We start from the raw sequence: 144,179 nt of genomic DNA, 5'->3' as shown, positions 1-144,179 counted from the left end.
TGATTATAACTGGCTGGAGGAAGCTGGGGAAATCTGACCAGTCATTGTCTGAATTTAATTACTTCCACTCTGACAGTTAAAGGAGGATTTTTTAATTGCAGATTTTTTTTTCTATTGACATTATGACCCATGATAATAAAGCTACTCTTAGCAGATAGAAAAAGATGTCAGAAAGAAAGCAAAAAATGAATCTAAAGGAATAATAGCAAGTTAAGAAGACTTCTGAGTTAATGTGTTACATAGGTCTAACTGTCTGAATAATGGGAGAGCATTGGTTATTTTCCACAGTACACAGTTGCAACAATGACATGAAAACAAAGAAAGGTCAGTCAGTTGAATTCTTCTTCACATTAGTGACTTCTCATTTGTGTGAGAGTTCCCATCCAAATGAACAGGAAACATCCTGATTTACCTATTGTCAGTATCTAATAATAGTGCTTGAGATTTGACCTGAGCTTCACTTTTCCTTCTTTCCACAAGCATTCAACTCTTACTTGGATTTTGCTCAGAGCATGATCCTTTGAAACTAGTGATGCTGAATGCCTTCTCCTGTTCCCCTTTTAAACCATGGCTACTTGGGTACACAAGTATTTGCCCAAGCTATTAGACAAATACAACTAGGACATTTTCAGTTTAAGTGTACATAATACATTTGGCTTATATGAGCCATTTCAAACAAACCAGAAGAATTAATGGAGTTGCAATTGTCAATAAAGCCATTAGCTTCAGGGGAAGTACTCACTGAAGCGGGATGTGTTTTGGATTCCACTGAGGTTTTCAAAGGGAAGATATGAGCAGCTTGGCTTTCACTGAAAGAACCCTCCTGATACTCACCAGCTCCCAAAGCTGCACATATTAAACTTGTAGTTTGAAGTACTTCAAAGCTTCAGGGCTACTTTGAGAAAAGCACATACTGGGTGTCAATAAGTTATGCTATAGTTATTAATGTGTTTTAAGTTTTGAACATATACCAGAGATATGAAATCATACAAAATCTTTTTAAAAATTACAGACTGTGCTCCCGCACCTATGCAGAGCAGTCCTTGCCTTTGGTCCACATGTAATTGATTTCTTTAACTTCTTTAACATACGTAAGTGCTAGTCAGCCTAAGAAAAGTTTGCAGATTTGAATCTGATGGGTTTGCAGAAGAACAAAATCTTCACTTGCTTTACTTGCAAATGAAAGAGGATTTATATCCACATGCTCATCCTATTTCCTTCGTTAGCTTTGGTTTGCTTATTTATATATTAACTTACAGGTGATCCCTACGTGGGTTTGTAATAGAATCAGAGAATCATAGAATTGTTTAGGTTGGAAAAGACCCTTAAGATCATGGAGTCCAACCGTTAACCTAGCACTGCCAAGTCCATCACTATACCATGTCCTCAAGCACCACATCTATCAGTTCTTTAAATACCTCTAGGGATGGAGAGTCGACCACTTCCCTGGGCAGCTTGTTCCAATGCTTGACCACCCTTTCGGTGAAGAAGTTTTTCCTAATATCTAACCTAAACCTCCCCTGGCGCAGCTTGAGGCCATTTCCTCTCGTCCTATCACTTGTTACTAGAGAGAAGAGACCGACACCCACCTCACTACAACCTCCTTTCAGGGAGTTGTAGAGAGCAATAAGGTCTCCCCTCAGCCTCCTCTTCTCCAGACTAAACAACCCCAGCTCCCTCAGCCGCTCCTCATAAGACTTGTGCTCTAGACCCTTCACCAACTTCGTTGCCCTTCTTTGGACACACTCCAGCACCTCGATGTCCTTCTTGTAGTGAGGGGCCCAAAACTGAACACAGTACTCGAGGTGTGGCCTCACCAGTGCCGAATACAGGGGCACTATCACCTCCCTGGTCCTGCTGGCCACACTATTCTTGATACAAGCCAGGATGCCATTGGCCCTCTTGGCCACCTGAGCACACTGCTGGCTCATGTTCAGTCGGCTGTCAACCAACACCCCCAGGTCCTTTTCCACTGGGCAGCTCTCCAGCCACTCCTCCCCAAGCCTGTAGCGTTGCATGGGGTTGTTGTGTTCAAAGTGCAGGACCCGGCACTTTGCCTTGTTGAACCTCATACAATTGGCCCTGGCCCATCGATCCAGCCTGTCCAGGTCCCTCTGCAGGGCCTTACTACCCTCCAGCAGATCGAGACTTTCACCCAACTTGGTGTCATCTGCAAAGTTACTGAGGGTGCACTCGATCCCCTCATCCAGATCATCAATGAAGATGTTGAACAGGACCGGCCCCAATACTGAGCCCTGGGGAACACCACTCATGACCGGCCACCAACTGGATTTAACTCCATTCACCACCACTCCCTGGGCTCGGCCGTCCAGCCAGTTTTTAACCCAGCGTAGAGTGCACCCATCCAAGCCGTGAGCAGCCAGCTTCTCCAGGAGAATGCTGTATGTCATTGATGAAGATATTAGAATCATAGAAAGTTAATATTAATAGTAATATTAATATTAATATTAAACAGTACTGGTCCCAATACAGACCCCTGAGGGACACTACTCATCACTGAGCACTGATGTTAACACTGTTAGTCCCCAGGTAACTTCATGAAGGTTGATGTGCAATGCACCCTGACTCCTGAGATTACAAATCTTGCTCTGAAGAGGGCGACAGGAAGGATTTGTTTGCCCCTCAAAATTGTCTCACTGAGTTCACAGTAAAGTGAAGGAAAAGCACATCACATTTACCAAAGTTCAACTTCAGAATTGTTCAGTGATTGAAGAGATTTTTTAAAAGAACATTTCCATTCTAGCAAGACAAAGCAGTCTTCAGTTCCTCATTAAAAATCGGACAGCAAGTTGCTAAAGACACTCTGAGGCTCTTTTGCACGTGAGCTAGCACAGCGGAGCTCGCGACTGCATTTTCCTCAGACTGTGGACTAATATCTGAGGAAATGAAAAAAAAAAAGGCATACAGAGCTTACCTGGTGAGAAGGTGTTGTGATATTTCAGTATTCATGTATCATTAAAAGTATGCACATATCAAAATTAGTCTCTCACCACTAATTGTTCATGGACCATGGACCATGTTATTAAGCAAATTAATGACAAAGTTGTCACATAGAGTGTGGGTTTTTTTAACATGGGTTTTCTTAGTTTGGGTGCTTATACTATCAAAAATGCTACTGACTTTGCCTTAGAGCTAAAAGGTACTACGAAAGTAGACATTGCTATTTGCCTCAGCAGTTCTTGCTGTAAATTACCAAACTCAGTCTTTCTTTGACAATGAATTGGCTCCCTAAAAATCTGTGTGGTGGCTGTGCCTGTTACCAAAGTTAAACACTTTCATTTCATAACGCTTACAGAGAAAACAAAATAAAACAAAAATAAACATGTAGAGAGACTGAAGTTATGGGAAAGAAAAGTCAGCTGACCTCCATGCAGACATTAAGTCAAAATCTAGACAGACAGAGAAAACAGACAAAAAGAAAGTTGTGATAATTATCCAGCCTGTTTCTTGGATATCCTGAGCACACTGGGAGTTCACAGTGTGTTTAGCCCATTCATAGAAAGAGCAGTTCCTCCAGATCTGGCACTGAGCAGAGCTCAAGAGAGGTGACATCCATTACCTTTCTCCATAGTAAGGGGATTTCTTCTTTTCTGGGGAAAATGTTCTCCAGCTCTCCTCCCTTGCCCTGGAGGAAGCAGGTTCAGCGCAGCAGTGGCAGGTTTCCACACTTGCTGTGCTCTGTTGCTTTCCCAGTTCATGAACCTTCACTTTTCAGAGTGATACACAAATTTGCAACTTCTCATGTACCCCCTGCAATATCTAATAAGAGCTGACTCCTGCCCAAGACACCTCTGACAAGGACGTATTCAAAGTTCAGTGGTGCTTTGGTGTAAACACCAGGAGAGGATAAAACAGAGCTGCCCCACTCAGGATCAGATCAAGAAACAAATTGTAGGTTTGATTGCTGTTTGATTCCTGATTTTTTTTTTTTTTTCATGAAAGTCAGGACGTAGGATGTGGCTCACCTCAGACGTCCATATGGAACAGGATCAATGCTGACAAGCACTGGCCATGCTCTGTAGAAGTCAGACCGAGAGCACTGCTGCTATTATTTGAGATTTATCAGATAGTATTTTGAGAATGGCAGTAAAGCTGTATAGTCTCATTAAACTTCTTCCTGTGATACAACAGCAGACAACAATGCTTCTTCCTTCATAGAGGGAGAAAAGGAAACTGGAACATTAGGTAGTGCCTGGGAGAAGTATGTTTGCATCATAATAGTTTCATAAGTAGTATAATTTTATTTTGTACGGTAAACTTCACCATGTCACAACACAAGACCTTTATGATGCAATGACAAATTCTCAAGCCTATAAATACTCAAATAATATTTGTTGTAACAGAGCTCCTCCTAGGTAGGAGCAGAGAGCAATTGTACGTTCAGGGCAGATGGATTATGATCTCCAGTATTGTGAAGGGAAAAGGGAGGTTTGTAAAGATGAAAAAATAAAAATAAAAAAAAATCCAAACAACTTATTATTATTGCTGCTATGGAAACTGAACAAAGAACAATAACTACTTGCCAATTTCTTCTGGCTCCTACAGTGAATAAACCTAAAATGCTGAGATTTAAAGGACAAGAATTGCTGTCAATAACTAAATATTTTGCTATTCTGGCATTTACCAGCACATTACCTTGGAGTTGTTTAGTTTCTAAACCTTTGTGATTTTTTTTTCTGAAGGGCAATGCATTGTAAGTACATGAAGCATGCTGTTAGGAAAAGGCAATTATTTTTACATGGGGAAATCAATTAAATAGTTGATGTGGTCCTGAAATTAGGGATGTATTCACTGCATTTTATTTATATCTATAAAGGACAATGCTTTTATAAAAAGAAGAAACATGTTAAATTTGCAGGCGTGCCTAGCCCTGCACAGCACCTGGGAACTTATAAGGAATGAAACATCATTGTTTAGATGTTTATTGCCACGCAGTTATAATATGCTCATTGCAGTTGTATCTGTGTCAGAGGCTACTGCTGAGACTTGCTTCTCACCCACACGTATTTCATCTCTGAAAGGGAGAAGCAGTCATTGTATTTCTGCCCAGTAATAACTTGTCATGCAATATTTTTTTAATAACCTGCACTTTGGACTTCATCTGGAAATGAAGGTGCAGCTATTTTAGGACATAGAGTATGACTTTCAGTATGGTTTCACCATGTTTTCCCACTCAGAAAACAGTAACTGAATCCTAAAGTTACTGGAATGAAATGGCAGCATTCATCACTCAGTTTGCAACAATTTGTTAGTTGTTAAAATTTAGAATAGCGTAGGCAAAATTAACCACAGGGAAGCTTGCATCTGTGGGGAAAAAAATATCTAGAGTCTTCTGGCAACAAAAAGGTGAGAGAAGTCACTTCTGTTCTCCTTTGCCTGGAATTACAGTGGGCGTTCTGGTTGAAAAACATCTCTTCCGTAAGAGATGGACATCTTCCTTTATCCAAGTGCCTCAAAACACTCTCTACTGTCAGCCAGCATCATCTTCATCTTACCCAGTCTGTGTTTAAGGCATATGGTATTCTTCCAACTAATTCTTTCTGCCAGATGTTAACTTGACTATCCTCCTATGTGCAAGAAAATGAGATATAGTTTAAATACCCCTCAGCAGTAATTTATCTTACAACATCTTGGTGACATGAATATTCTTGCTGCGGGAGTGGAGAAAGAAAAGTGATGGGGTAGAATGGGTGCTGAACGTCTTTTAAACCTGAAGGACCCCTTAATTATGAACCATAAGAAATATTAAATAGTTGTCCAATATCATTTTTAAGGATCTCTTCAAGCAGAATAGATTAAAAAAAAAAATCAAAGTCTGAATTCTGAACAACTTGAATAAAAAATAATCATGGAAATCACAGATGGTAGCGGAGGCAACTCACCATCAGCAACGCTCCCTAGAAAGAGTTAGTGATTTTCCTACAGTATCATTTCTAAATTGTCTTGCAAGTGCACCTCAGCCATAACGAGTGTGATAATCTGGAGGAGGAGATGCTATCATTCGAAACAGTAGCAGCTATAAATACCAAACCCCTCAAAATTAACACCTAAATTCCCAAGCATTTCCAATCCAATTAGGCTCTTTCCTGCTGAAGAGTTTCATGAATTCATTTCAGCCAGTCATTTACAGGACCCTCTGCAGCTTCTAATACAACCTTTAATGCAAAGCTTTCCTGAATATAATATAAATACAATACAGTATCACTAGTTGTTACCTTGTGCTTTTATTACATACTTATTTTTAAGATAGCAACTCTAAGGTATTTTCCTGTCAAGAGTGCATAATTCTGGAAATCCCTTGCTATTATAGCATATACCATCAGAAAGCTGTGCTTTGAATTAGAAGGAGTTTCCAAATGTGGTTTTCTTCATCATTTTCCCAGTATAGCAGTGAATGCAAATGACACATCTGGCTGGGTTTTTTCACCTTGCAAGCCAGTTATGACACAAATCTGCCTCTCATTTGTCATTCTATGTCCATAGACAATAGTAAGCCAGTCAGTCAAATGTGGAAATTTAAATTATCTCTAAAATCATATAATTGTAGCATTACAGAACTGCAGGAGTAGGCGGATACAACCATGAATTTCAAATTAAAGAACAGGTTAATTACCTTATTATTTTACTATACCTGCAAAGCCCATACAGTACCTCTCTGCCATATATAAAGTTATATTTTAAACAAATTCTCTCGTGTATCTTGTCTTTTCTTTGTTTTCTATTTCTTAGTAAATCCAGTTCATTCTATTTTTACATGATAGCAATAGAATACACTAATATCATATCTGTAATTAATGACTGATATATGTAACATATGGGGTCAGGCCAAACAAACAGTATGATTTACTGATGCAAGTAATAGTGGATGTGCACTAAATAAAGACTCTTTCTTGGCTTTACTTGAATAAGTAGGGCTAGTCTTAAAATACCCAATCTTTTATTTGTGAGGTAAGTAGGGAGAGTGAAGGGGGGAATCTCTGCATTCAGCAGAGATATTTGCAACCCAAATCAGCTTAGTTTTGCCGTGCCGTGAGTGCAGGGGAATTGATAATCTCTGGAGTCCTAAACATAGCTCCACTAAATTTGCCTATGATTCTATCAAGACTAATCATAATTTTGTCTACTACAGAACATGTTCGTCACATGCAAGCAGCTCACTCACACTTAGAAAATTGCAGGTGGATTTTTGGCTTTATGAAGATGAAGGGTAAAATGCTTGTTATTTTTAGAGAAGGCAAGATTACACCCTGCATTTTTAGATGTTTGCAGAATAAAGACTTCAGGAATGTTGGTCTGCAGGAAGTGATTTCCCTTAGGCCAAATTTCCTTTAAAAGCATATCATAGCTTGAAGTGTAGTCACAGCTTACACTGGCAAAGTTGTGGTTTTGAGGTTATCATTAGTACCAGACTTCCTGATTGAAATGACCTATTAAATTTAGTCTCCTTAGTATAAGATCTAATAAGAAAGTAAAAGAAAAGTAAGATTAAGTGATATATTATCCCAGAAGAAAAAAAAAAAAGTATTATTTTAAATATCTGTATTAATTTTTACTTTTATAAATATCTTATAACATTATTGCCTTATCATCTTAAACATATTTAAATTCTTTTTCTAGCCATTAACTAACTTGGTCTGTGCTTAACAGTGTTTCAATTGTTCATATCTTCAAGTTTTATGTTTAATGAATGTTGTTTCTAGAGACTGGGTATATATTTGTCAGCTAGTAGTCAGGAGCAGGATTTAGTTTGGTGTTAAAATACTACAATTTGGTGTTTGTATGTCAGTGTGTACAGATGCAGGATGGTCTTCTGTGGCAGCTGGAGGCTATATCAGATCTCCTGGCACATCTAAAGTCAAAATCTAAGAGTAGGTTAAGACATTGCGTGATTATTCCTCATTCCAGTGCACCATGAACAAAGCTGTTCTTTAAAACGGGTTTGAGATTATGCTAACATACTGCACGAGTTGATGTTAGAAGTTTTGAATTAGTGTGTTTGAAATGCGATGCATTTCCTACCCCAGAAAAGAAGGATTCATAAACAGTAATAACCTAGAATTGGCATTCCTTCCTCCAAAACCAAAAATAATGTGAAATGAAGCAATGGTGACACTTTCAGTTAGAAGTGTTCAATAACTAGTTTAAATGCCACCCCCATTTGCTGGAAGACCCATCCTTCCCTCTGTAACAGATATAGTGGAATCATGGAGGAAAATATTGATGAAGAGTTCTTAAAAGGGTTAAAAAAAATTTAGCCACAACATTTTCCAATGAAAAATGGGAGCTTTTGCATGAACATTTCTATTTTGGTTATATCTTCTAGAGAGAATAGGCAATACAAATAATTCTAATTTTGTTCTGACATGAAACATATTTGACCTTGTTGCTTCTTGACTTCTCCATTCTGACATTTCAAACTTTTTTCAAATGAAATGTTTGATAAATGTGAATCAGTTTCTTTCCATTTTTCTTGTCCTAACAAAATTAGATTCTTTAAATTTTTCTTCCCTTTAAGGGCAAAAGCTTCAAAATTCTGGTGCTTGCTACAGAAAGAGGATTCCACTTAAACAAACGTTCTTTAAATCTGCGGATCTGTCATTCAACAGTACCAAAACCTATGTGAAATTGTCTTTGCAAAAGAGTGTGCTGTTCTGTGTACTCTGTGACATCTGGTTCCCTGGCACTCCCAATTCTTCTCTGTGTTTATGCTCACACTAGTAAACTGAACAAGGAATGGGCCGGAGCTCTGCCATGTAATCATCCATACTCTTAAATTGTTATGGTCTATGGCATGGTTTTGGCTCCAGCTTACTAATGCTCCCTCAGGCATTGCCTGGGCATGCTTCAGGGTTAGCACCTGCCAGGAGCATGCACAACAGAAAGTTGGGATTTGAACCCTCTGTTTTATGGGAATAAGGAAGATCAGCTGTAAGGACATGGACTGCATCATGATCAAGAATGTGCCTGATCTATTTTATTTGCGCAGATATAGCAAACGAGAAGAGAAGGAAGACCCTCTCTTGGAAATGTCTTTGTAGAAAAATAATGTTCACTAGATAAAAACTGTACTTCTGTCACAAGACTCACAAATATTTCATTAACAGCTGTCTAATTTTTTATAAGATGAAACTGAATAGCACTACAGCAGCTTCTGTTCTCATGCCACATTCCCTCGCTGGGGCCTGAAAGAACTGAAGAATATTCAAGCTACTTGTTAGTGGGATCAGAAGAAGACATATATTCTTCTGGGTGTACGTGAAGTCAAAAACCCAAAATGGTACGAGGGGTATGTGTGCTATTAGAGCCTTGTTTTGCCACGTCAAGCAGGTAAGAAAAAAATGGGAATCAAGAGAACAAAAAGATATTGTTATATTTTAAGTAATTATCTCTTGTGGGTTTTTTTGCTTTTAGTTCTTCCTAGGTACTAATCCTTCAGCTATATTCCTTGTTTTTTCTTTCTCCTACCTGTTGATTTGGCCTTTATCTTTTGGAGGGAAGTTAAGCAATAGTTGGTCTCTTACTGGCAAGCATGAAAGCTTGGCATTTTATCATCAGTATTCACTGCACTATCCAGATAAGAATTCGTTCTGAATATAACCCTGTGTGAGGAGATTTACTGCAAATTACTGCTCTCTGCACAAGGCTACAAATGCCATTAAGATACTTGGGGGCTCAAAGATAATGCTCAGCACTCTGCAGCCAACATGTAAGGGTCAGCTAGATAAGTGAAAGGCAGATTGTTTTACATCACACTGATAATTTCCATTTCATTTGGCATTTTGTCCCTGCTGAATTACATACTTAATCTAAATCATCTGAGAAACTTTTTCATTAAGTTTTTTGCATCCAAATAAAAAATAATTAAAATAATTTCTATGCAAAAGAGTGGAAAACTTTTAGTTTGTATTGAACAGACCATGCTAATGTAAATAACAACAGTGAAAAGATCTCTCTAAATTGTCTTTCCTTCCTCTCAAAGTGCAAGCAGTCACAACATCAGCACATTTTACTTGCAGATTCCTCACACAGATCTTAGCGCTGTTCAATAGTATTTGGCTCCAAAAAGGATCAAAGTAGTGCATCACCATCCATTTCCTTTCACTAGGTTACTCAAGGTTGCCGTTGTATAAGATGAAAGCTCTGATGTTGTACAAGATGAAAGCCCTGACTCTCCTTTGCCCCAGTAAGTTCAGCCTACATATGTCATATATAAAATCAAATGGCAGTGTGGAGGGTAAATAGATTTGCATACTAAAGCACTTCAATCACTAATATACGCAGTTTTATTAATTACATGACTTCCCTGTGCTGTGGTAGAGATGCAGTGAGGGAGAGGAGCCAGCTGGGTTAACATAGAGGCTCCTACACGACCTCCTTGTTCCATGTGAGAGATGATGCAATCCTGCAGGGAGGCTTGGTGGTGAGCGTAGTGGTTCCTGCTGTGCTATGCATAATCCTGGTGCAGGGTCGTGAAGCTTCCCTGGGCTCTTTTCTGCTCCATGGGTTCCCCAGAGGATGGAGATCTGGTCCCAGATCCTGGTGCATGGTTCTGGGACTTCCCTCCCTGGAGTCATTTCAGTCACTTTTGGTTGTCCCAGTACTCTTCAGTGTCCTTAGCTGTAGGACTAGTGAAAGAACACTTCGCTAATGATCAGATCATTTGGGTTTTGATTTGTTGTTGGTTTATGATTTGCTTCACTATTGTTGGCGCTCACAATCTGCTTGTTCTGGACACTTTGGGTGGGAGTCCTTGATGATCTGCAAGTTGTTTTCCTAACTTGGCCATCTATTTCCTTGACCACACCAAAACCATCCTCTTGTCTGAGACAGGGGGTTGATCATGTTTTCATCTACTTCTGCTACAGCAAGAAGTTGATTAAAGGTCACATCAGAACAACCCTATTACAAGCTGCACCCATTGGGAACGGTAGTGACTCCTAGATCTCAAGGAAAGAACGCCTGAAAACATACAGATATCCACAAATGCAGAAAAACCTGGCAGCTCCATTTCTATATTCTCATATCTTAACCTTAACGACAATTCTTACACACCTAACTTGTGAAGAATGAGGATGTCACTGACTGGGATTCAACATAGAAATATATTTTACCCTGCTCTAGAAGGAGATTCAGAAATTCAGCCCAGACTATATTAAATTGTATGTTTTCACTCTGTGCTTGACTTTCAAATTCTAATGCCTTAAGAAGAGAGAGTTGTAACCAAGGAAACATGAAGCAGTATTTCTCTTATTATTCAGTAAATTTGACACAAATTACAGAAAGCATCTATCCATTAGCACTCTAAAGCTAGAACATTGTCCTGCTTTTCCCATAATTTCTCTCTGTCTTTGATAAATGACTTATAGCTTCAATGTCAGATATCATGGATATACAGACCATGGTAGAAGAAATTAGAAAAAAAAAAAGCAATTCTTTTCCTTGGCATATATGAAAAGAGATTTATGATTTCTGTTTCCTCTGTAGATGAAATGTTTTTTGCAGAGCTATAGTATATTACCCAGCAGTTCCCTCAGCAAAGGGTCGTAAGGGGGTTCAAAGATTTCAGAATGTTATGATTATCTCTGTTTTTAATTATTAACAGTTTTGACAGCTTTCAGACATAGCTAATTCTAAGAAAGTGCTGATAAGAATAGAAATGATGTTCTGATTAATGCACGTAATCAGGACTGAGAAGACCAAAGTTAATCCTATAAGTTGGCAGCAGAATTCTCTGTTCTGTTTAAAGCATTGTTCAAGATTTCTTAAAGTTATTTAGGCCTCAGGTGGGCTGAGTATTGAAGAAAGTATGAACATGGCTTTATAGTGAAGGAGAGAAGGTGATTAGAACTAGTTAATTAGTCCCAAATAAACTCTTTGGCTTCCACTGCAGAAGTAAAAAAAAACATCCTGCATGACTTATCAGTGTAACACTGAATTTTCCAGTGTTTGGGGTTATGTTTTGGGTTTTTTTCTTTCTCTGTCCACAGCCATGTAAAGTGTACCAACTAAAATATTCTTCACAAACTGGAAGGGTTATCCTTGTTGCTGTCGATGATGCATATACAGTCTGGGTTGCAGACAAGAGTCATCCAAATGCCACTTGCAATGAAGCCTTTCTGTGAAATCTGTTAATAATTTGAGAGTAAAATCAAGGTGTCGAATTGTGAAGGTGCAAGCAGCAATCAAGTTATTCAGTGCCTTTTACTATGAGTATATGATTTATTATATCTGTCAAAGTACCAAAGCAATTGGTGATTAGTGGAAAAAGGAGGAAGACAGACTTGGTGCACATAGAAATTCAGATTAGATCAAAGCCTTCTGGTATAGCTATACCAGATGGGTAATATGATATGATTTATGAACTGTTAATTAAATCTACCTTCTCTGTGTCAGATTAAATATATGAGTATAAATATCTTTATCTACACTGATAGCAGATAGCCAAGCCATAGCTTATATGATGACTGTGCATGGCATACTCATGAAAAACTAGACTCAAACAACTAAACACTTTGTAAATATGTCAATAAAAGACAATCACAAGCAGAATAAATTCCCACTTGTCAACTATTCCTACATAAAATTGAGCATAAGATCGATAAATAGTCCTTGCATTTTCTATAATCATGTAATGAAAATACTTTTATAAAAAAATTCGAAGTATTTTATGAAGGTAGAACCATCTATGGTAATTGCTAGAGTAATATGAATTCCTTGATTCTAATAGGCTGCTAAAGTTACCAAAGGTAATTTTGTTATTTGCTAATAATTTAAAAAGTATAACATATCTAATTTTTATTACTGTATTATGATCGATCTTAAGGTTATGATGTATAAAATATGGGAACTAGTTTTGCCCAGCAAATAAAAGCCATATCTGTGACATTCAATTCTATATATTGTAATCTAAGCAATCAATTTTGTAAAATGAGTTGGGCAAGGATGCATTTCTCATCACTTGATCTATAGAAGAAAACAACTTTCACCATGTGTTGTGATCTTTGTGCTTTGAGCTTTAGCAGCTCCAGATAGAAATTCAGTATTGTTACAACAAATACTATATTTTCTTCTACATAGTCTTATCATCTGGTCCACAACTTCTAGTGTGCATAACATCATTAGACTCCATTACAAGAAGCAGGAAAATGGAGCAGTAGAATATTTTAATAGTTAATATGCAGAAGAATATTACAAAAAGTTAGATTTTTGTGCCTCTGTAAATGCACACTAAATCTTGATTTTCTTATTTGCTTGAGTAATTCAATTTTACTCTTTATGACAGTTCAGATAGCTAAGGTGACTTCTTTTTGCTATAGTATTCTGTAATTGCATAGCACCTCTCCTCTAGAAGGGTAGCTACATGTCATAGTTAAGTATTGTTTATATTTCTGTCTTCTTTTCTTTCCTTTACCGTTCAGTCACACCATCTTGGTCTCTATTTCTTGTTTTCTACTATGTTACATCCTCTTCAGCACTATGGAAGGCCTAATGCTGATGACATTGCAATTGTACTATTTGTCAACAGAGAATAATAGTGAAAATGGGAAGGATTCTTAATAAGTGTCTTATTATCCCTTGAGAAAAGGGAACAGGTGAAATTTAGGAAGCATTCTACATTTCCGATATTACTAACATTATATTTCTGTGAAGGAAACTCAAAATACTATACTTCACAATATTCACTGGTTGCAGTGCTATCACAATTTCTTTTGTAATAAAGGACAAGTTATCACCCCAAAGTAATCAGATGATTAATTCTGGAAAAAGAATACAGGAAGGAATGGAAAGTTCTTGTCTATGTTACAAAACTTTTACCACATCTGCACAACGTTGCCATCCATCACATCAGTTTCACTTGATTCTTTGTGCTTTTGGTTGGATTTTTTTTGCCTGACTTGAATCTCTTGCTCTCTATACAAAACAGAGAGACAACAGAGTTAATTCAGTTGTCTGAACATAAGCATTCGTGTCTATTTGAGATAGCCTGGAGAAGCCTCAAGCTGCTGCTACAGAAGGATGCAATTCTCCGCCAATTCGTTTGTTGTATTTGTCAACCCCATGCAGATGTTTGGACAAAGTAGGACATCCCAAATGGTGCTAGACATCCTGTGTTTAGGCATCTGAATTAAGACCACACATATACACATTTTCAGAATAGAAATCATCCCATTCGTTTGAGCCGTGTAACTCACAACGATGAAACACATGGAAAGGAGGTACCTTTTCTCTGCATTTAGTAGAGGGATTCTTGGGTCTTCATTCAGTTCACTTCTGTGGCTATGCTTGCCACTAAATATGTGTTCATCATAACAGACAAAAATGGAAAAATTCATTCAGACAGTATGTCTTGGTTTCAGCTGGGATAGTTAATTTTCTGTGCAGTGCTTAGTTGCCAACTGGCGTTATACTACAACACAGTAATATTTCATAATATGGACTTGAAAACTGAACCCAAACCAGAAGCCTCCCCATTGCCCACACTCCCTGAAAGTGTTAGTAGTGGTTAAGGCTATCTTCCCATTGTAAAACCTGGATCTTCAACTAGGAGAAAGCCACTGGAGAAAATTTAGGAACCATGAGGTCTCATCACTTTTGTGGGATAGTCTTTAAAAGAGGACAGGAATACTTTTTGTACTGTTATTACTATTACCAGATATGCTAACACAGAAGATAATGCACTTTGGAGAAGAAACCTCTATTGGATAATTTTGCAAATATGTTAATAAAATATACAAAAAGTTATTTTGCATGAAAGACTGTGGCACTGAAGTCCCAGCAAATAAGTATTACCAAAATCTTTCATCACTTCCTGAAATTACCTAAACTCCTTCAATGTGTTCCTTTCTTGTGGAACACAACAAAAAATTGCCAAAGTCCTGAAACCTGTTTCATGATGAGGCCATTATTGGAATTTCAAGAAGTTACGGTGTTGGACTTCTCGTGTGACTGCCCTAACCTCCAGCCTCCAGAGCCGGTCTGACGCCCCATCTCAGAATGTAACTGTCTTCCCCAGCAGCTCCAGAGTAAGGCAAGGCTCCAGTACAGTCACTGCAGGTAAATGCTATAATAATTCATCTTTTAGGTAATATAAAAGGAACCCAAATACCTTTTTTGCTGGTTTTGGAAGGAACATTCCGTCTATGAATATTAAATCCTACGAATCCTGGTTTACACTACTAAAGAAAGTTTGTTTCAGTACAAAACACATTTTTAAAAAAGCACATGCACTTGTCGAAGTACTGCATCTTTTCAAGACATTTCCCCCCTTACCCTTCTTTGCACAGACATTTGCTATGATCTTTGTATGGAAAATCAAACAGAAAGCAATAGGTCTTGAATAGGACGTGAATTCTGTAGGAATATCTGTTATTTCTTTCTTATATCTGGATTCTCAAACGTTGCTATTGGAGAATAATTTTAAAATCCCTTATCTTAAATATTGTAATCTGTTGTTACATATTTATAATAAGGAGTATTCATGAAAAAAATGCAAAATATTTTTGAAAATTCATCATATCAGAGAGGATCATTATGCTGAATCCAAAGCAATTACTCAAACAGCTAATAATCCATTGTTTATTAGTACAACATGTTTTTTTCAAGCATCTGGATGTGGGTGTTAAATCTCTAACAGCTGTTTGTGATTCCCTGCTGTATTCCTCTATTTTTATTATTGTAATCCATGTATCTCTTGAATATTAGAAGCATTTTAATACATAGAGTTACCAAGCAACTGCTCGAGAGCTTTATTATATGCACGTTTCTTGCATGCTTCATGAGACTGCTCTGTGAACAGAATTATCAAAGCAAGAGAACAGAAGAGTAAACTGGAGAAGGAGATCAGCTAAAGGAGACAGCAATTTTAGAGGACTAATTCTATGAAATTCACTCTCATAAACCTCAAAGGGTGTAGAGGCTGTTAGCTTTCTACAGCTCCAGGCTTCCCACTTTGCCATGTGACTCTGGCTGCAACCTTCTTACCACAAATAAGTTTTTCAAGGACTAAAGTCCTTCTGTCTTGGCCCTGAAACTATGCCTGTGTGGACCATGTTCTTGAACATACAACCTTAAGTACAAATCTAATGACCCCAGCATAAAAAGCAGCTTAAAATGACAGAATTTGTATGTGACGGTAGTACTCATAAAATGAGGTGTGAGTATCCCTTATTTTATTTACAGTCTAGTTTTTGTGTCCTTTAGGTGCATCTCCACATATTTTTAGGCCTTTTCTCCAATAACAAATAGAGCTCGAAGCTTACATCTTTTATAAAAGCTGGATATTTTCTGTAATCACATGATTTCTTAAAGCTGCAGTGTTTGGAGGGAAGCAACTACATATATTTGATATACACTAGTCAGTATACTTTGGCTATGGTTAGACTGGTTATGGTTAGATTCTAAGGAACTGGCATGCCATGGTGTTTTTAGAAAACTGAAGTTTATCTACCTGCTAACACTGGAACTTTAACAAAAATACAATTTAATAAGAGATATGAGGAGAAGATGGCAAATAATATTCCCTTCTGGAAGATAAACTATTTCTGAGAATGATGATACCAAACAGGACTACAGCATAAAAAAAGTGAATATATGAGACAGGAAACCTTGTTCATTGAAAGGATTTTGGTTTAAACACTAAGTACTTGTTAAGGCAACATGATTTTTTCAGTCTAGAAAGTACAAACTGTGTTTCTTTGCTTCTGTGCTTTTAACTCCATGTGTGGTATAGAATTGTAGCATGAATTCTCTGTAATATTTTTTTCTAGAAATAACACCCACAAGAGGATCTGCAGGAGTTAGCACACCTCCTGCAAACCTTGTCTTCAGGCAAAATTAATAAATCTTTCTGGATAAGAGCTGACATGGAATAGAGCCATGTGTCTTGTCACTGTAACCTCTAGAACTCCAGCTTCCAGGAACACTGCTTACTGCCATGATAACAGGTCTGTTACCCACAGGCTGTTGTCTTGGGCTTTGCTCAGTGGGTATGCTGCTAGCCTGGGAAGCAATATAACTGCATTTACATGCTACTATGCTTGTACTCATAATTAATAGTCCAAGCAGAGCAAGCTCCAGTGTCTAATCTGCAAGCTCTAATCTGCAAGGATAAACTGTCTCTGGATAAATGAGAATTTGTCAATTATAAATGCTACAGTATGCTTTCACATAGTTAATCATATGGGAGGTAAACGTGCTGAAAAGCTGTAACATCCATATTTCCCATTAAAAGGATGATCACCTTAAAGTTAGCCAAAGTAAAAAGGTCTACAGGATATCGTACAGTTTGAAAAAAATAACTGTATGGTATTAGCAGGCAGTAGTTTTCTGATAGTTTTTCCAAACTATAGTTCAGGGTCAAATTGTTTTCAGATTATCTGGACTGTGAATTCACATAAAAAATTGTGGCAATCCTTTCCTGAGCAACTCAGATCTGAGACCTACCCTAGTGGTTGTCATAAATTGCCACCAGGGAGAAGGAGGACTGAAGAAAAGACTGGATGGCTTTCTCCAGCCCATCTAAAACCACTGTGGGAATCAGAGCAACAGCTGACCATGAGACTACAGCATGTTTCACATGACATAAAGAACATAATAGACCCTGTAGACTCACACTGGGAGCTTTTAATTTCTAAGCGGTTTATCACAACATGCAAAGCCTAGTTTTATGTTGCAAGGACACGAAGATTTGCTTACAGGGGTGGTTTATTTGGTCCATTAGTAACTGGCCACACAATTTCAGACATTAGCATCCTGCCTTTCTACTGCCAAGCAGCTGTAAAGTTCTACCTGCACCTGTGGGTCATAAAGCATTAACCCTTCAGGCATCATCTGAAAGACTCATCTTTGCTAATAAAAAGGTCCACTGATTTTTGAAGATAGGCCAGCAAAAGGCAGTACTGGAAGGGCACAAAGCATTATAATCATCATGCTGATGCAGACATCTTCTCTGGAATTACACTCACTGGCCTTCCTCCAGCACCCTGAGGAATTATGCAGGATAATAAAGATGGTCTGGACTTCATTTCTTAAGGCTGCTCCATTTTAGCTGGAGAAGGAACATGGCAGTGTAGATAGAATATGCTTCTACCAAACTGGTTTTTGTGCAATATCTAGAAAAAGAAACCAGCTTTGTGTTTCCTTTTGCATAATACGTTAACACCCTGTCACCTATAAATACTCAGACTCAACTTCCTGTCAAATTCCATTTGTATTTCTATTTAATGTTTTCTTTCCCTCCTTTCAGCACACGTTTGATACTCCTTGCTTTTTTACTGGCTTCTTGAGAGCTTGTCTACACATGAAATTAATTCAGCAACTCCTTCTGAATATTCCTGTTTTTAAATAAATGTATCTTATTCACATTTAGGTTGATTTGATTTCTGGACTAATCTGAATAAGTGACAAAATACTCTAATGATGATTTTGAAACATATTGGTATTCAGGAATATCTGCTACAGATTAGATTCATTCTCTACCTTAATCCAAAGTGGCTTTTTAGCTCTACTCTTAAAATAAAGTCTATTGCTATTACGACTCATCCTGGTGAAAGGAGACTATGCTTGATGCTGAAATTATAATTAAATGAATAATAACATAATGTAATGTAATGTAACGTAACGTAACGTAACGTAACGTAACGTAACGTAACGTAACGTAACATAACGTAACGTAACGTAATATAATGTAATGTAATGTAATGTAATATAATATAATATAATATAATATAATATAATATAATATAATATGATTAATATAATACAATACAATACATAAGTGCTAACATTGTCCTACCATAGCGATCTTTTTAAATTCTACTTTAATCATATTTGATATAATCCCCAGAAGCTGTGAATTGTCCTGGGAACAGAAGGTTGCTCATCTGATAGATTTCCTACTTTTTGCATGGATGGAATGAACATTGCAATACAGAAGTGTCCAAGGAACTTCTACAGTGAACACTATTAATTTGATTAGTATGATCTACTTAATTAATTTTGTTTCATCTATTCGTTCTACCTCTGGTCACTTTGAGCCACTAACATAGGGGTCCACACATCATTCTATTGACTATGGATGGAGTCTGGAGGGTTTGATTCAGGAGAAATTGTCTCTCTCAATCTCTGCCCTTTTTTATCATGCAGGCTGCTGCATCCGTACACCTGCTCAGCTCTGGTGGATTGCCCTTATTATCAGGATATTGAATCCACAGCTGTCTTTTCCTCCTCCACGGTGTCTTTAGATATCTGCACTGCAGAACTAGGCATGTCCTAGGAGGGACGCTGAGCGCTGAGACCCTTTTCCTACACCGCAGCACTGTTCATTTCCCAGCCTTTTTCTGGAAATCTCCAACAACATGTCTCCAAGACAAATCCTAGGACAATCTTGGGGGCAGTTTACCCCAAGTTTTGTTCCCTCTGCCCTACCCATTTCCCCATCCACAAGCACCCCTTACTCTCGCTCATGCTGGGGTAGCGGGCAGGCTGCCCCATACCTGCTGTTCCTAGTTGTGCTGCAGGCACTCTGAACCAGGAGAAAAACTCTATAAAAACCTTGTCTCTGGGCCACAGGGCCACCAAATGCAGACACATGGCCTACTGCGATGCTATATGGTCATCTGCAGTTTGCCGTAGAGGGAGCTGGGTCAGGACCATGGGGTTTTGTTAAATAAATGAGTTTAATTTACTCTTTATTCTTACTCCTTCATCATCACGCCCCTAAAAAAGGAAGTCATTATTATTATCCACTCCTCCCAGTGAAACATTTCTTAGAACTGGCCTTTAAGAGACAGCAAATTACCTCAGTGCAATATTATATAAATTGTTGATGTCATTCCTGAAAATCTTAACATATCTTTTTGTTTGAAAAGTACGTATGTATATGTATATTACAGCTGAGAAAACCTACTGCTTAGCAAATAAAAGCATACTGTCAATGACAAACTTGTCAAAATCCCAATTTGATACAGGCTTTTACGATGGTACATTTTTCTACCAGGTTTTATATGCCACCAGTGTAATTGCTGAGAGTAGACAGATTTTGGGGGTTTACACAGGTTAATTTACCTTATGACATTGTATGATTGCTTTGGAACACAGCAATATATCTACTATACCCAGTGTTTAGGTCCTAGGCACTAACAACATTATTTAAAGCAAGGCCCTGTCACAAGGATTCTGCACTCACTCTTAGCCCTATATAAGGCAGGAGGAGCAAGATCTCTAGCTTCAGAAGATTTTTATTTAGCAAAAGAAAGAAAAAGAAATCACTTTTTTATTCTACACTTTTTATTCTGTTTCTGCTATTTACACATCAATCTTTGAGTTAGGATACAGACCAGAATAAAGATTTCTTACATATTAAATGTAGTGAGATCTGAGATTAACCTGATTTCTGAAGGGAGATGATTCAGTAGCTGTTGTTTTATTATCAGTAACTTCAGGCATCTGCCTCTGATCTCTCCCTAGGCCTGGGATTATTACAGTTATTTTCTGCATTGATGGAGGAGGAAAAGAAAAAGAGGAGCAAACGTCAACACAGTGATGTCTTTAAAAGGTCAAAATGAAACATGAAGTTAGATCTTCCATGGGAGAAGAGAGCAGTGCACTAAAAAGGGAATGACCATCCCTGAGGACGTGTCCTGGTATTTCTGCACCAGGGCAACAGCAAGTAGTTCTTACTGTGCTTGCCAGCAAGGACACAGTTTCCAACATGGTGTCTTTAGAGGCAATGAAACGCCAGTCTGTGTCCTCTACATGGACTCCGCAGCACTGCCTGGCTGCCAGTGGCTCTTGCACTGTCCCTTAGGCATGGAGATATGACAGGTCCAGTCTCCTAAAAATCTGCTAGGCAGTTTCCAAGTTAGAGCCCATTGACAACAGAACTCAAGGCTCTTTTTTCTTGTACAAAGACAAAATAAATATCTGAGATGTATCTGGCTTTGCTTTATAATATCTAATTTGACTGGAAAGCAAGTCACTTGTAAATACGGACAATATTTGACTTATTTTTAATATTTTTTTCTAATCAATATCCCAAGGCATATTCTGAGGATTTTTGTTAATACTGACTTCAAGCATTTAAAAGATGTGACTCTTATGCCAAATATTATTTCATGTAATATAGTGAATAGACTGTACTAGGACTAGATCTCTAAAGGATATGCAGAGTTTCTCTTTAAAAATCCGGTGCTATTCCACAGCAATTAACTGTCATTTCTACTCACATTATGATGGAGTCTGGTTTATAGGAATCTCAAAGCAGTCTGAATCCCACAGGATGCCATTAAGGAGCTTGCAGAAGATCTGTCAACAGCTAATCAACACCACCTCACCTATCTACCACCTAAAACTCATTATGATCACTTGTGAACGACATTGTAATATTAGCTGCAGGGTGATAAACCACAAAAAAATGACACCAAAATAGATGTTAGTCACAGGAAAATGTAAACAAAAAAAAGTGCTTTCCCTGATTCTTCTTTTTTGTAATTTCTTTTTGTTAGCACTGAGCACCATCTGCTGGATAGTGCCAGCTTGCACTAATACTCATCCCCGGGGTGAAGAACAGGTTATTCACACACACACAAGCTCAGTGAGGCAGGTCTTGGCCCCACATACAAAAACAACATGTGTTTTACATAAATATCCTCCCAATCCTCATAAAATGTAGGCAACTGTCGTATGTTTTATCATTTATTTCTGAACACGAGAGACACTCAATATGTCAAGAGTTGCATACTGTGGTTGAAGTGCTAAAATAAATTAGTGGTCAGTTGTACAGCTGCATGCTTGTGTATCAGGCACTAATCTGCTATTACCACAGGGCAAGCACTGTCCAGAAAATGCCTGTGGAAGGACAAGCTCTAATCCTACTTATCAGCATCATCTTTACTTAGCACTAGAAGACACAGATGTAAAAATAGGTTTTTAACCTTCCACATTTGTTTTAGGCTTATTACCCTGCCTTGTAATGTAGAAGCCATACTCCAGCATGTTTGCTCTTTAGGAAATCCCAGCAGAATTTCTCCAAAAGGTCTGGTTTCACCAACTCCGATACTTCCCCATTAGAGACCATTAGACTTTTATGATGAAAACGCAATCTCATCTCATCTTGTAATTCCCAAGACCCCTACTTTAGATGTCTTACTAACTATGTGCATGTAAATTGCTACATTAAAGAAGTGTTACTACTGGTCTTTATTTGCTGCTTCTTGATTTTTCTTACATTAATTCTGTAAAGATTAGTTTTATGGCAGGCATTTCATGCAAATCATTGGGGAAAAAATATTTTTATTATCTGTGCTGAGTCACTAACGTACAATTATAATCCGTGTGGACCTGAGTACAGTTATAAAGAGGACTGTACCAAATGTTTTTGATGAGCACAAAAGTAGCCTTGATTGATCTATACCTTGAAGAGGAAATAAGATGAAGGAGGAAGGCTGTCTTCCAGAAATGCCTTTTTTTTGACACAAAACACCTGATTTCTCCCTGTAAATTGAGGCAGCATGGAGGTGTTGTTGAGGGCAAAGGCAAGACTAAGTTGTACAGAGGGAGAAAGCAAAATAGAGCCTGTCTAGAACCACATTTAAGAATAGTTCTATCCATGTGCCCCAAAATTCAAGCTGTTTACACCATGAAAGACACATGTCAAACAGAAATCACCTCAGGAAAATTTCCATTTTTTACTTTTCCTTTGGTGGCATGGGATATGTAGACCAAATGGAATATTGTCCTGGTTTCAGCTGGGATAGAGTTAATTTTCTTCTTAGTAGCTGGTATAGTGCTGTGTTTTGGATTTAGTACAAGAATAATGTTGATAACACACTGATGTTTTAGTTGTTGCTAAGTAGTGGTTACACCAGTCAAGGACTTTTCAGCTTCCCATGCTCTGCATGGCGTACAAGAAGCTGGGAGGGGGCACAGCCAGGGGGCCTGACCCACATTGGCCACAGGGCTATTCCACACCATATGACGTCATGCTCAGTATATAACTGGGGCGAGTTGGCCGGGGGGGAAGGGATTGCTCCTCAGGAACAGGCTGGGCATCAGTCAGGGGGTGGTGAGCAATTGTGTCGTATATCACTTGCTTGGTACATTATTATTGTATTTTATTATTATTATTATTATTACTACCACTACTACTATCATTCTATTTTATTTTACTTCAATTATTAAACTGTTCTTATCTCAACCCAGGAGTTGTCGGACTTTCACCCTTCCAATTCTCTCCCCCACCCCACTGGGGGGGAGTGAGTGAGCGGCTGTGTGGTTCATAGTTGCTGGCTGGGGTTAAACCACGACAAATATACAGTCTACAAAGCTTACAGTAAATAAATTCCTTCTACTTTGGATTTTATTGTGAATATATCAAGAACATAGGACTCTAGATAATAGTATATATCTGCAAAAGGTAGAGCAAGAGCCATCATTATGAATGCCAAAATATTTTCGTCCTAAAACATCCTCTTAAATTCCTTAGAGGCTTTGCTTTCTGGAATGAAAAATTGTTGTGTTTTTTGTTTTTTGTTTTTTTTTCTCTTAGTTCCAGTGTGACTATTCTAGGATTCCAAATGATAATATTAAGGGGTTTATAAGCACAGCATCACATTGCTGGGGGACAGAATAAAAAAGTGGGAAATTATTTTATGTCATTAATATTCAAAAAATGAAATCAGTAGCACTAGAGTTATTAGTGTATTCCAGATGGCACAGTGCAATTGCCACTGTGCTCCAATAGAAGTGGAAACAAAAATACTAAGGTTTATGGGAAGATGAAGGAACCAATGCTCTTACTGCCTGAGAAGACTGTTGTAATTTCTGTTAACATTAAAACGCATTTACTGAGATAGAATGAGAGTGTCATGGAATAATTTAGGTTGAAATGGATCTTTGGAAGTCATGTGATCCAACTCCCCACTCAAAGTAGTGCCAATCTCAAAGTTGAATCCAACTTTGAAATCACAAGGCTGCTCTGGGTTTTGCCACATCAAATTTTGTGTCTCATTAAGGATGGAGATTCCACAGCCTCTCTGGGCAACCCATTCCAGTGTTTCATCAGTCTTATTGTAGCAATTGGTTTTGTCTTACTACTTAATTGGAATTTTAACTGCTGTTTGTGCCCATTGCCCCTACCATTGGAGGCTGTGCATGTCCAAGAGGAATCTGGCTCCATTTTCTCTATAAACAGCTACTAAATAGCTGAAAAAAAGCAATTGCATCCTCCTTTGCCTGCTCTTCTTCAGGCTAGATGAACCCATCCCACTACAACTGTCTTCATATAATCATAGAATCATAGAATGTCCTGAGCTGGAAGGGACCCACAAGGATCATTGAGTCCAACTCCTCTCCCTGCACAGGACAACCCCAAAATTCACACCGTATGTCTGAGGGCGTTGTCCAAATGCTTCTTGAATATTGTCAGGCTTGGCGCCGTGGTTACCTCCCAGGGGAGCTTGTTGCAGTGCTCCACCACCCTCTGGGGGAAGAACATTTTTCTAATATGCAACCTAAACCTCCCCTGGCATATCTTCCTGCCGTTCCCTCAGGTCCCATCATTGGGTGTCAGGGAGAAGATATCAGTGCCTGCCCCTCCTCTTCCTCTTGTGAGGAAGCTGTAGACCACAATGAGCTCTCCCCTCAGTCTCCTCTTCTCCAGGCTGAACAGACCAAGTGACTTCAGCCGCTCCTTGTACGGCTTCCCCTCTAAACCCTTCACCATCTTCATGGCTCTCCTCTGCACACTCTCTAGTAACTTCATATCCTTTTTGTACTGTGGCACCCAAAACTGCACACCGTACTCAAGATGAGGCCGTACAAGTGCAGAGTAGAGCGGGACAATCACCTCCCTCGACCCACTAGCAATACAGTGCTTGATGCACCCCAGGACACGGTTGGCCCTCTTGGCTGCCAGGGCACACTGTTGGCTCATGTTCAACTTGCCGTCACCCAGAACCCCCAGATCCCTCTCCACAGGGCTGCTCTCCAGCTTCTCGTTCCCCAGTCTGTATGTACATCCAGGGCTGCCATGTCCCAGGCACGAAATCCAGCACTTGCACTTGTTAAGCTTCATATGGTTGGTGATTGCCCAGCTCTCTAATTTGTCCCAATCTCTCTGCAGGGCCTCTCTGCCCTCAAGAGTGTCAACAGCTCCTCCCAATTTTGTGACATCAGCAAACTTAGGTAACAAACCTTCAAGCGCTGCATCCAAGTCATTTATGAAGATATTAAAGAGCCCTGGCCCCAAGATGGATCCCTGCAGAACCCCGCTAGTGACTGGTTGCCAGCCCGATCTAACCTCATTTAGTATAACCCTTTGAGTCCGACCCATCAGCCAATTGCTCACCCATCGGATTATGTGTTTATCCAGCTGTATGCTGGACATTTTGTCCAGGAGGATACAGTGAGAGACAGTATCGAAAGCTTGGCGGTCCCAGAGCCCATCATTGGTGTTGAAGACCAAGGCGAAGAAAGCATTAAACGTCTCTGCTTTGTCTGTGTCCCTGTTTGTGAGGTGATCATGCTCATCAAGTAACAGGCCAATGTTATTTCTGGCCTGCCTTTTGCTATTAACATATTCTAAAAAGCCCTTTTTATTGTCCTTCACAGTACTGGCCAGATTCAGCTCTAATTGACCTTTGGCTGCACATATTTCCTCCCTACAGTGGCGAACAGCATCTCTGTAGTCCTCCCGTGTCACCTGACCTTGCTTCCACTAGCCATACATTTTCTTTTTTTGCCTTAGTTCTAGAAGAAAAACCCTACTCAGCCAAGCCAGCCTTCTACCTCACCCGCTTGACTTCTGACATTTTGGAATTGCCTGCTCCTGTGCTCTTAGGAGGTGATACTTAAAAAATGATCAGCACTGATGGACCCCAGCACCTTCAAAAGCTTTTTCCAAGGGGACCTTACTAAGTAGTTGCCTGAGCAGCCTGAAGTCAGCTCTCCTCATATCCAGAGTTGAGGTCTTGCTGGCAGTTTTCCTCCTGTTAGCATAGATTTTAAACTTGACCGCTTCGTGGTTGCTGTGGCCAAGGCAGCCACCAATCGCCGCTTCATCCACGAGACCCTCTCTGTTAGTAAGCAGCAAATCAAGGAAGGCACTTTCATGTCATGTACTCCAGTCCCTGATCATCTTAATGGCCCTCTGCCGTACTCATTTCAATTAATTGCTGTCGTACTGGGGAGCATAAAATTGGACTTAGTACTTTAGATGCACTTACAAGTGCTATGCGGAATAGATAGCAATAGTCACGTCCTCCTTCCTGTTGGCTGTAGTCTTACTAATACAGTCCAGTACATTCTTAGGCTTCACTGCAACACATAAAAATCAGTTGCATATAAACCTAACACTGGTGGTACTTTGTTGCTGTAATATAATTGTAATGTTGTTGTGTTGGGTTGTAAGTGAATTTCCAGAGAAAAACTGTAGTTAACTGCAATTATTATTTAATTAATAATCTTATCATGTAAGCCATGTTATTTATTCTTAAGATAATATCTTAATGAAATTCTATAAGCTGGAGAATCCCTCCTATGAGCTGTACAGCAAAATATCATGTGGGCAGATGCGGACCAAATGTAACTGCGGTAGAAGCACACACCACTTTGCACTTCGGTAGTTAGTTTTATCCAACACTAATGAAGCTTTGTGGAACTCCTACAGAGCAGGTAATTATTACATCCATTACGCAGAGGGGAGGAACTGAAGCATAAATAAGCAACAGAACTAATTTTAAAGTCTGCAGTGATGGCCTAAATGACCTCTTACTGCGTGTGAGTTTTAGAAATGATTTAATTAGAGGGTAACTAGGTCAAGGCCAAGTGCTTTTGAAAATCTCGTGCTACCTTTTCTAACTCAAGGTCAAGCGGAGAACAGAAGTCAAGAGAAGGCCCTCCTTCTAATCCTTTAATTTATTTTGAGTGCATATCATACTCATAAACAGTGAATCAGATTCCTCCTTCCCAGGTGCTAACCTTCTCATCAGGAGCAACACAGAGTAAAAAAGGGGAAAAATGGTTAGTTCCACAGTTCTGGGGGAGAAAAATAGCTAGCTAGATAAATGGATGCAATAGTAGATAGATTCTTGAAACCATTTCAGTAATTCAGATGTTCAGTGCTTTGTCCACAGTATGTCAGTGTCCAGGACACTCTTCACCCATTTCAAAAAGAATATTTTCCATGAACCCCATTTTTATCAGGGCAACCTGTTAAACTACCCTTTTAACAATATTTTTTCATAGCATGATTAGACAGTTTGCTTACTTCCAAATCCTGAAATGTCTTTCAGAAGAGGTAGGGATTTTGTCTTTTTATTTAAGAGTATGAAAACTTGTCAAAAGTGAAATAAAAGATCTCAAAAATGTTCCTGGGTGAGCAGGGAAATTTTGTTTAACTGTTTGTTTGGACAACATTTCAAGAATAATCTTGAAGACCTTAAAATTAGGGTTGCTAATTATGTCACAACAAAAATTAATACTCTTGAAAATGTTGACTTTAAAGTAATGTAATTGAAAAACTCGGAAATATCTATACAACTGATGAGTGCCACAAGATGGCACTGTTTTATGCCACCTGATTTATTTTATGTGGTGTCCTAAAACAACAGGTTAACAGAGATTATAAAAAGATTACAGGATGCATATACAGGCTTATAAAAAAAGATAGTAATAAATGAACAACAAATATAAAAATTTAGCTAAACAGTAGATTCAGTAGAAATAGGGTAGAACTCATTCAGCAATGGCACATCTGCCCCTGTGTTATCAGGAGGCAGAGAGGGGCTGGAAGTAAATTCAGCTGGTGTGGTTCAGATTAAGCAAGAATGCATCACTATGATTACCTAGAATTTAAACTTTCATCGTAAGTCTTCAGGTTCAGGAAATAATATTTAACTGTCCCCACAGTGTTTCTCAATCTTTTTTCTTTTCTTTGAAAGACAAAATTTATCTACATTGATTTTTATGGTCAGAAACAAGCTATGTTACAAGAGAAAGGAGTTCTGGAGCATGGCAACTTGTGCAGAATGTGTGCATTATTAACATTATTCGCAGTCCTAAAAATAATTTTACCCAAGCTTCCCAGAACAACTGCATGACACAAAGTAGCGAGTTTTGATCCTGGGGAACAGGAATTTGTTTCATGTTGGGAGAAAGGAGGATCAAAAGAGCTTCTCAGGCACACCCAATACACTCAGTTTGGTATTACTGGTTGAAACTTAAGACAGTTGATGCTTATTCAGACCTTGTGGCTCTTCTATTAGTGGGTTGCTCCATAAAGCTCAGGTAGCTTTCTTCTCAACATTCCTGCATGAATGTCAAGATCAATTTTACCTGGGAGGGTATGTCCTACACCTTCTCTGCATTCTTCAGGGAACAGGTTCCCAAAGGCATTCATTCCCACTGACTTCAGTGGGAAAATGTAGGCCATTAAATGTCTGTCTGATTGGCAGACTTAAGTTCAACATACAAGTCCTGCTGGGGAGCATGTCACACAATTAATATACAGCCTGTCTTTATATCGATACAGGTGAGGGGAAACTTTCTTACTTGTGGGAAAATGTCTAACTACAATATTTTTTTGGCATATCTTTGAAAGACAGGCCCAGGACATTTGTCTCTGAGTTTTGCGTTGCAACTCATCACAAGTAGATTTGTGTCTTTATGTAAAGCCAAAGATAATAGGAAAGTCCCTGATGAATTTCAAGGAATCTCTGAAATTCATCCCTTTTTGGATTGTTCAAATATTGCCATTATTTTTTCTATGCCTGTACTTGGAACATGCAAGAAAAGAAAATGTTTAGATACAAAATAACATTGCATGTACAGCAATATTACCTCAACAAAGAAACATCAAACTTAATAAGCATTGCAAGAAGCCTTTCTAAAAAGTATTCATTTGTTCATTTTCCATCCTCTTCTTAAGAGAATCATAGAATCATAGAATCATTTAGGTTGGAAAGGACCCTTAAGTTCATCGAGTCCGACCGTTAACCTAACACTACTAAGTCCGTCACTAAACCATGTCCCTAAACGCCACATCTACAGGTCTTTTGAATACCTCCAGGGATGGGGACTCAACCACTCCTCTGGGTAGCCAGTTCCAGTGCTTGATAACGTTTTTGGTGAAGAAACTTCTTCTGTTGTCCAGTCTAAACCTCCCCTGGCGCAACTTGAGGCCATTTCCTCTCGTCCTATCACTTGTTACTTAGGAAAAGAGATCGACACCCACACCACTACCCACCATGGTGAAGTGCACTGGGATAGTCAATCTTAAAAAACTGTGACTCCATTGATCAAAGGTCCATTCATCCCTACTATAGGAAAAAAAACTTTGCAGCTATTATTTTATCAGCCTTCATGGAAGAGAAAAGCAGAAAAAAAGGGGAGTAGGATGAGGGATTTGGGGTATTTTAATCTATTCAATTCAGGAAATTAATAATAAAGGTGAATCTTGGCAAAGGGTTTCTCAGCTCAGATCTTTATGAGTTTGCTGGGAAGGGAGGAGAGACAGGATGGGGGAAAAAGCAGACATAGTGTTTGGAAGATTGGCTCAGGACCCTGAAATATGTGTTTGTAGTGAGTTCCTATTTTGCAGATAGTCCAGTCTTGTCATGTCTCTAAGCAACAAGATCTATATTATGCACTTGCATTAACACAGAGTAAATTGCCTCAAATGTGAATAAATTTTAAGCCAGATCCGAATCTTTATTTAGTGATTGCTTTATTATCACAGTAAGTGGGGGAATAAATATTGCCATGGATTTAAGACCCTCATAAAGCATATTATTTTCCAGTATTCATATGAGAATAATATCTAGGAATTATTTATATTCAGAGTTCTGACTAATGCTCAAAATTACTGTGTGGGCAAGGTCTTCACCTCTACTATTCACCTCTTGATATTTTCCAGAGGTCAGTGATGGCAGTATGTAGAAATCTCTGGATTACGGGGTATTCACTTGTGTTATACTGTTATGTAAAACATGCACCTTTTCCAATGCTTGTGTTCTGTATGACATTAAAGGTTATAAATAAAATAGTAAAAAATGCATGTCTCTTGAGCATAAACTATATCTAGAAATAACTTGGGCTGAACTATTAAAAAAAAAAATCTTTTGTCATTCTATTAGAAGCAGACTTCTAAATTTCCACATGCAAACATGAAGTATGTTACCTGTATTCCAGGTATTATAAAACATGGCACAAATTAGATTTAAATCTTTCCAATAATACATGACATTCATCATAAAATGTACAGACAACATGAGATGGTATCTTAAAATGGGAAATTAATGTTTTGGATATTAGAAACAAAGGATGTATTTATGGGACTCGAAAATGGACCTTTTTTGCATTTTTGTACTCTGCTTTAAGGTCACTAAAATGTTTCAAAATGACTGAATAAGTCTACCATAAGTGATCAAATGTTATGGCAGAGAAACAACAGACAATATAACACAAACAATGGAGGATAGTAATGGGCCAAATGCCACATTAAAAAGGTGTGAATTTGGCCATCATGATAAAGTTGATGCTATTGAAGAAAGAATATTGGTTATGGGAGATTCATTTATTCATTAAACATTCCAAAGTAGATGTATAGCAACACCAGGCTTAGGGAAGAGTGGCTGGAGAGCTCCCTGGTGGAAAAGGACCTGGGGTGTTGGCTGACAGCTGCCTGAACATGAGCCATCAGTGTGCTCAGGTGGCCAAGAGGGCCAATGGCATCCTGGCCTGTATCAAGAATAGTGTGGTCAGCAGGACCAGGGAGGTGATAGTGCCCCTGTACTCGGCACTGGTGAGGCCACACCTCGAGTACTGTGTTCAGTTTTGGGCCCCTCACTACAACAAGGACATTGAGGTGCTGGAGCATGTCCAAAGAAGGGCAATGAAGTTGGTGAAGGGTCTAGAGCACAAATCTTATGAGGAGCGGCTGAGGGAGCTGCGGTTGTTTAGTCTGGAGAAGAGGAGGCTGAGGGGAGACCTTATTGCTCTCTACAACTCCCTGAAAGGAGGTTGTAGTGAGGTGGGTGTCAGTCTCTTCTCTCTAGTAACAAGTGATAGGACGAGAGGAAATGGCCTCAAGCTGCGCCAGGGGAGGTTTAGATTGGATATTAGGAAAAACTTCTTCACCGAAAGAGTAGTCAAGCACTGGAACAGGCTGCTGACGGAAGTGGTTGAGTCGCCATTCCTGGATGTATTTAAAAGATGTATAGACGTGGTGCTTGAGGACATGGTTTAGTGGTGGACTTGTCAGTGTTAGGTTAACAGTTGGACTTGATGATCCTAAGGGTCTTTTTCAACCTTAACGATCCTATTTTTCTATTCTATCTATTTAACATGCTGACCTGCTAACATTTGAAGCTAACGTGCAATTGATACAAATTGATATATGATCTTACATACAGAACAATGCAAATTAATTATGTTGGACAGGAACCTGGAGAAGGTTCAGTGCATTTATCTCACTTGATAAAGTCTCTTCCATTGACAGTCTTTTCTGAACTGAATAGTCTTGTTAAATAATTCTAAAAATAAACTTTACTTTAGACGATTGCTTAGACTTTATAAAATATTATTTCTTCTTTACAGTACTGAGTGGCACAATATAGGAATGGGATTCAAATCCAAATTTGGACATCCTCAGCTCAATTCAGTCGTTGCAAAAATTGCCATCTGCTGCTATTTAAGAAATGACATAGGACTTGTGGAAGACTTGTGTTTTTGTAGTGGTTTTTGGGGGCAAGATATGATGCTCTGGGGCATCTCATACATCATTACTCACCTATATGCAGGGGCCAAATCAAGCTTTAGGTTTTGTTGACTACAACAAGATCTTTAGACACCGAGTACACATACAGACTCGTACAGGTAGAAACCTAAATGTAGGTGACTCCTTCTGGAGCTGAATCCCACCCTAGATATCTTTTTACAAGGACAGTAGAGAGCTGCTGTGGTTACTCACACGTTGGCATCTAGGATTGTTTGATATGTCTTAGTGTTTGACCTTGTCCCTACCTGCCACTCCAAAATGGCTTAGATAACCTATGCTGTATTTGGCAAACCTCTTCAGTTCTTTCAAATACCCAAGACATCTCAAAAAGCAGTGGATGCTTATGTGCGAGCAAGTGAACGGAGGATATTTTGTGTTTATGAATCCCTTTACAACACAAAAATGGCTCAGCAAGCACCCAACACCTATAATTTTCCCTGGCACTAAGTAGCTTTAAGATCCAATCCTATTGTTTTTCCCCCCCTTCCTTTGTGGAATGTCTTACATAGTCTGGTCTCTGCTTTCAGATAGTTTAAATGGTATTCATCTGAACTATTTTAGACATCTTCATCTGATCAGGTCTCCATAGACTAATTTTATAGTCTCCATAGACTAATTTTATAGTCTACAACACATTTCTAGACTGCAATTAAAGTATGTGGCTAAAATAGGTCAGATGAATCACATGCACATTTCTCTTCATTGTCTATAAAGTATGGCTAGCTCAGATGTAGACATCTAAAGTTAGGTCAGATGAATCATATAGTATGGTATCCCTCAAGGATGGAGTTGGAGGGAGGAGTTACATTCCTTCTGAAATGACTTGTTACCACGTTGTCTGGGGTTGTTAGAAGTCAGAAAGATTAATTGTACTTACATATTTGTATAAAGTATGATTGTCATTTCACATGTTCTTATTAAGTCTCATCATATGAAGAGTTTCACACTGAGAAAATAGGGATATGATTATCAATACTTGACTGCGCATTTTTTTGATCACCCAAGAATTTTAAACTGGTTTGGATTAAAAACAGGAAGACAATCATACTTTCACAGAATTAGTCTTGAACATATGACACAAAATTTATGTTGGCTTTATGTCTTTCTGCCATCTTTATGCTGAACATGGGAGAACGGCAAGCATTTGATGCAGCATAAAGTGGATCAGATAGACAATGACTTACTATGCATAAAACCTACCACTGTAAGGTCCATGCCTCACATAAATTACTCATTAAAAGAGACTTGAATTTACACAGCTAGTTTATACTAGAATAATTATTATTATCATATGTTCATTATATTTTGATCTGGTGCTAAGAGTCCTAAACCTAAATTTACTATATCCTGTAAACAAAGACTGAGAGTTGAATAAAGCCTTGCTGGGATGAATATTTTACTAAATGCTTGGTTCAGCACAGAAGAATCCCCTTCGTTTTTGCCCCAATTAATTAAATCTTCAGTTGTGCCAGTCCAATTCCTTGTGAAATTGGATTGTAAGAAGATCAGTCAAACCATGGGAGTTAAAAATAACTGGCATAATCTGAAAGTCCAGCAATCAGGAGGAGAAGAGGGAGTAGAAAGCAGGAAGGAGGAGGATGAGTAGGCTTCACTGTCAAACTGGCTTCAGTGTCAAGAAAATGCCACATTTACTACTAGGCAGCTAATAACTGCATATGACCATGACAAAAGCACATTATGTTTCTAAAATGCAAGGGGCTGAACAACCATGTAATGACAGGAAAGTTGAAACACCTTCCTGATGGAATTGAAGACCAAGAAATCTGTAAAGAAGGAAAAGAGATGGAGGACTGAATCTGAATATCCTTCAAAGGCAGTTCTGAAGAACTGTACCAGTTCAGATGAGTACCGGCTCTTGTGCAGCCTGAAGATTTAATATTGAAGGAGGTACATACATATCCTTAGCCAGAGGACTGTGAAGCATCTATAAGTTAGTCAGATGAGGGATGAGAGAAACCTTTAGAATCTAATATTACATAAATACATGTGTTCCTATATTTACATTAAAACTGTGTTTTATAAGCTTTTATGTCAGTATTGTTTATATTTGCTCATATGCCTTCATAATGAGGAGACTGCTCTCTTTGGCAGCTGCCAGTTGGGTGACCTGGTTCTGTTCCCCATCCCATAAGCCTGGACCTTGGAAGCGTCGGACATCATAGTAATGGATCAAAGTTTAACACCTTGCTCTTTCACGTGAATTGAAAACAGAGAGACCCAGAAAATGAAGTTTCATAGAAAGGAAAGAAAGTGAGACAGAGAAAATAACCTGTGTTTCGCAGTAGTCAGGGAAGTGTGAAACTTTATTAGAAGTGATTTTATGTGGCTTAGGACTTTTTTTTGGCTTTACTTTTAAAGAACATTAGTGCTTATTGTAATATGGCTTTTTCGTTGCACCTCCATGCATTCTCTATCATGTCTAACTCCTGTATCTCTGGGAAAGTTATTAATATGGCAATTTTTTAACGGTCTTGAATTTTGCACACTAGATTTTCCATGAAAAACCAAGGGAACAAAGAAAAAAAACCACTAAGCAAGTATACAAATGAAAGATGGTCTCTATAAAAAAAATCATCTTGAAATAAGCCAGCAGACATCCCAGGGGTGTTCTTTTACAAATATTGTTGCAGTTGGAATGAATACCTCCTGCAGCCTAAGCCTGCGACCATAACTGGTCTGACTTTGTTACAAGGCATCCCAACAGGGAAAAAAAAAAAAAAAGAAAAAAAATAGAAAAAAAATGTTGCAACATTTTAAAGACGTGCAATGACTCTTGAGGGCTATACTCATTGACTGTGACACAAAAATCTAATGTTCCTAGCGTCACTTCCTCCAATCAGCACTTCAGTATGTGCAGTAATTTTTTTTTTTTTTTATAGAAGATCCTATTTCACTAGAACTTCTGTAAGGGCTTTTTAGAACTGGTTGCATCGCAGCTGCCAAGACCCATATTTGCCACTTCCTTTGAATGGCTAAGCCTTCTCTTAAGTGACCTCTCTGGTCGCAGTTGGGACACCAGCCCTACACTTTGTTACTTTTCTTTTAGCATGCTTATAAACAAAAGCTAACTGAAAGTGTATACCTATAAAGAAGAAAAGCCGTACAAGGCTTGATCAAGAACCGACCTGTATGTTTACAAATGTCTACAAACATTTGACTTGTGATAGATCCCATGTTACATCTGTATGTCTGTAGTGCCATATATGGATCTCTGAGGCAAAAAGCAATGAAATGTCCCAGCAGACATTGCTGGACTGCCAGAAATGCCAGCCTCTGATGAAGATTGGGAACAGACCTGTACTAAAAAGGGTCCCTGGATTTTTAAATAACTGTTAAGAAAAATAATTACTATTTTCTGACAAAACCAGTGAGAAGACAGAATTTAGGAGCTTTGCTTTTCTTAGAAAACTTTTTGCTCTAGCCTAGTATATACTAGTTTCTATTAAAATTAAAATTTCTTACAGGCGTAGAGTTGCAAAATAATTCAAATATCACGGTAGGGGGGTCTGGCCCTTGCAGGGCTGTGGCTGACTCTGGTCCCCCACCCCAGGCTCTGGCACTGGGAGGCTGTGCTGGAGGAATGAGGGCACCCTCTGTTCTCCACAGCCCTGTCCAGCCCCTGCTCCTGCTGCTCCCTGAGCATCATTTGAAGCGCAGAAATTCCCAGCCCTTCCCAAGGTGTCTTCTGCAGAAAATGAACGGGACAAGCTCAACAGTCCACATCCTTTGCATGGCAGCTCCAAGGGCAGCTTCGATCACAAGGAGTGGCCAGGCTGGCAGGTAGAGCTCTGCTCTTGTGCCTTGCCCTTAGTGTGCATCAGGAATGTGTTGACAGTTTGTGCCCCTCACATGACTGAAGCAGAGTAACTATTTCTGCTTCCTAGAATGGGCTTAATTTGTGAAATAAGGGTGTAGATCATAGAATCATAGAATGCTTTGGGGTGGAAGGGACCTTTGAAGGTCGTCTAGTCCATCCCACCTGCAATTGGCAGGGACATCTACAACTAGATCAGGTTGCTCAGAGCCCCATCCAGCCTGTCCTTAAATGTTTCCAAGGATGGGGCATCTACCACCTCTTTGGGCAACCCGTTCCAGTGTTTCATCACCCTCATTGTGAAAAATTTCTTCCTTATATCTAGTCTGAATCTACCCTCTCTTAGTTTAAAACCATTACCCCTTGGCTTATCGCAACAGGCCCTTGCTCTAAAATGGCAGAAATTTTAAGCAAAGGCTCAAATCAAAGCTGTAGGAAACACTACTGATGAAACGTTATCTGTGAAATAAAGTGGGGATTTTGAGAACTCCTTTCCAGATTAAGCCATCGTATTTCAGCCTCAGCCCCGATTACCACAACTTGCATTCATCACTACAAGCATCATCTATATGTTTTGAGATGACAGCTGCTATAGAAAGGTAGATTTCTATAATCATGTTACATTTTTGTCAAATAGATTGTAAGATTTCTTCTTTCTTTTTCTTTCATAATACGTATTATTGCTATAGCTATACCAATATTTCCAGCCCATTACTGCTGTTCTTAGCAACTTATCCAGGCCACCACAACCATTATGCCTTACTGAAGAGCACAGAGTGCAGCACAGTCCTAACGCGTCCAGCTGTGAATGGGAAAACAGGGATGAAGAGTCACATTTTTCCTTACTGCATGCAGGTCATCTCTCTGTAATTAAAGCTATCAGAGATTTTCTTCATTAGATTCTCCCTTGTCTCCCTAAAGTTCCACTCCCAAACTTCATTAAAACTCAATCTGTGCAATGTTTTTCTGTGCAAGGTGTAGAAAGTCTCCCTTGAGAACAATTGTTTGTGAAGTGATGGAGTTTTGCTGCTCTGTAAAATAGTCCTAATATTTCTGTATATATACAAACACAGGTTACATTTTACACATGCGAGTACTTCACAAGCAGTTCCTTTAATTTTGTTTGAGCTATATCAGCTTATGCTAACATAAACTGGCCCTCAACAGCTATAGGACTGTGTAGGTACAGTATTATAAACCTTGTAAGACTTCAAAGATGAATTCTCATTACTAAAGTTTTTTAGGTTCTATTATATGCAAAAGAAAAAGTTTCAGCCTGAAGGAAAGGAAATCAGAATGCTCAGGTTTATTTAAGAAAATCTAATACCACTGTTCATTTTCAGCTCTTACTTTACAACGTCATTCTTCATGTTTTCTATATAAATCTCCTCTTGGTATGTTTGTGGCTTTTCACAAACATTGCAGTCTAAAAGTTCAGTGCCAGCTAACTTTGTCTTCTATCACTTTTTTCAATGACAAGAATGTGCGCACATGTGTTTCCTGCTCGAGGTGAGGTTCATATTTACAGGATATGGAAAGTTAGCATGACAAAAGTAATGACTCTGTAGAAGGAAATTCACTTTCGTTAACACGCATCCTATTTACTCTACTGTCACCTCGCATGATATGCCGCATGCCATTTCAGACACCAAAATGCTTTCGGTGAAAACTTCCTGCACAGAAAATGGAAACTTTGACAAAAAAACAACAATAACAAAAAAGAAATGGCTGAGTTTACCCTGGAAAAAATATATCAGTTAGATCCTTTCCTGATACACCCATTCAGCTTCCATTGAGTCCACTGGTCACATATGAAAGTCATCCCAGAAGATGATTTTGAATTATTTGGTTTAAAAAAAAATTGCTGAAAGAAAACTTTTATTTTTTTTACCCTCTGCATCGCACTCACTGAGAGGCCTGGCTGTCTTCAAAACTGTTTTCCAAAATATTTTCATTATGGGTGAAGCTTAATTCTTCTGGCAGTGGCTGAGGAAGGATTCCCAGTCAGCAGAAAAACATCCAGGGAAATTGGACAATGATCCTCAGCAGCTAATCCTAACCTATAGGTTTACTGTGGGATGAAGAAGGAAAGGAGTAAGTTTGTATTCATAAATCCTCAAAAAATGAAGCCATAGACCCAGTCACCAAGTTAGAAACACCACATTCAAGCCAGTGTCTGGATTTGCAACGACAGGAGAACTGCAAGGCTGGCTGATACTCTGTCTACAGGAGGGCACCACAAGAACGAGTCATTTAAAGGAAATCATTTTCCATGCACTTAACACTACTACAAGCCCTCTGCACTTAAAAACTGGGCTCCACATGATTGCAACTCAAAGCACTGAAATTAGTATAAAACTAGGAGAAATTCCCATGAATTAGTGCAAAGATTTTTTTTAATCTTTTTTTAGGGTTACTATAACAATAATGGGGAAAAAACTTTATTTGAATGTTGTCAGAAATTACATGCTTTGCATTTTTGTTTTAAAAATGGAATATTTTGGATGCTGATTTCACTCAAGATTATAATCACCTGCAACAGTTCTTTTGCAAAGGCTATAACACTAAAATTTAAGAGGATGGAATTTACCCATATGAGAAATTATATTCTGTGAAGCAAAATTTGACCATAAGTCAGCTCATATGAATGACTGAATTGAGAGTCATGGAATAATATTCTTCTCTGCTCTGTGATGCATGAATTTAATTTTGCGCAGTGATATGGATCACTGAAAATGATCATTTCCAGGGTTATGGAAGAGCTTGCTGCTGATTGGAAATCATAGAGTGCAACTGAATTTAGGTACAAAAAGGCTGAAAATCAGTTTAAAGATCTGAAGTTTTAGCTTTTGAGAAAAAATGTGCGAATGGTTCACTAGTTACTAAAATATACCAAGTGTTACAACAGCAAGAGCACGTAGACGTTACTTGTGTAATAAAAATATGGGTGGTAACAAATTATATTACTGTGAAGAACAGATGAGGAGAGACTGAAACCTGATGCTGCCTTTGAACTTTAAAATTTTGACTTAATAAGCTCTGTACTGGTGCTGCTTAGCAAAGAGCTGTCACGAAGGGCAGATTTGTTTCACAGCAGAGTTGCTTTATTAAAAATCCTCAGCATTTCCATAAAGTACTGATTCAGAAACAGAAGGAGGAGTTACACTGAACTTGACTGCTGACCTGACAGTGAGAATGGAGTTATTGTACCCAGAACTGAATATGCATATCTACGCTTCTTCTCGCTGAGCTTCACATGGCAGTTACCCTTGGAGAGGGAGGAACCCTTTAGAGATTTGAAAGTTGCTGACGGCCAGACATTGAAACCCTGAAGCTGAACCCTAAAGTCAGTAGGTATCATAGCCGTTAAGACGTTAAAATACAACTTTTAACCTTCTCCCTTTTTTCTTGATTTGCTGTAGGGTAATCAATGGACTGCAAGCCATGTGCAGCAGCATGGCCCATGTAGTCATCTTTGTGCTATTCAGCAAACTGCAAGCTAGATGTGCTCAATTAATAGTGAAGATTGTCAGGGAAGCAGAGCTGGAAATGCTTATTTGGTACTACATGAATTGAACCTGCTTGTTTGAATAAACCACTAATTACCTCATTGACTCTTTTGCATTAAGCCTCCTCTTTATACTGTGCTTTACTTGGTGGGAAGGAGTCAGTACCGTTCAGTACAAAACATGATACAAACTAATGGTTGGGAAGGAAAAGCTCTAATGGCACATTATGTGTTGTTCATTGCATGGCTTTCCCTATTACTGCTGAACTTTCAGGATAAAGAAAATATCACCTGTAATCATCAGTTGCAAAAATAAAACACACAGAAAGGAAATTCATTCCTTCCTCTGGAACCTCAGCAAAAGGCAGAGCTCCTTTCTGCTCTGCATGCAGTACTAGGAAGACCAGCATCCACCTAAAAGTCTCACATTTTTTTCAGATTTTAACTGAATTTCAAACTCTGTGATGAAGATAGATAGATCTGATTATGATTTGATCCAGTAATGATGGCAAGAAAAGGTATCTTATTTGTTTTCTCCCCTGCCATCTTTGAGACATAGAAGCTGTCTTATCCAGGAAATTTTTTAATGTTTTTTCAACTTTCATCCATGGTTTTCTTCTGTCTTCGTCCCGACAGAAGCTGTGGCACAGTTAGACATTTTCTTGTTAAGGGTGCACTGAGATACAGCTCTCAGTTCAGTGCTACAGTTCCTTTTAAAAATGACACCTGCAGCAGTAAGCCGTGTCTCGTAAGCAAAGAAAAGTAGAAAATGCACTGAAAGACTTAAAGCAGAGAATATGCTCCATTGCTGTTATGAAACCTATAAAGAGCCGACAAAAAGCTTTTTATGAGTTTCATTTTTCTTATGCAAAATTAATTGTTCTACAATTCAATGCTCAGTTGTTCCTTCTAACAACTGAATGAACATAATTTTTGTCATAGGAGAAACAGCTTTCTGTTGCCACCTATTAATAAGCTAGAAGACTGTTTGCATATCATGTTGTCAGAGAAATACTTTGTTATGCACTGCAGTGACAAAGCTGAAATAACTGCCCAAGGTAGACCTGCAGGATGTCTAACTAGGGCTGTTACAAGAAGCCATGCCAATGCAACGAGACACTCTTTCTGCCTCCTAGAAACTTCTTGTCACTACTGGTAAGTGAGGAGCTCTGCTCCCTAGAATAAAAGCTCAAGGCAACATCATGATGTGAGATGGCTTTGGGGTGAATGAATCCCAAAAGACATAACAGGGAGAGGGACAGGGGATTAGGAGAGGTGGCGATATTGGGTAAACAGAAGAAAGTGAGATGGAATAACATTTATTTCCTATTCATAGCAGTTGATGGGAAAAACGAGGCAAAGACTTACTGTCTATTGTATATCGCTATTAGGGGGGAACTAACAGCAGCTCATGAGAAGGTCATCAAGAAGACAGGGCCAGGCTCTTCAGACTCATATATGGCAGGAGGAGGAGATACAATGCACGTAAGTTGAAAAAAGGGAGGTTCAGACTAGATGTAAGGACAAGCCTTTTCACCACAAGGACAGTCAGCAGTAGAAGAGCTTGCCCAGAGAGGTTTTGTAGTTTCCATTCTTGGGAGCTTTCAAGACCCAGCTGGATAAACACCAGAATAACTTGGTCTGATCTCACAACTGACCATGCTTTGAGCAAGAGGTTGGACTAGAAACTCACTGAGGTCCCTTCCAACATGAATTATTTTATGATCCTGTGATCCTATGATTGTTCAATTTATTGTGAAAACAAGTCTTTTTCCACCTATACAAATGAACTTTCCATTTATCCTTATAATTGACTCGGCATTAATTACTGTTCATTAGAAACATCTGCTTGACTGCTGATTGTTGACTTTTAAAAATTACTGCTGTATTTATCTTTCAGATTAGTAATATTTTATTTCATTTACATATAGACTCAATGCTTGCAAGAAGAGATGTAATGGTTATTTAGAGAACAGAGGAGAATCTGTTTAGCTTTCCTAGTTTAGATGCCAGGAAAGGACTACCTAGTTTACTAAAAATAAGGACATTTACCTTTTCTTAAGTAGTTTTAACATCATCTAGCAGGATGATGGTATATGGGCTATGATTTTCTGTCTTATTACAGTTGGAAAAAAGAATAACGCTTTTTTGGGAAGTGAGGAAAGCATTATCTCAATGTTCCTAACACTTCTATTGCTGTGCTGTTTGTATTACAAACCAGACAAATCATAGTCTAAGCTTGGAATGCCTAGATTGTAGAGGACTTAAAATGTTTTCATGGTGGCACCAGCTCAAATGGAGTCTTTAACAGTGCTGTTAACTTAAATTTTCTTTGAACTTTTGACTAAAAGAGAGAAGCACTCCTTTTTAAAGAGGTACCATTCTTGATTTTTCGGCTTTTAGGTGAAAAAAAATAATGGAATGTGGGGCTTTTTTGTCAGATGACTAAAACATGTAAGACAATTTTAAATCATGGAATGGTTTGGGTTGGAAGTGACCTTAAAGATCATCTAGTTCCAACCCCCCTGCCATGGGCAGGGACACCTTCCACTAGACCAGGTTGCTCAAAGCCCCATCCTACCTGGCCTTGAACACTGCCAGGGACAGGGCATCCACAGCTTCTCTGGGCAATCTATGCAGTGCCTCACCACCCTCACAGTGAAGAATTTCTTCCTTATATCTAAGCTAAATCTACCGTCTTTCAGTTTAAAGCCATTACCCCTTGTCCTATCACTACACACCCTTGTAAAAAGTCCCTCTCCAGCTTTCCTGTAGGCCCCCTTCAGGTACTGGAAGGCTGCTATAAGGTCTCTCCAGAGCCTTCTCTTCTCCAGGCTGAACAACCGCAACTCAGCCTTTGCTCATAGGAGAGGTGCTCCAGCCCTCTGATCATCTTCATGACCCTCCTCTGGACTTGCTCCAACAGATCCATGTCCTTCTTATGCTGGGGACCCCAGAGGTGGATGCAGGACTCCAGGTAGGGTCTCATGAGAGTGGAGTAGAGAGGTAGGAGAATAAAACTTATTTATCCTCCTTGTTCTTAAATAAAAATGGAAAAGAAAACAGAGAGGAGTCAGTCTTCTACTGCCTTGCATGTAGGATAGGTCCTCTACAATTTGTGAAATATGGGTGAAGAGAAAAAAGAACCCTGCAGGAAAAATCATTAGATTTACAGCTAGTGATTTATATCTACCTTGAGATTTATTTTGACAGAGGAAACAACAGATAAATCCAAGTGACTTTAATAAAAAACTTATAGCATGTGCTTTAAGTTTTTTGCTATATCAGAAAAGCCAAATAATTATAGAAGAGAGAACCCGGTTTTGAATTCCTTAAGTCTGCTGAGCGCTAGGCAGACACGCGCTCCAGGAACAACCTGCCCATCTCTCTCCATGTTGTGCTGGAATTTGTCACATTTACTCATGTCTTCTTGCAGAGTTGACAGGGTGAGCATATCATAATCTGGTTCAGTCAAAATGAGGTGACCCGGGAAAGACCTGCTACTTAAACTGTTTAATCTAACCTGTCTCATTTTGACTATATTAGCAAATCATGCTAGCAAATCTTAGGGCACAATAAACACAGGCAAGAAGTTGACAAACAGCTGGGAGTGGTAATGTCCTTTACCAACACAGTGGAACTGAGAAGGCAACATCCACAACATCCATAACATTCATAACATAATGCTTCTACAAAGGAGAGCCTGGACCCTGCAAATCCTTTCCAAATACTCCATGCAAGACAGGGTATTAGATCTTATTTGATATATTCTTTAAATAATTGTGCCGCATACATAAAACATGTATTAAATACAGCATTTAAAGTTGCAAAGTTAAGATTTCAAGAATTAGGAAATATCAGAATCAACATTTTAATATAACTTTCATGTAGTCCAGTTGGGCACCTGCCCTGCTTCCTGGCTGAGTCAGAGCCTTTGTGTGTTGGTTTATAAAGATCAGGCATTCATGTATATGGAGTTTGCAAAAATATCATAATGTATATGTATTGGGATCCACACTGAGACTGTATAGGCAATTTAAATCCTGGCTTTTCTTGTTACAAAAGCTAATAATCTAATTTAGCAATCCAACTGTCGTGGTTTAACCCCAGCCAGCAACTAAGCACCACCCAGCCGCTCACTCACTCCCCCACCGGTGGGATGGGGAAGAGAACTGGAAGGGCAAAAGGGGAAAACTCGTGGGTTGAGATAAGAACAGTTTAATAACTAAAGTAAAATAAAAATAGAACAGTAGTAATAGTAATAATAACAATAATAATAAAACCAAATAATAATAATACAATAGTAATACAAAGCAAGTGATACACTGTACACAATTGCTCACCACCTGCCGATCAATGCCCAGCACGTCCCCCAAGCAGCGATCATTGCCTTCCCCCCCCCGGCCAACTCCCCGCGCTCATATACTGAGCATGATGTCATGTGGTATGGAATAGCCCCTTGGACAGTTTGGGTCAGCTGTCCTGGCTGTGCCTCCTCCCAACTTCTTGTGCACCTGGCAGAGCATGGGAAGCTGAAAAGTCCTTGACCAGTGTGAGCGCCACTTAGCAACTACTTAGCACTACTTAGCACTGCTTAGCAAGAACCAGAGCATCAGTGTGCTATCGACATTGTTCTCATCCTAAACCCAAAACACAGCCCCATACCAGCTCACAAGAAGAAAATTAACTCTATCCCAGCTGAAACCAGGACACCAACCGTTACTTTAACACAATTGTGTAATTTCCTGTAACAATCGCTCATCACTTCATACATCATCAAATTGGAGTCCTGACCTTTTAACTCTCTAAAAAAGATTTCAGTCAAACTCAAGTTCACTGACTGCCATGTAGTAATGGGGCAAAATCAGATGACTGAAATTTCCATTCTCGTCAGCTATGTCCTCCTCTCCTTTGATGGAACCTGTTGTACTCAAGGAAAGCTCTACTGGTTATCTCATGAAGCACATAGCGAATATTGTGTTGGTCAGTACCATGTATAAAGGTAAATTGAAAAAGGGTCCTAGGCCACCTGAAAACTTCAGTGGCTCAGGAGTTGCTTCAGAAGCTGTTCAACCACTCTTGCTACATGTATACTTAATTCTGATACAAGGACTGGAAAAGTGACTGAGGATCATTTCAGTTGTCCGATTTGAATTTATTCTGGGTATAACTGAGTCCTACTGGTCAACAGTGGAAGATTATTGTCTTACAATAGCTATCATGTTCACTGAGGACTAGCTGGTAGGGTTCTGGTTCCCTCTACCAGCTATGCTGCTACAAAAAATTTCATGTATTGTTGTTGCTTTAGAAGGAACTATGTAGGCCTGGCTGTTAGAGTATTCAGGTTCAGTGATTTTGATCCAGGCTGAAAGCTCTTGAAGAACACAAGTAAAAAAAAAAAGGAATTAATTATTTTTATAAACATTCTGCAGTTATGAGGGTATTATATGCAGTACGTTTCTATAAACAGCTTTGTCCCAGCTGAACTCCTTACATCTTCTCAAAACAAACAAAAAAGGTTTTGATAATAATAGAATACACTGAAAATACACAGGTTTCTGTAAACCTTCTTCTACAGCAAATGCAAACAAATCATTCACACATACCCACTAAAACCAGAAGATAGCTTTCTGAAAAATGTCTTTTCAATGATATTTGCACACAATACGATAGAAACTCCCTATATATCACTTAAACTTAGTGTTTGCTGTAGATACTGTGTTAGCTTATCAAGTTATCAAGTCAGCATGCATAGACATGGTCAGCGTTTGGAGCCTCTGCTCTTCCTCTTCCCTCCATAAGTTCTGTGTGAGTTTGGGCAAAAACACAGCATTTTCAAGTCAGAAAATAACAAAGCAGAATCAGGACCGTGGTGTGGGATAATCATTACTTCACAGGACACAGCTTGGGTTGCTATTGCTTTCCATTTTGGAGTGAAAGTATGTGAATCGTGTCAGATAAACATTTTAGCTGGGTAGATACATTGAAGGAAACATTTAATAGATTATTTTTAAAAAATATATGACTCACATAGATTCCTAGTCATCTATCTATAGCTCTGAACGATGGAAGTTATCCATCTTGAATTCTCATTATTCTTGCAGTATTGGTTACCTCATTTGCATAAAATGAATAGAATAAATTGTTACGAATCCAAAAATATACGGTTGCCAGGATACATCTTGCTAGATGCAAATGAAAATGGGTTTGTGCCGACCAGCTTAAAATAGTTTGGTACTTAGACATTTTCCTATTAACATTAATAGTGACAAATGAAACATTATATATCCAGTGAGGTATTGAATTTATTACTATTTGTTTTTCAACAGGAATATTATTTCAAGCAAATCTGAACTAATTTTTGTACAATGTAATTCCACTAAAATACCCTGCAGTTTCATTGTAGAAGCAGCATACAGAATGAATAAATATTCCATGTTTGCTTCTTGATAAACTTTTGAATTCAAAAGGTAAGTTTCCTGTTAATTGTTTTTATGATTTTCAGTGCTACAGCATTACCAACAAGCACCTATCAGTGTATAGGAACACTATTATTATGCTTTATCCATGTATATGTGGATAAGGTAGTTACAATTGAGAAATGTACCCAAAAAAAGGTCCTAGGGGTCTAACCACATTCCTACACAATTACATAGCCAAGTCCCATTATTTAATGTATATTATTCTGATTTGCTAAAAAATTACAAAAATATAATTATTTTTATTTTAAGCAATATATTTTATAAATCTCGACTATTTTTAAGCAGTATGCATGCATATTGATATCTTTAAAAGCCTATACCAGAAGCTTAATCATATCACTTTCCTGAGTAAAGTTGTTTAATTTGTGTAAGACTGGCAATGAAAATGAGTCTGCATTGAATGCCTAATGAAGATAATTAATGTATAAAATAAATACATTTTTATCGTGTGCCATTCAAAGTGTGTACATGTATTTTAAAGGGGATTATATTTCCTACATATTAACTTCCAAACAGGTAGATAAACACAGGTCAGATTTCCAGATGTATTCAGTCAAGACTTCTGTATTTTTGGTGAGTTGTGTAGCTGCTCTAATCTGCCATGACTGGTCCCTTGCCAGCAAAGGGCTGGCTGCCCATGCTTCTTCCAATGTCATGCATCAGTTGAGACAAGAAATAAACTGGGGGGTTACAGCAATAAAAGCTCAATGTATGCTGAGAAAGAAAGCTCTTCAATTTGAAGATATCTACAACAATTGAGATGCAGAAGTTTTCTCTGCCCCCTTACTAATGGTTGTTTCTCTGAGAGGAGCGAAAAATACCAACAAAACCACAGCAGCATAATTCTCTCATAGGAAACAATTTCAGACACAATTCAGAGTTGTAAAATGATAGATTAACTCCCTCCTCTCCTCTTTTGGTTTATTATGTCTCAAAAGTTACTGGCTTTACTCCTAATTTTCAGTGGTATAACTGAGAAGAAAATTATGTCCCTAAATTCCAAAATAGCACTGAGGTTTGTCTTCACCAGTGATGAGCAGCTACAATTCCAAACAATATCAGTGGTACCGTGAATTATGCAAGTGATGACAGGATCGTACTGAATATTCATATAATTTACTTCCTAGAATACATTATCCTTTTTTTCTGTGTTAAACACAAAAATAAAGTACTTCCAGACTGAGGAGATGATTAAGGGGCTGATTCAATAGCCACTGAAATTGAAGACACTTTCCTTTGAATTTGGTAATCTCTGAGCTGGGCTCTAAACCTTTATTTTCTGAGAATGCTCTTTGTACTAACCTTCATTTCAGTCTGCACAGAGCTAAAATGAGCATTAAGAAAGATGTCCTTTTATTCCACAAATCAACTCCTACATGTAATACTTGAGAAAACTGCTGGATAAATACATTAGTTCTGCTTAGCAAGTTAAACATCAAAGGCTGAAAACTTATATTCCCATCTGTTCTGAGGCTGTTGGTTGCATCCAGATGATTGTTAGCGCAATTCTGCATGAAGCCATGAGTTTCAAGACTTGCAAGGCACCATACTCTCTACAGAAGACAACACTGTTCCATGTAGATAAAAATTCAAATATTTGCCAAGATTGTAGATGTTTTCTTTAGAAAAAAAATTCTCTATGTCACCATTCAAATTACAGCAGACGTTAAGGCCAGCATCTAAAAAATTTGGGAGATTGCTGCTACGCCCCAGTTGAGCCATGGCAACTGGTTGTGTATACCTTGTCATAACTGTGAAATAAAATGTGTTAAATTCCCCTGTGATTGGAGATTGCAAATCAATTTGGATGGAATTCAGTGCAAGATTCAGATTCCTAAATTTTAGATATCTGTATGCAGGTGTCTTCAGCTAGCTGTGTAAATTTCCACTATACTGAAGACAGATTCACTTGTGTAGCAATGGGCACTCTGAGCTATCTGAGCTACTGTACGGGACCTACAGGAGACCTGATGCTTCTGGAAAAGCAGTAGAAAACAAGGCAAGATACCCAAGGGCATCTTAAAAAGCCCTGAATGTTTCTGCTCACCCCACCTGTCGATCAATGGAGCCTGGGTAGCATTGAGCTGTGATAACACAGCCTCTTAGCAGCTCGTCCATTGCATTGCCCACCAGACAATTGATTGCAGGCATCTGCCTACTTCTTGTGATGTGTGAGACACTCATATGAAAGTACCAGACCTGCACCCTATTACTGACTGTAATGGGAGATTAGACACCTAATTAATGTCTAAGAACATGCAGGTGTCTGTATACTCAAATTTAGAGGCACAATTCACCTGCGTATATGCAAGCACATCCTTTCACCTGAGAAAGTTTAGGGTGTTAGAAGTACTGGGATGGAGCTGGTAGAGATGAGAGAACTTTATGGGAATCCTGCACCTCTTCAAAGCAAAAACTGAGTGCTATGTGAGATCCCTCATGGAGTCCAAGTGATTAGAGATTACTCTATTGAGGAATCTGAACCCTACACCATGTGCCTCAAACTGAATGTGTCACACCAGCACTGGGGTAACAGTTTCCCACAGAGAGTTGCTGTAGCTTGGCTAATATGCAAGTAGCTGGTTAAACAATTATTTCCTGGTCTCTAACGTCATTGTCCGAAGCCGAGAATCTGAAATCTATCACTCGCCTGCCATTCCCCCTACAGGCTGTTCAACTTCAGTCTTATGGCAGTATGTGACGCTAAAGCTATGTAGATGTTCTACAGTTCATCGATATATAACGGTCCCTTTGTTTTGGCAGGATTTAAAAGTTGGACTTTTCTAACTCCTAAATACTACCCATATCCAGAATAAAAATATTCTTCTGGATAAATCCCTGATGCATTCTGTGCAGACGATCTGAGAGCATACATAACATGCACTAATAAAGTCAAAATATTTCCAAATGATGGGTGACAGCTGCCTCTTCTTTTGTAAAAGCATTCAGTTAAAGACATGTCCATTATACAGCAGTCAGAAGGCATGCCCCAGAAAAATAAGTAAAAGGGGACATTTAGCTGCTGGCTGGGAATCTGAGGTTCATTTCTCCCTCCTGGTTCAAGTTTTCCATGTGACTGTTCTTCCCGCTTGAAAGTGGAGCAATGCTATTTACTTCTTTTAAAAGGTACTTTGAGACTTCTAGATAAAAAAATGCAAGCCAGCAGCTTAGTGTTCCACTAAGCTGGGTGCTGTAAGGGTAGCTATATTAAACATGTGCTACAGTAACAGACACCAAGCCTTTTAATAGACTAAGTATGTCACTTGAATTATTTTCTAACTAGAAAATTTGGAATTTTCAGACCAGTGAAGAAAAATTCAAGGACATCTGGATACATCCTGGGTAAAGGCAAGAAGTTGAAGTGTGTAAGCGATGCTGCTGTGGGATGCTTGCTCAGTGGGAGTGACAGGGCAGAGGGTCAAGTCAGCAGCAGACCCTACATGCTCGCAGCTCTACCAAACTTCTCGGCTTCACAGCGCTTCAAAACTTGCCTTATTCATGAGAATCACACCTCTCCGTGCGCACAGGCCCTTTCTTCAAGGCGTCTGCCCCAGGCAGAACGCAGCTGTGAACTCTCAGGTTCGCTGGGACAGTGCTGTAATGGCTTTGTGGTCAGCATCAGGGCTTCTCACATGTAAAGCATTCAGCAAGCAAAACCCTGGTACGAACAAATAACAAGATATTTCTATGCTGTACTTCCAATATTGTTACTTGTACGCTTTTTTCTTTTTTTTTTTTTCTTTCTTTCTTCCTGTAAATGACTCATAGACTGGCTTTTGGGGAAGGGGGAAACCAAGTGCCGCGCAGCCACTCTTGCAACTTTAACCTTATTTAACCCTCAAGGCAGCAAGAGGAAGTACAAAGTATTTTCACGAGCTGTGAATGGGCTCAGATCTGGTTTTGACGTCTTGAGGAAGTACTGCCTTCTGCAAAGCCAGAAATGCAGAAAACATGTATTTGTAGTCCCACTGAACTCATTTACACACACACACTCCCGACCGCCCCCCCCCCCCCAAAAAAAAAAAAAAAAGAGCCCATCAGCTGGGAGGAGAGGGGATGGGATCCCTGCAAAACGGGGCGGGTTTGGGTCAGGGCCCGTGTCCCCGAGCGGGGTGCAGCACGGGTGACAGCGGCACGGGTCCCGGCCCTTATTTCTAAGCTGACACCCCAGGCCCCCCCACCCGCCGGACCGGGGAGCCTGAGGGTCCCCGCGTACGGTCTGTGCGGAGCTGGGGAACCCCCGTTCCCCTCCCTCAGCGCCGCGCTTCCCCTTCCCCATCTGCCGCCCTCCCCAGGACCCCTCCACCCGCTCCGGCCCCAAGAGCGGCGGAGGGCGCCCGGCCCCCCCTCGGCCCGCGGCGGCGGGAGGCGGGTCCGAGGGAGCCGCGCCCGCCCGGGGCCGGCTGCCGGCGGGAGCCGCACGCAGCCACCGCGGGGCGGGCCTGCGAGCGTCGCGCTGTGCCGGGGCGGGCTGGGCCGCGCAGCGCAGCGCCGCCGGCTGTCTCTGAGGCGCGGGGGATGGACGCGGGTCCCTGCAGCGGCGAGCGGCGACGGGCGGCTCAGGTAAGCGGGGGCGGAGGCACGGCGCGGCCGGGTGCCGCTCGTTCCCTCAGCGCCCCCCGCATCAACCCCGCCGGCGGCGGGGCGGGGACGGGGCTTTGCAGCCCTTCTCCTCCCCGAGGGCTCCCCTCGCCCCCGCGCCGTCTCCGCTGAGCCCTCGCTGCCGCCTTTGTGGCCGCTCCTCGGTCCGGGGTCACCCCTCCCCGGCCGGCCCGGGCCGCAGGCGGCGCGGCCGCCCCTGCCCCTCGCACCGCCGCCGCGGGGGCGGCCTGGCGGCGGGGCGGGGGGGACAGGCGGTGGCGGGGGGGACGCCGGGGGACGCGGCCAACTGTTGCCTGGGAGAGCGTCGGCCCCAGACCGTTGCCAGCTCCTGTAGCAGCGCGGCGGTGAGGGCTCGCTTCGCCTCGGCTACCGGCTGCCTTTGGGAAAGGCATCGGTTGCGGTGCGAGCCCCCGCGGAGATTCCCCCGTTGGCCTTGCCCCAGGCGGGGGAGACGCTTCCCCACCCTGGGCCCGGGCACAGGCCCTGCAGGGTGGAAATTTCTGGCTTTTGGTGAATGCCGGAGCCGCCGCAGGGGAGGGCAGCGCCGGTGCGGGGACCTGTCTCTGCCTGCACCCGGGCCCAGGGAAGCCTGGCTTAACTCTTAACGCTGGCCGAGGATCTAATTCAGACAACACGTCGTAGTGCCTTACTGGAGTAAGTACGCCTCTGCTGTAGTGGGGGGAGAGAAGGGGATTAAGCTCACAACTTCGATTATACCGACAACTTTCTGTTCCAGCTGCTGGTGGTTGTTGGATGCAGGGTGCTATAAACACGGTGTTTCCAGAGGGATGTACCTAGGCATGAGATGAAAAACACGATCTGTAATACTGCATTCATCTCGTTTGAATCTCGGTCCATGCTGAGATGTGTTCCAGTGAACAGATACGAGACTTGCATCTATTCTTCCTATTATTGTTTTTCCCTAATTTAATTTCAAGACCGTTTAGGTTTAATTTTATTTATCTGGGTTTTGTTATGCTAAGGTCTCGGTAATATATGACGCCACTGTGTAAAATCGAATGCTCCATAATTCGCTGGCAACACAGCAACTTCACATGCTTTCAGTGGTGTTGCTAATAACTCGCCGAGGGTGGTGATGTGGGTTGGCTTCCAGCCTGTTCCTGGTAGTCTTTGACTGCCATACAGCCGATCTTTGCACTCTGTTTTTTACCAGCTCCTAAAGGCAGTTTGTATGTGTATGGCGAGAGGATAAGTTAAGGGGGACAGGGATGTGTTTCCTTTCCTTCTGCTGTACTCACCATCTGCAAGGTCAGAAAAAAATGAAAATGACTTTGGCTGTGAACTCTAAGGTGGGGAGATCTGGAATGAAATGCTGTCGTGACATGAGGTTGCCTTGTGGGCAAAGAATTTCACATGCTCAGCAGTACTCTACAAAAATACCCCAACTCATATTACACAGGGAAGAACCAAGATACTTCCTTTTTCTCTGTTATGCTAACTTTTATATTTTTACAACATGTAAGGAGGACTTGTACATCAGCAATGTACTTCTTTATTTTTTTAAGGAATAAACTTTGTAATTTCTTATGTTTGATTCTCCTTTCTACTCTCCTGTAATACCCCTACCCCCCCACCTCACCAGGCCCGAATTAAAAACTAATGATAAAGCCCTACTACTCATGAATTTAGCTTTCCTAGGGGAGACTTTGAGAAAACGTTTTAATGAAATGAAATTACAGATTATGGGAATAGCATGAAGGGTTTGACTTAACTTCATAAAAAGCATAAAGTAGCAACTGAGAATAAAATTCTTCAACTTGAATTTGAACCACTGTCGTATAGTCTATCTGGTCCTTAAGGTTTCACTTAAATGTGAAATATGGCAAGTATAAGTGAGACTCTCTGGGTTACTTATATGGTTACTTAATGACTGCCCAATATTTTTTTTATATTCTGCTCTGTACTTTTTCACGACCCTCCTGTGCTGTTTTTGCAGTGATGCTTCGTTTTTTTCTGTGAACTTCTTTATTAAAAACAGAAAATAAACAAACCACAAGTGATTAAAAAGACAATGTATGCTAATAATTAGAATAAAAAATACTTGGTTAATTCACAAAGGAAAAATGGTGATCATCTTGGATACTACTGCATAGTTACTGTCAGCAGATGTCATTTTGCCATAATGGTGAGTCTGTTAGTGAATTTTACAATGCTGGGAAGATAATTCATTGTTAGTGGGCTTAGCTTGTCTTCATGACATCATTTTTTGACACTGTTTTGTCAGGCTGAAATACCTTGTCCACAGCAGTCTTACAAAGACATTGAGGATTTCCATGTGCAGTATGTTGCAGACTTCCATGTTATGTGTTATACAAAATCAGAGCTTAAAATGTGTGTCAAAAATAGTAGATGTTTTTTAGATAAATAACAATTCCCATACCTTAACAGAAATAATATTTTATAGGTGTACAGGTACTATAAATAAGTAAGACCTCTTTAATTGGTCACATTTATATGTATTTCCAAATACTCTTTTAATTGGAGTTTTTAGAGAAACTGTAGAAGAGTTTTGTAGACCCACTGGCATTCTTTAGCACTAGGTGCATAATGCATGCAGTAGCACATGAACTTCATCATTCAGTTCACATTTTATGCAAAACAGGAAAATATTGTTCTATATCCAAAACCTGTATGCAATCCAGACATCGTTAGGTCTCCTGTTAAATCCCTGGAGACAAACTGAGCATATCAATGTGACCTATAACATCAGTGGACAGGGGAATATGCATATTAATAATATATGTTGATTTGAAGCAGCCAAAACCTCTTAGTGTTTCCTCCGTACCGAATTCAGTATGTATTTGGATCTGTTTCAGTATTATCAATCATTCTTCTAGCAGTGCTTTCTGCTCATGTTATCTGGGAATGCAAAACAGTAACATTAAATCAGAGAAAACAGTTTGAGAGGCATGAATTAAAATATTTAATATATGGGGCAGCTTGAGAGTTGCAAAAAATGCAGTCATAAATTTGAATTTTATTGTTTAAATTAAAATTGTAATAGAAGCTGCTATGCACTCATGTGTGAATGATGATGAGAGCAACGTGAATGATGTGAGATGTACAGGTCCTAATTCTTGTGAAGTACTGAATTTACCATTCTTCTACTTTCACAGAATTCTACTTCACACTTCCAATTAAAATGAAAAACGTGTCTTATTTTGTGTTTTTATATACTGCTTGATACAAGTTCTAGATTTAAACTGGTAGCAGTGGTTACTTCTACAGGAAAAATAGCGGTAATAAATATAGGATGAATACCTTTTAGGACAGATATGACCCAGTGCAGTACTGACACACAGGTGCTTGAAAGATTTTTATTTATTCTTGTGGATTTTAAATGTTCAGAAATAATCTCATGGTTGGTATCTTCATGTTTACATTAAGTTAAATATCTGTCAGTCTTACTTTAATTCAGGAATGGCTACTTTTGCATGCTAATGGCTGAAATATTCTTGTCTAATTTATGAACTTGTCAATAGACTACATTAACCAGCGCTCTATGGGACTTCTTTGTGCATTTTATCCTTTTTTTTCCTGTCTGTGATGATACTTGTGTAGGGCTGTTCATATTGGCAATGTACAGGTTGACTTTTAACATCATGGTTTGAGTGAATGGTGGTGCCAAAGGTGAAGCTTATGCATAAGTCTGAGGCTTATTTTTGAGTAAATCTGTGTAAGGAATTTGTTAAGTTTGTAAAATGTGAAAAGTTCGTTTTGAAGGTTCCAGTAGCAGTGCAACTTGTGGTGTTATGTGTGCCTGTAGCAAGTGCTGGGCTGGTTTGGCTGAAGTTTTAATAAATGTAATTCATGAATGTATGTCCCTCAGACCTGTTGAAGAGCATCGATACGGCATGGGAGTTGTCATGTCTGGAATATGTCATGGAGCATACTGGGATGTTGAGTTTGGTCCCCTGTTTGTCTGTGGTGAGCTCTGGATGACTGAGTCATATCTGGGCATTGGAGTTTGCACAATTTAATAACACTGTGGAGATGGTTTGGTGTTTTTAAGGATGTGTAGATTTATACTGACATTTTAGATAACAGCCATTCTGTATTCTCCTATAGCTCTCTGATGCACATAGGTTTAACTTAAAATATAAGTAGTTGTTAGAAGCTTTTTTTATATATAATTTATGGGATTTTGGTGGGGAAATTCTTCTCCCTGTTGTATTACAGCCAGAATTCATAAATTATTTGAGTGACCTATTTTACAATTAGATGCCTCAAAGCTAGGGTTGATGTTCTTATAACTCAGGTCTGAAAGCACACTCTTGTTTGTATTTTTTACTGTGAAGAAAATCAGATGCACAGAGCTTCATTTCTACATCCATCCAGAGCTGTTACCACTGTGACTGTTCTGGAGAGTGGCATCTCTCTCCTGCCTAACTGCCTTTGGCAGCTGGAGATGGGAATGTTCCCTCAGGATTTGAAAAGCTTGTTTTGCAAAGAAGTAAGTATGTGTAAGCTATTTACTCAAACTCAAGGAAGAAGCATTTGCAATGATGTTTATCTCTCCCTCTTCTCCTTATATTCGATGGTGCATTAGTTGCATCCCTTAACTCCTGAAGTGTGAAGCTTGATTCTCTGTGCCCTTTTCAGCTTGAAGTAACTTGAGCTCACATCTCCCTCTTCCCAGAAGAGTGCAACAAGCAGCATGTGGTAAGCTGTCCTTCATTTCACCTGCAAGTGTGTTACTTTGAAAGAAGTAATTAATTAGGCCAGAGGGAGAGTGACTCCTGCCCTGTGATCAAGGCATTCAGCTGAGGTGAGGGAAATCTGGTTTGTATGGGTGTTTCATTCTTTCATCCAGTAAATATTTTTCCATTTCATAGCTTCAGCAGGAGTAGTCTAGGACAGACTACAATCTGTGGGTTAGGGCACTACCCTGGCATGCAGAGGTGTGGTTGTGAGCCAGCCTCTTCGGCTGGAAAGAGCCTACTGCCCACTTTTACTTCCTCTGTGGTTGCTTTCCTGATGCTCTTAAATTGCTCGATGGTGCTTGTGGGCATGCTCCGGCCTTCTCATCCGAAACTTCAAAATTTCATGACGCCTCTCCTCATCAGCTTGTGAAAGGGATGACTTTGTATCTTGCTCCTGGGGAGGCCTGAAGGTTTTACAACACTGTTTAATAACATAGGTACCTCTTGAGCTTTCAGGATAGGTGATGTTTAAGGTACAGCCTTGACAACTTTGTTTCCTATTAGGTTAGTTGGCTTCCTGCTTACTCTCCCAGTTATCTGATTTCCATTTTATACCCAAATTTACTGTAGCCATGCTCAAAATTCTCCTGTGAGTCCATTTTGTGCTTCTAGTCTCATGTGGACTAGTAAATCTAAGAAAAGTGTAGATTTTGGGGGGATGAAGGCCAGAATTTGGCAAGACTGAGGTTGCCTTCAGGAGACGGTCTTTATTTTGGGGTTAGGACACGATTTGAGCCTGGTTTGATTCAGCTGTCCAGCATAGGCATCTCGTCCTTGCTGAGATGTTTTATGACATCAACTGCATCTATGCTTGGCTAGCAGATGTAAGATGGCCAGAAGACCCATGACCTGCTTGGAGTAGCACCAACTGGGAAGGTGGGATATTTTAAGACAGCTCGGTACTGTTTGCCTCTGCAACTGAACTGAGCCCAGTAGTGTCCTAAGAGTATTGTTGTCTAGGCTGAATGTGGTTAGACTGAGAAGCGGGAGGAAGGGGTTGTTTTCTTGTTTTTCAAAGACATTTCAAAGAAAACCTGCTTTCTGTTTTATATTCTTTATTGCGAGTGTATTTGGTACCTAGCCCAATCGTTATAATTTCCATTTTGCAACCTCCCCAGATTAAGTCTGGGAGGTTAGCTTGAGTTAATGGCTTTCTGGGAAAGGGAGGGAGAAAGTTCATCTTCTGGTTTCTCTCATGCATATTAATAGCAGTGTGGAGTTCTGGGGCAAAAATTCATTACTGGCTGTTGTTAGCTGGTACAGAAATGCTGAGTGATGGTGCCACTTACGGAGCTGAATTGGTTTTGGAGAATAAGGAAGATTCTCTCTGGTAACTGATCCATATGATTCTATCTCCAGTAAATTGATTTCAGAATTGTGTTTAAATAGCCTCCGTGAGAGATGTGCAGTGGTATTTATCTGGTACAGATGATTTGCTGGTCCTAATTTTTTGGAGGGAGTTCATCTAATGCTGTGGAAATTGGGGGAGGGAGGCAATGGTGAGGGGAAAATTTTATAATAATATTCCTTAGAGTTGTTCAAACCTGTTTAGAAGACTAGATTGTTAAATTTATGTTTAATTTCCAGGAACAGTCTAATTTTGTCTCAGTTAGACTTTTTCCCACCCACATATACACGGTCTGACTCCTTGTACTGTATTGCTTTGTGATTGCACAGTGTTTTGCTTCAAGGATCATCTGTAGACTGTTGGTGACTCCTTCAGATAAAGATTTCATGACGGATAGAGACATCTTTGGAAGCTTCTGGAAATGTCTGTAATCATTTCCCTAATAATTGATGGCAGCAGAGGAAATGGGAGCTGATATTCTGTAACCATTTTTCCTATGTTTTTATTATTAAAGCATAAATACGTTGTAGGACTGGAACACTTCCCTCACCCTCACAAGGCTGTGCTGCAGCGGAGCTCTGTAATACCAATTACTGCAGGGATGGTTTGCTATTCCAAATGAGATCATGATGGGGATGCTGGAAAATGAGTCTCTCTCAAAATGTGTTTCATGCTCTGAATACTTGAGAGATTTTGTTAAGAGTGCGATACTTAGGTTTACGGGGTTTATGTTTTTAGTTAGAGGAGGTGTTAAAAAAATCACTTACTATTTTGTATCAACATCTCTTGTATTCAAGAGGAAAATAGAAAATATTTCCTGATCTTGAAGTATTCTGGGAATATGTTGCCTGTAGAACTGATGCGTGTTTCCGCAACTAGATAATCTTACTACTTTTATTTTTTTCCCAAAAGAAGGGTAGAGAGCACACATATTAGAAGCCTTAGAAGTATAGATAATCTGCTTGTCCATTTTTATACTGTGAGAGAAAAAATGATTGGGGTCTGACTACTTACGCCTTTGTTTTACTGAGGTTTTGATTCATTATGGCACAGACAGTATCATGTTGTCCTTTACTGAACTAAAAGTAAATCCGCCAAAAAAAATCCCCTTTTGTTCTGCTGCTGAGGAACACTGTGGGCTGCCAAATCCTGGCAGTCTGAGTCACCACAATCGTAATAAAGTGTTTGTACTTTTGTGGTTGCTGTTATTCAGTGTCTTCTAATTTATTCATAAGGCAAAGGGACACCTACAGGTTAAAATACTACTTTTTAAAGAAATATTCCATGTTTATACTGGAATAACATTTGTCAAAAGAGAATTAAATAAACACTGGTAACGCTTCAAAACTTCCAGGAGCAAATGGTAATCTTTAACAATAAGAAATAGATATATACATATATTTAACAAGTTCCATTTTCTGTGTAAGACCAATGTTGGACTTCAAAAAAATTATGGGATAATTTTAAACTCCTTACTGAACTCTGATGTTTTGGCCATCTGATCTGACCTGATAATGATCTGATAATCAGGGAGACAGTTTCCTTCCTTAAAAAAAAAAAAAAAAAATGTTTTAAGGACAGAGACTCTGACCCTGGAAACGCTTATCTGTATTTTAACTTTGATGTGTGGGCTGTGACCCAGGAAACATAACTCATGTAATTGAATTCAGTTGTTTTCAGGATCACTCCTAAACAAAGCAGTCAAATACTAAGTTGTAATATTCAAATAAAACTCAGAATGATTGCACATAAGCAACTGAGGGAAAGCAAGGTGGTTCTGAATCAACGATGGGTACCTGTAAGGCTGACAAATACGTTCCCTGACTCCACAGAAGAGGTGTGCGGGTGTCCTGCGGGTGGCTGTGTGCACACTGTGGCGGTCTGGCTGATGCGCCGTCGTCACCCACGTCACCCGTGCTTGGGTGGGAGGTGGGAGTTCTTAAAAATTATTGGTCCCATCACCTGTGCGTGGAGAGGAGATGGGTTTCCTTATAATTTCTCAATTCTTCAGCTATTTATGGGTAGGGGTCCTCATGATTTAGGCTTTGAACTCTAATATCGGTTATTAAGGCAGAAACAATGATTTCCTTCTTTCTATTGATAAAAGAACAACAAGGCTTTTATTCCTTTTTTGCCTGATACATAGGAAATTCTGTATGTTATTTACCTTTCCCTGCTGTTGAGCTAATGAAATTTCCACAGTTCTCTCAAAAAAGCCAAATTTGGTAAGTCAGATCATTAGTAACTTTCCCTGACTCCATCCTGTAAAGCTGCTGAACAAAAGGAAGGTGGACTGAGCTGGGTGTGGATGGTGGGCATCAGGGAGATGTGGGACGCGTATGGAAATACATGTAGCAGAAAGTACTATAATTTTAATTGCTGCTCTGAGTCATACTATCACTACAGCTGTTTTCCAAAGAAGAGGTTCTCATGCTATCAACAGGACATTCACACAAAGAAAGGAGATGGTAGATAAGCAAATGCAAATGTATTGCATGCCCTCTATCCTTTAGTTTTTAATACATTCACTAGTGACGAGTTCAGCGTGAAACACTTGGTGACATGCAATTATATATGCATTAAGTAAACGGCAGTTGTTTCACGGTATCCCTCTCTCGGGGTGCATATTCTTAATGCACTGAGGTAGGGATGAGTGAGTAGTACAGCTCTGAGCTTCTCAATTCATGTGGCAATGCGGTCCCGCTCAGGGTGCTGACTTCCTTTCTCCTTTTTTTTTGCCCTTAAAAGGAGAAGAGTGCTGCCATATGACTCCCTTTAGAGAGAGTCACAAGACGAGGACTGGGCGGGCGGTTATTCAGGTAGTTTTGTCTTGTACACGATACGAGACATTCTGCTTTCTGTGTTTAACGTGATGTTACTAGCAGAGTATGTGGTAGTATTTCCTTCAACTGACACTGAAGTAAAACATTTCATTCTTCTAATAACTACTACTTTTTTTGTTGTTGTTGTTTGGTGTTTTTTTTTTTTTTGTATGGATAAGAGATTCTGAAGGGAAGTTGGATATAAATGAGTTTGGAAAGAAGATAAAAATCCCAGTTCTCGGGGATTAGGCTGTCCTCCAAACCTGCAGACACTTTCCTGCTGGTGGTTAAAGAATGACTGTGTGTGGTATTCTCCCATCTAGTGCCAGTGACTGTAGGTAGGCATGCCTAAGTTTACTGCTTGATTTTGCACTGTTAAAAAGTTTCATCTCCAGTTTTTCAGAGAACAGACTATTGAGGTGATTCTCTGAAGACTTGCCCAGAAATCAAATCTGGACATCTCGGTGCCTTTCCATGACTGGAGAAGTCCTTGAGCCCACTTGCTCTGCAGTCTTACAGTGACTTTCAGTGCACAGTGAAGCAAGAGTTGCCTGACTTCCTTTCACATATTCTGACAAAAAGCATAGCTCTGCCACTGATGAGGGTCACATTTTCCCCATAGAGCAAAGGCAATTAACAGCTCTAAGTAAGTTCCACCCAGCTTCTGCCATGGGTTACTAGGTCGTGTTCGATGGGCTCCTGATTCGACGTTGGAATGTGCTGGATGGTCTCAAACTGTCAGCTTCAACCATGCTGCCTGCTGATGTCCTCCATGTGCGTTTAAAACTGTCTCTGAGTCAATAATTCATAGTATTGATCATCAGGGCTTTAGTCAGCCCTGTATGTTCCATTTACTTACTGATGCTGTGCAAGGATTTGACATGGGGGCATGTAAATCAGCTGTCTCTCTTCTTGTTCAGTCCAACACAAGATGTTTTAGAAATCACAGCAGAATGGATCTACCTGTGGAAACAAGACTTTTTTCTTTGACAACTGTGAATAGTGAAGATCTTTGATGTAAACATTTACTTTCTTATGAAATGAAGCATTTTGTCGAGGAGTCCAAAGGGAGCTGGAGAAAATGAAGATCTTAATAATGAGCAGTCATTTCCTAGCATCATCCTTTTCTAGTGTCACCATAGGTATCCTGGGAACAGAGCAAAAGGACCATACTAATTCTGGATCTGAAGTCACAATTTCTTTTTTTTTCAAGCTGTTTTTTTTGTCTTCCACATCAGAATAGGATGTAGGCCAAGATCTGTGAGAAACAGATGTCTGTCTCATGCCAGCAGTGTTGTCATCTCTGGGATTTAATAAATTTGTTACTTTGCTTACGTGGGAGTTTTTGTTGTGCTGCAGGTTTTGGTTGTTTTTCTTGGCAGATCTTATAGTGAGTTTTCTAGTTAATTGGAGCGACGATCTTTAGGAGAGTGTTGATGTCATGTCACTGTTGGGGTAGATGTGTCATCTTTTCATTTTTTTGGAAGATAGAAATTGTACCTATAGTTTAAGGGACTGCGATTAAAGTATTCCCAGGTAACTGGGGGTATGGGAGTTCATCACCTGGGACTATTAGGTCAGAGCAGATGGTTATTAGGTGGACTCACTGGACCAGATTGGCAGCTAGTACTCAAACAGCTATAAATGATTGGTCAAGTTTTTACAGAATAATATGCAGTTTTGTCAATACCACTGCAGTTTTGTCAATACCACTGCCTTTTTAAGACTGCTTCAAGGTGAGCAGAGTTGGGAATGGAGAAGTGCATAGTAAGATGATCTGTAGGTAGGCGGTTGTGAAAGGGATGTGTGTTTTTGTACTGTCAGTGTAATTTTTCGTTCCCTGTGACACTGCATAACAAAAGTTTTAAACACAGTAATTCGTGCTAATTATAATAGTTACATCCAATTTGCACCAGGGCAGTTGTGTTTTCCTTTGGAAATTTTTTATATGCCTCTGTTGTGTTTACAAAGACTTGTTGCTTGTGTTTCTTTTTGTGCAAATTAAGGGTTAATGTTTTTGATTCAGGTTTGCGTGATTATTAAGTAAGTAAGTTGGGATTTCTGATTTAGAAGAAAGAAATGAATTTGTGAAGACGTAGACGAGTTTGTGAATTATTGAAAAAACACAGCAAATATGTTCCTGAAAAACTGATCTTGTAAAGTGTTTGAATTTCTTCTTTGCCCACCACCCTGATGTGGGCAAAGTTGGGAGAAGCAGAGTCTCAGCTGCTGTGCACTGGGATGCTGTCAGTACAGCTATGCCCATTTTATACCAGCTGACAGTCTGGACTAATATTCTATTGGCAGCAATCAGGCTTGCTGAAATGAAGGAGTCAGATGCTCGTCTTCAGTCTGTCTGAACACATTAAAAAAGTCTAAAAGGTAGAGAGTGCAAATTTTCATGTGCTGCATATAATACATGTAGAAACACAAATGCTCAACTGTTACATGTTTGTTTGGTTCTGTTCTCCTGATTTGAAAGCAACAACCACCTAGGTGAAGATGTGATGTTAAAGCCAGAAGCTATAATGCCTGGAAAAGGTGACCTGTTAATTCTGAAATGCCTTGGCCACTTATGGAATTAATTTCTAAAAATGATGTTCTCCAGAAGCAACTGGGTACTATAATCATGATGCATATTCATAGTAGGAACTAAATAAGGAATGGGTATGGCATGTGACTGTACTGTTACATTTTTAGTGCTGTTCGTGACACAGTTTTGTCCTATGCCAACTAACAGTCTCCCAGAAAATGCCTAAGCATAGTTCTGGGGTTAGGAGAGATGGTGGACCATTTCCAAAAGACTGTTTGGATCTGGCCAGGCTGTGTTGAAGGGATAGCATTTTAGTTGTACAGCCACGAGCTGTACCATGCTCTCTGGTTCCAAGCCCAGAGCGTGGCTATGTGCCCTGGTCTGTTTTATTTTCTGACATATATGTGGCAACAGATCCTGCTTTCCAGGAAGCTGGGATTCAGCAGCTTCTATGGGAAGGCAATGGCAGGGTTGTCTTTGTCTTCTTAGAAGGGTAGGAGAAAAAATTCTGTCAAACCTGAAAGTGAGAAGCCATGTCTGGAAAGCTGGAAAAATAATCCAGAGCAACTTAAAATCATAGAATAATTGAGTTTCATATTGTTTTTATAAGAAAATCCCCAGGGAATACACAGGTATAATTAGCCCTTTTGAAAGTATTAGTTTTTAAAAAATATATATTCATGAAGAATTATGGCCTGGCATTTTAAATCAAAATGAATAAATGAAATGTAAGCAGATGGCATCTACAGTGTCCTCAACCAGAGGATGTATATCCTGGCAGTAGTGTAAAATTTATCCTTGACCTAAGCTTTGCATTCTGTTAACTAAAGGAGCAGTAGCAACCTGCTAGCGCAAACCTGAGTTGGCATGATCTTTAGGTTTTCCGTGGGGAATCCCTGTCTCAAGCAGATGTTTCAGCCTTTTTCTAATTGTCTGATTGCCTCCTGTCAAGGAGGTGCAAGTCTAACTTTATATTTAGCAAAAACTGTAGGGCGTGGGTTGTTTTTGTGGTTGATTGGGGTTTTTTGTTTGTTTGTTTTTGTTTTTGTTTTTTATCAAGCAGTGTTAAAGCTATTGGTATCCTGAAGACTTAACAGAGTCTGGTCCAACACACAACTTATGGGTTGACTCTAGTCTGTGGAGCACTTCTATGTCTCACAACCTCTCTTCTATAGGAGATAACGAATAGCTGTTGGGATGGCGTAGGCTGCCTGGTGAACTGGCCACATACCCCTCCACTTGGAAGTGGTCCAGTGATCAGAAACTGAGCTCCTGGTCCCCATGGGGACAGTGACGGGCCAAGTGCCATTCCCACGCTGGGAATTCTGGTGCAGTTTGTGGTTTGAGGGTTGCATCGGGAGAGAATCAAAACTTGGGTCAGGATGCTCTAAGGATGAACTGCCCTGGATTACCTGTATTCCCATCGATGTCTCTCACATCTTTCTGCATAGTATTTAAATAGTACCAGCTTGGTAGTAAAAGCTTTAATGAGCCTGTGCTTTTTCAGTGCATACATTGATAAGTGTGTTCTGCTGCTGCTGCTCCTTTTTTTCTGTATCTTAAATCAGAATGCAGACTTGTAACTTCATTTTGGAACATGTTCTTTCTACTTTTTGAGTAAAGGTCTTCTAAAATGTGAAATAATATTGTGGTTGCATAGTTAGGATTCAGAGTCTGGCCTCTGACGCACACTTCATCTTATTTAACACTTCTGTTTCGCCTTTGAACTACAACATTATGTAGTCCATTCTGTAATGCAACTTCACTTAACTCTTTATTTGCAAGTAGAATTAATTTCACATCTTTGCTATTTATGCTTTGTTGAATACTGATCGCACAGCCTTAATGATTTCTTACACAGCAGGAAACTTTCAAAGTAGCAGCTGTGTTTTGCCTTAAGTCAAATTGGTTGTGGACTACAACTGCTCAAATCCCTGAGTGGATAATAAGCTTTACTCCCAGCAGGTCCCCCAGACTGCTATGCTGAGGGTACCGAACTGACTTCTGTATTTCATTGTATAAATGCATTTTAACTATGGATAAATTGACTTACTGAGAGTTACCAAAACAGTAAAAGAGAATTTTCTCTTCTGCATTAATATGTGATGGTTTGCCTCCTTGTTGACATCCTTGCCTTAAAGAAGCATTAAGGATTTTGCTAAGGTTTCCAGAGTGTCTTATTTGTTTCTTTCCAGTTTTATCACGCTGGTGTTTAAGAAACAATCACTTTCCTGTCTTGCCAACTCACGGATTCTACTGAGGAGAAGAGTGGTTGCTTATAAACATGTTTCTTCACCCTATGTTTAGGTCAGAGTGTTGTAGGGAGTATCTTGGTATTTAGTTATTTTATAAACATTTTAAAGTGTTGTCCCTCTTGATTCCCCCTGCCTTTCATATGGAAGACTCCGATAGCAATCTTGGACTATTTTTCTCCACTTTTAAAGGAATATTCTGTTTTAAAGACCAAAACTGGAAATTTGAAGCTCTTCCAGTCGGAGTAGTTTATCCTTTTTCTCTCCCATGGCACTTGCTTTCTCAGTCCAAGTGTCTTACCTTAGTGAACTTGCCTTGCAGCCCGTTCCACACAATTATTGCTTGCAGAACAAGAAGTGCTCCCTGGCATCAGTTTGTAGTCCTTTTTTAATGCCCATTTCATACCCCTTTGTCATATTAGCTCTACAAATTGGACTGACATAATTTTTACATCCCATTCGAGATTATTTTAGTTTGATTCTGCTATAGACTGAAAGAAATTTGGATATCTGGGATAAATTTTTAAAAAGGTTAGAAAGGAAACTTCCAGAATGTAATGTGTGTGGTGTTAAAATTCTAATTCAGTGCTAGCTACTACTTAAGTTGTGCTTGGGATAGCTATTCTGTATAAGTTGCACAGTTTTTGTAATTTCATGATTCAGCCGAAGAGGAGATACTCCTTTATAGTTGCTGTTTTTTTGTTTCCAAAATTTAGTTTTTCTTTATAAAAATGCCTTTGGATTTCTGAAGTAACTGTGTTATCATCTACTTCCCAGCCACAGTCTGGAAGCTTTTTGTTGAGTATATTTTGCACCTGTTGCGTGAGAGCTTATTGTTGCCAGCACTGTTAATTTTCTCCAAATAAGCCAAGTTATGTAACAGAACAACCTGGTCTAAGATAAAAATATGGAAATTATAAATATAATTCAAGAAAATTCTCATTTACCTTTCTTTTGGTCTATGTTAGATCTCAAGATTTTTAATTAACCTCACTAGGCTTATGTGCTCTGATGAACATACATTTTTTAAAAACAATCCAATTGTTTTGTTTTGCAATATACAAATTCTAGAGTTTCTATCAAATATATTTTATGTTCTGTTCTTGCATCTACTTCACAACTTTTATGCTATTTCATTTCTTATAGCAATCTTTTATTTTTTTTATTCCATAGAGTTTTAGCTTGGAGGTTTTTTTCTGTCCCACTTGCAATCAGTGTAAAGGTTTCTGGCAATTTTTTTACCATAATTAAACTTGTGAGTCTTGTTCTATAATTAATTAGTTTTCCTGAAAACCATTTCTGTTCAAATACTTATGTCGAATTTGGTGAGATACATCCTGTGCATTTGAAAGGAATGTAGTAGTTGTTCGCTCTCAGATTATGAACTTTGTAGTTCCATTTAGTACTTCCAGAAAGAAGTGGAAATTTAGTGCCTTTTTCCCCTTACTAAGATCTGTTTACTTCTGTTTTCTTTCTTATGATAATGGGTCGTGAATTCAATTAAACTGTGTTGACTGTGGCTTCAGTGACTAAAAACTTCTTATCTTTTCACATTGATGAACTCCTTCTGGAGTGGATCAAATAAATCATGGCTCATATTATTACAGTTCTGCAGGTACCTGCTTTGGTATGAGATTTTTAATTGATTAATTAATTTATTTAAGGTGTTTAGCTAACAAATACTTTCCTCCTGTTTTTCAAACTGACTTAAAGTCTTTTTTCATGTCATGACATTCCTCCAGAGCCGGTTGATGTTATGTCAGCATAGTCTGTACTAGTCTTTCCCTTTCAAAGTTGAATTCTACGTTTTTATTTCTGTTGATCATCTACATTTCACAGTCCTCTTTCTTTACCTGCACTGTTTCCGTTTCTGTTCTTTTCGGTCTCTTCTTCCCACCTGTAATCCTTTCTCATCATTTTCATCCATTCTCTTCTACCACTGTTCACTTTCTCTCATTCCTGGTAGTAAATCTGCTTTCATTTCTGTTTAAGGTGAATCTTGCTGTGTTGTTGCTTAACCACTCTTTCCAGTTGACCTTAATTACATGAAGCTTGTAAAATACCTAAACGCTTCATAGCTTGGGAGTTAACGTGGCCCAATAAATGGGATACCCCTTCGAAACTTTCTCACAGATGCTTGTTTAATTAGTGCTGAGGTTCAGACTTGTCATTTTAGTTGTTGTTGGGTCAAGAGGGAGGGGGTCATGTCTTCATATATCTTCAACCAGTAAATGCTGTAGAAAGCGATGGTATCTAGAGCTGGTTTTTGCAACTCAGTAGGGCTGGAGAGTCAGAAGTTGCCTCTTACTTAGTCATCACCACTCCATAGGAAATGGTTGTTTTCCGGGTTCTGTGAGGTGCTTCCAGTCCTTTCCCTGTCCCAAGGCGTTCCTGCTTTGGACACTCTCTGATGCCTCCTTCCCGGCTTCTTTCCCACATAAGCTGCATCACTCTCCGGAGTTAACGAAGTGTCCTAAACATGATAACAGTAGTTCACTATGCCGATGCGCTCTACTGTGGGATTAATTGACCTTTTGCTCTGGGTGTAACGCACAGTAGAAGGTACCTTGCAGCAGCACTCATTGCTTTAAAAAAAGAAAGGGAAATTACTATGTTTTGAAGGCATTTAAGTAACTTTTCTGATTTTTACTTAGTCATTAAAACAGTTTCATTAATAACAATTCTTTTAAACGAATTTTAAAATCCACAGATTGCAGCCTCTATGTAATTATCGGGAAGGCTCTGGATCATCTTGAAAAAGGTAAGAGTCAACTTCGGTACTTTCTGTCGTGCACAGAACAGCTGTCTAGCAGATTTGAACGTCATAAATGATAAATGAATACTCAGCCTCCCTTGAATGGCAGCCTGTTATGTAGTTTTACTGTTGCACCTAACTGGTGCTTTCAAAATGCTATCTAGGCATAATATTCTCGCCTTGAGGTTTTTATTTGTTTGCTTTTCTTATTATAGAACAACAACTGAGAATTCTTCTTCCCATGTACTTTTTTCATTTACTCCACTGTTTGTTTTGAATCATTTCACTGTTATTGTTCTGGTCTGTGTAAACCCTTGGGACAGAATTGGCCTAGGCAGAGAACAGGATTTGTTCTCATCCCTTTTGAAGTCCTAATTCTGCAATTTTTTTATTTTTTTTTAAGGCCTTCTACTGCCTTTTTTTTTTCCCAAATCTTGACCAGGGTCCCATCAAACTCTCTGAAATATAAGTTCTAAACACCCTCTGTTGCTACAGAACTGGAGAGAATTTGCAGCCAGCACCAAAATAAAGCAATGCTGAAAATAGACTTTTTTTCCCCCCTAGAGAAAGGGAGTTCCCTGACTTGACCAGCTACTAATTGGTACAAAGGTTTGTTTACACAGAGGAGCTATTCCTAATTAGTTCCCTATGTGGGTGCTCTACTTGAGAAATTAGTATTACATTCCGATTTAATTTAATCTGCTTTTATAATGAATTGTTATAATTTGCAGTAAGGAACGTATTTTTAGCAGAAAAAAAATCTGCACTGCACCACCCCCGAGTTTCAAAAGATAATTCCTCTTTAGGCAGTGATCAAGCACTCTTATTATTTTGAAATTAAATGAATAAAAATCCATCGTTAGGTTAGAACCAAGTTTTAGTCATATCTTTATAAATATAGCTGCAGAAATACAACCACGCATTTTTCAAAGCCAGAACTTAATTCGGCTGATTTATGGACCTGATGACTTGACCTCTGTTTTTCTGTAGTCATGAGGACAGTGAACCAGAATATTTGGGAAGAAAAATGTTTGTGGAGTTATATTAGCATTGTTGAGGTTATGGTTGGAACGGAAGTTCACTTCCAAGCTTTTCTTTTTCTTAAGTTGGCTTCACCTTTGTTCTGGGAGCAAACTTGCGTTGCTCTAAGTTCTTTTATTTAGAGAGTTGAAAAAGTGACGTAAGAGCCAGACCTTAAGAATAGCTGTCCCTAAAAATCCTTATGAGGGACCTGGTCCCCTTGCTTTTCTCTCAGCCTCCCCCTCAACACTTGCAGAATGAAATGATCACTATTAGGCATTTAAATTACATTCTTTATTTCAGTAGTTTCAAAAGATTGGGAAATTCATTTCTGAACTTAGAACTGCTTTAACCAGACCCCTTTAAACGTAAATGTTGTTTTAAATAAATGGAGCCATTATAATAAATTACTCAATATTTTGGAAGTGGGTTTGCATTTTCATTATTTCATCATTGTTTCTTTTAATTCTTAATATAATGAATACCAGTACCAGTGCAAATTATTTTTCTGTGGCTGTACCAGTCTCGGCAACAGCTCATTATAAAATCTAAATTAAATTGAATCTGTTCTGCAGAATTATATGGGATTAAAAAATCAGTTTAAGTACCTGATCATTTCAACTCGGCAGCATTTTTGAATGGTATTACTTTAAAAGTTTTTTGAAAGTTCCAAATTTCACTTTTAAAAGAATAATTTCAGTTTTCCACAGATATAATCTGGTATATTTCCTTTTTAAGCTAGAAAGTTTCATCTGAAAATTGAGAAAGGGAAAAGCCCAGTGATCCCAAGTGTAATCTTGAATGTTTTTCGTGACAGACGGACATTGAATGTTTAGCATCACCTCTTTGGATTTTTGAATGTGAATTGGAACCACTGTTATTTCTAGGTAAGACATAACCAAGTGTTTGTGTTAAGTACCCTCTTTCTTTTATACATGAATTGTGAGAAGGCTATAGAGTGCAATATGCTGGACTTTACTTTGTACAGAGTGTTTATGTCTTTGTTGAATGAGTACAATGTTATTTGAGATTTTAAATAACAACAGTTCAGTTGTCCTAAATTTTTATATTCCTTGAGAGAAACAGCATCAGCAGCTCTATATGGTCTATCTATGTATGGGCTTTAATTTTATGATCAAGTATGTAGTTGTTTGATTACCTTGTTGCCATTCAAAGTGGTATTTTAGTTCTGTCTGCCCCTTCTCTTGCATCAATGCCTGTACTCATCTGGGATGTGCTGGTTTGGGGAGTTTGCTGCTGAAAATCTACGGGACTGCAAAGACTTCTCGGAGGATTAATTTTCTGTTTAGACCTCTGCATCAGCTCACTGTGGACTCAAACAACTACTGGTGTCAACACAAGGAAATCAGTGCCAGTACTTGCAGCAACAAATTCTTGTATTGGCTTTAAACATGTCACTTCTCTCTGCTCCAAGGAAAGGTTTGATACATGAGGAAGACTACGAAGGGGTTGTGAACAGCTGCAGACTTCAATATCTGAGGAGGAAGCAGAGGGTGATAGAGAAGAGCTAGAAGATTTCGATCTGTAGATGTAATTACAAGAGCATTTGTCACTGAAGATTACCTTCTTCCTCATAGTGAAATACTGGAGGTTGTCCCAATTTGGCTACTCGTGTTTACCACATAGATTATAGGGAACAGAAGGGAGATCTCAGTATCGCACTTCACATGCAGCCAAGTTGTGGTTAGCATCGCACCGGAGCTCCGAGGCTACAAGTCGCAGACGACCGTTCTGGTGGTTCTGACCTAAACATGCTGCTATTTTCCAGCCCTTTCTGGACTGCTGGGAAACGTGAAGCAAACATGACATTTGAGCTGGGCAGTTGCAGCATGTAACGCTTAAAATCTGAAAGGGAATAATATCTTACTTTATTGTGGGAAGTAAGGCTATGCGAGATGGTAGCTTTCATCCAGTGGTTTCTCAGAGAGATGGAAGCCGTCAAATATGGATAGGGCTCTTTAAGCTAACCCTATGTTAGTAACAGTGAATGCTGTCACTAATTTAGCTGCCATGAGGGGCATCCAAAAAGCGATCCTGTGGGCAAAGAACCACAAAAGCCTCAATTTATTACAGATAAAACCAAGCCCAACATGGCAGCAGCCTGACTGGCTTTCTATCAAAGCAGGTTTGCAGTACTCAAGTGAACCCAGGGATCTCGGTGGCAGTCTATCAAAGTAAAGGTGTTTGCTAATTATGTGGATGTTTGTTCAAAAGAAATAGAGCCACCTGCAGAGGAGTTTGGAAGGTGTAGAGATCCATTAATTTAAAGCTACAAAGGATTCTAGTGAAAGTGGAACCGGCATAGTTGAAAGACAGCAGTATTCCTGTTTCGTTTCACTGTATGGGCGAACACACCCAGGTCCAAGGGAGGAGGTGGATGTGAGGGGTGGAAGGAAGGACTTACTAAGATTAAAGGCTATAATCATAGCTTTGACAATTTCTGCAGTGTAGGAAATTATTCTTCTCTACCTTGTAAACTAATGATGTGATGCTTGTAAGGAGTGTATACTTAACCAGTGAAGCTGCTTTGTGTATTTTATTTTTACACTTTTTCTCCTTTAAACGGCCTTCCAGCCTTCTATTTTGTTACAATCTTATGGAATGTAAAATAAGAATTATGTACATGACATACTTTTAAAATGTTTTAAAGATGGCATTTCAGCTAAAATTTAAGGCCCATTCTACTTTTTCAATGAAGGATGGTCTTTCTGAGCTGAGAGGATCTCAACAATGAGTGCTCAGGATGGGCTTATCCACCCTAGTGGGGGAGACTGAGATGAGCTGAAGGGAGATCTTAGAGACAGGACAAGTAGAGTGAAAAGGAAAAAATAGTAGGAATGGAGACAAACACTCTAACATGTCAGAAGAAACAGGAAATTATGGGAAACACGAGTGTGAAGTGAGGAAATAGAGATTTGCTAAGTTATAGATTCTTTTAAATTTAGTCCTTAGAAAGTTAATATTACTACAGTGTAGTTCACTGCTTTTATTAATTCCAGTGGTAGGAAATAATAAACTGGTAGGAACTACAACTGATAGGAAAATCTTTTAATACTTTTTTTACCTGATGTATTTTTGAAGTCCTGACTATTTGCTATTAGAGACCTTTTACAGATATTTAGACAAATTTATTTTTTCAAAATGAAGCCCTTAAATATGCCTTTAATGACCTTAAAGATTGACTCTTTCAGAAGACTATGAAAAATTCGTACTGCAGAAGCATCTAAACATTTTTTTTAAAAGAAAAAGTTCTGAAAATCAAATATTAACATGACAGTGACAAGCCAATAATAATTTCTAAATACTAATGCAGCAGAAGCAATTCTTTGTGCTCATAGCTGTGAGCTGTTTGAGCTGTGCTGAGAGTCTTACACGATAAGGTTTTTCATTTTTCCTAGAGAAAGACTGAATTCTTAGGCTGCTTTTTAAATGACCAGTATCCCTTACAACTGTTTCGAAAAGTATGACATGAAATATTGTTTTAATTCTCCAGAATTTGGATTTTCTTATCAGATTAAATATTTGTATAACTGTTTGCAGAAATGGTTTTGTGCATACATATGCACGTGTATGGTGATCTATTAATGTTGGTTTTTAAGTGACCTTAGGTGCAGGAGAATGTGGGGTGGGAAGAGAGTAAACTAGTTCTCATTTTCAATTTCCTGTTTTCTAAAAATACATAGGAAAGTTTCTTAATTAAACAATACGATAGTAAACATAAGTTGAAAGATGACCTATGACGACATTATTCAGGTCTTCAGATGGTAAGTATATTCTTAAAATAGTAACTGGTTGACAAGAAATAGGCATCATTTTCTACCAAAACTAACGTGAGCTGTTAAGATGAAGATAGCAATGCAGGGAGAGCAACATCAAACGTTTAACCTAATTCAGACAATTGAGTTGGATGGCTATAGTACATTTGGGAAGCTTCACTAACTGCATAAGGAGTCCAGATTGATGCTTAGGTGCCAGAATTAATATCTAAAGCAGGATCTCTGGAGTGAATTTGTACTTCACATGCAAATGTGTCCTTGGGTATCACCTCAGGTATGGTATCTTTGACTTTTCAGCTACCATGGTAAAATGAGGAGCAGTGTGGCTGTAGAAATTCAGAATGCATTTTAGAATTTTTTAGAAAATAATTCAAAGTTCAGAAACAAGATGATAATATTTCATGTCTGTTAACTGTGCAGTCTTTGAAAGATTGTTCTTTTTTGTAATCACAGAATATCTTGTACAGGCGTGTTCTGTACCATTGCAAGGAGTACCATGTAATGAAGTTTTCAACACAGATTACTAGTTAATTCATTGCCAGGTATTTTACAGATATAATACATAAACATGTTTCAGGGAGAAGTGTGAAGAAAGGTACTGTGATAACTGCAGTTTGTTGCCTTGCATTGTTGGCCAGATGTGTTTTCCAAAGAAAACTCTCAATCTGGAATTCAGTTTTAGGCCTGATTTTGGTCTGTAGTGGTAGACTGTGACTCAGTCACAGCCTAAAATCAAAATGCTTTTCCTGAATTTTGCATCCTCAAAGGAGGATGGTTTCCCAGCAGGTGTTAATGATGAGGTGTTTGCTAATTTACAGCAGTGAAACTTCATGAAGTTCTTGAAATCAAGGGTAGAATTTTTCAAAAGTAGCAAAAGGTACAGACTCTATTGACTTCTGAAACAAAGGCTCTAATTTTTCACCAACAGCAAGAAGTAAGGCCTTGTATTATCTTTTTTTAAATAAAAAACTCTTTCAAAGAGATTTTTTTTCATGAAAAAAAATTGCATACTTTTTTTTTCCCCGATGTTCACCTTCATTAACACAACTTGCTGACTTCCTTCCTCAGCTGCAGTTCTTCCTACACTCAGAGGTCAGAAAAGAGCAAGATCAACAAGCCACACATCTGGCTGTCTCTCTTTCCAACTGGAACAAAGAAACAATTTTTTAATGGCTTTTTGAGTTAATTGTAAACAATTTGGTTTTGGAGTAGCTGACTTGCAGCGAATGTTTGTCGTAGGCGGATGTAGGGAAAAAAGACTATGTCCTAATGCAATTCCTCTGTGGCTGGTGAGGGAAAAAAAATCACTTTTAAAAAAAAAAAAAAGGAATCTCTTGATCCTTCTAGCATTGAAGTATGCTCAGAATTTGAGTGCATATATAGGACATTTCACAAGCTTAAAATATATGCTTTGAAGAGGCAGAGAGACAGAAGTAGTTGCTCCTTTCATTTTCGTATGCTTTTTTATACAGTAATACTGATTTTTTTCCCATTTTCAGTAGCTGTTTATGTATGTACAAATTGACAGTGATAAAAGACCAGAGATAAACAAGGGAGAGAACTATTTTAAAATGAGAGTTCTATTCTAATACTTTTTTCTTGGATTTCTACTGTTCCTAAATGCTTTGTTCCAGTAAACATTTCTCAAAAAAATGTATTTTCATTAATCCTTAAGTAACATTTTGAAAACTAATTCTTAAATAATTAGTGAAACAATACTTTTCTTACTTTCCCAATTACTGTAATTTTTTCCATGCCTTCTAGCATCACGTAGCATCAGTTTATCTAATCTATTAGATTTACTTTTTTTTTTTGTTTTATCTAAAGTAAAGTAAACATCTGGTGTGACTTTTAGTACTTTCACACTTTACAACAGGAGATACTAGAATTGTTGATGTACAGCACTTCTGAAACCTCAGCTACTTTTAAAATACCTTATTATACCTTTATGTGTCTAATTTGAGCTCATATTACTCTGCTATTTTGGTTGCTTTTTTTAAGATGTCTGTCATGATAGCTTCATTCCTAACCTGGCCATTCTGCTAAATATTTACAAATGTCTTGATGTGAAAAGTAAATTGGTAATTCTGGTTTATTAGTACATTTGACTATTTGGAATGATGCCTAAATTTCTGACAAACTTGAATAAAATGAATCATCCAAAGTAAATGTTTTCCATCAATTTGTTTGTAGGAAGTAAAATGCACTGTACTATGATTTTTTTTTTTTTTTTTTTTTTTTTTTGGTCAAATTTAGGTGTTTGAGTTGATAATGCCACTTAGTGGATAACAGGCTTAACTGCAGCCTGTTTTCAAAACCCAATCAGGGAGCAGACAGCTATCTTGATTTATATCAGAGTTCTCCTCCTGGCTAGAATCTGGCTAGAATATGCTCATCGTAGCATGTTTTCAAAGAACCTTTTATTATCAACCCCGTTTTAGGAAGTTTATGATAGCCAATTCCGAAACTGAATTCTTAAAATATTTATTAAAATAGGTACTTTTGCCACGAAAGGTTGGACCAGATGATCCTTGAGGTCCCTTCCAATCTGGTATTCTATGATTCTGTGAATGTGTAGGAATCATTTACTACAGAGTTTTAAACTTTTTCTAGGAAAACAAGGATCTTCCTATTTGTATATTTAATTTGATTGGAAAGATGAAACAACAATCTTGGTCTTCTTGCACTGGTTCTTTAGTTTAATGAAATGTAATTGGCAGTATGGTGATAATTTTGGTGGTTGAGGGAATGCTTGGTTTTAGCACTTAAGGTTGGAAGATTGGTGGCTGGGCAAACTCTGAACCTGAACAAGCCAATTCTTCAAGAACTGAATGGAAGAGGACCTGACTGAAAGTAGTTAGTGCATTTTCCTGGATGACATTGCAGAAGGCGTACGTAAAAGGGGAATATAGGACTGGGCTGGGTCCTGCTTTGGTTGGACTTGTATAGACTTCAAATCATTCTGCTTTGGAATATCAGAAAGGTGAGATAGATGCCAAACGTCTATTCCACCACTGTCATTTACAATTATTACTTCTTGAATGTATTCTTTTCATAAAGACTCTTCTTTGCAAAGTAGTTTGGATGGAAGTGTTAATAACTTAGTGTATTTGATATAAAACTTAAATATCTAAAAATTCAAACGTTTTGTCTGAGACCAATGTATTTATGCATATATATATAATGTTGTATATATATTTTTTTCTAATATTAAAAAAAAATGCTATAATAAAATAATACTATCCCCTGCAATTTAATGGCTTTTTAATGGAAAAGGTTTTTTGCACTGTTGAAACATACATTGATTTAGGTCTTTCCATTCCTTTTCAGTCTTTAAACTGTGTTCTTTGAACTCTTTTTTCCCCTAAGTAAATGTCCATCAGTTCCCATCAACCCCGATAATCTTCAGTCACTGAGCATTTTTTACTTAATCTCTCGGGCTTTTCTGAAGTTTTCAGTTACGCTGTTTTTATTAGTAAGTCAGTTGAATAAAGTGCACCTAAAATAATCATTGTCTCAAAGAAAAGGAAGAAAACATAATTAAATTTCCAGCCATGTTTCAGTGCTGTATTACAAGATTGTTTTATTAACGATGAATATTAACACTTTTTTTCAGAATATTTCAGAAAAATTCTATCTTCCATTTGTTAATCATGAAATTGGGAATAATTAAGGTTTTTTTTCTGCCCCGTCCCATCCTTCAGAGAAGTCACGTCATCTAAGTCGTAAGCTAAGAGGAACCCAAGTTTTAAGACCCTATTAGTGCTGAAACCACACAGGGTTTTTCCTCCCCCTCACTCTGTACACTGTGCTGTTGTACAACTGCTTGTGTCTGTGGACACCTAGGGTACCTGGCTTCGAGTCAGCAAACAGAAAATTTAGTTAAGCCGATGATTTTAATCTTGATTTCTATTATTGTGTTACAGTTTTAATCTTAATTTATCTATTTTTTTTTTCTTGTAACAAGCAACTGTTTCTCAGTTCTTGGCTAAACATGCTGATTTGCAGTTCTCTGTGGACATGTGTATATGTACATACATTATGTACGTTTGTGTGTGTGCATGTGTAATTTTTACACAATTTAAGTTTTTTAACAAGCTACACGTCTGTTTCTAAAAATATTTTTAAATCAACTATTTAAATAGTTGTTTATAATTTGACATTTTGTTAGAAAGTAATGAATGATGCCTTTATGAGGGTGTATTCTTTTACATTGGATTTTTGTCACATCTGTTGAAGTGTGAATGGGGAGGTAGGTACAACTCAAAATGGAACCAACAAGGCTTTTAGATCCTTTTCATGTAAAAACCCAAACCTTAAATTTTGCTCTAAACCTAAACCTAGTGTCTTTTCTATAGTTCCTAGTTCTAAAAGGCTTGATTTGCCTTTCAAACAGGAGTATTCAACAGAGGCAATAAGAAAATATTGGATGTAACTACCATGCTCCATTTTTTGATTGCAGATAATTGGTGTTGTGAAGCTAGCGTATCTCATCCCGCGTATCTGGGTTTTAGTCAGAGACTACAAAAGGAAAACCAGATTTCTTCTCTCTCAACTTTTAGTCTGCTGCTTAACTTCAAAAGAAATAATGCTAATTGAAACTTCTTGAATAAGGGCAAATAAAAATGGTATTTCTGTTCACATGGAGAAAACAGGACTGCTGCCAGGGGCTGGCGTAGCCTGTGTTAGTTGCCGGGCTGGGATGCCCTGCTAAGGACGCTCACCAGCCTCGGGACTTCACTCTCTGCTAAGCCCGGTTCCCCACGCGCTGTTTAACGTTCCAATAGAAATGATAGTTTTCATAATTTTAGATGCAGTTGTAGTTACTTTTAAACTAAAGTCCGAGTTTCAGTGGGAGGAAAGGGAAAGCGATATAATGTTCTTTTAATATTGTTACCTGTTCTGAAATGTGGTTATTAAAATATTATCTAGATTAATTTGGCTTTAGTTAGAAAAGTAAGGGTAAAGGAGAAACTTATCCACTGATGCTGGAGCTGTAGTCCCTGCAAAAATTCAGTTTGAAGCGAGCATCTCCTGCAGAAGCAAGTTAGCAGTGATGATTCAGTGCATATAGGAGCTAACGGTTCGATCTAGTCGTGGCATTTTACTTAGGCATAAAGGTAACGAGCATTTCAGATGAGTTAACCAATTTTTATTTAGAGCATAAATTTTTTTCTGCTTTGTGTCGAAACCTCTGGCGCTGATGGCCGGGGCCGGGCCGGGGGTGATGCGGTGCGGGGGCGGTGCGGGGGGCAGCAGAGGGCAGCCCGGCCCCTCGCAGGGGTTGCCCCTCGCAGGGGTTGCCCCTCGCAGGGGTTGCCCCTCGCAGGGGTTGCCCCGTGGCCCTGCTGAGCGAGCACATGTCTGCGGGCTGCTCTGCCGGTTCTACATGTCTCCTTCACAGGAAATCCACCCAGCAGCGTTGTAGGGTTGTCAAAACAACTGTACAATGTCCACTTTTGTGCATATGTTTAACTTTGCTCGCATGGTTGAACAATACTCTTGTTTTCTTTGTATAATGGGCCTCTATAGGCTTGTGCATCTTGTAATGGGAAGGGAACGAACTGTGGCATACGTGGGCTTGTGATTAATCGCCATCCAAATTTGTCAATTAGCTAAAAATAGATTTTATAGTCAAATAGGAGTAGGATATGAAGTCACTACTGTGCATCAATTTTATTGTCTTAATAAAAAGTTATTGTGCAAATTTCATTGCTAAATTAGGAATAGCTTCCAGTAGTGATTTGAATTAATTACTGCGGAGCCTGTCAGGGTCACTATGTTATTTTAATTTTCATTTACACTTACAAGAAATCTAATTTTTAATTAAAAGGATGGTTTTAATTCAGCACCATCCACAGTACTCCTTCCTTGTTTGTCATCTTAGGCAAATAGCAGACTTGTTAATATACCAAAAAAAGCTGCAATGGTTTTTAGCAGCTCATATTGGGGCGTAAAAGCTTGTTTGGCATTCTGTGTAGGTAAAACACATTCTTTGGAAATAGATTTACTAGGGAATGTGCTCCTTAAACTATTAGGCACAATGCAAAATTCAGAATCTCTTTATGTTTACATCAAGAGGGCTAACGTGCTTCTCTATTAACTAAATGCAGTTTTCAAGGCAGGCTATTTGCAGAAAAATGCCATGGACCCAATCTGCCCCTATACATTTTAATGAATTGAGTATTTAATGTGAAAGAATAGGAATTAATAAAACAGTATCAGAGGGGATTAAAAAATGACACAAAGCTAATTAAGAAAAAGGAGGAGTTTTACTGGAATTTGTACTTCTCTGTAACTCCTGCATAATTACGGATTAGACTAGTGTTTTGGAGAAAATCTGTTCTTGTTCAATGTTCAGTCCCCTCGTCCCTTAACTTGACTATGAGAGCAATCTTTGAAAAATTCGGGAGTTCAGCAACTTTCTAACCTGCTTTATGTTTAATTTATAGTCCAGTATAATGATTAAATATTTTTTCCTCAGTCTTTCTGCTTACCGGTTGATCTGCATTGGTGGGTTTGATTTGTTTTTTTCCTTGAGTGGAGTATTTTACATTTGTATTTACTGAATTTCTTCTGGATAGTATCTCCAGTTTATCAAAGTTTTGAATTATGATCCTGTTTTCCAGAACATTTTAATTCCCTTCTAGCTTAGTGCATATTTTAAAAGGGTATTTTTCTTCTTCTCTGTCTGTCACTAATTAAAAGTATTGAACAAAACCAGATCTATACAACAGATACCAGATACTGTTTAAAAATACCATCCTCTTTTTTGCTAGTAAACCACTGAATTTATAGTAATGACTAGCATTTTCTTTTTTCTCATCTCCAGTCATTTGTCAAAGCTTCCTCCTTCATATATTTCTTTACTTCCTTCAATTCTTCCATATGCTTATACAGGCATATTGATTTCGAAGTCTCTATTTTGTCCATTGGAATAACCTGTTGTATATTTTCTTAACTGTTGAGTTTCCTGCACTCCCTTATCCCTTAAATCAATTTTCCAAGAGACCTGTTCGTCCACATAATCTGAGATTACTGAAATTGCTTTTTTGAAATCATGATCTTTACTTTGATGTTTTCTTCTTGTTTAGTAACCTCTGCTGTTTTTAATTAATTTCTCCTGTATTTCCATTCTTATATTCAGTTAATTCTCCCCATAAGTATCAAACAAGACTAAAATAGCCGTTCTTCTGGCAAACTCCTCTGTGTTCTAGACAGAATATTTATCACTCCAGGAGCTTGTACAGATACATGGTTAATTAACTCTCCTGAAGCTTCTTCCCCAATTCCGTTACTCAGATGCCTCCATAGTTCAGCAAAACCTTCTTTACCACCTTCTTGGGATTAGGTGGTCTCTCAGATTGCTGTCGTAGGATGATACCTGTTCTTTCCTCCTTTACCCTCACCCAGAGACACATAGGAAGTTTTTCTTTTACCTTTTTCTGAAAATTTAAATTAAAAAAAAAGTATATATTATCCTCCAGTCTATTTACAGTGGTTTTTTGAATATTTTTTTTCCTAGTGAAACTCTTGCTATTTCCATGAACAGCAACGTAATGCCAATTGGTCAGCAAGTTTTCTTATTTTGTGTAATGAGAGATTAAATAAGACTACTATTACACAAATGGAAGTATTTTAAACTAATAGCAACTAATCCCTACAGAGATCCACATTTCATCTTTAATTCCTCGAATCTTGAGCTATCGACACATATAGTCAGCCACAGCTATCTTAGTTCCACTAATGTCAATATGTTTCTTTGATCAGAATTAATTGTCTGCTTAGTATTTTAAGATATTGTTTGACTTCTCTCCCCTTTTCCAGAAAAGAATACTTGTAAAGACTGCTTCAGATCCATATCTTATAGATTATTACTCTCCAAACCAGAAATACAAATTTAGCTGGCAAAATGCATTATGTCTTACATACTGGCACATTCAGAGCAGATCACTAGCAAATATGCAATAAGAAATCCAGTCACTGTAGGATTTATGTCTGGCTTGGCTGAGATTAGATGTACTGTTTTGGTATTTATGTATTAAAAAGAGAAGTAAAATAGATAAAGAACAAAGTTAACATGCAAAGACTTATTCGCATTATCAACTGGCAAAAGAAATAACTTGAAAATAAAATCACTCCAAGGAAAGTCTTTACCATAGTTGCACAAAGAACTAGAATATGATGGTTTTCATCTTGTTTTTTCAGACACTTGCATGGGATTTTCTGTGAGTATAGTACAAAATACTCTGTGTGGCATAGTCAGAAGGCTGAATAATTTGCAGTCGTTGGCCCAGCAACATTTTTTTCTGCTTCTGACTTTTCGCCCGAGAGTCCTGTTTCTGATTCTGTATCTAAGAATGTATATGATCTAGAATAGATTTTTCACTTATTATATCACAAACATTGAATCTAGATACCTTTTCAAATGCCCAAATCCTTAGATTTCCAAAATGGAGTGTGTTCTAAGATGGTTTATTTCCTTTTTCACTGTGATTTTGGTGAGAAGACAAGGAAACTTTTAGAGGAAGATGATGATGTGGCTGCTCTTCTCTTACAAGAGTTTGGAAGAACTAAGTCAAAATCCACCTGGAAAAAAATGAAGTGGTTTTGTTTTGAAGGAAGAGGCATTTAAACTAGCCAAACCTGTTGTGTTTCTGTTAAAGGTATCTCTCTCCTGTGTGTCAGTTTGCTAAACATTAGTATCCCGCTTTGCTTACCTAATAGTGTCAATTGATAGAGGCTCCGCTTATTGTGTACAGTGAAATTGTGTCCCTGTTTTGTGTATAAGCATCTGTGCATGCGATGCCGTACTCAAACTAGGTTTCTGTAGTTACTATACACTCAGGTGGAAGGATCAAAGTGCACCACTGTTTTCTTAATTTCAAATATAATTTTATTCTAATTACTTAATTGGCTTCCATTCTGCTTTTTTTTCTTTATTATTATTATGACCTATGAATCAGAATCTAGATATTTTGGTTGCCTGGTTTTCATCCTTTCATGATGGCTTTTCTGATATTATGCACTTTGAAAATAAATAGGAGTTCTGTTCAAATTATGTTCAGGTGTGAGGGTTGGCATATAGAAAAATCCCCCCCTTGAATAAGTTGTAAGTTCATCTGAGGTAATCCTTTTTTTTTTACCTTTTGATTTTAGTGAAACCATGAGCCAAGCTCTTTAATCCTTGGGGCTACGGGTACTAATATTGTTGGCCAGCTCTTTTAACATTTATGATTAATGAAAAATATATTTGTCATTACAAACCATTTATTAACTCCCTTTGACTTGCCGCACATTTTTTGTAGGTTTTAATTGTGTCCTACAATCTGCATATCAGTTAACAGCAAAAGCTCTTCGCTTGAAGTGTTGCTTATCTAGGAGTTATAATAAAATAATTGTTCAAAGCAGAAATGATTCTTTTATCTGGGATTACTTTCACCTTGAGCAACTTTCTTCTCTTATTCCACTTTTCACTTCTTTACATCTGTTTTTTGGGTTTGAGTTTTGTTGGGGTGGTTTTTGTCTGTTTGTTCTTCACCTGCATAAGAAATGTGTGGCACTGCTTTTTCTTCCCTTCTGTGTGTAGGTTGCTTCTTGATCCATCTTGTTATGTGAGTATGTTACTTATAAAAATCTTATAAATACAGTATTTAGAGGCCAACATTGGGGATAATTTGATTTTCTTCTGGAAAATTAATATGGCTTGCCCTCTGAAGAGAACTTGGGTGTGTTCTTCCCTTATCTCTGCCTTGTAGAGAATACTGTAGGTATTTCACTGTGAAATATCTTTGGTCTTTTTTTGCAGTTAGCATCTCAAACACAAATGTATGACTATTTTTACATTTTTTTTCTTAAGATAACAATACACAGTTCAAAACTAACATCTATTGCACAACTGAGACTATTCAACATCAGTTGTTATACTTCTCTTCATCAATGCAACTACAGTTTATAAAATTTAAACATTTATCAGTAAAACAACTGAAGATAATGGTACTACCATATCCATGAAAATATTCTTAACTATAAGAAAATTGGAGCGATGATTAAAAAAAAAACCCTACTGTGGAGTTTGATGGGGGTAAATATAAGGTATTGTATAGAAGAGGAGGCTGAGGGGTGACCTCATTGCTCTCTACAACTACCTGAAAGGAGGTTGTAGTGAGGTGGGGGTCAGTCTCTTCTCCCTAGTAACAAGCGATAGGACAAGAGGAAACGGCCTCAAGCTGCGCCAGGGGAAGTTTAGGTTGGATATTAGGAAAAACTTCTTCACTGAAAGGGCAGTGAGGCATTGGAACAGGCTGCCCAGGGAAGTGGTTGAGTCTCCATCCCTGGAGGTATTTAAAAGCCGGGTAGACGTGGTGCTCGAGGACATGGTATAGTGGTGGAGTTGGCAGTGCTAGATTAATGGTTGGACTCTATGATCTTAAGGGTCTTTTCCAACCTTAACGATTCTATGGTTCTGTGATTCTATAGAAGCGGGACTAATGAACTGCCAAAATGCAGAAAGGAAAGCAATGGGTAAAATAAAACTATGCAAATAATATTTGAGGGATGAGTAAAGCACAGTTTTCTGCAAGACATAATTCCTTCCTGATATTTGGCACCATACTTGGATGCATTTGGAGCACTGTACCTAGAGTTGAGTGGTCCCCTGGAATCTGGAGCCCTTGGGGAGATTGCAGAGAAAGGCAGTGAAACTGGTCAGGTATGATAAAATATCCTGCACTTCTGCTGTTTCCTTATAAGCACCTCAACAAACTTTATAGGTGAAAATGACAATGATTTGGAATTGTGTGTTTGGTCTGAGAGATCTTGAGTTCAGATGCTGGCATTTTTTTGAAACCACAGTTAATTGTTAATGCACTAAGGTCAGTTCCACTGCTTTAATGATGCTAATATGCTTAGCACAGTACAATTCCCTCAGACTGTGGACTGGATGCCTGTCTCTATCCAGGTAGATGTGCCATTACACGTTGTCTTTCCTAATCATTCATTGCCACTCCTGAACTAGGGAGTCTGTGTTTCTCCTAAAACTCCCAATGGAGCTGCTCATGAGAACACCCCCTGCCCCACTTTGTTAGGATGATCTAAATGAGTTTAAGCAATAAGTATTTGCTGATCCAGCTCATTTTGACAAAAGCCTTTTAGACGATGTTTATGTAAGCAGGCAAATTTAGGAAATAGTATCTGGCAAAGGAGCACTGGTAAGCAGCAAAGGGTTGAGCTGGTGAATGTCTCCTTTTTCACTAACGTGAGGTTTAAATGCTTTGTCTGTCTGTTATACTTTCAGTGTAGCTACAGTGATGCTGGTGGTTTTGAGTTGGTGCTGGTTGAATTAGTCCAGTAAAGGAAGAAGAAATAAATTAGTACTTCTGTAGCAATTTATATAGTACTATAGCTATCATTTAAAAATAATACAAAACTCCAGACTTCAAAATTACATAATTGCTTAAAACAGTGTGTAAGCAAAGATTTTAAAGAAGAGTTAAATAACAGAATATTTAGCTTTGGGCATGCAATATTTAGTTGACAATACCCAGTTTGCGAACATTTACTAAATTTTCAAAACTGTATTTCAGTATATAATAAATATGTATTTCAGTGTATTTTCAATATATGTATATAAAATCCATGTCAGGTTTGAAGGGTTGCATTTTGATTTGTTTTGGAGGGGTAGTATTTTATTTATGACAATCCAAAAATAAACTGATGGTTTTAGTGGAGAAGAAGGAATTTATTTTCCCATCCTAGATAATGCCTCTAGAATGTCAAAATTAAATTAATGAAATTTTAGGAACAAAGTGATGTGTTAGAAAACCAGCCTGGGTTATTTTGTTCAAAGCTCAACATTTCTAAATATGCAACTGGATAATGGTATATAATATGCATAATGCTAAATGTACCTTCTTGTTCATTACTGTTCTTGCAGTTTATTTATCTCTGTGTGCCACTAATTAAATGTTCAGTATCAAAAATCGACTAATAGCTTTAAACTGTCAGCAGCAGCTTAGAAAGTATTTTCTATAACCTTATGTAATAGCTTAGAGTAAACTTTAATGGCTTGGAAAAGAGTAGAAATCATGGAATTGTGAACATCGTCATGTCAACATGTCATCGTTTTTAAAGCGTACTGGGAAAAGCTGAAATTTTAAGGGATTTGGACACTCAAGAGCACCTGCTATCATTTATTAGTATTGCAACAGCACTATTTTTATATATGCATTTGGTCTCATGTCAACATTTAAACAGATTTAACAGTAAGTAAAATAAAATGCTTTCCAATTTAATGGGATGGAATTTTATGCTCTTAAGTTAAACCTTTCTGATTTGCCTCTGTGCATCAGCTGTTTATTTGCATATCTGTTGCAACTGCAGTATATATACTGACATGCTCAGAATTTATGTCATTGGTTTGGAATACATTATCAGAGTTTCCAGGGAAAGACAGTTTGGAAGATCCAAGTGCTAGGAAGCAGCAAGCTATAAAGAAAAAAATAATTCCATCTGGGACAAGGAAACATATTTATTAGCACTTCCATTAAGGTGAAGGTTGGCCTTTTAATACAGAGTTAAAAACTTAGTGTTGAATGATGAGTTATAGTTTAAAGTAAAAGTTTCTTGGGACTAGATCTTGCTTTCAGTTTTATTTTTTAGAAAACCATGAAGGCGTTATTTCAAATCATAAAGAAGTAAAGCATGTTTAGCAGCTGCCTGAACCATATCGTCTAGATGTTGATGGCGAATATCACTGTGTTTGGGTTGAGGTACATTGGAAATAGATGGTGTCAAACCAGAGCCTTCGAGATCATTGGAAAATGCAGACTGACCATGAAAATGGCTATAAAGTTTGTGACAAGGTTCTTGTTGCTTACTTGTGACCTAAATAGCTGAATCAGTTTCTACACAGGGATTGAAGGAGAGGGGAATAAAATGAGAAACAAGCTAAGAAATACAGTAAAAGTTCAGGAGAAATACTCATACGTAGAAATCTCTAGAGCTGTGATGTGCTGTACTTCTGTAAGAAGGATCAGAAACCAGAGCTTGGGCACATGACTCAAGCTACTCAATGCAAATGAGGGAGCGTATCCTCAGGTTTTTGGCAAAGAGAGCAGCTTTCTCGCTGTTCGAAGCCTGATATCAACTAAACCCCTCTCTGGCTGCATTGCTAACTTTGGCAGTAGAAGAAATGGTTGGATATTCTCTGAAGATTGAAGGCAATGAGGTAAGATATGGCTTAAAACAAGCTGAAAGTGAAGAATCCAAGCTGAGTCAGTAATTTATCTGGTGATAGTATTTCATAATAATATAAATTGTGTCTTTCAAGGTTATGAAAAGGAAAATAAGTGTATGCACATTATCTTGTCCCTCTTACATGATGCTGATAAAATGTATTATACCAGTGTGATGAAAATGTTAAATTATTGAAGATACAAGTTTTAATGCTGTATAAAATGTATTTTGCTTTGTTTGCATGTTTTTCCCCTTTGTAGGCTAATAAGAAAGGCAGGCTCAGTTCATAGAGTGCAGATCTTGTTCTGAAAGTAAAATTGTAAATTTTTTTCCTGCATATAAATGGATGTAACTTCATGAATAATGGAGAGTGTTTCTTCATGTTTCAATATTGTATATGCAAGATCTTGCTAATTGTAAAGGGCTTGGCAGTCTGCTCACTGGATTTGTTCTGGAGAGAAAATTTTGAAGAAGTATTTAATGCAAAACAAAGCCATTTTTCTAACAAAAACCTGGTTTACATGAAGCTGCATGCCCTGAATGGGTTATGGATTAAATTTATATCATTTTATGGAACAACTATGACTGCTTTGAAATCTCCAAGCCTTACATTACCTTCCTAGGTTTTCCTGCTATAGAAATATATTCCCTACATGCATATAGAAATTAGGGTTGATGATACTTTTTTCTTCTGTAATGCTTGGGGGAAAATTTGAAAACAACTTTGTCTCCTCATACGGAGTGTCAGCCACGTACATGCTTAGAATAATTTTTTTGTGGTCTGATTTCTTCAGTGGGAAAAGCGTTAGACTGAAAATAGATCAGCATCAGATGTAAGCCCCAAGAGCCATGGTTTAGAGTACTGAGAATATTTATCTTTGAGGCAAAAACTAGTTTTCAATCTGAGTTTTAAATCTAAAATTACATTTTTCTACATCCCTCCAGGCAGACCTCTTTATCCTTATATGTGCTTTTCATGGTTTAATTTTTCTGTCTTCTGAGAAAAAGTTTAAGTTTGCCCAAGAAAGCTATACTTTTACATAGTTTTAAAATAATGTATCTTCCTAAGGACAATACTGGTAAAAAAAACTTCTCTTCAAATCTCCTTCCTTCTTGTCTTTCATAGAGACTTGCTTTTTTTGAGAATTGGTCACTTTTCCTTTTGGGATTTTTTCATAACTCAAAATGCAAAGGTTTCCAAGATAATAAAAGACAGGAATAACGGATAAAAAGATAGAGTTTGAACCTCTTCTTTTTTTTTTTTATCTTCTTTTTTTCAAAAATGCATACATACATTTTTAAAAGTTAAAAGGAGCAAGCTTTTAACTTTTCTTTCTGGTAGATTTTTATAGTAATATTTTATAAAACTGTACTGATTAGAAACAATTAGATTTTTTTTTTTCCTTAAATTGAGTTATTTTCATGAAGTAACATGGATTTATGCTAAAGAAGTCAAGGATTAAGACGTCATTTTTTACTCTGGAATGGTATTCAGTAATCTTGAGTCCAGCAGTTTAGAGGATTTACAAATACAGCTATAGTTCTGAGTTTTTTTCTCTTGCTAAGTAAATGAACTCATAAATATCTGTCTATACTTCGTGATGTTATACTGATGTTTAAATTCCAATTTGTTGAATAGAATTATTTCTGTATTTATCCAAGGTCTTACTCTCTCTGTCCCCATGCATTAATATCACAGAATTGACCACCAAAATGTTTCTTATGGTCCAGAACTTGCCATAATGTTTAATATATGATGCAGACTGTGTCAAGCCCTTAGTTGTAGTATTCTAAGTTTATGTATATAACTGTTTATGATTTTGTTGCATTTACTAGGTTTGCTGGGATGGGTAATCTTCTTAAGGTCCTTACCAGGGAAATTGAAAACTATCCACATTTTTTCCTGGATTTTGAAAGTAAGTTCAAACAATTACAAGACAATGAGAGAATCTTTTCCCTGACTTAACAGCAAACTGAGGAAAAACTTTTAAAATCTGATTGCTTGCAGTGTGTATTTTCCAGCCCAGCCAATCTGTCCAAGTCCTTGTCTCTAAAATAATTTGTTCACTCAGGACTCCTTTTCTCTTCCTTTTCTATTTTTCAGGAACCAAATGGGAAATCTTTTAAAAGTTCTCACTTGCACAGAGCTTGATCAGGGGCCAAATTTTTTCCTTGACTTTGAAAGTGAGCAAAGCTTCTTGCCTGGCTTGCCTTCTTTGCTTATTATTTCCTAATAAACTGCATGTGCTTACGCATCATAAAACAATTCAAAAGGGATTTGCAAACAAATCAAATTACACTTCAGTGGAATATTGCTTTTTAATATTTATAAAACCATACAAAATTACTTAAATTCATTCTGAGCATAAAAGGGGGAAAAAATGATAGATATGCAAGTAAAACCTTACCTTGAATTAGTTTCAAAACATTTGTGAGCCATTGTTAAATTTACGTATGGATGAACTTAACCTCAGCTTCTTTAACAAAATGGGGTTAAAAAAAAGTTTTTTTATGTTGCTTCCTTGAATGGAAATACATATTGGAAATAAAAATAAAAAGCTGAAAAAATATAAACAGTGGAGGTGGCACTATTTTTGCCTGGTTCAGTGATGATTTAACTGGGATTATTATAGTTTCTAAAAAGTAGTGAAGTGGTCAAAGTGTATGTGCTTGATTGCATCTCTCTTAATTGCATGGTTATCAGTTTGCAAAACAGTGTTTCGTGTTATAATTTCCTTGTCACATCTATATCTGATTCAAAGCTATTTCACTTTTGCTGGTTACAGTTTCCCTGCATGTACTTCTAGACATTGTCTTGAAAGCTGGTCATCAAATCCTTAAATATGGGTTTAATCTTACTTCACTACTTACGTGAAACGCTTTTTATTTAAAATGCTAACAGCGTGTGATGTTTTGTCTCTTAATACTTTTACTCTAAAAAAAACAAAACAAAACAAAACAAAACCAAAAAAAGCAACAAAAATTTTGAGAGAAGCCAGTGTTTTAAAATAACTTTGTTTTGAAGCATGTTTTAAGAGAGAATTTCAGGTGATTAGACACACATTTTATCACATTGAAATAGTTTTCTCGAATAATTTATTCCTGCATTATTTTTCTGAACAAAAGTTACTGACATTATATGAGACTGTATGTGTGTACGCACTCTGAAGCACTGGTTCAAGTCATTTAAATACATACTTAAATCTCATTAAATTGTTCAAACATGCTTTCTTGGATGACAGCTAGAGTGTATGACTATAACTTTGCACATATCTTAATCTTCTCATCTAGATCTTATTTACCTCATTATGAAGAATCAGTTTTAAATCATGGAAGAAAGTTAATTGGTTAGTTTGGGTTTAGGAGAAGTTACTGTGAGCTGTAGTTGGAGTTTAGGAGAAGGTACTGTGAGCCATGTATCTCTTTTTCTCTTCTCTCTATATAATTTGAGAATTTTATTGTAAACCTGGAATAACAAACCTTTATCCAAACCATCACGTAATTTTTTTTCTATCAAACTTTTGAAGGCTTTGGTAGCACTCTAGAGCTTTGCCAAGCTATTATGAAGGTTTTCAGCTGCTCTGAGCTTCCAGGTTTAATCAGCCCCGTTGTTTCTTACCATCCAGGACACTACTCCTGACCCAGGCTGCAGACTTGACAGGAAAGAGGTGGTCTGGCAGTGGGAAGCCTTGATGGAGCAGAGGTGGTGGTGAGAGGGGAAAATATCTGTTTTATTGCCTTGGCAGTGAAGGTTGGTTTTTTTTCCAGAAGTGCATTGCCAAGAACTGAATGGGGTGAAGCACCGTCCCCCATGGGAGGTGACCAGTGGTTAGTGCAAGCACATGGCCACGCTAGTCAGGCACATCTACCTAGAGAGGAAAAAAACTATCATCTCCAAATTTCAGTGAGTTTGACACTCCTGAGCAAAAGGTTAAAATGTTTTACTTGTGAAATAAAGTCCTGGAGGTTTCTATGGCACAAAATCTGTATTGTGTCAAAGGGATGTGACTGAAGATGCCTGTAGTTGCGTGCTTTGGTCTCTAATTATCCATCGTATGGTGTAAAAGGACACTCTTAGTGGACATAGATAAGAGCCTACTTGTGTGCTCGCTGGACGTGTGACTTACTGCGGCCTGAGTTTTCAGTTCGAGTTCGTGGATGAAAATGGTCGCTACAGTTGGCCATTCAGAGGATGAGGGGTATGTTGAGTTGATGTGTTTACTGTATTTCATTATTTGCATCAACATATTGCTTTCTAGTTTTTGTGCACTTTTTCATTAGCTGTAAGCTGAAATCTCAAATCTGTCAGCACTACTTCTGAAATGTTCACAGAGTTTTTGGATATTCCTGCCCTGGTGTTTTTTTTACTGCTCTTCATTTGGTATGTATTTTACCTGAAAGGAGGGTGCATGACATACTTCTTCCTGCTATGTGTACCATGTGCCACACAAATATTGCTTAAAAAACCAGAAACAACCTTTTTCCTCATATATACATATCATTCTGTCTCCATGCCTCAAAAATCAGAGGCTTTTTGGCCTGATGTTGGTCAAAAGTAATGCAAGTGTTTACATAAAGAAACTGGGAAAAGAACATTAAGGTGTTATCTTCATTTCACAGTCGATTTAATCTGTGCTGCTCCAAAGGGGTCATCCCATGGGTGATGCTTTCCCACATAGTCTCATATTGCACCCATCGTGGATGATAGCTATGTGGGAAAAGGAACTTGTTAAGAACTAGCTGTTCAGAAAAACCCCACCGAACTGCCACCTCACCTCTCTGCCCCACCTACTAAGTACTCTTCCAGTCAGGTCAGGGTAATGTGGATGATGGCGTGGTTGGAAGCGCCTCAGCAGTGGCACGTAAATAGGAAGAGAAATGCAGGAGAGGATGGCAAGCAGTTGTACAGATTTAGGTATCTTAGGTCAGTCATGAAGCTACACAGTAAGATCAGTGTGGTAGGTTTTTATTTTATTGTTTTCCCTTATTATCCTTAATTACTACACATTTTATAGCCAATGTGTTGTAAGGATGAGTTATTCTGTGCAGCAAAAATGAATTTATTTTCTTGTGAATTATTGTTCTCCAGGGCAGAATTCTGTTTTGATGAAAAATTTGAGGAAGACAATCTTGTATTGCATCTCTTGAAAAATTCCATTATGGATTTTTGTTTGTTTTTAAAATAGACAAGTCGCTTTTCATCAGTTGCATGCTCACTTTTCTCTTACATATTTTTCACCAACCTGATTTTTTCGTATATAGTCTTAGTCCCTCCAATACATCTCTTTATTCTAGGCAATTCTTGAGGTCTTGAAAAATGGGCAAGTAGAAACAGGAACACTTAGAAAAATTAAGTTTTCTCACCTAATTCAAAGTTGTAGTTTTTTTTCAAATTCTGCCTTGTGCTATATTTGAAAATGGCAAAGAATCATGAAAGAAAAAAAAGTAAGTTTCAAAATTTCACCTTCCAGGGTTGTTTTTTTTTTTTTAATAGATATTTTCATTTTTCCCTAGAAAAGTTTAGGCTACAAAAAAAATTGTTTAAAATCATCTCTTCACACACACCCCGCTCCCCTCTTTTCCTGCAGCTGTCTACATCATCAGTTGCAATTCTTATGACACCTTTTACTGGCATTATTCTTCATTCCAAGCTGGGAACCAAGTTTCGTAACTCCATAATCATACTTGAAAAAGCTTGAATCCAGCATTAATTTCAGTTAATGTTGTATAGCAAAAGCAGTTCTGTATGCTCTCTGGTAATCATTTTAGAGTTAGGCAGTTACTCTGGATCTGTGCAAGGAGAAGCAATTTGAAGATCCATTCAGTCCAGCCTTGAAAGCAAACAGGGACAAATGGGAACTGTGGTAACTTAAGCGAGTGTTAGGAAGATGAGTGTTCTCCTATGCAGGTGAAAAAGCCTTTTCTTTGCGGTGAAATACAAACTATATGCATTCAGCCAAATTGCTCTTTTTTGCGGTCTACTGAAAGGTTTACATAAAGAAAAAGAATCTCTTCATTCCCGAAAAGTGAACCGTATTGCTGTTTTACACTTGTATCTCAGTGTAGGTATTCTTATTCAAACTGCTACGTATTGGATTTGATTATATACCACTTACTTGGCCTTAATTCCTTCTTAGCTCTCAACCCAAAAATAATGTTAGGAGGAGTGAGCGCATGGCAAATCTTTAGAGTCTGTGGATTTCAGGATTTTACGAGCCCATAGGGTGAATTCTCTTGAAATGGATTTTGTCAGTTCAAGAATTGTTTCGTTCTTTAGATGTTCCCCTTGTTTAAATTAGTCACAGGTAAATGAACTCTTGGTATTTGAGGCTCTTTCCATAGCAGCTTACGAGTGCTCTTTTTTACAGAAAATCTATTGTCAAATTATTGCTGCCTATAGAGGGCCTTTTTCAGGCAAAGTAAACAAATATTTCCACATGACTTCTTGGAAATAATTTGAAGGTTGAGGTAACAACAATTTGCTTTGAATCTAAAAGACTAAAGTTTATAGATTATTGGGAGGAGATGTCCTTAAGTGACACCTTCAGTCCCATCTTCTCCTCAGATACAAATACATTTTATAAGACCAAACTCTCTAACCGTAACCTGAGCAGGTTCCCCTTTTTCCTAAATGTTAGCTTGGTGGGCTCGTTACCTGATCCTAGTTTAATCCCATCCCCCCAAGAATCAAGGATACTTGTTTTCTAGGATTACCCCCCCTCCCATCCCCAGAAATATTAATGAAATTTTCAGTTATCAGTGTTCATGTATGATTAAAAGTGTCTATTATTAGAACATATCTGGCAGCAGAGCAGCTGCCCACTTTTTGTGTAATAGGATATTAATTAATACCCTCGCTCCACAGGCAGCAAGGCTGGAGATGTAATCTGTGTCCAGCCTGTGGGAGATTAAACTCCTGTGCTGCAGAGCGTGCTCTAAGCAAGAAATTACGGCACAGTTGGAGAGAGGCTGTCCACTCTGCATCCGCCATGGAGCTGAAGCCTGGCACTGATATCCCTGGCACAGCACCGTGCCCGTAGCAAGTATGAACAATTTAGGGAGCTTCACTTAGTTCTGGCTGGTTTAGGAAGGACAAAATACAAAAATCCAGTGTAGACTGGAATTTTGGCTTATATCATGGATAGTGTACTGTTTCTACGTAATACCATTCATTTTAATGTATGGAGTGTAGTAGGCTCTAATACCCTCTGAAATGTTTTATTCTCTGTAGTTGTAATGCCTTTTATGCCAAGGGCATAAACTAGCTTTTCGTCTAATTGTGTCCCAGATTGGATTAGGAAAAATCATTGCCATGGTGACAAACCTGAAATAGGACTTTAGCATGATACTGTAATATATATATATATACACACACACACATACACATATACTGCTCTCTTACTTGCTGTCAGTGGCTGGTGGAATTATTGGCCATGTTCAGCAGTGAACAGGACAAGAAAAGCTGAAAGCAGAGCCTATAAAACATCTTGTTTTACTCACTATTATTTTGCTAGAGTGCTGAGGCCAGGTGATTATGGTGTTTTTGACAAATATGATTCCACATTCAATGAAATGCAGGCACTAACCAGCTTCAGTGGGAATCCTCTTAACTTGCCATCAGTTTGACTGAGGGTGGAATAAAGTTCTGTGCTTTTGGTCTGCATTTCAGATACAGAAAGGGTGTATGGGTTGGAAGCACTTCTTTTAGTACTGTCTTGTTATCTCTTCATTAAAATTAATTATTGAGATATTGTTATACTTCATAAAAATTAACTACTGAGATATTGTTATGCTTGATTTTGTGTTGGTAAAGGCTTCATATCCACTCTTTTTATATTTAATCTTGTCCTATAACTACTACTGTCTTACCTACATAGCAGTTTCTATGCTTTTTCTAAGGCACACTGGGTGAAGAATACGGTAGATACGTTGTGCTGTTAGGGTTTTTTTGAAACAAATGACAGGTATTTTTCTAAGAAAAAAAATTTATTATTCCACCCTCCCACCCCCCCATGCATTTGAAATATTTAATGCAGCCACAAATGGAATGTAGTTGGTCCAGCTTTCTCCTTTTTATTATGAAATCTGAAGCCCCATCCAAAACATGGAATAGAGCATGTATAAAGGTGAAAGAGAGCATTTGCTCATGGAATGGATGAATTATCATATTCTGGTTATTTCTGATGGAGTCAATGGAATTGCATTTCTCTCCAGAGCTAAAATTTTTGCTTTCTAAATTAAAATTTGCTGGTAGAATCTGTATATGGAAGAGTCAAACCTGGTTTGACTCTTGAAATAATTTGATAGGGGATTCATTTACTTGTTAGGTTTAGGGTTCACATTGGAAACACTCAGGCAAAGGGAGAGGTAGAATGGCTTCCAATTTTGTCTTATTAAAGACCATGTACTCTGAGTGCTAATCATGAGTACTCTAAAAACTCAGACTTGAAATGCAGTAAGTCGGGTGATTATGGTAACTTACTCTTGAGAGAGCTTGCATTCAATCTAGATTAGTCAGTGGCTATGATTTTATTTATAAATGGGCTCAAGTTGCTTAAGTGTATGCCGGTTCTCTGCCAGTCCGGGGATAAGAGGTGAGCACTGCCAAGCAGTGATTCCACACTGTGATTCAGGAATGGCATTTTTTTTACTCAGAACAGAGAAACAAGCTTTGGTATTGTTAGAATAGAAAACCAATTTAAAAAGCCAAAATCTGCTATGAAGAAGTCTGTACTCCTTTTAGTTGTTGTTGCTATTATTATTGTTGTTGACAGCAAGGTGAAATCTTTTTCAAAGTGATAAATTACAGGTATTTTAGTTGACCATTTTTGGCAGGATCTTCATGTAAAATCTCTTCTGAAACATGGCCATAGTCTTATCAGAACATCTGTTTGCATAACATATATTTCATAAGTAAGATGCATGTTTTTTTAGAAAAGCCTGAATCATCCTCCCTACCTTTATTTTTAAGCGAAACACTTTAAGCATAAATATAAACCGCTTCTGCAAACGCAAGCTAAGCCTGTTGCTCTGTAGCCTTTGCAGCCCTCTTCCTCTCCCTTCTCTTTGTTTCCCTCTTCCACCCACCTCCCTTCCTCCTACTCCTACTTCCCATGTGCTGGAATACTACAGAAAGCTCAATGGGTTTCAAATATTCAACATTCCCCCAACTTCCAAAAGATGAACTGGGAAAATTTGGAAAAGACTTAACAGTAAAGGGTGTTACTAAAGGCCATTTTGAAGTCCCAAAGTGCTGAGCAGCCTATGGTGTTTACATTTCTATTAGGGGCTAATATTTTTTAAAGCAAATAAATTGTAAAAAGTTACATAGAACTACCTTATTAACCAACCCATGCTTCAGGTGACCTGAACATGCAGATTTTACACTCATGAACTGTACTAATAAATTACTTTATTCTCTTTTGTGTCTTAATATTTACTGAAACTTATTTTAATTTACTTTTATTTAACTATTAAAATATAGATATTGATTTATAGGTGACTCCTACCTTCCCCCTACTCTGTTGTTCTATGGTATGTAACTGTTCAGCAAGATTACCACTTTCTTCTTTAAACTCAGAAGCATATACTGTTTTGTTTCTTTATCACAAGGTGACAGACCCCTTAGGGTGTATACCTGAGATTTCTTGCAGCTTGGGGAAAGAACCAGTCAGTAACACTGTAAACTTAATGTGACTAATAGGTTGGTTCAACAGCTGTGTCCCAGCTGGGATTTTCCTGTTTGGGATAGTTTTTGCCTTTGGTGCTACTTTTTGGAGCACAGTGGAATTTTTTAGTTACGTGAAGTATTTTGGATATAAAACTCAGCTGAGTAAGCCCAGCTTATTTTTACTCATTCGCTCTTTTAAACAAGATTAGGGAAAATTTCCAGAATAAAAGGAAAGTCAAATCAGTATTGTTTCATGTGCCCAGTCTCATAGGACTCATGGTGACATATGAATACAGAAAAGATTTTAAGTATTAATTGCTTCAGAGCTATGGACACATAAGTCTCAGCCATTTGTGTCTGGTTGGTGCAAGGTCCATAGATAACCTGACACATTTTAACAAATTATCCTAACCTGAAACGTCATGGAGAAGGGCTTTGAGAGCGCCTGCTCTTTCCGTACTCCAAGGTGAACCGGATCATTTGTTTCTAATGGGAGTGGGTAAATTAATCCTGTACTGATATATGGGTGGAGAACTGTGTCTCATTTCTTAAGGAGAATGAGAGGACTAAATAGAAAAAGTATTTTTAATATTTCTTGTCTGTTAATGTAGAGATGTGTACAGTAGCTCTTCCTAATTGGTGAGTTTTGAACTGAAGGTATCTCATTGCTTTTAATTCAAGCAAGTAGTCCTTAAGTCCTAAGATTCACCTGCAAAGTATTTTTTTCTTCCATAAAAATTAAAATTCTGTCTTTACAAGCTAATACAAATTTAAGAAAAAAAAAATTGTGTCTCTGTAGAAATCTGCTGGGACAATGTGATTGTTTCTACAAATACTGACTACAATTCTATATATAGGTCATCCAGTCTTTAGTCGGTGCCAGTCATCTTTATGTTTTAAGGCAAAAGAAGGCAGAAGATCTCTACCTTGTCTAATGTGTCAGTGTTCTAGGGATAGCATCACTCCCTGGTATCACACTGTTGTGAAAATCCCATCGGATGGGATTTGAATGGGAAAATTGATCTACTTTCAAATGCCATTTCTCTGAACAATAAAGGTCTACAGGTCACTCCCACACTGAAAACAAACTGATCGTTGACAGAACTGGATTTGTTTTAGTAGCAGGAATGATCTCTGACATACATAAGAAAAATGTTTATTTTTAACAGTACTGTATCTGTATTTTACAAAAGGAGAAATAAATTACCCTGGTTAAGGAAGCCTGGAGGAAAGTCAAAGTGGCATAATATCCCACTGCTCCATCCACTCAAAAGCCTGATTTTATCCCCAAGCTGCAAGAAAAGTGGACAATCCTTTGTAGTTGAGCTGTGGAGCTCATGAATGAGAGGGACATTTTTACTGAAGGACTGATGCATTATCCTGTTTTCTAATAACATTGCTTTATGATACTGCTTCACTTTGAAATGCTACATTTTGAGAAGAGGCATTATGAGCCAAAGCGTACAAAAACTGTACTGTTTTTTCCTTCCTTGCTATACAAAGCAAAAACTTGGATGTTAGCAGAATGGCAGTGCAGTATAAATGTGTATTTAAAAAAAAAAACACATAAGAATGGAGTTACACATAGCCAAGCTGGATATAACGTTGCTAAGTAGAACTGAGTAATTTTGCCATTTGTATTGCAGCTACCTTTTGACTTTGTGCATTTTGCTTTTCTGTTTCTTAGATGCACAGCCCACAGATGGAGAAAGGGAGGTATGGAATCAGATCAGTGCAGTTTTACAGGACTCGGAAAGTATGCTTGCAGACCTTCAGGCTTACAAAGGAGCTGGTCAAGAAATTAGAGATGTATGTTTGTTACTGACAGTTCTTTGGAAGCAAAGTCAAGCAAAACTCAGTGTGTTCCTTGCTTCTGTTCTGTATCCAAGCACACTCTATGAAATGATACGAAAATCTTCATTACAGTTGTATTTAGGAAATATATTACAGATTAGGTATAACGTTGAATATAAAGCTCTAATGTCAAATCATTAAATGATGGCTGTTGGAACTTCTTTTAGGTTTACTATTACTAATTAGTAATTTTTTTTTCACTTTGAGAAACACCATTTCGTATACCTCATTTCATATATAGAAGTCAAAGTTGAGGACATAGAAGAAATAATACTCAGATGTCAGAAATATACTACAAAAAAAGTTGAAAATAGTTGTTCTTCTGTCTAAGTGAAACAATAAAACACAGTAAATTATAACCTTACATCTACTTTGCAGGCATCTTATTCTATGAAACTGGTCCCGAAGTACAGTTCTGAACTGTACTAACTTAGAATTTGGCTCAACTGACCAAACCTTTCCCTGCATCAGCTTTGCAGTTACTGTTAGTGTGAGCTGTTGGTTACTTAAGAACCTGAATATGTTGAAGATTTCAAGAGCATCAGAATCTTAAAAAAAAAAAACCAAACTATTTCTATAACCAGTAATCATACAAAAGCTTTTCTCTGATGTTTCTGCCATATTTTTCCCCAAATAATGTGATAAAACATATTCCTGTATGTCAATGGTGCATTTGCATGAATAATTTTAAATGACTGTGTTACAGGGGGAGAGGGAAGGTGGAAAAAAATGGTATTTTGGGGGCTCATTAATTTCCTATTCCTGTGCAATGTAATTTCTCGTAATTGTTCTATGTTTTACCATACTTTCTAAAATAGTGAACTAGAAAACTTCCAAACCATCTTTTGCTTGTTATTTATGGATCACAGTTCTATACAGTAATATTTTCATTCCAGGCAATACAAAACCCCAATGATATCCAGTTGCAAGAAAAAGCATGGAATTCAGTATGTCCTCTGGTTGTAAGGCTGAAGCGCTTTTATGAGTTTTCACTCAGATTAGGTGAGCCCTGTTTTAGTATGTCTGTTTATTAGGCTACTTTTTATATAAAGAAATGGGAAATTTCTTCTTCCGTGAACTTTTAAAGGGTTATTATTCTTTCTGTTTGATATCTACAGACATTTAATTGCAATTACATTTATCGAGGCATATTTTTAATCTTCATTTAATTTCAAAATTATCATAGTTTGTTAGTTTTTCACTTAAAATAAATCTGCATTATCTAAACAGAATACAAGCAAAGAATGTGATAAAACTGTATAAAGTTTTTCTCTGGTGCCTGCCACTCTTCTGCACTTCACTGGTCCAGAGGAGAGCCACAAAGGTGGTAAAGGGTTTAGAGGGAAAGCCATAGGAGCAGCTGCTGAAGTCACTTGGTCTGTTCAGCCTGGAGAAGAGGAGACTGAGGGGAGACCTCATCGTGGCCTACAGCTTCCTCACAGGGGAAGGAGGAGGGGCAGGCACTGATCTCTTCTCCCTGATGACCAATGATAGGACCTGAGGGAACGGCAGGAAGATATGCCAGGGGAGGTTTAGGTTGGACATTAAGAAAAGCTTCTTCACCCAAAGGGTGATGGAGCACTGGAACAGGCTTCACCGGGAGGTAACCACGGCGCCAAGCATGACAATATTCAAGAAGCACTTGGACAACACCCTCAAACATATGGTGTGAATTTTGGGGTTGTCCTGTGCAGGGACAGGAGTTGGACTTGATGATCCTTATGGGTCCCTTCCAACTTAGGACATTCTATGATATTGTACTAAAGCAATTTATTTTTTGTAATTTGGATCCTTCACAGTTTTAAAAGGAATGTAAACCAATAATATTTTGAGACTTTTTAAAAACAGGGATGACAGGGGAAGAGGGGTTATCAATAAACTCTCTCACAGGGTGAAAATCCAGAGCTTGTCATGTTTTACACTGGCTTTGTCATCCCTACAAACCCAAAAAGTTGATGTAATTACTCCTTGAATTAGGACTCTGGAAGAGAACCGGTGTGCAAAAATTTATGTATGAAGTGGGAGAGCTCCCAGTGCAAGGGAATTCTTCTACCCCGTCATGCTTACTAAGTCTTTCACTTTTTCAGTTATGCTAGTAATTATAGCCGCGGGAGCTGAATTACATTGCTATCAGTGCCTAAGAGTACACTTTTAGTAACAGAGATGCCAGAATAATCTATACTGAGCTGATGGCTAATGGGGGAAGATGAAAGAGTTGAATATCTGAATGCAAGAAAAATGCTTTCTCTAGAATTTTTGATGGGGAACCGAGATAAAGGGTGATAAAAAGGGAAGAGAGCTCAGTGATACAGAATGGAGAGAAAATGGCAGAGAGCCTGAAGAGGGAGTTGTCTTTGACTAATGTTTCTCACCTTAGAATAGTAAGAAAAAGCATTTCTATTTCTTCAAGCAAAGTATATTTAGATAGTTACTTAAAACTTTGTCATAATGCGGACTGAATAGAATTTGTGCTTCTGATTTTTATTCAGAGAAAGCCCTGCAGAGCTTATTGGAGTCCTTGACCTGCCCACCTTATACTCCAACTCAGCACCTGGAACGGGAACAAGCTCTAGCAAAAGAGTTTGCAGAAATCTTACATTTTACTCTGCGTTTTGATGAACTTAAGGTTAATAAAATCTTTTTAATACATGCTGATTTTTTTTTCTATGTATTTTGAACTGAAACATTATTTCCTATTTGTCTTCCTCTAAGATGAGAAACCCAGCAATTCAGAATGACTTCAGTTATTATAGGCGGACAATAAGTCGCAACAGAATAAACAACATGCATGTAAGTAAATAAAATCTGATCTGTTGTTCACACTGAGGTATTTATCAGTGTGCATTTATACCATTTGTGGTAATATTTTTTCTTTTGATTTGCTAGCTGTCACGTTCTCTCCTTCCCACTGAGAGTTAATCAGCAGTCCGGATGAAGTGATTAGAGTGGAACTATTCATGCAACAATCTGATTGCTGACATGAGCATGTACTGTATCTTTTTCTTGCTGCTAGCAAGATTTTCAAGAGTTTTACTGACTATTTTTTCTCTTGTTTTTATCAGCTAGACATTGAGAATGAAGTAAACAATGAAATGGCCAATAGGATGTCCCTGTTCTATGCAGAAGCCACACCAATGCTGAAAACACTCAGTAATGCAACTACGCATTTTGTATCAGAAGTAGGTAATGGGGGAGAAAAGGTCTAATACAGAAATTCTTGATTTTAATTTTACAAGATGGTTTACTGAACAATGGCTGTTTTTAACCCTTCTAGAACAAAACGTTACCAATTGAAAATACAACGGACTGTCTAAGTACTATGGCTAGTGTATGTAAAGTCATGTTGGAAACACCGTAAGTTTTACCTTAAATCTTGTTTTTCTTGTATGAGAGAATTTGTATTGTATTTTAAGTAGCCACCTGGGATAAACACATTTTTTTCCAAATTAGTTCCTGTATGTTTGCATTAAGTTGTTGTCACATTTGTATGCAAAGCATGACCTGGTAGCAGAAAGCCTTGCCCTCCTGTTTTAACCACCTTATGATATTCTTCATGAATCAGCATTGAGTTTTGTTAGGGAGAGCTCACATGGTCAGCCTGTATGTCAACAAAGTTTAAAATACAAGTGTAATCTTACGCACTCATAGGATTCAGTGTCTTTGTCTTGTCTAACCAGGGCCATTGGCCAGCTACTGCCTCTTGACTGCCCATGCTGCTCAGTTATTAGCACACTTGGGGGCAAGATTTTGGCTTTTCCAAGTAGCACTTTCACAAATGATACACAGGGGACTATTTTGAGGATCATTTGAGTAGATCTTTTTTGGATGTAGCCGTCTTACTCTGGATATGGGAAACTTCAACTGTATGGAAACTGTACAGTTGTTTTCTCAGCTGCTAGCATAGGTGTAGCCAGTGGGGTTACTATTGTTTAGCTCTGAGTTTAGTCAAGTATTGTTTACGTTAGATGGCTCTTTGAGTGGAAAACAGATACAAGATAGAGTCAAGGTAGTCTTCCTGTCTTTGAATTGTTTGTTCATGGTGCCATGGAAAGAGTAGAATTCCTGAGGTTATTGTGTTTGTTTATGAAAATTCTGGAGAAGTGTATGTAGGTGGTGGGACTCATCTCACAATCCTGGGACATCATAGAAGTAGTCATTGAAAAGTAACCTTATGTGTCAGCTCATTTTTTGGCACAAGTAGAGAAACAGAAAGTTGTGAGTCATCTACCAGAAGATTATCTGGAATTTCATTCTAATTGGGGGATAATCAAGCATTTTCACATCAAAATGTCTGTAGCCTTTAAATCTGTTCATGTTGTGATGCTGTGTTAATTAAACAGAAGAATAAAAGTTTGAAGTTACTGCAAGCTGAGAGGTAGTATAGTACAGATTTTAGTATTTTTAATGATACGTTTAAGTGAGAAAATCAAGTTTTACATTGAAAAGCAATGAATGACAGTAGACAAATCTATGTATTATCTACTCAAAATAATACTTATTAGAAAAATTGTGATAATTTATGTTTTTCAGGATTTCTGTTTTTCTCTGCTGTAGTTCATTTTTCATTTCCTGATGATGGTTTCAGGGATTAGAGCCAATAGGGGCTGTCTTAACTGTGCCATCCATATTCTTCTTTTGGAATTGAAAAGTCAAAGAAAAACTCTTTGGAATGAGTTCAGTCCAATCCTATCTAGTGGGCTTCCACATTTTAGACACTCAGTGAACCTGGGTTGTTGAAGTTGCCTATGGACTTAGAAGAGAGAGAGAGAGAGAGAGAGAGAGCAATGACTATGATCCACCTAGGTGAAGCCCTAAACTTACTAGCTGCTGAAATTAGATCCCACGTAAGTGTTAACTGTTTCAAAGTAGGAATTTAAGCAAAAAAGAGTAGCTTTTCTTTGAGTTCCTGATATGTTGTGTTTCTGAGATTAAACAGAACTATGATCAGTCTCCATCATTTTTCATGAACGATGGAAGTCTTCTGTGAAGCCATCATAGACGTTTTGGTGAAGTGAGGATCTGAACTGTGAAGGGGTGTTAGAAGGGGTTAAGACTCATCTTCAACCTTAAAATACAATGTTCAGATTTAACGCACTCATAGTCTAGTTTGCAGAGTTGTCCAGTAAAAAGTCAAGATTGTATGTTTCTTTTGTTCTGTTTTCCAGAGAATACAGGAGTAGATTCACTAGTGAAGAGACCCTTATGTTCTGCATGCGAGTAATGGTGGGAGTTATTATTCTGTATGATCACGTTCATCCTGTGGGAGCTTTCTCAAAGACATCAAAGATTGATGTAAGAGTGACTTTTCTTTAATACTCTGTAGGCTTGAGAATACTAGTCTGCAGCTTTTTGTCAGCCCAAGCTTATGACTTTGTATAAATCATTTTAATTGCTTTTGAATGGCAAAATTTAGAATTTATCTTCACATGCATACTTGAATATATCAGCATGTTTGAAATTAAAATAAGGATCAGTCTTTTTTTCTTTGTATTTTCTTCCAGACACAGATACTTATTTGTCTTTGTTAGCTCTGCTTTCCTGCCAACTGTATGGTTACACTAAAATAATTTTGTATTACACCTACCATGGAATAAGTTCTGTGGTCGTATTTTGTTATTAATCATGTAATTTATTTATGCTGAAATGCTCATCTTTGGCAGTAGTTCTGTTGTAAATAAGCAGATATTCGACATTGTCTCTGCTTTGTCCGAGATCTGAAGTAGCAGAACAGAAATGTTATTATTGTAATGTTGATAATGAGCCTTCGGTTTTAGCTTTGGCATGACCAGTTTCAGGGAAATCAACCTTATTTTTTCATCTGAGATATTGCAAGCACAAACAAAAATGTGCTCTTATTTTTGCTACGTGTTTTTACAGACCTAAATCTCATTCACCATGTTTTTCAGCAGAAATAAGCTGTAATTCACGAAGAAAGATGCTAAGTCTTTCCCTTTACAAGAGAGCCTACTTCAAAGGAAAAGAATACATATGTATATACATTATTGCACTCCATGACAGTGAGTCTTCGTTAGCATTTTTCATCTGCAGATATCAGTATTTTACCACATCTCCTCTTTGACTCTGTTTTACAGAGGGAAAGATATGTCACAAAGAGGTGAATTGATTTGCTGAAGGTCATGCAGCAGATAGAGCCCGGGAATTGAATGCAGACTTCCTGACTTCTAATTCAGTCTCTTGCCTACCGAGACAGCACAAATAAAATTTTGATAGGACCAAATACACAATGTGTGTACTTTGTTTCTCACGTTTATCCTAAAGCCCTGTAATCTTACAAGATAGTTAGCTAGATGTAAATGGGAGGCAGGAGATGTATGACTTAGTTTTTAAAAATGAGTACATGGTCCCAAATCTTAATTCACCTAATTAGTTTAGTGATTCTTCTCTAATAAAAAAAATCTTATAATATTTCAGATTATGAGTTTATTTTACTGTGAAAAACAATTCTTTTCTCCAAACTAGTTGCTTCTTGGGAGCAATGTCAAGAGAATTTCAGGGGCAGTGGAACAAATTACCCTTTCCTTACTCTTTCAAGACTGGAGACTGTATTTCAAGCTGTTAATTACAGGCTCCTAGCTTAAATGTCCTAACAGCTTCTCTTTTTTAACTGTTTTAGGGATTCTGATTCTAACAGGAATGGAAAAGAATGGTTTGAATTTTTATCCCCTTTGAGTTTGTCTGATCTTATCTGGTGGGGCATGTAAACCTGTACTGAGTGATGTGAATATAATCTTCACTTTCTCTAGTTCAGGAAAAGTAACTGTGTTACTTCAAAACATGTGCTGCTACCCTGAGAATTTCATCTGATCTGCTATTTGCAGAGCTAGTTTTATCTTCAGGTAGAAATGAGCCAACTGAGCAGTGATCAGTGATTGTTAGCCTGGTCATTGTGCAGGAGGCTGAGTTCCATTTTCCGTATCATTTTTATTGGCAAATACATGGACCATGACTTCAGTTAAGTATTTCATCATCCACTTCCAGAATAAGGCAGACTTGTACTTTAGCTGCAAAGAAAATACTGGCATATAGATTTAGCACTTCAGTGTGGCTTGGAAAATTAGAAGTTTCAAATCTTGACTCTGCCATGTCTTTATCTGTCATTTTAAATAAGATGGAATTCATCTAGACTAATTTCTGGATAGCTTTTAGATGTCTTCATAGCAATGGGAAGAAATAGGTACTTCTGGAGCACAATTCACTACATATGAAAGTATATTCTGAATAGGTTAGCGGAATTTCCTATTTCTCTCTGTTGACCAGGTAGGGGGTCTGTATAGCCTGTCAAATGAGTTCTACCTCTGCTTTCTCAGCTTCATTTCCCCTTTTGTAAATTTGGGCAGAGTTTCAGCTTGTTTTTTACAGTCTCCATTAAAGTGTTCATTTAACGTGGTGTTTAAAATCAACATCATGGACTTCTTGTCTCAGATTAAATTTGTAACCACTAGTTATAAACCAAATCATAAGTTATCACCAGTTAGGTTTATAACTAAAAACTGAATACTGAAAATTACTTCCTTGTGTGCAAGCATAAAAATAAAAGTCAAAGTTGAAACATCTCTTCTGAAAGTTGTTAACCATGATGAGATGGAAATCTCTTCCAAAATCTCTTTTCTCTAGCTTATATCAGCTGTTCTTGATATTTTTTTTAAGTTGGAATTGGAGAAATCACGTGCAACTTAAAATGTATACATCTGATATATCAATTTACTATCTACAAACGCTTATTAAAGTAGACGTTGTTTTCTCAAAAGTTAGGTTTTTAACTTAAGATAATTTATAATAAGTTATAATGCTTTTATTGTGTCATATAAAGCAGCATTAACACTCAGTAGGAAAAAAAACCTGCCTGTCTTTGGTGAAATTTTTCCTTGTTTTCAGCTAGTACAATTCATATGTTATTGTTCAATAGTGGCATGCTTCTGTTCCCAGATGAAGGGATGCATAAAAGTTTTAAAGGAACAACCACCTGACACTGTGGAAGGACTTCTGAATGCTCTCAGGTATGTGTGGAATAACTGTTTGATTCAACCTTAACAAATTCCTCTTATTTTTCTCCCAATCTGTTTGTATTTAAGACCTTTCACCTTAGAAGCTTGATTTATTAAGAAAATTGTCCTTTCAGGTTTGTCTTCATCAGCTGGGGTTTTCTTAAGTAATATTAATTTCTTTCAATTCCATTTCACTTTGATAAGCAATGACTATAAATATTGGAAGTCATAATGTCCTTCTTCAGAGTTACTTAGGGTTCATTTTATTGCCTAAAACTTAGCCATCTAAAAGGTAAACAATACATCAAAGGTAAACAATATATCTAAGCTAAGATTTGTTATATAAAATAGCCCAGCAACTAGAACATTTTAGAAGCAAAGAGTAGAATTTCTGTTTCTCAAACCCTTGCTTACTTCCCTTTTCTCTTTCCCTGTGATTTAATAAGACTTTCTTTTTTTTGTTTAATTTTACTAATACTGATACAACTTCAAAAAACAGCAATCTAAATCTCAACCCTGTAGCTAAGTGTTCAAGGTGCTCCCTTGGGAAGCAAGACACAATGGTCTGACACTTCTCTGAATCTGAGAAGGGAGTCTTAGTACCAAGTTTTTCAGAGCTGTATTGAATTCTGTAGCTGTTGAATGTTTGGATAGAGTTAGAACTGCAGCCGTAACCACCTCCATATTTGCTTAGCATGTCTTTTGAATTAAAATTGGTGTGGAGTTAAATCCTACAGGTATCACGTGTGTTTTGAGTTTATGGGATGATTGGTCTCCCTGCAAACATAAGCTGTGGAAAATGTTTGGGCTTAAATGGAAAAAAACACACTAAAGCTCTTCAGTCCACCCAAGATATTCCTAAAAGTGTAACTCAGCACCAAACTCACTCTGCTAGTTACAAAATTAAAAAAAAAAATAGAAAACCCTGTATGTGACGGTACATTGTAAGATGTAAAGGTATAGGACATTTAAGAAAGCTGCTTAAAAATAGCCTTATAGATTATGCCAAAGTGCAATCTACATTCCTAAATTCTGTTAGTATTTACCCTATTTCTTCTGTCTTTCCATGTTTTTTTACTTCTTTTGAGGCTTTTAACTGGGAAAAAAAAGATAATTTTGACCCAAAATTTTGACAATGTCATAGATGGATGGAAAACAGTATTTAGCCAGGATTTATCCACAATTCTCCACCTATTAACAGGGAATAATTTATTGCAGGGGTATTTAGAGAATAAAGAGCACCAGACTATTAGCAGTTAAATTCCAGTGATAGGTGACTAGAGGAACATGTAAGTTCCTCCTTTGTGTAGCTGAACTGCACTGATTTCAAAAACAGGCACTGAAGTTTTCAGACTTTTCTAATCCTTGTTCATTTTATAAAATATTGTTTTAACTTGTAATTTCTAGGTTCACTACAAAACACCTGAATGATGAATCTACTTCAAAACAAATTCGAGCTATGCTGCAGTAGTATCCTGAGACAAGTAGATGTTTGTATTGATCACAGAAGATGTGTATGTTTACATAATTTAATACAGTTTGATGTCAATACTTGTGTGTATTTACATAACCATTTTCTTCACATTGCTAAAATATATGAATCTGTTCATAACCTGACTGACTTTATATAGTGCAGCCTAAGTTTTTATGCTAGCCTTTATCTTTTAGCTCCTAAAATACTTTTTTACTTAGATACTTCAGCTACAACAGTTTATCTGTGCATTTTAATGCTTAAACACCTTCTCTATCAGAGAAGTACGTAGTAGTGAAGACAAAATGGAAATCAAATAAACTGAAATGTCAAAGATACCACAGAAAAGGAACTTTAGAGAAGGAGAAAGTTAATATAAGAGAAAGTAAAATTCATTGGATATATTTTAGGAACGTGCACAGTTTTTTAGTCAGTCAGTTTTAGGATCTCATCAAACCTGTATGAATAGGAGAATACCTGAATGTTCATCACTCTCATAAAATACGTTGTCTTTCCTGTAATAAGTGGAATTCCACCTAATTTTCAGGATTGTGTGCTGGCTGACATCCAAAAACGTATTGCAAAGAGGTCATTTTACCTCTTGTATTAAGTATAACCCGTACCTTTCAACCACTGAGAAAATTAATATCCTTTTTCAGATTCAATATAAATAAACAGAAAATGTGTTTTAAGACCATTGCTAGATTTTGAAAATTCTGTATAATTTTATTAGATCTAGAAAGGAAAGAGAAAATACTAATGCCTTGACTTCACTAGAAAGGGTTTGTCAGTGTAAATATATCATGATGAACATTATCTTTCAGACAGCTCTACCCGGTAAGTAATTTTTTTACTGATATAAACCGGTATAAAGCAGAACACGCTTATGTAGCAGCAAACTTCCCTAGTGTCAAATTGGCCTCATCAGACTTGGAATGATATAAATAAGTTTTAAGAGCTGAGTTGTTCTTAGGTACTCCGTCAAGTTCCTTGATAGTATCATACATTAGATGATCCAGAATCAACACAGAAATACATATCAGCTGACTGCTCTTCGTTGGTTTTTGAGATGTGATTGATGCTTCAAGGAGCTGAGTTCCTTGCTGAGTTGTTTGTTCTTACTTTCTAGTAATTTTTCCAGTAAATGGAATAGAAATACTTTGCCAAAAGCAGCAAAGTGCTCATGCTCTCTTAAGTGTGTCTTCTGGGTGGTCTGCAGTTGCTGTACATATTCTTGCAGAGGTCACGTTCTGAAAATGTGTTTGATTTTGTGTACTTTGCTTGCATGTGTGTGTGAAAACTCCAGTGCTTGTGCACAGATTCAGATTTTTATTTGCTTATTCCTGTGTACGTAAATCAGGGTTTGTGTGCTGTCACTGGAATTTTCATGCATATCACTTCTAAAAACATTACCTTAAGACTTTGAAGATGCATTTGGTCTGCTGAAACTCTGCTGCACTGTGACAGATTCAGTCGTTGAACTCAGTCCTTAAACAGTATTAATATCATGAGTTCTTTGGAGCAGGAATTGCCTTAGAGTTTATTTCTGAGCAGAACGACCACTGTGAGGTTTCTCGAGCCTGATCAGAACCCATAGGCACCAACACCAATCACCAATTTGTCGTGATACTGGACAGCACCACAGCTCCAGTATTCATGTCACACATCTGCAGTGGTAGCAGCAGATCACTATGTTGTCAGGAACAGAATTGGAAATTACGCTAGTTTTTTTCTTTTTCTGGAAGCAGTGATCGCACTGCTTTTTCACAGTAGTAAATCCACTGTTTACAAACTCCATTTTTAATGGGGGGACATTTACAAATGTATATTAGGGGAAATCCTGCTTTGTTCATAGTCACTTCCAGTTAGGTGAATCTAGGTGGATGACAGGTCATTCTGTTGAGCTTTGGTAACTGAAGTTAATACATGCTTTACCTGCAATTATTTGTCAAACAATGAAGTCTTATCTTTAAGTAGCCCAAAGGAAAGCTATTTGTCACTTGCATAATAAAAATGTGACCCTTAAAGCATTCTGTGAGTTGTCATGTGCTGTTTGCCAAAGTCACTGAATTTCTTTGCCTGCTATTATGTTTTTGTACAGAAGTTCATTTGAAATAATAAAAAGTTGGTACAGTAAGCATTGGGACTGTCTGTATTTAGAGACAACGTAAACAGATTGCGAAGTATTGGATTAAAGTTTTGGATCTGAGATATAGTAGGCTCACCTTTATGTCTCCAGTTTGTAGTTTATTTAAAAAGCATTTAAAATGCTTCACTTGCATGCCGTAACAATATAACCTCACGTCACTTAAACAATTCCTGGGTTTTTCTGATGATTCTTGGCACTTGTCTGTCATCTTGACCAGTGGAAATTGTTGATACTGCTTTACAGAGTAGAGGGCATGAATCCCTTCTATGACTTTTATATCTTCACATTAGGCATCCTAGGCTGTGGTGGCCCTCTCAGGTTGCATTTACAATCAATAAGGTCACCAGAGGATGATTCATTTAATCTTAAGTGCAAATGAATTGCTTTAGCAAGAAGAGCTATATAGACTAATGGTCAAAGTTATTGATCTCCATTTTGTCAGTGTTTCTTCTTATTTTGGCTCATCATTATGTAAGAATACATGTTTGTAGTATGATAAATATTTAAGCCTCATAATGACAGCATTTCAGAATGTGCATAAATGAGTGTGACTAGTTTGGGTCAGAAGAGCCCTAAAAATTTGCTTGTTTTGTAGTGGAAGAAAATATTATTTTAGGGTGGTATGAATTGGAAAGACTAGAATTTGCTGCTGCAAACGAATGGGTTTGAAACAGAATTTATGACTTCTAAGCTTCCTGCTGCTACTAAGTGGTTGTCACAAAGGATAGTTACTAACATTGTATTTACTGGTATGTGATAGACAACATCACTCAGATAAATTATCTAATGTTTTCCATGTCTACTGAAGTTTACAAAGCAAGAAGTCTTCTCTATGTTGCTTTCTGTATTGTATTTCAGATAAATTTAAACTCGAAGTAAGACATAAGTAGTATATAAGATGACTTGTGTTCTTACATTTGCTCTGAATTAAACAAAGTTTTCATAAATTTCATAAATTCTTCATATCAAATGACCTCACTTCGCCCTCCCCCATTTACTTCTTGAGAAGTTTAATGGAATCAATGTATTCCTACAAAAATACAGTGCCAGTTAGGTGGATGCACATCTGGGGAATACTGCATCACTTTTTCATGCCACATCTGATTTTGGCCAAAACTAGTATAGATTCTTCTCTGTCTAATTCTCAGTCTGTCAAGGTCCCTCTGAATGGCAGGACAACCATCTGGTGTATCAACAGCTCCTCCCAGTTTCGTATCATCTGCAGAATTCCTGTGGGTGTATTCTGTCCCACCTTCCAGGTCATTAATGAAGAAGTTAAACAGTATTGGTCCCAGTATCAGCCACTGGGGTATGCCACTAGACTGGCCTCTAGATGGATTTTATGCCTCTAATCACAACCCCTTTGAGCCTGGCAGTTCAGCTAGTTCTCAATATACCTCACTGTCTATCTCATCCGTATTTCATCACTTTGTCTATGAGGATGTTATGGGAGGCAATGTCAAAAGCCTTGCTGAAGTCAAGATAAACAAGCCTTCAGTGACACCAGCCAGCTCTCAGCATTTGTGGTGCATCCTATCAGGTCCCATAGACTTGTGTATGTCCAGTTTGTTTAAATGTTTCCTAACCTGATCCTTCTTTGCCAAGAGTAAGTCCTCCTTGCTCCAGACTTTCTCTGGTCTCAGGGGCCTGGGATTCCCAAAGGAAAATTTTACCATTAAAGACTGAGGCAAAGAAGGCACTGAGTTCCTTGACCTTTTCTGCATTCTTTGTCACCAGGTCCCATACCCCATTTAGCAGCAGGCACACATTTTCCATAGCTTTCCTGTTGCTGCTGATATACCTGTACAGTCCCTTTTTATTAGCCTTCACATCCTTCACCAGATTTAACTTCAGAATGGCTTGGCTTTCCTAACCCCAACCATGCATGCTCAGACAGTGTCTTTCTATTCGTCCTGGGTCTCTTGTCCCTGCTCCCACATCCTGCATGCTGCCTCTTTATGTTTGAGTTCAGTCAGAAGCTCTGTGCTCATCTATGCAGGACTCCTGCCATCTCTGCTTGGTTTCGTGCTTATCAGGAAGGACCGTTCTTGAGCTTGGAGAAGGTGATCCTTGAAAATAAACCAGCTCTCCTGGGCTTCTCTTCTCTCCAGGACTGTATCCCATGCAATTCTTTCAGTCAGATACCTGAACAAGCCAGATTAAAATTCCCGAATTAAAACTTTCCTGTAAATCATCTTGTGGCTGTATAGTCAGGAATATGCTTTTAAAATTGTGTGTGTTCTAGGGCTATTAGAAGTACATGATTCTATGAACATCAAAAGTCAAGAAATATAAAATCTTGCATATCCAACAATTTGTCAACAGTTGCAAATAGTTGGAAGAGGTGGGGTTTGGTTTTGTTTTGTTTTCTGTAAAACGTAGGACACAAATTACTATTCTCTTGCCTGAGATGAATTCTCTAATTCAAAATTACAGAATCTGTGAATTCACACAGTGAAGCAGATTAGATAATGCAATGGAAGCCAGTGAGTTGAAACAGTGACATGAATTTGGTTTGCCAATAAAAGAATGAAACCCATTTTCGTTAAAAAGCTGTTATAACAGATCTAGTATTTTAACTTAGTAGTCTGTAATGCTTCCTGCTACATACTAATAAAGGTGAATTCCTGACTGCCATGTAATCCAAATTCTGCAAACGCAGAATTCTCTTTCACACCGATTTGACACAAATATAACTCAATTGATTTAAATAGAGCTGTTTCTGATTGACACGGGTGTAAATTATACCCTTTGTCTTTTCTCACTCGTGGCCTTTGACCTAGTTGCTTATTACTGAGCAAATGGAGTCTTCTGCTAGTGCAGATCAATGACGTAAGATGATAATCTTGCAGAGATCTCTTGTGCTTGACTGCTTTGAAATGAAAACTAAAATGAACAGTGCAGTATGTGTTCTAGAAAATCAATAACTATATAGTTAAAAAGTAGACAAACCAAGTGCTAATCCCTAGTTTAAGAGGAAGGTATGTCATGATTTTTCAACAGATCTTAATTTTGGGTCCAGCTGGAATTAATATAACTCTCTTCTCTTGGATATTTGGGCTGTGACAATTAAATGTGTAGACTTGGGTATTAAGAACTTGACATATCTCTTGACATTTTAAAATTGCTAACAGAACTTAAAGGTTAGAATATTTGTATGTGGCTTGGATCAAAATTGCTATTACAGCTCGTGGTTGTTCTCATTCTGATTCTGCATTCACTTCAGTGAAATCCTAGGGTTTAAAGACATTTTCGATGGATTTTAGTGATGTGTCAAACAGCTACTCTCTTACTGCCTTGAAAATTGTGGAAGAGTGTGTCTATCTCCTCTAGACGCACAAAAGAAGTTGGAAGAGGACAATGGAAGATGATTGACCTCAACTGGTTTAGATCTTCCACAATGAAAAGAGGACAAAGCACGAGACTTGACATGGATGCAGTCACCGTGCGGTTCAGAAATTACCCTGTCCTATGGGTTGTGTGACATGGCAATGTCTGAAGGTCAGATCATGTTAGATGGACAGGGAACTTCTGCAGGGCTTTGACCAGGAAAGGATTCTACCCAAAATGAAGGAACTTGTCTCTTTACAGACACGATTTTAGGATGCCATGGTAGGAGGAAGCTTAAGGGCTCTTACTAACCTTGCCTCCCTTTCTGTGGCAGTAGCACAGCACTATGCAGAGCCTCACTTTCCACTCCAGTGGCGGCCTGAGCGCCCACCTCATGCTGTAACCTCTGCTCTTTGATGCTTGGCTTTATCCTGTAATGTAAAGCAGCATGTGAGGGAATACAAGGTGGCTCACCTTAGTGTACCTGTATGCAGCCTCCATCTGCCTTCTGCTCTTGTAAATGGAGTCTTCCCAGTGAATTCAGAGAGGTGGGTAATGTTTCTAAGAAGGTTGTTGAAAAAAGTGATCTTATACTGTTTTTTAAACAGTATTACTATTTGACAATTTCAGATATATCTCTAAATTTAATGGTATGGGTTTATATGATTTTAATTTTTTTCCGCTAGAATTTTCTATGCAGTTCCTATTTGTGTCTTTATAAACTCATAATAAAGAAATGTCTGACAGTGAAATACATTCCATGATTTTTTGTGTTTGATTTAGTCTAGGGTGGCTGGGAAAAAAAGTTAAAATCCATTTCATGTCGTTGTCTTTTTTTTTTTTTTTGTATTGTACACAAGGCTGTGATTAATTATAGGCACTTTAACTATTAAACTCAGACTTAAGTAGCATGCAGCGTCTGAACTCAAAGACTTTTTAATAGAAGCCTTCCCAAACAGAATTCCTTACAGTGGACTTGAATTAGGATTCTTAGATGAACACCACCGAACCAGTATACATGGTCCTAGTTACTGAGATACTGTATATATCAATATAAGACTGAACCAAGTATTACATCTCTATGAAAATTTTTAATTTGGAGAAAGAAAAGTTGTGCTATCTAGCCACCCTAATTAAAAGATTTTGTGGAGGTTTTTGTTATATGTATCAGATGAAGTGTACATATTTGTTCTTCTGATTAATTTTGGATTACGCATACTCAGGTATACACTCATAATAATATCTATGATATTTATACAACGAAAGGTTATTTGTAACCACTGACTTAGCCAATTCTTTGCAGCTGTGTTTTAAAACTACAGGATGAATGCCACATTTGTTTTACACAGCCTGTCAAAGTAACATTTGCTTTATTAAATTTGGAAGCTTAAAAAGCTAATGAAGATTCCTTTTGTTTGGTGGTTTCACATTCACATTGAGACCCACTATTCTGATTATATGCTGTACAACTGTAATTACTTTAATTGAGATATGCAAACAAGACCAATTTTTTTTCTTTATTTTTGTCATTCATGGTATAATTGGCCAGATTTTTCAATAATACAGTCCAGTGTAGGTTAAATGAAGTCAGCAAAAGTACTCAAATGTGTGCTATCTGAAAATCAGTTTAAATTATTTTGTTGAAAAATGTTACTTCTGAGACAAGATTGTTTTTCAAACAAGTATCAGTAGTCCTCCTTATTATATGTCTTTTCTTAATAGAAACTGGGAGTTTACTGTTACAGATATTACCTGAGTATGCAAGTAGTTTGAACCAAGAGGCACAGTGTAAATGAGCTGAGAAAGGACACAATAATTTTGGTAGAGTTTGACACAGGTGCCCAAGCCACTGATTACTGTTCATGTTGGAAAGTTTGAGATTCCTCAAATTCTTTCATACTTCTGAAATAAAAAAAAAATGTCTGTCCTCTCTAATCCCAAGAACAATTGGAAATGCCATACTTAATAAAAATCAGCCAAATAAAGACTAACAAGCAAACATTTGTGGTTTTTACCTCTGAGAGGTACAGGCTTCAATTTAATCCAGATTATTTTCATACCAGGTAGTAGTGGGGCCATTTCTGTGTAAAACAAAAGGCCCATGAAATAGCAGGGGTTTGGCCTCATGTGGAAAGTCAGTCTGGGATTTTGTGTGCATTTGGAAAGTTCATTTCTCCTGGGGTGTTCATTCAATTGTATCACAATTGTATTAGAAACTTCTGCTGGAAGAATTCTCTGAGACATCTTCTATTGACTTCATGGGTCAAGAAGCATAAAAATGAAAGATAGCGTTCCAGACTTTGCAGTGACAGGTCATTTACCTCCCTGATCTTGAAAGCAGAATGAAAATAATTCATGGTCAGAGTACTGGCATCAGAGCTGCTAAAAGGATATCCTCTCACCTTCTTTTTAATGGCTTTTTTTTTTTTTGTCATCTTTTTTCAAAATTAGAAAATATATTTTTGCCTCCATTTGAAGCAGATGAACTCTTCCACAGCTTTGTTCATCTTGACTGGATATGCTGTTTGAAGCATAGACTTCTGAGTTCTGCCTGCCGCAGACATCTTGAAAATACAGGTGGCAGGTGTTGTAACCTCAGTTTTCATTTGGCATTTCAAGGGACACCACTTGCAACACTGATGGGCTTTGCCTGAGGTAGCAAGTTATGTCCTACGTGCAGTCCTCCAAAGACTATGGAAAGACAGACCACTAAGGACCCTCATTCTTTCTTCAACTCCTATTCTTTCTTCAACTTGGGGGTGGACCGAATCACACCCAGAAATGCCTCTCTCTGTCCACTGTGGACTGTGGAGATCCTGGATCATTACCTTGGATGAAATGCCAACTCTTGCACTGGTCCTCAGAAAGGGCAACTGCACATTGAAGTGTTCCCACTACCTGAAAGTTTTTGCTTTGAGCAGTGTCTACTGCTGTCCTGTGCAGGGATTTCTGCAACAGCGAAAGAGAGGCAACAGAAGCAGCAATATAAAATCGATGACTTGGGTTTCATTCTCATTTAATTAATCAGATTAATCAGATCTTTGAGGATCTGATTCAAAGCCTGTTCAAGTCATTAGCCTTAAAATGGCCAAGCTGAAAACAAAAAAAACCCACAAACTAAACCTTCATTCTTACAAGTTGTAACTTTTTCTTCATGTGCGCTAATAAATCATCTTTTCTGTCTAGTAGCACTCCAGTACCTGACAGCATCACCAGCGATGCTAATTTCCACAACAGGGTTCAGCAGTTCAACCTTACTGGGTTACTAGGAACTGCTTTTGACTTGCTCTCTGGGCTCTTCCATCTGTATCCACTTTGAATAAATGTCCTCTAAATACCATGTAAGATATGAGACCTTACATTTGCCAAAACATGAGTTTCATGCTCTGCCACAGTAATGGTGTTACCCAAAATTTCCTTAGTCATGTCTGGGTATGAATCTGCAAACTCATTGTACATTGTAATTACAAGAATCTTCACAGTTATCTTTTATTACCATAAATAACTGTTTAATTGGAAATATTCAATAGATACTCAAAGAAAGCATTTGCATCAGCAGCAGTACGCAACAACTAATAAAATCACAGAGCTGTTTTATCACATACATTCTCAAAAAAGTCTCTACTTTCAAAACTGCAGCATTTACTAAAATAAAACTGAAGAATAAATAAAACCTAAATAATATATATTATCATATTCTGGAGGTTTGCTTGCATTTTAAAATAAATGTCTCCACCATTTTGTGCCCATTAATATTTTTGCTTTCTTTGAGATATGAGATATGATTGCCGATAGGGTGTGCTTATTCTAGAGCACACAGAGGAAAGATCTGCTCCTGAAACCACTCCAAGAGTTTTGCTCATCCAGGCAAAGAATAATAAATATTCACCTCAGCTGGAGCTCTCAGCATCAGAACAAACCACTGTTCAATAACAGCTTTCAAAGATATGTTGATATTTTGCATTTGAATCTGTTGGAGAAAATTACAAACCGCTGAGGGCAAACAACTATTGTAAAAGAATTCAAATTTAAGTTGAGCAGAAAGACTGCATGAATCTTGGCTGACTTGGGTTCAGGTTTAAACTGACTTTTAATGATTACCTTTATTTCAAAGACAGATCAAAAGCAAGTAAAGTTATAGCTCTTTCTCATTTAAAGTTTATTGTGATGATACAAGTGAGAATTTGTCCGAGTAAAGTTGAGGGACTGGGTCATTTACCGAGATTGAATTTGCTTTCACTGTTTATATTTTTCCCTGAATTAGACTTGGAAACTATAAATTGTTTTGACCTGCAAACACTCTGAAAACCATGGGCAAAAAAACCTCTGCTGGCATAACCCTGTTAATGTAGGCGTCCTAGACATGAAAAATAGCTTTTTATCACAGATATGGTATGTTGCATGAGGCATAAGTCTGTAATGTGCTATTTATACATCATCAAATGGAAGACAGCATAGGGAAGGACAGAACGTGGCCCTTATTTTAATCTTGTTAGGCATTTTAATTTTTCTTGGTTTTCATTGCGAGGTAGATTTCTCCTTTATTACCAGTGCTACTCTGGCAACATTTTTTCCCTGTACTTATATTTCATAGAATTTTTTTTGCTTCTAGTCAGATCTGCTTTTGTCTTATAGGGAAAGAAAATAAAAAGGCCAGTCTGTTATCTCACATTTCAGTTAAGACTAACATATATTTGCTTAGGGGTAAAAAAGGTTGAAGAAAAAAGGGAAATGTCAAAAATGAATAATAAATGGCGTATAAACAGAAGCAGATTTTCTGTGATATGTTACCCCTGATAAACTTGATAATGTTTCCCAAATGTGTTGCCTTGGTTCAGATCCAAATCTACTGGTCAGGTTTTATGTGCTATTTTTAATTTTACTGCTTAAAAAACTTTACATCATCTTGTAGGAATTCCCTCCTACTGTATAGCTGTATCTAGTTATTTGTAGGTTAAAATTCATCTTAATATAGATTCATATAAAACATGTGCTACCACAGAGGCAGCAAAAAGACAGATCTGGGTGGGTAAAACAAGCTGGATTTGCAAGGAAGCTCTTTTTTCTTTTTAATGAAATATGTTTTCCTTTGAGGTCACTCCGCTGTTTGATATTGTAGACTCCAAGGTCTTTCCATTCAGTAAACTTTCCTTGCCCTTTAAACAGTGAAATCAGAACGTGAGAGGCAAATGCAAACAACCAGGGACAGGGGGACCTGGAAATGTTTAGGATCACAAAAAGCCTCTAGAACTAGGCAGTGAAATCAAGAGGTATTGTAAAGCAATTCAGCTCTTCAGAATACTTAAAAACAGAAATTGTCTCTTATAGGTCCTGCTCCACTGACTTAGTGAAGTTACTCTACTCTAGATTGATATTAGTGGAGATATTTTTAGAGAAACAGTCTTTCTCAACATGAAATATTAAAGATGTGGAAGCATTAAAATGGACTGAGAAAAGAAAGGAATGATGTTTCCAACGGCACATAGCACTGACAATACCGATATGAGAAAACACAGCCCTAGTAATGGAAAAGCTTTGCAGTTTTACTTGCTGATCAGTCCATTAGCTAGTGTTTTTTCACCATTATCCCGTAGCAAGTAGTGGATATGCTGCAAGCAATATCCTTAAATATTGAGTTCATGCTTCAGTGCCCCAGCCTTAGCTAAATTCAATATTTTGGAGTAGGTTGGGCCTGATGAACTTCATCATAAGGTATTTGATGAACTGGCTTAGCACAGACTGTAATTATATGTGGTTACTTCTATAGGGGAGGTGAGGCAAGTGTCTGCCCTTAAAAATCAGGAAGGGATGTGAAAATAAGAGCTCAGTTGGATTCAGACCATGTCAAAGCAGTATAGTTTCCTTAATAGAGAAGAAGAAGTAGCAGAGGAGAAGCAGCAATATCAAGTCGTTTGCCTCCATGAGGCTTTTGATATTACCCCACACTGATTGCCTGTAGGTAGCTAAAGAAACATGGTCTAGATAAACCTGTTACAGGGTGAATAAAAGCCCTTTCTTGAATGCAGACACTCCAGCTGTACAACCGTATGGGGCCAGGGCACGGGTGTGAGCACTGGGAGTCTCTCAGTGCCTGGCATGCTTCAGTCCCACCCCATACCCCAGTACCCAAGAAGGCCCACCTACAGCTTGATCCTTTGCTCTCTCAGTTGTGACAATGCTGTTTTGGAGGCAGAGAAAGAGTAAGGGTATGGCTGTAGCCAGATCATGCCAGTCAGCCCACCAGCCAGGGACTAGACCTGTTCAATTTATTAGTAGCAATGTAACGTTTTTATGTAGGCGCTTTGAATCTTACTCCAGATAACTGTGGGTCAAGAAGACAGATGTTGGATGGGGAAAAAAAAATGGTTCATCAAACATTTGTTATGTATTACATTATAACTTTTGTGTAGTTATTCCTTTAAACAAACACCAAAATATGTTTGTATTAAGGAAAGTGTTAAATTTTATTAGGTGGTATTATATAAAACTGTAGCCAGCTGATGAAATACAAACTCTGCCATGCAGTCTAAAATATGAGGGACTTACATGTCATCTCTCATCCCCTGCTGAAACACCATAATTGATTTTGAATGTAAGAATTTATCCTGATTGAAGTTTGTGAACATTAAGGCAAAATACTAACATTCTAACAATAATATTTTTAAAGCTTCAATGGAAATTAATGGGTAAGATATCCTTGCTCTGGCTCTCACTAGGAAAGCCACCTTTTTGCCTTTGTTTTTCAGTTCATATAATAGGGATAATTATGCAAGCCTAGATCATTTAATCAGTGGGTTAATAGGGCTTGCATGAGTACACTGGAGTCAGAGATTACATTTGTTTTTCTTCCTTATTTGAGTGTCCTTTAAGTATAAAAGTGGTTTGCTAAAGCCATGAATTATAATTAATATAATCTGAGAAATTTGAAGTGTAGCATAATTGAACATGGGTAAAATGTTACTCTCGCTCTCTTATTCCTGCTATGTAATTATTATCAGCAGATAGTCAAAATAAGTAAGAAACGAACAAAAGAAAATCTCATAGTTATAATGACAGATTTAATAACCATGGGTGCCAAACAACAGCTGAATTTTTCAAACCGTTCTTTATCTCAGTTCTGTCACTCTTTGATCTTACCTGGGGAAGAAAAGACCCGTCTCTCTTTTCAGCATAAGCTGTTGAGCACAGTGTTTTGGAAGCAAACTTAAATCCAGTATTACACGTTTTGTGTTTTCTTTGGGATTTTTTTATATGCCTGTAGAATAAAACCAGGGTGCGTGAGTTACTGCTGACATAGGCTAAATGCTGAGCCGTGGACTTCCCCACCCTGTGGTTCACTTTGCTGCCAGAAGCCGAGGGTCTCAGGATCTGTTTAGAGAAGCTCCCAGTCCCGGCCGGGGCTGATGTAATGGTGTGTTCCTGCGGACTGCAGGCTGGTTTGAGAGAGATACTGTTTGTGTGCTGAGAGGTGGGAGTCTGAGCTCTGCTACATCCTGCAAAGAGGCCAAAGAAGGAAGCAGGACCCAGCAGCAGTAAGAATAAAAAGAGAAAAATGGGCTGTGTGTAGGATTGGAGGGAAAAAAAGGCAGCAAAAACACAAAAAGCCCTCTGAATGAGTTGGAAGAGAGAACAATACAGCTTTATACAAACCACGCTCCATGGAGAATGATGTGTGTGCGGCTCAGAAAAAGGGTTTCCTCACTCAGACGTCTATGTAAACATGGCTCAGGAGCCCAAGTCTCTTCTTTTGCCTACTGTTTATGTTCTAGTGTAATTCTATTAGTTTAAATGACATCAGAAGGTAATTCTTCAAAAAAAAAAAAAAAAAAAAGGCTTCCTTTAATCTAAATGCTAGGAAAAGAAATTATTATCCCTCTGGTAAAAGCCTAAGAGAAGAAATCTCACATGTTAGATATACATAATACTGCTCCATTCATAGTGGGAAAGGAACAGGGAAACTATATAGGCCTTATATCCTGTTGAAGTATAGAAGGGCACAGGTATATCTTTGGGGTGCCTGTCTGTAAAAGCAGATTAATATAAAGCCTAAATATAAGAGAGAATGATATCTAGAGAAGGCAGCTGAGATCTCTGGTGAGCCGAACCCTTCCACAAGGTTTCCACCTGAGTAAGGACTACTCGAAGACTTAGGAAAGACCTCAGTGTTGGGTTTAACTGTGGATGTACAACATGAGAGACATTAAGCCTTCTAAGCATATTATTTAGGTTGTGATTTTCGCTTGTGAGAGCAGATTTTTTGTTTGTTTTGTCTCCTACCTTGTTTGAAAAGGCAGAAACTGCATGCTGTAGGTGAAACAATTGTAGGACACAAGGGTTACTACAGATGTTATCTGCAGTAATCATTGGCAGCAGGTTGAGTATCTGCTCACCGACTTGTAGAACAGCCTTCTCTCTGGTTTGCCCTAATACTTAATTACAACCAAACTGGAAAGGCAACCCAAAATTCGCATAGGTAGGGCACAGGATCAAAATGGTCCACTCAGAAGTCAGCGTGGAAATAAAATAAACTTCAAAGGGGGAACCGCAATCCTGTAATCCACCTACAAGGGCCATTTATATTATCTAAGTACAGTACTTTTCTCCTATCCTATTTAATCCTATTTTCAGTGAATTCCCCATTTGTCAAGGTTATTTTGAACTCTATTTCTGGCCTTCAGTGTCTTACCAGGGTGCAATTGCAGGGTGCCTTTACAATGTCTGTGGCTGAAAAGGGCATCTCGCCCACCCGCCCCCAGCTCTGTTCGTGCATTCCCACCCTATTCCTTGTTCTGAGCCAGGTGTCATGATGCTTCGCAGTTTACAATATGCAGGTGAAAACTAATTCTTTCAGGGCTTTTAGGTCAGATTAGTTCCAACCGCTACATGAATGACTGTGTCGAAGGAAAAGAGTGGCCTGAGGAAACCAGGACCATTTTTCAGTAGCAAGCTGTACCTGAGTCTTTTTGTTACACTCTTACACATTTGTTACACTTTCCCACATTGGTATTAGCTACAAATGTAATGAAAGTATTATCATCTAGCCCATTGTCCATGATTTTTATAAATATATTGAAGAACAGTGGGCATTAGGACAGGCCTTTGCAAATCTCCTTTTGATACACATGTTCCTTCTGGCAATGAACTACTGATGACTCTACATATGTTTTTCCTGTATGAGGTTAAGTGAATTATTTTGGTTTAACCTGGATATTTTTTTTCCATTTTTGTAGACAGGTTTGTCTATACAGCCATGTTCATGCTAAGTTGGTAGTTTGTAAGGTCTCTACTAGATGAATGTATTTTAAGTAAATACTTCCCCTTGAACATCCAGATGTTAGACTAGAGGGGTAATTCTTAAGCCTTCACTCCTATCTGGAATTGATGCTTCTGATATGGACAAGCATAGGATGTGCAGTTTTAGAGTGTCCATGGACAGGAGTTTTACAGATGCAGAGATTTTAAATCAAGAAATTCTCAGTACCAAATATGAGGAATATATTCCGTCATCAGTCTTCAAGGATGCTGTGTCTAATTTTTAGGAACTTTTTCTTCACATTATGTCAAACCATCTCCTGAATTGACACAAATCAGAATAGCTGTATTTAATGAGCAGCTCTAATTTATCCAAGCAGAGGATGTGGCCTTACCAAGCACTGCATTCTGAGGCAAAATACTGGCAATTTACACTTCAACGCTGTTTAACTTCATTGTCTGTGTGGAAGCATGGGCTGCTATTTTTGGTGTTTAGTTACAAAACTAAAACCAAGGCAAAAATAGTAGAAGACAGGGAAGATTTCAATGTGAGCTGAGGATAAAAGGCAATTTTTACCTAACAGAGAGGCCACAGCACCTACAGAACTGCCAACACTAGAAACAGTGATGACTGGGACCCCTGGGCACCAGCAGCATCTTCATCAGTGCCAGGAAAGCAAAGCAGTTTGCAAATTATACAGAATCTGCAGGACAGGTTTCGGTTGTACTAGTTTTGTGCAAAGCGTGGAGGATTTTAGATGTATTGGTCTCTGAGGTCAAGTATTAGTTGCTGCAGACTTAAGGTGTGCTTGCACACTCTGTGGTCTGGTCCTCAGAGTAAGAATGGTAAAATAAGGGATAGGTACATCGCACAGAGTTCCCGAACAGGAAAATCATTTCATCATCGTGTCCTATTCTACCAGTCTTTTCCAGGGTGTACAACAAATTCAGGAAGTTTTGTCATTCCCATGAAAAAGAGCTGTAGTAGCATGATAGTGCCACTCTTTTGAAGAGAGAGGATTTATCTGGCTCTGATGGGATTTTTTATTCAATTCTCAAATTAAAAACATTAGAGTAAACAAAGAAAAAGAAGGAAGTAGATGAGAGATATGTGCAACTTCACTACAAGAAAGCAAGGCTTTTACCTGAGGAGACCCTGGTTTTGGAGGGAAGAGAGCTTACGTGTATGGGTGTAAGCCAAGCTATGATCTTTGGCTGGCATGTTCTATTTTCAAGCATAGACATAGCCTGAGGTCATCAGACACATATTTCCTACTTCCTTAATATCCAGTCTGCAGATTAAGTCGAGGAAATGTGAGTTGCATTCACCACCTCTTCTCTTGCAAATGAGATGTGTGCATGGTGGGACAGGACAGTTGTGGCTTTTTTTGCAAACACAATAGCCTGTGGCTGGATCTAAGATGAGGGCGAGTGACGTGGCAGAGTTTGCATCCATATACAGCAGACCCCACGGTAATAATTAAGCAATATATTTGGGTGTGTCTGCCATAATTTTTTAATTTAAATCAGGGGAATGGAGTTTTTGAAGCAACTCTCTCGCCCATGTGGTGGAGCTGTCTTGGAGCACATGAAGCAACTCCTTTCACCTGATACTAAACCAGGAGAGATGTGCTCCAGAAGTTCACTTCACGTCTCTAGGTGCTAATGAACATTCAGTCCACGACACCAGAATAGATCTGGAGTTAGGTAAAACATCCAAAGTATGTGTACAGGGGACATTAAGTCCTCAGCACCAAGATTTTTGCTCTACAGATCCATTCCTCTTGGGCCACACACCTTCTCAAATTTTACATAACCCAAGGATGATCAGCTAACATTTTTTGACTTCATGCTTTGGATCTGTTTAGTACAGACATTATGACTGGGAAAGAGCCAGATTCATTGTTATTTAATGCTAGTCAGAGCTTTAGTATACACTTCTTTACTGCAGTGCTGTTTACCACAATCAGCAGGACATGGTGATAAAAGGCTCAGTGTCTTACCTGATTTCCCAGCAATCATAGGAAGATGTAACTTGCATCACTTCTCACCTTAAGAAAATATTTGTATCAAGCTGACCAGAGCTGCAGCATCTCAAACAAGAACCAGCAAAAGAAAAACCTCCCAGAAAACTAAACTGAAAATTAGCAAAGCCCACCTTCCCTCCAACCAACTGAACTCCTGCCTGCAAACATCAGTTAGTAAAGCACACTGGTGTCCAGCATCTTATTTCAAAAATAATTTGAGAAAAATAATCTTCCCTTTTAAAACCTTACTGTTCCAATGTTGCATAATAAAACATAATCCAGAAGTCCCATAAAAGTTAGAATTCATAGAAAACTGAACTGAATTTTTACCTGTGTGTTGAGAGGTGCTTCCATTGCAGGCAATTTCACCCATGTAAGTGAGCTGGGATCCAGTTTAGGATGATCATCCCAAGGTGCAAAGAGTAACTGGAGGAAAGAAAATTATCTCTCTGCTTTTTCCCACGTTCATTTTCTTGTTCCTAGCAGTGGCTTGTAATAATTTCCAAGTGTGGGACTCTGATAGGATGAAACAGTTGAGAAGTTTTTTGCTGTCAGCAGCAACCTGAACTAATTCTGCTTTATTAGCATTATGCAGGATAATTTCTTGCAGAACTGTGAAGGCTTTCTTGGGAATATTTGTGACAAAACCTGCTGGAAGTTGGTTTCATCATGAAATAAAGATGCTTTCCAAATTCTCTTCTGGATCTTCTCTGTCAGAAATATTTAACAGAGAATTATAATCTCATTAGGCAATCTCAGTAACCCAAAATTAATATATGTGTATAGAAAATTGCTCATAGCAATGCTTTTTGTTAATAAAAACAGTAGGGAACTTAACTGAGTTAAAGTTTCAACACATGGACAGAGACTGTATATAGAAAGATCAGGTACTGTAATTTATGGAATCCTGTTATCAGGGCAATTTAAAATAAATATTGTGATACAGCTAACTTTTATCAGTGCAGATAGCCGAACATTAATGGCACAATGTTATGTAATATGGTAGTGTTCCTCAGAAAATGGGATAAATGTTGTACAATTCCCCTATGTGAATAGTTTCATTAAAATCATCAGAAACACATGTATGACAAAGCAAGCAGGTTTTTAATTTTAGTTTAAGACTTTGACTATGCCCAGCAGTGCCTCTCTGAGTCACAGTTGAGGAGAGGTATTTCCCGGATTTCTCTTCAGCTTTATTCACTGATCCAAGCCAAATTCTCTGGACTGAATCCAGCAGCTTTACACAAGTGGAAGTTCCACCTGCTAGAAATGTCAAGATCACCTGTGATTTCAAAGCAAAACATATGTGCTTGCAAACAATTGTGCTACACCACCCCTGCAGCCTTATTAAAGCTGGTATCAAAAATGCAGAAATCACAGTACCAGAAAGTGAGCAAGTTAAAGAGGGGTGTGGGAGGGAGCCTCTAAGGTAACAGAGAACTTTGCCTGGGTCTCAAAACAATCTCTATTCTCTAATCACAGTAAAATACAAAATGTTGAAACCATTTATTAATTAGATTAGAACTACTCCTACTTTCTGCAAAGTATCACAGAAAAATTTTCATAATACCACCAGTTCATGCCTTAAACTGAGCAGACGAGAGTGTTTGCATCAACTGAATTAATCTAACAGCATGGTGGAAACACCAGCAATCGTTTGAGAATGGGCACAAACCTTACTGGCAATCTGAAGTCATCTGTCGCAAGTTATAGAAATAAAGGAATTGGGGTTGTTTTGTTTTGTTTTGTTTATTAGATAAGTCCATACGGCTTGCAGCTGGATTATTCAATGAGAAGGGTAACATTTGGTACACAACACCAACCAGAGCTTGAATTTTCTGAAGGTCTCTCTAACATTGTATCAAATCCAAATTTTTGTAATTTAAAATAGTATCACCGCTGCCTAAAATGGCTTTACTGTAGTGCTTTTTAAATGACCTGTTTAGGTGCTGACAAAATCTAAATAAACTCTGTTCATTAGCAGTACGAAGTGCTTCATGAAATTAGTAAGAACAGGTCTGTGTGTTTTGTGAGGTCAGGAAATTGCCAGTCTTAAGAAGCAAAACAATCCAAAAGCTGATAATCAGGTTTACCTTTTTACCTTTACAGGCCACAGCAGTTCACCTCAACTTTCTATCTTGTTGTTTTTCCAGTCCATCTAGCTATCCTTTATATTAATGCTTTCTTGTTCAGCCTCATAGTATTATTATTCAGCTTAATGGCATGCATTCTTCATTGCTCACCTGAAGTCTGAATTTATAAAACTGTCAGCTGTATAACACTGTGGACTCAAAGGCCTCTATATTAATCAGTTTTGCTGTGTTTCACTGAAGTACTAGTTTTTGTGTGTTGACTAGTAACATAGGGAACACTAGACACATCAATCAAGGTCTATCAGGAGCAAGCTCAGAAGGTTTCTCCTTGCTTCCTCAAACTTCTTTTTATGTCTCTGAATCACCATTTACAGGTGCAACGACTCCACTGTATGTGCACATCAACGATAAAACATTTAGTCCTCTCTGTGATTTATCCCTGAAACACACAAAAAAAAACCCCAAAATTACCTATGCTCAATAACTGCACTTGCAGGGAAAGCACACCCTTATGCACATGCATAAAAAAGGCCATGGCTGTGATATTTCTATACCTGTCTTAATGACAACAGATATAAATTTTTTAAATTTTGTACATATAACACTCCGTTAAATTCAGTTCTTTTTAAAGATCATTCATTCTTTATTCAGTTCTTACCCCCTCCCAAGCCCAATTAATTACACTATTATCTCTTCTATAATATTTGTACTTAATCCTTCATGATCCTTCTTGTCTCATTATCTGAAATATAATAGAAAGTTAGTGAAAAAATCCAGGTTAAACTGCAGGGAATTTCCTGCTTTCTAATCAGAGATCTTTTTTTAGCTTACAAAGTGGCACTACTGCTGTGCTGCCAGAAGTTTAAAAAAAAAAGCTTAATTTTTTTCTTAGTTAGTAAGTATGAGTTTGAAGCACATCTCCAAGAGGACTTTAGAGCATCTTAGACTTTAGACAATTCTGAGGGAAGTGATTGAATCACGGAGTTAAATGCTTATATCACTGGAGAGCTAAACAAGCTGCTGTAAAGGTGCTTAATGGATGTTTCCTCATATAGAAGTAACTAGATGGAAAAGTCTTGACCTGCCAAGCAGGTTAGATAGGTTTTACCTTTTTGAACAACCACCATGTGCACAAGCAAAAATCCTCCTGGGCTGAAACTTGTGAAGGGCTGAATTCAGCTGTCCAGTGAAGGATGGAGCAGGAGGAATCCACCTCTTGTACTCCTGTTCCTCTCTAAATGTCTCCCTCTGGGAACCTTGAGGAATATATCATAGCATCGTAGAATCATAGAACGGTTTGGGTTGGAAGGGACCTTAAAGATTATCTAATTCCAGTCCCCCTGCCATGGGCAGGGACACCTTCCACTAGACCAGGTTGCTCAAAGCCCCGTCCAACCTGGCCTTGAACACTGCCAGGGATGGGGCATCCACAGCTTCTCTGGGCAACCTGTTCCAGGGCCTCACCACCCTCATAGCGAAGAAACAGACTCCTTAACAGTTGTGCAATGGTCACATCTGATGGCAATTATGGCCACAAAGCACAGAGTACCTAAAGCGATAGAGGACTGAATAGGGCGTTCAGTGCCTTAGGTGGCTAAAAGCGTGATGGGGGTGATGGCAGCCAAGACCCTGGAACACGGATCGCTGAAAGGTCTGCAGCCTTGGGTGCCCTCGCCACACACACATGGAGCAATGTGATACCCAGACAGCAATGTCACACACACAGAGCAATGCCACGCATGCACAGCAATGCAATAAGCAGCACTGCAATACACATGCAGCGGTGCAACACCCACGCAGCGGTGCTACCCACACACATACACCCACTGCCTGCCCGCTCGGCCGTGTCACAGCTCAGGCTGTAGCACTCAGTAGGTGTCTGTCTGTCTGTCCCCTCCATAGCATCCCTCAGCACCCAGCCCCCGCCGGGCACCCCCCAGCCTCCTGGCCCCACGGCAGTGGCCCCGGGGGAGCGAAGAGCCGGGGAGAGCGGGGGGCCCAGGGCGAGATAATGGGTGCAGTGTGTCGGGCCATAAACCACGCAGTGTTGGGGAGGACATAGGGAAGTCACGTCGGTTTCTGCTCATCCATCACCTGTCAGGGCTCTGCTCCAGCAGCCCCGAGATGAAAGAGCCCAGCTTTGTCCATTGTCTCTCCCGCTGGTTGCTCTGGAAGCCTTCCTGCTCCAGAGCCTTGATGTTAATCCCAGTGAACCAGGGGGCCATCAGGCCAACACGCTGGCAATTTAGTAAAAAAATCATTTTGGGGTAGACGCTCCACTGAGTTATCTTCCCTATCGTGTTGCTCCGTGTCTTTGCAAGCCGCGCTAATCTTTTTCCCATCAGCGACAGGGCTCCAGGGACTCGCTCACGTGTGCCCGCAGCCCTCCACCCCCCTGTGGGATCATTGAAATTATGGACTGTGAAAAGCTACACATAACTTCCTGCAAGGTTAGGAGGGGGCAAATTTTAAGTCTCTAAACTCACAGCAAATGGTCCCTTTCTGAGCAGGCATACATGAGAAATGAATGTCATGTCCTCACTACATGACCCATGTAGTTTGCCTCTTTACCTTTCTTATTTTCCTCTTTACATTTCTTATTTTCCTCTTTACATTTGTAACTCTTACTAAACACTTTTATCATGCTTATTTAAAATAAGAAAACCCCACTCTGCCTCACAGCATCTTTTTTTCCTAGGGCATACAATTTCCCTCCTTACCTGATGTTTAAAACTAAAAGCTTCACAACTTTATCTTTATCTTGGGAATCCTAATTAAAAAATAGAAATAATCTCTCAACTTTCGAGAACCAAAGCTCAGTGTTATGGAGAAGCTGTAGTTGCATAAATGCTAACCTCCGTCTTGGTAAGCAGTTTAGGGCTTTTTCTTGTCTCTTCTTTGCAGATGAAGACATTTACCATAGCTACATTACAGATGAATACCAATGTGCTAGTTTTTTGTTATCTGTCAAGCAGATAATAAACTTGAAAATCATCTATTAGGCGTATACTAGTAAAGCGTCAGGAGCTGTATCTGAACACTGAAGTTTGGTTAGACCTGAGTCTGTCAGAGGCATCTTCAATTCTGCAGGAACATGTTGTCCCAGTTGCAATTTGAACACAGGCAACCTGTTTTGGAAGCACCAACAGTGGTGACGAGTGGTGTCCCTCAGGGGTCCGTACTGGGACCAGTACTGTTTAATATCTTCATCAATGACATAGACAGTGGGATCGAGTGCAGGTTTGCAGATGACACCAAGCTGAGTGGTGCGGTTGACACACCCGAGGGACGGGATGCCAAGCAGAGGGACCTGGACAAGCTTGAGAAGTGGGCCCACGTGAACCTCATGAGGTTCAACAAGGACAAGTGCAAGGTCCTGCACCTTGGTCAGGACAACCCCCGGTACCAATACAGGCTGAGGGATGAAGTGATTGAGAGCAACCCTGCAGAGAAGGACGTGGGGGTACCGGTGGATGTAAAGCTGGACATGAGCCAGCAATGTGCTGTCGCAGCCCAGAAGGCCAACCGTATCCTGGGCTGCATCAAAAGAAGCATGGCCAGCAGGTCAAGGGAGGTGATTCTGCCGCTCTACTCTGCTCCAGTGAGACCCCACCTGGAGTACTGCATTCAGCTCTGGGGCCCCCAACATAAGAAGGACATGGACCTGTTGGAGCAGGTCCAGAGGAGGGCCATGAAGATGATCAGAGGGATGGAGCACCTTTTCTATGTGGACAGGCTGAGAGAGTTGGGGTTGTTCAGTGTGGAGAAGAGCAGGCTCTGGGGACACCTTATTGTGGCCCTTCAATACTTGAAGGGGGCTTATAAGAAAGATGGGGACAGACTTTTTAGCAGGGCCTGTTGTGATAGGACAAGGTGTAATGGTTTTAAACTGAAAGAGGGTAGATTCAGACTAGATATAAAGAAGACATTTTTTACAACGAGGGTGGTGAAACACTGGACCAGGTTGCCCAGAGAGATGGTAGATGCCCCATCCCTGGAAACATTGAAGGTCAGGTTGGATGGGGCTCTGAGCAACCTGATCTAGTTGAAGATGTCCCTGCTTACTGCAGGGAGGGTTGACTAGATGATCTTTAAAGGTCCCTTGCAACCCAAACTGTTCTATGATTCTATGATTCTAAGAGCTTAGTTCTGTGGACTTGGTTAGCTCATGCTGGTTGACCTAGGAGTCCAAGGAACGGGCTTTGGCATGGTTTAATTTCTAAATATAGACACCTGGTACTGCAAAAGAGAAAAAAAAACAGGGGAGCTAGACATCCTTGATGAGATGTAAGGGCAGTGGGTGTGACACCATGTGTTGTGGGCACGGTCAGTGTTCCCGCCTAGGAGCAGGCACTAGAGACAGGTCCTCAAAACTGCCTGTCAGGCATGACCATTGCGTGACCATTGCAGGGCTCCTTTGGGCTTCTGGGATCCACAGCTCCAAGAAATGCACATGAGCAGGGAGGGGACAGAAAGTGAGGCTTCAAAAAGTCCTTTGATATAACACTGTATGAAAAGTGAAGGCTATTTGCGAAAATCATGCCTTCATATAAGGTCTTGAACTGTCTTAAATGGAAAGGCATAAAGCTCTCGGAGGGCTAAGAGTTCTGGAAATAAAATAAAATCATGTTTTCAATAGACATTACTGCTGCATATTATCAGTATGGTATGGTAGCAGAACTGGAATTTAAATGGTATGAAAAGAAGCAAATGTATTTTTCACACTGACATTAGCCTCTCAATATTATTTCTTCACCAGTCAAAACAGAGTGGTCCTGTCTCACTTAGTGAAGCCATTTTGCAGTAACAATGGCAAAGGAGTTCTTGGTTAGTGATTCTTTGGATTGATTTTGTTGTTGTTGTTGTTCTCAAAATATGCTAGCTTTGCCATAACTCTACTCCTTCTGGAGTTTTTCCAGTGACTTTGGTTTGTGCAAAATTCACTTAATGACATGCTTTTTGAAATCCCACCTTAGAATGTCCATTTAGAATCTATTGGAACTTTCAGATTTTAATGGGAAACCGTCAATAAGGTTGACAGAATGCTAGTAATGCATATATAATAAGGGAATATGATTTTCTTTTTAATCAGTTTTTACAGGAAGTAGGGAAGAACGGACTTGCAAAGAGATTTCTACACTGCGAGTTATCTCAGTGCAAACTAACCCTGCCAAACGAAATTTTGGGGATTAGTGCACAGGAGGTCTAGGTGCACCGACATCACAGAGACACATGCACTGTACTGTTGTATTTGCATGCTGCTAGCTTGAATTAAGCTCAAGATGAGATTTTATCTCTCTTGGATGCAGGCCCATAAGAATGCTCAATTCCCTTAGAATACTGAGGCTGAACTGCATTAAAAATAAGCTGCAAATATCAAAACAGGAACAAATTTGAACAAATCTAAGTCACACTGAAGTGCCACACTTGAAGCATATCTTTCAGGGAAGGAATTTTGAAAGCAATGATCCAGCATGTCTTACACTGCAACACCTGGTGGCCCGTAGAAACTTCCCCTGTCCTAGCATTTGTGTTCATAAGCTTTCGATGATCACTGTAGCATAGCATATTTACCTGATTTCCTTAGCAATACCATTTTGAGAGTGTTCAGTGGCTTCTGCCCCCGAGAGCACCCAAAATACCAATTGCCTACTAGTGTTCTTATGCCCGGCGCCCAACTAGCTTGTATTATCTAAAAGCAAAACATTTCTTGTGGATAGACACCATGTGCCATTTTCTGCAGTAGCAAAAAAAAAAAACAAACAACCCAACAGAACAAAACCACCTCCAAAACCCAGAAAGGCCACTTTCCTCAACAATGTACGAAGCTTGTTTGTGTGCATAAGCATAAAAAAATATTATTTAAAAGCTAAGCTGTGCTGCATACTGAATAGGAGAGAACCAGATTGAGACATCTTACTGCGATGGGGCTGCACTGGTCTGCAAACAATCTCTTCATCCTCTTGTCAAGAGCATGGTGGCCATGCAGAGGAGTTCTGGTGAGAAACAAGCTCTTCTGGAGTGAGGTACAAGCTCCTAGGGTGGAGGGAGAGTTTAGGAACAGAGCCACTGTATAGACAAAGTCAAGGTAGTGCTCAGCATATCACTGCAGCTGTTCTGACAGTTGAATGATGTCTTTTTTAAGTCAGGAGATATTTGCTAGTGCTTTTTCTACCGTACTGACATTTGACATGGCATTTCAGAAGTGCATGAGCAACTCTGATGAACCTGACTACTGCTTTCCCTATATCCCCTGTGACCGTAGTTTCACAAGTTACCACATGTCAGGTGAGTGGCAGTTGCTGGCTCTGTGTGGTGCTTTTAGTTTGTAGCAAATGTAGATAAAATGAGTCACATCAGACCTCAGCGAAAAAGGTAACACTTTTATATTATCCTTGGCAGTAGCAATAGGCTACGATTAAGTGTGCAGTGAGCTGCTGTGGTTCAGCTGATGCATGGTAACTCATTAATATTCAATAACTTGATCATCTGTCAGAGCCCTCAGTTTTCTTTAGCTCCTTTTAAAAGTCTTAGGCAGGTATTATGCCTTGGGAAGGACCTTCCACCTTGGACAGGTGTGATTTTCCCAGGAGTTTAAGCCTGTAGCAGCTCGGGGATGTTCTGCCTTTGAGACTCTGTTGAGAATCACATATAAGTAAGACAAAAATTCAAATCCTACCCTGGCCTCTGGCTGGTACAGTAAATCTGTAAAAATCACTCCAGCTGAGAGGTATGGATCCACATAGACCAATGCAGAATGTAAATCACATAATCCTGAGAAAACTGCCTGGGCCGCATAGGAGAGGATCTGTAGCATGCACAGAATACACGAGGGACATGTGCAAAGGCAGACTCTTCCCCCCACAGGTAATCTGTGGGAGTTAACATTTGGTTTGTGAGAGATTTAACTACTGCCTTCTTGCCCCTCAGACTTTTTGGTAGTGGCGGGGGGGAAGATGCAAGCTGCTTCTTGCAGCATAAAAGAACAACAGAGCTGGGTGGCCCAGGCAAAAATAAGTTTTATGAAGCAGATTTTTAAAAGTAGGCATTTAAAACCAGGGTATTGTACCCTTTCTGTCAGCTAAAGTGGCTTTTTATGGATATCAGCTCATGATGCTTGACTGAAGGTATGCCAGGAATGCTGGATAGGTCAGCTGGGTGCTGAACTGGCATGTCCTGAAGGAGTGAGACATGATCCAAGAGCAATGCCAACATTAAAACATGTGTGAGAGTGTGTCAGGACAGAAAATGATCAATACCTGCTACTTTTCATAGTCCTCAGTTCTGCACAACAGCAGTGAGCAGTCCATAAGATGTTTTATTGATAACACCATGGGCTGTGAGAAAAACTCCATGGATAAAGATTTTCAGGTTTGCTTTATGGCCTTTCCAATAAGGAGTAATCTTTTTTTCAATAAGATAAGAATTATCAGCAATCCTTTAAATTACAACAAATGGCTGAAATATACCTTAGCTAATTTATCTTTAATAGGAAAGTAATTACAAAGCCAATACATACCTATTGATTGCTACAATTACATTTACTGGACTTCATCATCTACCTACAGTTTCATGCACACAGTCTACTAAATCTTTCAATTCATATTTTTTATCTTATTAAGGTTAAAGGCATCGCTGCGTACAGGAATCCATTTTCAGTTGTTTAGAATTTTTTTTATTTTCTGGGCTGTTATTTTTTAAGCCAAGCATCTGCTTTGTGTGGAATTCTGTGCATATGCATAGAAAATTTTGTCCAAAACTCTTCAGCTCTTTCAGAAAACTAGTACATCACTTTTGAGAAAAGTATATGATTTTGTTCATGTTACAGAGATTATTTACTTTAAGTAATCCAATTACCCACATGCCATGGGGCTTTAAATTTGGCAGGAAGAGATTGTGCCTTTTACAGCATCTCAGCCCTCATCTTCCCACAGCAGCACAACATGTCACCCCTTTCTCTCTGTAAAGTCATTCCTTTTTCTCATTTCTTTGTCTGCACTTTTACAGACCCACCAGTTCTCAGGCCAAGTTTCTTTTTTGTGCCTGAGCAGGAGGTTTGGCCAGAGACCTCCCAAAGCCTCCTCCTGGGTGGCTGGTTTGACCTCTGATTCTCCATGCAGCCTCAGGTCCTCACAGGCACTACTCTTCACATCCTGCTCACATTTTCCTCCCAGTCTCCTGCTACGTGCTTTTTTTTTTTTTTTCCCCTCCCACAAAAACCCAGTGTCAAGTTCAACCCCTCATTTCATATTTCTAAAGCTTTGCTCTTCTAAACTTCACTGTGAATTCCTTTTCCCTACATTTTTTTCTTGTTTTTACTGGGATCTTTTCCTTTTCTGAAGCACGTTTAACCCTGTCTAGATGCTTCTAAATTCCTGTAGTACCACACTAAAAATACAGCCTTTCCCCTACAGAGGACCAAAAAGATTATAGAGACCAGAGAAGCTCCTTGCAACTTCACCCACACACCTGTGCAAGGGTGAGGCTCCGTTTGCTTCCTCAAGGCTCACTCCTCATGACCTCATTCAAAATCCTGACTCAGATAAAACTCCCCTTGGAATCGATGGCTATATAGACTAATTAAGAACTTCTGGACTGGAACCAAACATCTTGTTGGAAGCCTAATTAGGGATGATTATCAGTTGATTGTCTACAGTAAATAAAATAGACCTTCTTCATTTTCTTTTCTGCTCTTCTTGGAAAGTTGAGAGTGACTGCAGGAAAAATGTTTGTATTGCTGTTGTGTTTTGTGCACTGCTGTATGTAGGTGTCTGCTCTTTGTGAGTGTTCAATACTGTACAAATCTTCTTGCTAAAAAAAAAAAAAACAAACAAACAAATAAAAAAATACCCTTGTGCTAAAATTCAGAAAATTCTTTCAGTGAATGTGCCTGGGCTCATTTCTCAGGAGACAGGGTATAAACACCATTGCTTTACCCAGTTCAAAGTTCTTTTGAAAGGAGCGATAGAAAAATGATTATATGAATCCTGCATGAGACTGTAAGTAAGTCTGGTCTTATGCTTCATTCCCATTACTTTTTCAATGCTTTGAATTCTATAACAGGCTGTTGGCTTTAACTTCCCAGTGGGATCTGATCAAGCCACAGTCCAAGCATCACCAAAGTAACACTGAAAAACTCACAGGGAATTTCAATAAGGATTGAAACAGTTTATGTATATTGTGGGGTTTGTTAGATTCTGGAAAATAAGATTTCATTGTGAATTAAAAAATGGCAACATAAACAGCCATATGTACAGCATTCAATAATAGATGTGTACAATATGGTATAGTTCCTGTAAGCCCAGGAATTCTGTATCTAGCACTGGGATTATTATTTAAGAAAACTGATGCATTTCAGTAACAGAAAAAGAAATTAATTTGTGCTTAAGCTGATGTTGTAGAGGTCTGACTGCTGATGCCAGGCAAGCTAGCTTGAGTATTTACACTACAATCTGAAATACATGGATTGTGTGACAAATTTTCAATCAATGATACCAAAACGTTAAAAACTGTCATTTATAACTTTTTTTCTCCCTCCATGACCTGTAAAATTTCATTCATGCTGACATTTACAGACAGCAGTTCTCCAAAAATAAGCACAGAATAGTAGGGCTTTTGTGCAATATTTCAGATGTGGGTAATCTTTCTCTGACTCCATTTCTTTCCTTGACCAGGTGGGGGTGTTCTTGGCATAACATTTCTCAAGAATAGGATCCAAAAATATATGGCAATTCTCTGCTGACATCTGGGAAGAGTTGGTTTTAGTCTATGTTCCAGCTCTGACAGCAAGCAGATGGGATCACCATTTTGACTGGATCACAGAAATGGTCTCATTCTGAGAGTCCTATTACATCAAAATCCACAGCAACGAGTCTGGGCCAAGGAGTTCTGGAGCAATGCATTATAATTAATATAATCATTGGACAAAGTGTGGAATAATTATCCTAACAAAAATGTTCTGTTTAGTGTTTAAATTTCTAGCTGGGGGAAGATTTGGGGAAAAAAAAAAAAAAGTTTGGAGGTTTTTTGCTTTTGTTAAAACTATGGAACAAAATAAGAATTCTGCAAATCATTTTCTGTAGTCTATAAAACGTTAGCCTTTTTTCTGAATTCAGTTGTTTATCCTATCTCTGTGAGTTACTAAGTAGCTCCAGAACTGTATTAATCTTAACTTAAAGTTTATATGGATGTATATAGACTTTTATGCTTTAGTGCCTTTGTATCTAAAAAGAGAAAGGAGTAGTAGTTTACAATGACCCTGTTAGACGGTGAAGAGTTTTACAACATGAAAAACAGTATAAGATTTCAAGTCACACAGAAAAGCTGCAACCAAGCCAGGAAATGAAACTAGGGTAGTGCCAAATATAAGACCATCTTTCCTATTTTATTGTCACTCTTAAAGCTTACTAAAAATAGGAGTTAAGTAAGAAGCTCAAAGAATTGGTCCAATTGTTCCAGTACTAAGAAGAACTGAGTGTCAAGAAAATTCATTCAAATTTTGCAGATCTTTACTTTAGAGCTGTGGACTTTCTCTTGAAGGTGACTTCTGCTTCCCAAAAATGAAAGTGCTGTCACCTGAAATAGCTGCTCCTTGGTCACACAAGTGGGATACTCAAGAATCAACAGTCATCACCATCATCATTGTAAAAGGTGAGCATTCCCCAGCTCAAGGGGTATCAGTCCATGAAAATGTGATGTAAAATTAATAAGGAGGATAACAATATGGATGGAAGGAATCACTATTTTCCTCTTACAAACAGGAAAAGTTGTAGCTGAAGTTGCTTTCCCAAAATTACCCCATAAAGTTAGATTTCATGTTGCCTTTGTCCCACAGAGTGATCTGCCCACTAGCCTGTACTGACTTTTGTTAAACCAAAAGGCATGTATCTTCAAGAACACTTCTGTACTCACTGTCATCTTATTAAACATCATCACCTTGACAGAAGGCATGTTTCAGCTTTTATTAAACTCACAAGCCAATGTTACCCAGGAGATAATATCATAGGTCCATATACATACATTCACAGCATGTGATGCTCCCTGCAGAGTGAGGTCTGTGAGATTACACTGCATTTGTGCATATGCAGGAATCTATGCACATAGGTCTGCCCATCATTTCCATCTACATCCCAATAACTTCTGAATCACTTAACTAGTTTCAACCCAGTATAACAGAAGTTAGCAGGAATTAAATATCCAGTTTTGTAGGAATAGGTGGCTGAGCAGGAGAGAGAGATGTCATTAGTGGTCTAATCGAGTCAGACCTTTTCTGATCACAAGGTTGCAGCATGCACTCCACCCACTGGAGAATTCACACAGAAGACAGCTATTATGGCTGCCCCAACCACAGGAAAAGTTTTAATTAGTACTCACACCAGAGAATCCAACCACAAGACTCAAATCCATAAAAAAAAAACAAGCTTCATTAGCTCTGCTGCAGATGGAGCTGCTTCTCTCTCCAGGAACCACTCTTTACCTTATTTGTGGCAATTTCACCAGACTTTTCATCTTCCATTTCATTTGAGCTAATCTTTCTCCATCGCAGCTGGCCCGCTGAGCTCTGAGAAACAGCTGTATGAGGTCCCTGACCGCTGCTTGGTGAACTCATTTTGTGGCATTTCAGTGCTAGTGCTGTGCTGCACCATTCCTCCACATCCACTGCCTTTCCAGTCTCTGAGTACTTTGAGCTATGACAATGCAGCTGTGGATCAATGAAGGTTTCACAGAGAGCCGTCTTACATTTATGAAGGGGAAAAAATGTCTGCAACTCCTCTATTTGTCATCTTTTTCCAAAAAGACCACCTCCAGTTTCCCAATGTTGGCTAATGAAGCCAGTGAGTTGGTTTTGGAACAAACGCGTTTTGTCCCTAAACTAACTCCAGTCGTCTGAACAAGCTTGGTACAACCTCCTTTTATCAGTAAAGTGTTTTTCATGCCTCTATAAAACTCGGATTTTTCCTGTCTTTGTGAATTGGCTAGAGGATCACCCTCTACAGAGAAAGGCAGGCAGCTCTGTAGAGAGACATTCATGCCAACTATTGTTTAGGACATTTTATAGGCACTCTTTGGCAGTGCTTATATGTTTTACTGATGGGGTGGGGGGGGGAGTCTAGATAAGTAGATTAGATTAGATATCTAAACTTGAACATGGTTGAAAATGTGTTACAAAATCTTATTCAAAGTATATGGACTATAATCATGAACATAACATAAAGCAGAGCACAATATCCAATTGAGAAAGGAGCCCTGGAAGTTAAGTGATTTTTTGATGACAGCCCAATCCTCATTTGGAATAAACTGACATCAGCAGCCAACAAAATCAATAAGATCATGTTAACAAAACACCAGCTAAGGATGTGGACTTAAAATAACATTATTTTATTTTCATTAAATAGAAAATGCTAGGGGGGCAGTTGTGCTCTTGAGAAGAGCCAAGCAAGTTGCTGTACTTTCTCTATGCCCATCTCCTCTACCAGTAGGGGAAGAAATGCTGAAACACATCAGTCTTGTGAAGCTTAGCATACTGGAGAAGAAAAAAATTTCTAAAGAGAAAATCTGTTTTGTTGATTAAGGGCAGTTCTAACACCAACTCAAATGGGCAAGATGCCAGTGAAGTCAGCCTGTTTCCACCCCAGATGGGAACTCCTCATTCACTTTGCCAAGAGTGGGCAATGAGATACAGTCCCACATGATGACCATGGGCTCACAGAGATTTTAGCTGGCCCTTCACATTTAATTTGTAGTGTTCTCTACCTGTGCAAGAAGGGAAACCTTTAAGCTGTCATCCTTCGGTTCAAATCAGATGTGCCGCTTTAACTAGTAGGTTCTTAAAAGCCTGCAAATGCTCAGGCACTTAACGTAAGTTACAAGGAAATGGAAACACAAGAACTAATGTTTTTTGGAAGTTATATCTTACCCTTATGGGATCATGGGACAACTTAATCTAATCAATCCTTTACACCTCTAATTATAATAAATCCTATTTTATATTAGCATATAAGGCTTTTTGATTCAGATTACTTTCCTCATCATTACAAAAATTCTATATTAGGACTTCCTTATCCGTCTTTAATATAAAATTCTGCAGTACTTTACAAGTACATAACAGTACCACTCTAGATTGGGAGACAGACTATAGGAGAAAAAACTATAACATACTGAGATTGCCAATACATTTCAGAAGACTGTCTATCCCCAAACAATTTTGGCTGCAGATTAATATCTTTTTGCTTTTGAAAATATGCCTTGGGATATGCAAAGTCATCAGTCACATTTTTATATGGTCACCCAAAGGCAAGAGCAGAGAGGGCTTTCACAAAATTTAGGGAAAATCTCATCAGACTTTTCTGAAAGATTTCTCCTCTAGGTACAGTTCTAGAAGTCCTTGTTGTAATTTATAGATCTGAGAGGACTGGTCAATATAGTGGAACATATTCTATGATGTGTGATGCATGCTCTTCTTTCATAAAGTCAGCTAAATGAAAGGTGGAACAAGAGCTACCACAGTAGCCCACCAGGAATCCTTCATGAGCTATCCAGAGGTATACTTCTTATCTTTTATAGCTTATTATAAAATATCTCTTATTTTCTGAAAATCTCAGAATACCAGAATTTCTCCTTTTAACATCTTCATGTGAATGTCAAGAAGGAAAGGGCCACTACTGACAGATAAATGATAATATTTTTCTACCTCCGATGGCTACTCATATACCTCCCAAAATCAATTGCACAGTTTTGGCAAAATGCCAGGCATTTCTGTTCCATTACAGTGCAGCACTGGCAAAAAGCCAAGGAATCAGCAGTTTTGGTTTCCATGAGGAAAAAATTCTTCCCAGAGATTTTGGATGTGATGGGATTTTAATGTGATCCAGGATGTTTCTTATGTCAGTGAGTCTTTTCTAGGTGGCGAAAGGAAGCATTACAAAGAGGAAGGCCCTAAAACCTGGCATTCAGGGTGTTTTTTGAGGTATCTCTACCCCTGCGTTTGGTGTGTTGCCCCTCACTGCATGCAAGGAAACTGTATTCTGTTAATGATATCCATAACTGAGGACTTCATAGAGTTGTGACAAATACAGTTGATTGCTTTTCTCAGGCTTTGCTTGCTCTGTTTTTCAAGTGCAGACCAGCTGCTGGAAAATGGTATATCAATTCTTGCTGTAAGCCACAGCTCTTAGTACTGAGGTGCTACTTCAGCCTTCTCTGAGAACATCAGTTTCCCCAAACTGAAACCATTGACACCGTACGGGGGCATTTGATTCATTTTCCTTTTGTATTTTAAGCAGTATCTGTTAACATCTGAATTATTCTCTGCTTCCTGCAATGCTCCCTAAGATAAGAGTTGTTCAGGAATGTACATTTGTGGTAATTAAACCATCATGAAACTTCCAATGTCAGGAAATATGTGGTTCTCCCCTCTTTTTTTCCCTTCTCTTTTTTTTTCCCCTCTTGCCAGCTACTTGTCTGTTTATAGAAATACACCTCACCATTTACTTCAGAGGCAGAGACATGGAGAAGCAGATATTTAGAGGAAGTCCATTTGCTTGACAAAAACATCCATTACCTTTATCACCAGTGGAGACCAAAAAAGAATCAATTACAATACTTCAGTTGGGAATGACTAATTGAATTGTGAAATATACTGACACTCTGAAGTCACTGTGGTAAGCTAAATACCGATACTCGTAAAAGACAGGAAATGTTGTAGATAAGGTGCTGATTCACATGATTTGAGACTAGAATGCATTTTCAGCTTGTGTTGGTGCTCTAAACTTGTCTAATTTTCACCATGTCTTACTAATCAAGGGTCAGGGAATTAGCTCAGAAGAGAGAACTGCAGAGGATTTGCACCTGCTTGGTTGAACTAGCTCTGAGTGCTAAATACACCACATCCCATCCTACAGTCAGAGATCAGCTGTCAACTCCTTATTCAATCATAGAACCACTTAAATTAGTCATTTGACTGGCTTTAGTGGTGCATCTGTCATAAGTAATCGATTATCCTCCTCCACACGTGCTAGCACCTTCAAATCCTGCAGGTGATGGCAGAGAACACAGGCAAGAGTATTGCTGGGTGGCCTCACTGGGGGTGTGCTCTGGGTCCTCATCCTGCAGCTGTTTAACTGTGTCGTGTATTATTGTACCTTGAATAGCTCCACTGAACATCCCTGGGGACCAGAACTATTTGTGCTGTGAAATTGGCAGGAAGATCCTTGACGTGTCTTTAGCTGGGGCCAACCTCCCTATCCCAAATGCCTCAGAAACAGTTCAGAAGATATCACGGGGCAAATACCATTTCCAGTAGGCACTTTGGGTGAATGTCCTCCATTTAGGTATTCACACTGAGTGCAATGTTCTCAATGCAGGTTTTACTGTGTCATTTGACCTCAGTGACAGAGAACAATATGGGCCACATTTAATTTACTAGTGCAGACATTGTTTCCTTGTTGCAACAAATAACTGTTCAACATAAAATACTGGACCTCAGGAAGTCTAACCCAAGAAATTGAAATTACATATATATATATACACTGCAAAATTAATTGAATAATATGTTAATACTATTCAGTTAATTCAGATATAAAAAGCTGCACATGGATATAATACAATTATTACGCTGACTTAACAACAAGCATGTGGTTCATTATTGAAGGAGACTTGCATGTGCTCAGGGGATCCTCTTTTTCGCATTCCCCCTGAGCTCCAGGAAGGAAGGGGTGACCTTCCTGCCCTGGTGGAATCCACCCTACAGACACAACCAAATCAAAAGGTAGCTTTTATTTCTAGGGCTTTCTGAAAAGCTTCTGAAGAGGAAAATGCTTTGGTCTTTGCAGTGTCCTAGGGGCCTGATTCAAGCACTTTGTGAGCAAAGAGAATTGCTGAGTTTGCTACAGAAGTTGAAATCTCAGTGCCATTGAAATAAATGCCACCGTCCCCTTGATCTACTGAAGTTAGGATTTCGGTCCATAATATTGAAGAAATCTACCTTCATATCTCTCAACTTTAGCTCTTTGAAATAACAGTAGTTCAGCAACATACTTCAGTGGTAACGTACTCAATGCTTTTTTTTTTTCCACAAAGGAAATAAAAGCACATTCTACAGGTACACTTAATGGAAACTGGTTACTAATTGATTTTTCTAATATATTTTATTTAAATGCTAAAAGGGCTGGCCTTCTTTACAAAATAAAGTATTAGATTCTCTGGATTCTCCCTCCTAAATTGACTCGGTCTCATTTGTATTTAAGCCATTCGTGATTCATCATGGTGTCAGGAAGGAATGCCCGTGTTAGAACTGATCTGGTTATTCACCATAGCACGAGAAAAAAATGTCAGGAAAGAAATGTGTGTTTATGACCTGTGATCTGAAGAAGAGTGGAAAGGTTTGAGGAGTAGAAAGTAAGAGATTGTTTCCACTACTAAGCTCAAGGTGGAGGTGGAGGGAAGGGAGGAAGAGGAGGAGAGGTAAAAAGGGTAAGTTGCTGCATATTTTTAGTGCATATTTACATTGCTAGATGCTTTGATAGGGACTTCTCATGAGAAATTGTATTTTAGGTAAAATCTATTAGTGTGGAATAACTGGCACAAGAACCTTTCCTTTTTCAGGCAGGGTCACAGTGTCATTTTACATACTGAACATTAAAGAACATGTACATGACCCAGTGGAGGTCATGATGCTATTGAGTGGGACTCAGCACTAATTCTGTGTCAAACACTGCTCTGTGTGTCCATAAGTTAGATGGAAAAATAACAAGAGAAGAAACAGCTGAAGTCGAAGTAACTTGCCTACGGACAGACAACAGCAAGTTGGCAGGACCGGGGATTAAACCTGGTTTTCTGACTCTTAATCCCATGCCCTTCTTGTTCAGTGATAACGGGCAGAAGTGTAAAATGAAACAGAAATTGTAACAAACTTCTATATCTCTCTGTGCCCTCCTCTTTCCATTTCCTTGCCTCCCTATTGGCTTAAGGTGAAGTTTTTACTTAGAAAATTACTTCCTATCCAAACTGATTCCTTAAACCTAATAAAATAAGCTTTGAATCAAACATGATATGATTTTATGTAGATAACTTGAGTAGTTATTTCTGCTTGTGTATAAGATGCAATGTGTTCATTAATATATGGACAAAGCTAAGAGGAAAAAATGTAGCTTCAGAAAAATAGCTTAAAGAATACAGACTTGTTAAATGGAGATGCTAGGTCATTTGCGTACACAAACGCAGGGGACGTATAGCAACTCTGTATTTTAGAAACAGGTTTTCACATATGGTTTGGATGCATAAATTCACGTGTCTTAAAGTTCTTGAAATTCAGCAAGGTTAGAAAATTTTGATGTCATTCTGAAAAATCAGATTTTTTTACAAGGAAGTTCTCAAAGTGTATACAGGAACAAGTGCACATTTTTTCAGTCATGTCACACACAAAAAATGGCATGCACTCCAATCTCATTTCCAAGGGTTTACACCACATATTTTCAGTGCACCTGTTATGCAAATAAAAATTGCACTGCCAACTGAAATTTTATCTGACCATGTCCACATTCTGTAGTAAAAGTTGTCTTGCTACTGAACAGTCAAGCACTAGAGCCTGAGGATGGTACTGAAGAAATGCTAACAGAGATCCTTGCTTTTCCCATATTTTCAGTTAAGTAGAGTATGAGCTTCTCGGATGAACTTAATTTTGTACAGAAAGGCAGTCATGAATATAGATGCACTGTGGGAAAAGGAGTCAGGCCAATGAACTGGAATGAGATGGCCAGGAATGCAAACTGTAATTCCTGCAAACTCTTTTGGCAGCATCTAGTTATAAGTTTATCACAAGAAAATAATGATGTTTGCCACAGGGAAGTCTGTTTTTTTGTGTTCTCTTCCTGTAAATCCTTATGCTAGCATCAATTCGCAGCACTTCCATTTCCTGAAAAATTACCTTTAGTAATCTCATCTGGGAATTGTACCCATGTTGCTGTCAATATATTTTATATTGTCTATAAGTGATGGCAAATGTGCAGTGTGCAGAGACCCCAACAACTGCTTAGAGCCTTGACAACTGCAAAACAAAGATGTTCTGTGCTGGCCTAAGCTTGCGAGAATGAGAGAAGTGCAGGAGCCAACCGCATACTTTGGGTGTTTTCCAACTCTGGCAGGAAAACCTTTTTTTTTTTCTTTTTTGGTAACAAATGGCACTAATGAGAACAATGAATTTCAGTAATCAGGTTGAGAGGCTTAAACAAACAACCTAACTAGAACAATGAAAGATGAAGATGGGAATACAGATTATTGTAAGTTTATTGTCATTGTAGACTGATAACGGTTTAGTGGGCTATCTGGCATTATTCTAATTCATTTCATCACAAGCTTCATTCCAGAGCTGCCCATTTCTCTATCTGCTGTTCAGATTTAGAAACAGATAAGCTGTATAACAGAACTGGAAGAAAGTAAATCTGAGAGCTGCTGGGGGGCGAATTGACTGCACAGGAAGTAAATTCCATGTTCAGTCAAAGAACAGCTGTAGTTTTTACAGGAAGGGAGCTCAGTCCACAAGTTAATGTCTCTAAGCTTTTGGAGAACAGTGCTCAAATTCTTGCTCTGCTGCACATTTTGTGTATGAACCTCAGTTTCCCATTAGCTAAAAACTACAGTAAAAGACAGAAAAAATTCTGTCTTGCAGGAGTGATACAAAGCTTATAACATGCTCCGATAAGAGGTAATGAGTTCATTTAAATGTCTTTTGAACCACTGTAATATTTTGCTAATTACCCTACTAATTGGCTGAAACCTGAAGGATGCCCAGTGGAAAGCCTGCCTTTGCATGCAGGCTTGTGGTTTTTGATGAGGAACCAGGTTTTTCTTTCTCTGGTGACACTCGTTCAATGGTTCTTTGCATGTGAAGTCGCTATACCTTTTCCAAGTTGGCCCTTTTTTTGCTGTATAGTCAGTCACAGCAAACATGTTTGCAAAGAGATTTCATTTTTAGAAGAGTTAGTAGAGGAACTAGGAGGAACACTTCCACTGAAGTGGGGACAACTTCATTTTATTCTTCAGGATAGAGACTGCTGTGATCATAAAAGACAGCTTTGCTGATAAATGTCTTCAGAAACAAGTGGAGATTCTTTTTATGCTTTCAAGTTTCCACAGCAGTGTACAGGATGGGTTAAGTGATGGGTAAAGGTAAGAGTGGTGTTAGACTGGAAGAGTGCTGCTTAAAGACCATTGATTGCAATTTATCTATATTTAAGTTGAGAAAACAGAAGGTATATCTCAAATATTAATTATTTTGTATTTGTTAATTACTTCAAAGTGTCTTCAGAAGGGTTCAATTTACTAAAGCAAAAACAGTTTGGAGAACCTGATAGAGAGGAGGGATTGGACAGGAAATTTAAGCTGATTTTGCTTTAACGTATATTTGCTGCGTACCTAAACCTTCCAATGATTCACATCCAAGTCTCTAAATTGTTTATATAAAAAAAAAAGCCTGGTTACATTAAGAAATAAAGTGACAGTTAGGGAAAAAAAACCCCAATGATATCCAATATATAGAAATACCTGTGCATGTAACTTGGAGGTTAAAATATATACTGAAAAGAGGATGTGAGAAGCTAAAAATACTGAGGGAAAATGTTAG

At 38.5% G+C, this 144,179-nt stretch overlaps 1 protein-coding gene across 12 annotated transcripts; it reads left to right on the top strand.

The window, feature by feature from the left end:
* The first annotated feature begins 50,032 nt into the window (after positions 1 to 50,032).
* Positions 50,033 to 107,919, top strand: CYRIA (CYFIP related Rac1 interactor A). Of its 12 annotated transcripts, none has more exons than XM_087775229.1 (14): positions 50,044 to 50,183; positions 66,612 to 66,662; positions 68,494 to 68,563; positions 86,546 to 86,625; positions 86,814 to 86,893; positions 96,067 to 96,188; positions 97,130 to 97,235; positions 98,723 to 98,859; positions 98,946 to 99,023; positions 99,296 to 99,412; positions 99,508 to 99,587; positions 101,399 to 101,525; positions 104,181 to 104,251; positions 105,647 to 107,919. In XM_087775229.1, exons 5-14 carry the CDS (start codon positions 86,821 to 86,823, stop codon positions 105,708 to 105,710), a joined length of 975 nt encoding a protein of 324 aa, XP_087631355.1. In that variant the 5' UTR covers positions 50,044 to 50,183; positions 66,612 to 66,662; positions 68,494 to 68,563; positions 86,546 to 86,625; positions 86,814 to 86,820; the 3' UTR covers positions 105,711 to 107,919. The 12 variants fall into 12 exon arrangements, 11 of the variants coding, with proteins under 11 accessions (XP_087631365.1, XP_087631355.1, XP_087631354.1 ...); XM_087775233.1 differs by lacking the exon at positions 50,044 to 50,183 and adding an exon at positions 50,535 to 50,876; XR_015708312.1 differs by lacking the exon at positions 86,546 to 86,625 and having other exon boundaries at positions 104,161 to 104,251; positions 105,647 to 105,679.
* Positions 107,920 to 144,179: the final 36,260 nt, after the last annotated feature.

The sequence above is a fragment of the Nipponia nippon genome, unplaced genomic scaffold, assembly GCF_047370975.1.
Source record: "Nipponia nippon isolate SJK-2023a ecotype South Korea unplaced genomic scaffold, ASM4737097v1 scaffold_4, whole genome shotgun sequence".
Classification (NCBI taxonomy): Eukaryota; Metazoa; Chordata; class Aves; order Pelecaniformes; family Threskiornithidae; genus Nipponia; species Nipponia nippon.
Note: the sequence above shows the minus strand (reverse complement) of the source record. Positions and strands in the feature narration are given on the sequence as shown.

Excerpts from the sequence above, each read along its gene's own strand:
- CYRIA (XM_087775239.1), top strand. The coding sequence starts at position 86,821 with ATGGGAAATCTTTTAAAAGTTCTCACTTGCACAGAGCTTGATCAGGGG. Across the intron at positions 101,526-104,180 it reads CAAAGACATCAAAGATTGAT|ATGAAGGGATGCATAAAAGT; the intron begins GTAAGAGTGACT and ends TTCTGTTCCCAG. Across the intron at positions 104,252-105,646 it reads GGACTTCTGAATGCTCTCAG|GTTCACTACAAAACACCTGA; the intron begins GTATGTGTGGAA and ends TGTAATTTCTAG.